This window comes from Microcaecilia unicolor, chromosome 5, assembly GCF_901765095.1.
Source record: "Microcaecilia unicolor chromosome 5, aMicUni1.1, whole genome shotgun sequence".
Lineage (NCBI taxonomy): Eukaryota > Metazoa > Chordata > Amphibia > Gymnophiona > Siphonopidae > Microcaecilia > Microcaecilia unicolor.
Genome location: NC_044035.1, coordinates 135,264,331 through 135,408,509, shown reverse-complemented (window position 1 = coordinate 135,408,509; position 144,179 = coordinate 135,264,331). Strand labels below are relative to the sequence as shown.

The 144,179-nt window shown below is 41.2% G+C and overlaps 3 protein-coding genes and 1 long non-coding RNA gene across 8 annotated transcripts in view; all 4 read left to right on the top strand.

Annotated features, from left to right (window-relative positions):
* LOC115470300 (hyphally-regulated protein-like) overlaps nt 1-5,774 on the top strand; it is a 6,281-nt gene extending 507 nt beyond the window's left edge. Inside the window, exons 2-7 of the mRNA XM_030203342.1 lie at nt 191-310; nt 913-1,023; nt 1,708-1,809; nt 2,396-2,506; nt 4,226-4,336; nt 5,545-5,774. Of these exons, the coding sequence (XP_030059202.1) occupies nt 191-310; nt 913-1,023; nt 1,708-1,809; nt 2,396-2,506; nt 4,226-4,336; nt 5,545-5,600 (611 nt within the window). The 3' untranslated portion in view covers nt 5,601-5,774. The remainder of the gene's footprint in view (nt 1-190; nt 311-912; nt 1,024-1,707; nt 1,810-2,395; nt 2,507-4,225; nt 4,337-5,544) is intronic.
* Nucleotides 5,775-36,753: 30,979 nt separating this feature from the next.
* On the top strand, nt 36,754-84,443 carry LOC115470294 (hornerin-like). Of its 3 annotated transcripts, XM_030203333.1 has the most exons (13): nt 36,754-36,778; nt 45,287-45,408; nt 45,864-45,914; nt 46,432-46,542; nt 47,945-48,055; nt 49,097-49,207; nt 76,714-76,824; nt 78,220-78,330; nt 78,555-78,665; nt 79,883-79,957; nt 80,271-80,381; nt 81,708-81,803; nt 84,223-84,443. In XM_030203333.1, the coding sequence occupies exons 2-13, from the start codon at nt 45,303-45,305 to the stop codon at nt 84,276-84,278; spliced, it is 1,161 nt and encodes a 386-aa protein (XP_030059193.1). In that variant the 5' UTR covers nt 36,754-36,778; nt 45,287-45,302; the 3' UTR covers nt 84,279-84,443. The 3 variants fall into 3 exon arrangements, with proteins under 3 accessions (XP_030059193.1, XP_030059194.1, XP_030059195.1); XM_030203334.1 differs by lacking the exons at nt 36,754-36,778; nt 49,097-49,207 and having other exon boundaries at nt 45,260-45,408; XM_030203335.1 differs by lacking the exons at nt 36,754-36,778; nt 76,714-76,824; nt 78,220-78,330 and having other exon boundaries at nt 45,260-45,408.
* Nucleotides 84,444-116,250: 31,807 nt separating this feature from the next.
* Nucleotides 116,251-119,753, top strand: LOC115470303. The gene is made up of 3 exons (XR_003942174.1): nt 116,251-116,323; nt 118,286-118,399; nt 119,691-119,753. It is a non-coding gene; the product is annotated as an uncharacterized LOC115470303 (long non-coding RNA).
* A 19,965-nt stretch (nt 119,754-139,718) lies between these two features.
* Nucleotides 139,719-144,179, top strand: part of LOC115470295 (hornerin-like) — a 406,057-nt gene continuing 401,596 nt past the window's right edge. The window contains exons 1-2 of one of the 3 annotated variants that reach the window (XM_030203336.1): nt 139,719-139,866; nt 140,280-140,330. In XM_030203336.1, coding sequence (XP_030059196.1) covers nt 139,761-139,866; nt 140,280-140,330 — 157 coding nt within the window. In that variant the 5' untranslated portion in view covers nt 139,719-139,760. The remainder of the gene's footprint in view (nt 139,867-140,279; nt 140,331-144,179) is intronic. The other 2 variants (XM_030203338.1, XM_030203337.1) reach the window with 2 other exon arrangements.

The window sequence follows — 144,179 nt, the reverse complement described above, 5'->3', positions numbered from 1 at the left end:
GAAATAAGGGGGAAACTCCAGATCAATATGAATTAAAGTCCACTGTATGCAACAGCATTTCAATTTTGCCCTTTCTGTGTAAGACTGTATAGAGCGGAATTCCAATAAATTAAACCAGAAATAAAAAAGTAGAGAATACTAAGGCTTCACAGAATCACAATCTGTATTTTTTTCTATTCTATCTTTTTAGAAACATCTACAATAGGGCAGGGCAGTGGCTGTGGAGGACAGTGGAGTCAGAGCTCTCAAAGCTCACAGAGTTCGCAGGTTGGAGTAAATTCCTGCCAACAGAAAGGTCAAGTCTCCGGACGTAAGTTTTAATTCAATATAATTATGTCTCCAAAGAAACTGTTAAAAACTTCTGTATCATAGTAATACAAATTAAAATGTTGTATTATATGGATCAACAATTAAAAAAATCATAGTTTAAAGATAACTTCTGACCCAAAGTAGAAGGTACTGGTTTTAAAAGCTAGTCAAAAATGAATTGTTAGTTCAAAATAAAAAAATATCAGTATATCTTCTTTTTTAACATTTCTATCATATTTAAAAGTGGACTAACATGGCTACCTCACCCATTTATTCAAGATCTCCTTTAGAATTCAATACTGGTCAAAAGCTAGTCTCAGCTCCTCAAGACAGAAGAATTTGGAATGTTGCATAGTCCCTGGAAAGAAGGGAAACTCAAATATCATTCAACAGTGAAACACAGATCAGATTGATGACATATGTAAAAGGAGAGGTTTAAAAACTTATGATATATGTGTTTTTTGGCCAAGAATTGGAGACAGGAGTACTTGGCTATCCTTTAAAAAGTTACAAATGAGAAGTAAACTTCAGGGTGTCATGAAAGAATGTTATTCCACAGGAAGGCTCCAAGGCTTCTTATTCTGTTCCATTCTATTTTATCAGAAACAAATACATCTGGCCAGGGCAGTGGCTGTGCAGGACAGTGGAACCAGAGCTCCCAGAGCTCTCAGGTTGGAGTTGGCTCCTGCCAACAGAATAGTCAAGTCTCAGGACGTAAGTTTTTATGCATTATATCAAATTTTTCCATGTGCGCTATCTTATATATAAACTCTGAAAACATTTATGCAAGAAAAGATGTTGAATTTAATGACAATATAATTATATTTAATTTTACTCATGAGCAAAGGTTCATCCTATATTCATAAAGACATACTTTATGACAGAGGGTTGAACAACGATCAAGTAACGTAGTGCCTCTTTTACTAAATCATGCTAGCAATTCCCATGCGGCAAATGAGAGGAAGCCTATTCAGTTCCTATGGGTCCCTTCTCATTCACCTTGCTGAGAATCGCTGGCGTGACTTAATAAATGAGATTCTTATTAAAATACTGCTATGTAGAATAATGGGTTTCAATTCTAGGTTCTAGTTTCAGCTTCTCTGGATAGCCTGAAATTGGAATATTTCATCAGCGGAGTTTATAATTCCTAGTAGAAAGGGAAACCTAGCTATCACTAAACAGTGGAACCTGCTGTTCAATTTCATAGTACACGTAAATTGAGTGGCCTACATAATTTTGATCTGTGTCTTTTGGCCAAGGATTGAGTTATGAGTACTTGTCTATCCTATGTAAAGTTATAAATTAGAAGCAAACTTCAGGAATTTGTAAAAAAATGTTTCTCCATAACAATACTCCACAGAATCAAACATCTTATTCTGTTCTGTTCTATTTCATCAGAAACATCTACTAGTGGCCAGGGCAGTGGCTGTGGAGGACAGTGGAGCCAGAACTCTCAGGCTGGAGTTGGTTCCTGCCAACAGAAAGGTCAAATCTCTGGCCGTAAGTTTTAATGCATTCTAACACATTTTCCATAGAAAATGTTTTCTGTGCTACATTGGGAATGTCTGCATACATAAACTCTGAAAACATTTTAATGCATTAAAAGATGTTCCATTTAATGGCAATATAATTTTGTTTAATTTCACTCAAGAATAAAGGTTCATATTCCATATATAATAGCATTCTTTATTACACATATTTGACCAATGATCCATTAACATTGTAACATTTTGCTATATAGGAAACTGGCCTTCCATTATTAATTCTAGTTTTATCTTCTCTGGAAAGCCTGAAATTGGAATGTTGCATTAGTAGAGTTTGTAATTACTGGCAAAAATGGAAACCCAATTATAACAAAACAGTGGAATCTGCCGTTTAATTTAGTTTAAGAGTACATGTATATTGAGTGGGCTACATAATTTTTTTTATCTGTGGCTTCTAGCAAAGGATTAGAGTTATGAGTATTGGCTATCCTATGTAAAGTTACAAATGAGAAGTAAACTTCAGTAAGTTGAACAAAAATGTTTCTTTATTGTAACACTGTACAGAATAAAACATCTTATTCTGTTCCATTCTATTTCATCAGAAACATCTACTACTGGGCAGAGTAGTGGCTGTGGGGGACAATTGAGTCAGACTTCCCAGAGTTCTCAGATTGGAGTTGGCTCTTGCCAACAGAATAGTCAAGTCTCAGGAGGTAAGTTTTCTATGGAAAACGTATGCTGTGCTATCTTTGGGGATGTCTGCATACATAAATTCTGAAAACATTTTAATGTATGAAAATATGTTCTATTTAATGACAATATAATTTAATTCCATTCATAAATGTTCATATTCATTTTATAAATAAATACTTTATGACACAATCCAGCTCATTTTCGAAAGTGATCGCCGGCGATCTTCCGACACAAATCGGGAGATCGCCGGCGATCTCCTGATCCCGGCCAAATCGGTCTTATCGAAAGCCGATTTTGGCCGGCCCCAACTGCTTTTTTGTCGTGGCGCCAGCCAACCTTCAAGGGGGCGTGTTGGTAGGGTAGTGAAGGCGGGACGGGGGGGCAGGGCGGGGGCATGGTTACGAATTGGCCGGCTTCGCCTTATAATGGAAAAATGTGGCCGGTTCGAACGAGCATTTTGCCAGCTGGACTTGGTCCATTTATTTTTAGGACCAAGTCTCAAAAAAGTGCCACAATTGACCAGATGACCACCAGAGGAAAGTGGGGATCACCTCCCCTTACTCCCCCAGTGGTCACCAACCCCCGCCCACCAAAAACAAAAAATAAAACATTTTTTTGCCAGCCTGTATGCCAGCCTAAAATGTCATACCTAGCTCCTTGACAGCAGTATGCAGGTCCCTGGAGTAGTATTTAGTGGGTGCAGTGCACTTTAGGCAGGTGGGCCCAGGCCCACCCCCCCTACCTGTTACAGTTGTGGTGATAAATATTGAACCCTCCAAAACCCACTGTACCCATATCTAGGTGCCCCCTTCACCCCTTAGGGCTATGGTAATGGTGTAGAGTTGTGGCAAGTGGGTTTTGGGGGGGAATTGGGGGGCTCAGCACACAAGGTAAGGGAGCTATACTCCTGGCACCTATTTTTTTTTAATATTTAGAAGTGCCCCCTAGGGTGCCCGGTTGGTGTCCTGGCATGTCAGGGGGACCAGTGCACTAGAAATGCTAGCTCCTTCCATGACCAAACGGCTTGCATTTTGCTGGGTTTGAGATGGCCGGGCCCAGTTTCCATTATGGCTGGAAAATGAAGCCGGCCATCTCATGTAAACCCAGCAATACTGCTCTAAACCCGGCGATTGATATAGCTGGCCCCAACCGTATTTCAAAAATATGGTTTGCTCTGCCCCTTTGCGGAGCCGGCCCCGAAGATGGCTGGCCATTGATTTGGCCGGTGCCGTTCGATTATGCCCCTCAATGTTGACCAACGATCAAGTAAGTTATGGTGTCATTTACTAAATCAAGCGGAAAATGAGAAAAAGCCTATTCAATTCCTGTGGGCTTCCTCTCATTTACCATGCCAGGAATTGCTAGATTTGTTTAGTAAAAGAGACCCTCAGTAATACGTAAGAGACTGGGCTTCAATTCTCAATTCTACCTTTAGTTTCTCTGGACAGCCTAAAATTGGAATATTGCATTAGCAGAGTTAATAATTCTTGGCAGGAATGGAAACCCAGCTGTCACTCAATAGTAGAACCTACTGTTCAATTTCAGGGTACATGTTAACCCAGTGTCCAGCATAATTTTGATCTGTGGCTTTTGGTCAAGATTTGGAGTTATGAGTACATGGTTATCCTTTACAAAGTTACAAATCAGAAGCAAACTTCAGGAGGTTGAACAAAACTGTTTCTCTATAGCAATGCTCCACAGAATCAAACTAATTATTCTGTTCTATTCTATTTTATCAGCAACATCTACTACTGGCCAGGGCAGTGGCTGTGGAGGACAGTGGAGTCAGAGCTCCCAGAACTCTCAGGCTGGAGTTGGCTCCTGCCAACAGAAAGGTCAAATCTCTGGCCGTAAGTTTTAAAACATTCTAACAAATTTTCTATGGAAAATATTTGCGGTGCTATCTTTGGGGATGTCTGCATATATAAACTCTGACAACATTTTAATGCAAGAAAAAATGTTCCGTTTAATTACAATATAATTTTATTTAATTTCACTCAAGAATAAATGTTTATATTCTATTCCTAAAAGCATATTTTATAATACACTTGTGACCAATTATCCAGTCACATGTAATATTTTACTATGTTAGAGACTGGGCTTCAATTTTCATATCTAGTTTAATCTTTTCTGGACAGCCTAAAATTGGAATGTTGCATTCATAGAGAATATAATTCCTGGCAAGAAGGGAAACCCAGCTATCACTAAACAGTGGAGCCTGCTGTTCAGTTTAAGGGTACATGCAAATCAAATGGCCTACATAATTAAGAGTTCTGATTTTTGGCCATAGATTGGAGTTATGAGCACTTGGCTATCCTATTTTACAGTTACAAATGAGAACCAAACTTCAAGAAGTTGTAAAAAAATGTTTCTCCATAACGAGACTGCACAGAATCAAAGATCTTATTCTGTTCTATTTTGTCAGAAACATCTACTAGTGGTCAGGGCAGTGGCTTTGGAGAACAGTGAAGTCAAAGCTCTCAGGTTGTAATTAGCTCCATTCCACAGAATAGTCAAGATTATAGGCATAGGTTTTATGTATTATAACACTTTTTCCATAGAAAATTATTCGAAATTGCTGTGCTACTTTTGGGAATGTCTGCATTCATAATTTGAGAAAATGTTTAATGCAAGAAATGCAGGATACGGCCCGGTATTGAATGTCCGTGGTCAGTGCCGGTGGTGGCAGCTAAGTGCGCTGCCTGACACAGACTGAATATGGGGAGGAAAGAGTTTTATGCCATTGAATATAACAGAGCTATAATAAGAGACAGTTTTTGCATTCATAATTTTTTTTTCATTCCTTAATTTTGAGCAGGTGAGTTGGTGCTCATCTTTCAGGCTCAAGGTTCCTCTCAAGTTTATAGATGATGAGATAACATCTAATCAAATTCAGTCATTTATCATGTAAAAAGCAAACAAATTCTTAAATAGCTAACTAGAAACTATTAAGAAATAAACCTTATTTAGGGAAGGATGTATTAGAAAGTATACAGGGAAGTCTGAGAAAATGTGATCACCTGGTACAATTCCACTAATTATGTGATTCTTGTTCCAGGCGGATGTGAAAACACAGACCAGCAGAAACAATGCTCAGGCGGAGCAAAGAAATAAAAAAGCAACACTGAAACTCCACTTTCCATAAATCAGAATCAAGCATTGTAACCTCTGTGTTTAATCTGACAATCATTCTAATTTCAAAAGATTAATCATTAATGTTAATTCCAAACAAATGTCTTGTCATCAGAAGTCATCTGTTCATTCCACACAATTTTCCTGATATATTAAAACAATCCTAATGACTGAAGCATATCATATTTGTTTGCATGCTTCTTTATATATAACATATGATTTTTTAAAACCCAAGCCTGTGTTCATAGGGTTTAAATGTCATGGTCAAACAAATGCTGCAGTATGCCTTTGGGGGTGAATCACCTATTGTGCAAGGTCGACCAGTCTCCTCTATAGATAGTTTTAATGACTATCTTCAAACACATATTTGGCATATACTGATTCAAACCCACAATATCTTGCTAATGTTGAAACCACATTCTGAGTACAAAACAGCAAGATATAGACCATAACATTGACTCCATTATAGGTCTGTTCATTTGGAGCAGAATATTTAAGAAAAGATTTAATTCTCAGGAACTTTTACAGCAAATGGTTGCAGCTTCAAATATTTATACTGTAACAGAGGCACCATACTCCTACCCTTCCAGAAGGATACAGCTCTGGGTTAAGCATTACAAATTCAATACTCAGTTCAAAGATAGATACAGTTGTAGGTTTGAGATAGCATTCTTTATCCAGGTTGGGAACATCATGCTGCCACCACACGGCTAGATGCTCCTGGGTACCATCTTAAATGGGCTGGAGATTTATTAACATTTAGCACATACCTTTTTCCCTCCACCTCCCCCCTCATCAGTCTTTCCCCTGAAGATATCCTCTTCATAAGTCCCCACCCCACCAAATACACTTTTAATACCCTTATGTGGCAGCTTGATCCCTAGTGGTAGTACTTTTTTTATTTATTTATTTATATCCCACATTCAGGGCCATGCCAACATGGTAAGCGGGGTAAGCACCGCAAGGGGGTGCCGACCTCTGGAGGGTGCCGCTGCAGTGCTTACCCTTGCCGCTTACCTCAGCTCCACGCAGTCCTGGGGGCTTTAAATCTTTTACCTCTGACGGTCGCAGCAGCTGAGCAGCGTTAGTGAAAGTGCTGCCGATGTCTCCAGCCTTCCCTTCACGCTCGTTGGTTCCCTCAGGGTCCCGCCCTCGCAAGGAAATGACGTCAGAAGAAGGCGGTACACTGAGGGAACCAACGAGCGAGCGTGAAGGGAAGGCTGGAGATGTCAGCAACGCTTTCACTGACACTGATAAGCTACTGCGACCGTCGGAGGTAAAAGATTTAAAGCTCCCAGGGTGGTGCAGAGCTGAGGTAAGGGAAGGGCAGAAAGGGACATGGATGGGAGGGCAGGGCCCAAGGAGAGGAGAAATTGCTGGAAATGGAGGGGAGGGGAGAGAGGAAAATTGCTGGATATAGATGGAGGAGGGAAGAGCAGAGAGGGACAAGGATGGACATGGATGGGAGGACTGGGTCCAGGGAGAGGAGAAATTGCTGGAAATGGAGGGGAAAGAGGAGAATTGCTGGATATGGATGGAGGAGGGAAGGGCAGAGAGGGACATGGATGGGAGGGCCTAGGGAGAGGAGAAATTGCTGGAAATGGAAGGGAGGGGAGAGAGGAGAATTGCTGGATATGGATGGAGGAGAGAAGGGCAGAGAGGGACAAGGATGGACATGGATGGGAGGTCAGGGCCCAGGGAGAGAGGAGAAATTGCTGGACATGGAGGGGAGAGAGGAGAATTGTTTGACATGGATGGAGGGAAGGGAAGACAGAGGAAGGAGATGCACATGGATGGAGGGGAAGAGAGAGAGAATAAATGCTGGGCATGGATGGAGGGGAGGGAACAGAGAGGAAGGAGATGAGATGAGGGAAAAGGAAGAGAGGAGAAAAACTGCACATGGATGGAGAAAATAGGCAGAAGCTGGATCCACTGGACAGTCAAGTCTGCGGAGGACCCAGCTTTTAATTATGGATATAGAGCAAGAAATGATGAAGAAAGGAGGAAAGTAAAGAAATAAATGGAAAGGAAGCCCTGGAAATGGAGTTAAGAGGACAGATAGCAGCAGAATCAGATACTGGGCCAGCATGATCAGAAAAAGAAAGTCATCAGACAACAAAGGTAGAAAAAAAATCATTTTATTTTCATTTTAGCGTTTGGAATATGTCCACTTTGAGAATTTATATCTGCTAGCTTATTTTGCAATGTATAGCAATTTGTTTCTAAGAATATTGCTGACAATTCCTGTCAGTGTGGCAAGTGGTGAGCGATCATTTTCACGGTTAAAAATCATAAAAAATTATTTGCGATCAAGTATTTTGCAAGAAAGGCTTGTAAGCCTTGCCTTGATTGCTATTGAGAATGATATATGTGCCCAGTTAGATATCAAAGATTTAATTACTAATTTTGTGAACATGAAAGCACGAAAAGCTATGTGGTTGTAAACCCTCTATTTGTTGAGCAATCCCACAAAGATGCACTCCATCTTTCAGCTCCTATTTCCTTTGCATCTTGTGCCACACGGGGGGGGGGGGGGGGGGGAGTGATAGTCTGCAGGGGGGTACCAGAGACCCTATGCACGGCCCTGCCCACATTATCTCAAGAAATCTGAGTTCAATGTGGCTAACAATACAGTGAAATCACATAATACAGAACACAGATACTAGACTATAAAACATAGTACATTGCACTAGAATGAGAAAGTGGCCTAGTGGTTAGGGTGGTGGATTTTGGTCCTGAGGAACTGAGTTCAATTTCCACTTCAGGCACAGGCAGCTCCTTGTGACTCTGGGCAAGTCACTTAACCCCCCATTGCCCCAGGTACAAGTAAGTACCTGTATACAATATGTAAGCTGCATTGAGCCTGCCATGAGTGGGAAAGCATGGGGTACAGAGGAAACAATATTCTGTAAACAAAAATTGTCTAGTCAGAGTGACCAGAATCCACACCTAAAAGTTTCCAAACAGGAACATTTTTAGAATATCATGTAATCACACTGATCCCTAATTGACTTTGGCAAGGAGTTCCAATATTTTGTGCCCCAATAAGCAAATTCATCTGCAAGAACTGATTTGTAAACAATTTTCTTACAATTTGGATAGTGAAGCACTAGATAATCTCTAAACCCAAGGTCAGCATTACATGGTTGAAGATCAACAAGAGATAACATATAGCCAGGGTTCATAAAAGAGATGCATCAGTGACCTGGGCAATTTATTTATTTAAAATATATCTGTATTCCACAATACAGAACCAGTCTGTTCAGTGCAGTTAACATCAATTGCATACCAAAGTAAAATTTCAGATAAATATCTAAAAATAACATAAACAAAATATACAAAAATAATCCATCTGCTACCTAACAGAACACAACCCATTTCCCCTCCCCTTAAAAAAGCTGAACTGCTAACCAAAACACTACAGCCTGCCTCTGGCACCTGAAAAAATCTAATGTCTTGACCATTTGTCTGTGTTTCCTACCCTTACTAAAATCTTAAAAACCTTTTAAAAATGATATAAAATAAGCTAAAATTCTCTAAAGTCCAAAATCAATAGATGTTTTTATTTAGGGTTGTTCTTGGTGACCCAAATAGGCTGATTCGGTCCTTGTTTCATCTTCCTCCCACCCCCTCTGAATTCAGGGATAGGTATTTTTGAGAGCAATCAATGAGAAAATCAGAAATATAAATCTATCCATGCAATGAGCACAAAAGCTGGACTGGATCAGCCCATTTGATTGAGCTGAGGAATATGGCTATCCTATCTTTCATCTCCCTATCTTTAACCTCTAGCTAGCTTGCTCTAGTCCAGCTCTACAGGGGTGGAAGAGAGTATGAGAGATGCGGTCTATGGCTGGGAAAGAGACAACTGGAAGAAGGTGTGGCAGCTACAGACTATAGCTAAGAGAACAGATGAGATACTAGAGAGAAGGTTAGAAGACTGCAAACTAAAACTGGTAAAGAAGACAAATCAGTTATAGAAAGGTGGAAGAAAGGAAGAGAGACATCTAAAGACTAAGGGGGTCTTTTACTAAGCCTCAGTGGCATTTTTAGCTCATGGTAGAAATCTGCTGGTGGTAAACTCCGAGATGCCCATTATATTCCTATGTGTGTCTTAGTGTTTACCACCAGCTGATTTTTACCACGAGGTAATAATGATACCGCAGCTTAGTAAAAGACCCCCTATATATATTTTTTTAAATTTTATTTATTATTTTAATAGTTATACAAAGAATAAACTTCTTTGAAAATATACACCAAATACAAACAATTCGCTCTTAGGGATATAGTAAATAATCAAATATACTCTTAATTTGGTTACTACAGTCCTCAAAAATGAGATTCAAGATTAAACAAAACCATCGGAAGCTGGTATTACTAATTAGAAACAGAGGAATATCAAGCAGTGGCACTCCTAAATTACAAAACCCAAAACCAATATGGAATTAACATTGTTCCCTCCTCTTATCAAGGAATGACCTCAATTGTTCAGGATCAAAGAATACATATTTTGTATCCTTGAATATCAAAAAACATTTACAAGCAAAACGTAACTGAAAAACTGCCCCAACATTTAAGGATTCTTGTTTCATGAGCAGGAACTTTTTCCGCCTTTGTTGAGTCCATCGAGCTATGTCTGGGAACATAGAGACTTTGCCTCCTTTAAAATCAGGATGGATCTTCTTAAAATAAAGTCTCAATAAAGATTCCTTATCTTGCAAAAAGACAAATGATATAATTAGAGTTGCTCTAGTCTCTGTATTGTCGACAGACCGCTCTAAAAAGTTCGACAAATCCAACTTTTCAGGAGAAGTGTCTTGTTTAGAAGTAGAGAGGGAGGGTTTCATTTCCAAATAATAAATTTTTTGAAGAGGGGGGATTGATTGATCTGAATAGTTATATATCTCTTTGAGAAATTTAGCAAACATGTCCTTCGGAGCAACAAACTGAGACTTAGGAAAATTTAGCAGTCGTAGATTCAAAGTTTTTGACAAGTTTTCCATATTTTCTATTTTCCTTTGAAGAGAAACACAGAGGGGCATAATCGAATGAAAACATCTATCTCCATGGGCGTTTATCTCCGAGAATGGGTCCGTGAAGGGGCGGACCGAACCGTATTTTCGAAAAAAATAGATGTCCATGTTTTATTCGACAATTTGTGAGCTGGGCATTTTTGTTTTTCAGCGATAATGGAAAATGAAAGTGCCCAGCTCAAAAACGAATAAATCCAAGGCATTTGTTCATGGGAGGGGCCAGGATTCGTAGTGCACTGGTCCACCTCACATGCCAGGACACCAACCGGGCACCCTAGGGGGCACTTTACAAAAACAAAAAAAAAGGTAATAGAGCTCCCAGTTGCATAGCACCCTTCCCTTGTGTGTTGAGCCCCCCAAATCCCCCTCAAAACCCACTGCCCACAAGTCTACACCATTACTATAGCCCTAAGGGGTGAAGGGGGGCACCTACATGTGGGTACAGTGAGTTTGGGGGGGTTGGACGACTAAGCAGCACAATTGTAACAGGTAGGGGGGGATGGGCCTGGGTCCACCTGCCTGAAGTCCACTGTACCCCCTAACAACTGCTTCAGGGACCTGCATACTGCTGCCAGGGAGGTGGGTATGACATTTGAGGGTGAAAATAAAAAGTTGTGAAACATCATTTTTTTGTGGTGGGAGGGGGTTAGTGACCACTGGGGGAGTCAGGGGAGGTCATCCCCAATTCCCTCTGGTGGCAATCTGGTCATTTAGGGCACTTTTTGGGGCCCTATTTGTGAAAAAAACAGGGTCCAGGAAAAGTGCCCTAAATTCTAGCTACAAACGCATACTTTTTTTCCATTATCGGCGAAAGGCGCCCATCTCTGTTCGGGTAATAACCATGCCCCAGTCCCGCCTTCACCATGCCTCCGACACGCCCCCGTCAACTTTGTACGCTTCCCCGATGGAGTGCAGTTGAAAACGTCCAAGTTCGGCTTTCGATTATACCGCGTTATTCGTTTTTGTGAGATAAACGTCCATCTCCCGATTTAGGTCGGAACTTGGGCGTTTTTCTAATTCGATTATAAGCAGGACAGTCTCCCAACATGTGGGTCTGTTGTTGCGATATTTCCCCAATTCGCGTCTCTTAAGTTAGTTTGCTTTGATATTATCCCCTCCATTTGTCCTTTGATAGAGTTTATCTGTGAAGCATTATTCAAGGATAATGTTATAAAAGAGGTACAGACCTTGTGGAGGGATTCCAATGCTGTCCAGATTGATTCCAGCGACACTACTGCGGGCTTTACTAGGGGTTGAATCGCCAATACGCAAGCAGAAATTTCTTCTGGCGTCGTTGTTACAGGTAATGCCTCCATAGTTTCCCTCGTAGATGTTTCTAGCGTCCGCTGGACTCCCTCGGCTAATCCCAAGTTTTCTCCAGGCTTCGCAGTCAGTTCCTGAGGGCGCCGCTCCTTCGAATCTTCACTTCCAGTTTGATTCGGTACAGCCCTTCCGGAAACATGCAAAAGTGTCGGGGTTGAAGGTCCTAATGGACTGAGCGAAAGCTCGCTCTCCTGAGCGGGGCTCTTCCCTGCCTCGCTAGCGGAAACGTCCGCGATCGGAGTAGATGCCAGAAATGCAGTCAAAGTTTGCTGCCCAGACAAGTTAGGATTCTGCTTTGGGAGAGGCGGTCCCCTTAGCTTTCCTTTCCTTTTCGGCATGTTGAAGAGGAAATATTATATAAAAAAAAAGACAAATTCTGGGAGCGTCTTTGCTACACGTCCTGCTCGGACGCCATCTTGAATCCCCAAAACAAGACCCCCTATATTTATGAGAGGGTTGACAGCTATAGAGGAACAGGAATGGCTGAGAGACAGCTACACAGTAAAGCAGCTATTTATAATTTGAGTTTGTTTCAATGGGGGAGGAAGGAGAGTCCAGGGGTGGGGCCTGGGGAATAATTTTGTGTCCACCCACTTTGGGTTTGGGCCCACCAAAAATTGTACATCTGGCTATGCCACTGAGTTAGGCTCCTAACTTGGTGACTTATTTTCAGCCAAACTTAAGAGCTCATGTTTTCAGCTGAAAATTCATCATAATTTAAGAGGGGGTAGGGGACAGGAGGAGAAAAATGAGAGATATTTAGCTTGGAGAGAAGGAAGAGAAAGCTGGGAACTGAACTTACTGGGGGAGGGGAAAAGGATATCTGCTATTAAGATATACATGGGGAAGCCACTGCTTGCCCTTGGATCAGTAGCATGGAATCGTGATACTATTTGGGATTCTTCCAAGTACTTGTGACCTTTATTGGCCACTATTAGAGGCAGGATACTGGGCTAGATGGACCAATGGTCAGTATAGTTATTCATATACAAGCAGTGGTGTGCTGGTAACTTTTTAACAACAGGCTCTCTCCCCGGTCCACTCGGCGCCCCCCCCCCCCCCCCGTCCACCACTGCACCCCCACATACACCTCTGCGCCCCCCATCCACCTCTGCGCCTCCCCCCATCCACCTCTGCGTCCCCTAAAATTTCAGAGCTGGCTATAGCCAGTGGGTGGGGGGGGGGGGGGGGGGCAATGCATTACTCTCTCCAGGAAAAAAAATTAAATGATCCCAGGTTCCAATCTAATTCATGTTTAATGTGGGATAAAATGCCATAAATAAGTAAATAAATATAAACGTTTAATGTTCAGCACCTGATTCTCAAAGGGAACATATTCCAAACACTTTAATGAAAATAAAATGATTTTTTCTACCTTTGTTGTCTGGTGATTGTTTTTCTGATCATGCTGCCCAGTATCCGATTCTGCTGCTAACTGTCCTCTTAACTCCGTTTCCAGGGCTTCATTTCCATTTATTTCTTTCCTTTCCTCCTTTCTTCTTCATTTCTGGTCCTCAGCTTCTGCCTATTTTCTTCATCCATGTGCAATTTTTCTCCTCTCTTCCTTTTCCCTTATCTTATCTCCTTTCACACTCTTCCCTCCCCTCCATCCATGTCCAGCATTTATTCTCTCTCCCCTCCTCTCCCCCTGCCCTCCATCCACCCATGGCCAGCGACCCTTCTCTCCCCTGCCCTCCATCCACCCATGTCCAGCAGTGACCCTCCTCTCCCCTGCCCTGCATGCACCCATGGCCAGCGACCCTTCTCTCCCCTGCCCTCCATCCACCCATTGCCAGTGACCCTTCTCTCCCCTGCCCTCCATCCACCCATGGCCAGCAGTGACCCTCCTCTACCCTGCCCTGCATGCACCCATGGCCAGCGACCCATCTCTCCCCTGCCCTCCATCCACCCATGGCCAGCGACCCTTCTCTCCCCTGCCCTCCATCTACCCATGGCCAGCAGTGACCCTCCTCTCCTCTCCCCTGCCCTGCATGCACCCATGGCCAGCGACCCTTCTCTCCCCTGCCCTGCATGCACCCATGGCCAGCAGTGACCCTCCTCTCCCCTGCCCTGCATGCACCCATGGCCAGCGACCCTTCTCTCCCCTGCCCTCCATCCAACCATGGCCAGCAGTGACCCTCCTCTCCCCTGCCCTGCATGCACCCATGGCCAGCAGTGACCCTCCTCTCCCCTGCCCTGCATGCACCCATTGCCAGCGACCCTTCTCTCCCCTGCCCTCCATCCACCCATTGCCAGTGACCCTTCTCTCCCCTGCCCTCCATCCACCCATGGCCAGCGACCCTTCTCTCCCCTGCCCTCCATCCACCCATGGCCAATGACCCTTCTCTCCCCTGCCCTCCATCCACCCATGGCCAGCAGTGACCCTCCTCTCCCCTGCCCTGCATGCACCCATGGCCAGCGACCCATCTCTCCCTTGCCCTCCATCCACCCATGGCCAGCGACCCTTCTCTCCCCTGCCCTCCATCCACCCATTGCCAGTGACCCTTCTCTCCCCTGCCCTCCATCCACCCATGGCCAGCGACCCTTCTCTCCCCTGCCCTCCATCCACCCATGGCCAGCAGTGACCCTCCTCTCCCCTGCCCTGCATGCACCCATGGCCAGCGACCCATCTCTCCCCTGCCCTCCATCCACCCATGGCCAGCGACCCTTCTCTCCCCTGCCCTCCATCTACCCATGGCCAGCAGTGACCCTCCTCTCCTCTCCCCTGCCCTGCATGCACCCATGGCCAGCGACCCTTCTCTCCCCTGCCCTCCATCCAACCATGGCCAGCAGTTACCCTCCTCTCCCCTGCCCTGCATGCACCCATGGCCAGCAGTGACCCTCCTCTCCCCTGCCCTGCATGCATCCATGGCCAGCGACCCTTCTCTTCCCTGCCCTCCATCCACCCATTGCCAGTGACCCTTCTCTCCCCTGCCCTCCATCCTCCCATGGCCAGCGACCCTTCTCTCCCCTGCCCTCCATGCACCCATGGCCAGCGACCCATCTCTCCCCTGCCCTCCATCCACCCATGGCCAGCGACCCTTCTCTCCCCTGCCCTCCATGCACCCATGGCCAGCGACCCATCTCTCCCCTGCCCTCCATCCACCCATGGCCAGCGACCCTTCTCTCCCCTGCCCTCCATCCACCCATGGCCAGCAGTGACCCTCTTATCCCCTGCCCTGCATGCACCCATGGCCAGCGACCCTTCTCTCCCCTGCCCTCCATCCAACCATGGCCAGCAGTGACCCTCCTCTCCCCTGCCCTGCATGCACCCATGGCCAGCGACCCTTCTCTCCCCTGCCCTCCATCCACCCATTGCCAGTGACCCTTCTCTCCCCTGCCCTCCATCCACCCATGGCCAGCGACCCTTCTCTCCCCTGCCCTCCATCCACCCATGGCCAATGACCCTTCTCTCCCCTGCCCTGCATGCACCCATGGCCAGCAGTGACCCTCCTCTCCCCTGCCCTCCATCCACCCATGGCCAGCGACCCTTCTCTCCCCTGCCCTCCATCCACCCATGGCCAGCAGTGACCCTCCTCTCCCCTGCCCTGCATCCACCCATGGCCAGCAGTGACCCTCCTCTCCCCTGCCCTGCATGCACCCATGGCCAGCGACCCTTCTCTCCCCTGCCCTCCATCCACCCATGGCCAGCAGTGACCCTCCTCTCCCCTGCCCTGCATGCACCCATGGCCAGCGACCCTTCTCTCCCCTGCCCTCCATCCAACCATGGCCAGCAGTGACCCTCCTCTCCCCTGCCCTGCATGCACCCATGGCCAGCAGTGACCCTCCTCTCCCCTGCCCTGCATGCATCCATGGCCAGCGACCCTTCTCTTCCCTGCCCTCCATCCACCCATTGCCAGTGACCCTTCGACGTGGTTACTCCATTTCCTCCGTAAATAGACTCACTTCAGTTTTGTGACGTCACATTGAAGCGACAGCTGTTGGTAGCCTTTAAATAGCGCCTACAAAGAACTGACGAGTGCAGCACAAGCATACAGCACCGATGTCTCAGTTTACAGACCGTTGTGCATCTGTTGCGGGCAATTAACCCGAGTCCCTGATGAAAGCATTGAAACCCGCGGCGTCGGGCGCAATAAGGGGAAGCCTAAGTGGATTTCAGCAGCAGGAGACACGGATACGACTTTAAGAAAAGATAAGTTTATTGTTTTGAGCACATGCATTTTGAGCACTTTTTATGCGTTTGCAATAGCACTATAAAATTGAATTAAGGGATAGCCCAATGAAGAGATGCTAGGCCACTAGGCAAAAGAATTTATGATAGTGCCGATGAGTGGTATCTTCCGAGGGTTCCCTTACACATATATATATATACATAAGAATATACTATACTGTGAATATGTTTTACACTACAATGTGTGAGGAGAGAAAAATTTAAGTTACGGCTATTTGCAGACAAATTAGTTCCTCTCTTTGGTTTTGTATATTATCTGTACCTTTCTCGGCATTTTGGCTTGCTTTTGATCTTTTTCCTCTGACATTATGCCTCATAACAAGTGGAAATGAGTTCTGAAGGCTATTCCCTCTCTGGCCTGAACTTCTTCTCTGGTGTAGCAAATGCTGGAATGCTACACTGCCAAGCAGCCTCGGAAAGAGCTGAGAAAAGATGGCCCTGCTGTAAGTTTTGAAGATGGTGCGTCCATTCTTCTGGGACCAGACGTATCTTTGTCTCCTTCAGCTTCCAGTGCTCTGCCATGTCCGGCATCTAATCGGTCCTTGGTGGTGGAAGTTCCAGGGGTGGAAGTTACTGCTTTGGTTCCTCACAGAATGGGGGGTAAAGTCAATGAATCAGCTGACAAAGCAGAGCTTCCTGGAACCATTGTTGAATCATCTGAACCTGCGGCGGAGACCCTTGAGGTTATTTGGTAGGTCCTGAAGAAATTGGACGCTACCTTTTCTAAAACTACTGATGAAATATCTAAACTTGCTGGTAAGGTAGATAATCGAACGGGGGCGCCCATCTCTAAGGATGGCCCCGTAAAGGGGCAGGGCAACCCATATTATCGAAACAAGATGGACATCCATCTTTCTTTTCGATAATACGGTCGGGGACGCCCAAATCATGAAATTTAGGTCGACCATAGAGATGGTCGTCCTTGGTTTTCGGCGATAATGGAAAGTGAGGACGTCCATCTCAGAAATGACCAAATCCAAGCCATTTGGTAATGGGAGGAGCTAGCATTCGTAGTGCACTGGTCCCACTGACTGAATGGAAAAAGCCTTTCCCTTGCTGATCCCCGAAAGGAATGGGCATGCATGAAGGAAATTGCATGCAAATGAGCTGCTTGCTGTTAGCTCATTTGTGCACGATTTCCTTCCTAAGAAGAGGAAGCAATGGCAGTTGAAGATGTCCAAAATGTGGATGTTTCTGTGAGAAGGACATCCATGCCTTTGCTATGCCTCCGACACCCTCTTTATTTATTTATTTATTTGGATTTTGTATCACAAGTAACAGCAGTGGAATTTGAACCAGCCACCTCTAGATTGCAAGACCAATGCTCTAACCACTAGGCCACTCCTCCACTCTACTCCACTCCGTTGAAATTTGGCCATCCCTCAGGGGGGCAGTATGCAGGTCCCTGGGGGGGAGGTATGTATGTGTGTGTGTGTCAGCGGAGGCATAACGAAGGCGTGGACGTCCTCAACTTCCCCCCACAGGGATGGCCAAATTTCATGGGAGTGGAGTAGAGTGGAGGAGTGGCAGAGTGGCCTAGTGGTTAGAGCACTGGTCTTGCAATCTAGAGGCGGCTGGTTCAAATTCCACTGCTGCTACTTGTGATCCAAAATTGCAAGAGGATTGTGAAAAATTACAGGAGGACCTTGGGAGACTGGGCATCCAAATGGAAGAGGACTTTAATATGAACAAGTGCAAAGTGATGCATGTGGAAAAGAGGAACCAAAACTATAGTTACGTGATGCAAGATTCCAAATTAGGAGTCACTGACCGGGAGAGGGATCTAGATGTCATGGTTGATGATACGTTGAAACCCTTTGTTCAGTGTGCAGCAGTGGTGGCTAACAAAGCAAATTGAATGTTAGGTATTATTAGTAAAGGAGTGGAAAATAAAAACAATGATTGCATAATGTATGTAAGTACATAAGTATTGCCATACTAGAACAGACCAAAGGTCCATCAAGCCCAGCATCCTGTTTCCAACAGTGGCCAATCCAGGTCACAATATCCCCCCAAAAAGTAGAAAACATTTTATGCAGCTTAACTCAGAAATATTTTCCCCAAGTCCAATTTAATAATGGTCTATGGACTTTTTCTTTAGGAAGCAGTCCAAACCTTTTTTAAACTCTGCTAAGCTAACTGCCATTACCACATTTTCTGGCAATGAATTCCTGAGTTGAATTACACATGGAGTGCTTTTTTATCACTCCATGGTGCGACTGCATCTCGAATACTTTATGCAATTCTGGTCACCACATCTCAATAAAGATATAGTGGAATTAGAAAGGTACAGAAAAGGGCAATGAAGATGATAAAGGGGATGGGATAACTTCCCCATGAAGAAAGGCTAAAACAGCTTGGGCTCTTCAACTTGGAGAAAAGACGGCTGAGGGGAGATATGATAGAGGTATATAAAAATATTGAGTGGAGTGGAATGGATAGTCGTGAGCCATTTGTTTGCTTTTTCAAAAATACTAGGACTAGGGGGCATGCAATGAAGCTACAAAATAGTACATTTAAAACAAATTGGAGAAAACATGTCTTCATTCAGTATGTAATTAAACTCTGGAATTTGTTGCCAGAGAATGTGGTAAAAACAGTTAGTGGGGTTTAAAAAAGGTTTGGATAGCTTCCTAAAAGAAAAGTCCATAAGCCATTATTAACATGAACTTGGGAAAATCCACTGCTTATTTCTGGAAGAAGCAGCATAAAATGTATTTTTGGGATCTTGCCAACCACTGTTGGAAATAGGATACTGGGCTTGATGGACCTTTGGTCTGTCCCAGTATGGCAACACTTATGTACTTATTTACATGTTCTGTCTCAACTCTCTCCCCTTTATATATTTGTCAAGCATTGATCTTTCCTTTTTTTATTTCTCTCTCGGCCAATCTTTCACCTTCAGAAAACACAGAGAGGACAAGCAACAATGGCTTCTTCTGGGTTTGTGATCACAGCCCAACCCTGGAGCAAGATTTGGGCAGCAATCGGGGAACACGAGCAGTCATGAGAAAATCCAAATTACTTAGGATACCTGTCTCTTACACCCCAATCATAATGTACCCAATTCCCCCTGTCCTTTCCATATCTGATGTCTAGATTTTCTCCTATCTGCTGTTTTCTCTCCCCTCCCCCCTGAATACTTCTGTCCAGAACTTCAAAATGATCATTCTGCTGCTGCTATGGCTTCTCTCACTTCCTGGCATCCTCTTCCTGCAACCTTTCTTTTTAGCTGCTCCTCTTTGCAGTTCTTTCTTTACCTAGATGATTTATGTTAGCATTTAGTCATGATGTCAATCCTGTGGTGCTTCATAGAGATTTGGAGAGCATTGCATGGTTCAAAATGTTGGTAGTAACATAGGAAATGATAGCAAATCAACTCAAAAATGAAGAATCCAGTCTGTCCAATTGAAATTTGTCTATTTTGATTAAATGCACTTGTAAATTGCTATATATAATGCAGATCTAACTTTCGCCAATCCCATGATCTTTTTGTCATCCCAAACCTCTTCCCACTGGCATTCTCCATATCTGTCAAATTAGGACCAAACTCTGCCACAGAGGGCCAGTACCACTTCTGTTAGTTGGCTATTTCAGGCCCTGCCATCTTCAACTCTCTGTTTACAAAGTCAGTACATAAGCCAAAACGAAAACACCCTCTTCTGTCTTAATATCCAGCTATTTCACTAGCCCCAAGTCTCCAAGGTTGACCAGATGATTCTAAAAGTAGAGCTGGCATCTTCATGCTCATTGTAATTTGGGTTTTTACCATGATCCCTTCATGCAAGTAATTCCAGTTTTACATGCACTCCTGCCACATTTAGGTGCTCACACATAAACTCTGTGGTTGGCATAAATGTGGGCACCTACATGTTAGATATGTCTAAACTGGCTTATATTAGTATTCTATAATGGAACCTAGCCTCCTAGGTTCCTTAATAGCAGAGGTGTTGGACCTCAACCCTCGCTCACACAGTGGGGTTTGCAGAATTTACACAATGAATATGCATGGAATATATTTGTATAGAATGAGGCAGCACATGCAACTAGATTCAATGCATACTCATTGGGGAAATTCTGAAAACCCAACTGGGTTGTAGCCCTTAAAGACCAAGGTTGGACACCCCTGCTTTATAGTATAGGCTTCTACCATGCAGCCTTGGATGGCCTAAATGGAGGCACCCAGTTACCCCTTAATGCCACTGTGAAAACATTGTCTAGAATTGTTTAGCTTCGTGGTAGGTTATGTTTCAGAGCTGCTATTCTGGCCTTTGTTTCCATGCTTGCTGGTGTATTCTATACATTTAAAAAATGGCAGAGTTCAGTCTGAGCTAGCAGTCTATATGCTATGGAATCAAATCAGCAGCGAAGGAAGTAGGCCTAAAGTTTGCAGGCTGTAGGACAAGTACTTATATGGGCAGAGGAGCAGGCACTACTGCCTTTGGCATGAGACAGCAACCAGACAGCTTATAGAACACAAGTGTAGATCGTGGCCTCACCCTGAAGAGATTGAACATTTTGCACGTAGCACCAGCAGTAAGGCCAAGACAAACAAAAAGCTAGCCCCGATTGACATTTTGGGGAGTGATCAAAAATGCTTCGTGATAAAGACACAGGATCAGCAAGTTTTACCTATTGGAACTTTGCCACACAAAAGATACAGCTTATTTGTAGTCAGTCTTGAAGCGTCAGCCATTATTACTGTCTCTAGGCTTTTATAGCTCATTAGAAGACATTTCTAAGAACGAAAAGTAGACAGACATCCAAATAGTCAGCCTGACTTGAGCACCTGTTTACCTGTAGTGTTAGGATGCCAGACATATGAAGTAGGTCTCATATTTAGCATGCAGGCATTCTTATCATGTGTCCAAAATGTTTCCAGTTGTGCTAGAAAAAATGCCAGTATTGAACATTGCACTAGATAGGTGTTATTTAGAACAAAAGATGATTAAGAAAACTAGGAACATCTATGGAATAATCAGATGGCTCCATCATTACTGTAGCAAGTTGCAGTACAATCTCTGCCTCATGGGCTGCAGCAATGCAAGACAGCAGAGCTGATGTATTACGAAAGCACAGGAAAACACACAGACTTTCCCACCAAACCCTCTGTGTAGAAGGAAAAAAACTTGCCAGTTCTGTAGGTGTCCATGGGTGCTAAGCACACCAATATTGAGTAATACCCTTCATTGTATCCAGGGAGGGGTAGTTTGTATTGTATTTGGCACCCCCCCCAATCATTTTTAAATGTTGGCACCTATGCTTGCTCAGACACAAGCAGATCAGTTTTTCATAAAAGGTGGATTTGATTTGTCATCAGGATGGATAGCAAGTACCTAGAACAAAGCATACAATTAGGAAAAGAGATGGCTAAAGCAGGCATATAGTTTTGCCAAAGTAGCCGCAAGCTGGTATCCTATATAAGCATTATACCTATTTTATAAAATAAGACATAGGAAATGTGCTTACTTAGGAGCCCTTTTACTAAAGGGTGGTAGAGCTACCACCAAGTTGGCATGCGGCAAATCAGTAGCATGGCGGTAGTCCTGGCCTCTGCTGTGCACCAATTCTAGCACTAGAAAATGCATTTTCTAGCACTAGAAAAGCACCAACTCTAGGGGCTTACTCAGCAGTAATCAAGCAGTGCCGTGTGCTACCTGGTTACCATTGGGGTAGTGCAGGAGCCCTTAGTGGTGGTAAGGGCTCATCCAAGAAATGGCCGCACAGCAAGTGGTTCACTTACCTCAGGGCTATTTCTCTCTCTCTCTCTCTTTTTTTTTTTTAAAAGCTTTTTCCTCATTGTGGTAAAAGAGGGGCTTGGTGTGTGGTGAATCCATGTGCTGATGCTACACAGGGCCCCTTTTACCACAGCTTGGTACAAGGGGCCCTTAGTGTCCAGTGTGATAAACACAGGACTGCCGTACCCTGAGGAGGCCGCCAGAGGGCGCTCGCCTAGAAAAAAGATTGAAAAATGCCATAATATGGTCCCTAGAGGGAGCTCCAATGGGATACCAGGGTAATGACCTGAAGGGGCCACTAGAGAGAGCTCCAGCCAAGGCCTGAACAGGGGGACCAGGGAGGACCCATAGCAGAGGATTCTCCTTTAAGAGAAAAGGCACACAGGAGAAGGGTGTGGTGGGCTATTAGCAGCCCTATATAAAGAGCACCTCCAGAGCAGCTAGGGAAAGAAATTGGGGATGGATGGATGGATGGATGGATGGATGGATGGATGGATGGATGGATGGATGGATGGATGGATGGATGGATGCATGCCTCTAAAACCAAAAAGGTACTTACCTGGCTATGGATATGGCAGTAATGGAACTGAGTATTAATTGAAGTTGACTAACAGCCGTGGGGTGGAGGACAGGAATGTAAAGTTAAAGTGAGTGATGAAAGTCCTGTCCAGGGGAGGAGGATGTTTTAAACTGAGACCCAGGTCTTCCAAATAAGTGGGCTCAGTAGAAAAGAAACAAGTTGAATAAATTGGTGGAAAGAAGTTGTTCCCCACAAGACTGGAGCAGAGATGCAAATACAGTGGATTTGCATCTGCTGATTAATTTGCATATCTGACAAAGCTGAGAAACCAGGGTTATATTCCCAAGGAAGGTGTCAGGGGGTGCATCAGGTGTACCAGAAAGGTGATCTGTTACCAAAGGATACATCAGAGAAGGATTCTAAGAAATGATAATAAATGAGGAACAGTCACCCTTAGTTGAAAGAGGAGCCCAAACATTGAGACTAGGATTACAGGGTGCCATAGAAGAGACTAGTCCCTGAGTCTTTCTCAGAGGCAAAGTGTTAGTAAGACCTGGCTGTGGGCTTGTGATGCTGGATAAGAACCATAAGAGGGCTCTTAGCATATAGGAATACCCCTGGAGGATTACACCAGTTAGACATTCATGTGCTAATTTTGTAAGCATGTAATACATCACACCAAGAATATGTGTAATGGCTTCCAAAAATAAATAAAATTCTAGATAACTCTTTAGAACAAACCAGTATTTTAAAATAATTTTATTTTAAAAATTCAAATTATAGTCAAGTAAATTTTTACTTGATACAAAAAAAGGGCAATTAGTGTTGATATAACAAAAATAAAAATAAAGGAAGAAAATCATTCTATTTGCTATAATTATCAACAAATCAAATCAATCACAGCACTAATACAATCCCCTTTAGCACCAGTAAAATGGCTACTTTTCTATTTTTTTATGGCCATGCACTAATTTCAATAATGTGACAAAGAGAGGAAGCTAAGTACAAAAAGAGTTCAAGCAAAAAGAAACGAGCACAACGGGCCTTTAAAAACACAGGGACGAAGAAGGGCAACCTTCGAAAGCTAATCAAGAAATGTATTAAGTTATGTCCAATAAAAAAGGTATCATCTTATTTTCTTTTCCATGTTTTATTTTGTTTGATTTCTATTGATAAAATTACAATAAAAATTGGTAAGAAAAAGAACTACTGATATCTTGACAGTAAAGATTAACATTCATCAATTGGTCAGTTTTTTGATATTTGAACCAGTGGCAACTAGACAAGCCCATTGATGAGATGATCTTGAGGGTTTCTTCACTGAGAATTAGCTTCTAGGTTTGTTTATTTATTTCGTGATATTGAACAGTACATGTTTACAAATGCTTTGTAGTGACTTCTTTTTTGAAGCATTCACTCTGATAAGTGTTAACATTTTTTTGACAACTTTTTATGAACTGTTTGAAGTTTTAAAATTTGTGATTATGTTTCCTAGATTCTTGTTTTTTTTCAAGCAAACTACAGTTCTACTTGTAAAAAGCAGTTTTTCTACCAAAATGCTAGCATTGGGAATATGCTGCCAAATATCTTTTAGTTAAAATTGGTTTAAATTTTAAATAAACTTTACACTTGAAAGCTTCCAGTTGAAGATATTAGCATACATTTTTGAGATATACATGAAATATTGATACAAGCTTTTCATGAGGTCAATGATTAGAATCTTGAGCTGAAAATCTTAATGTCTTCCAGCATCAATTTATGATACCTCAATACATTTAGGGTCAGATTATATAAATAGCGCTCAAAATTAGGCACCAGAAAAAATGAGTACTAAGAGCTAGATTCTATATATGGTGCCTGAAAAATCTGCTGAGCGCCTCTCCACATGACCAAATTTGGTCACATCCATTTAGGCCATGTTTTACTTGGTGTTAATCCCAATGCCTATACTAGGCACAGAGCAGATGTATTCTATAATAAGGTGCATAGATTCGAAATGCCCCCTTTTCAACAGTGCAACTTGGAATTTATGCACACTACATTACAGAATACGCTTAGTGAATTGTGTGTGTAGATCATAATTAATGCCAATAAGTGCTGATTGCTTGTTAACATACAGTTGACAGCATTGATTAGTTAGTTAACCAATTAAGGGGTCCTTTTACTAAGCTGCAGTAAAATGTGGTGTGCTGGGCTTTTATAATGGGTTAGGAAATGGGCATGCGCTGAAATGAAAACTAGTGTGTGCCTATTCACAGCCTGAGCTCTTACCGCCAACCATTGAGCTAGCAGTAAGGTCTCGTGCACTACCTGTACAGTAACCATGCAGACCGTGCCAACTGCTGATTACTACTGTGAACGCTCCCATGGTATAAAATAGAAAATTATTTTTCTACCACGGTATTCGGCGCATGCCAAACTCAGAATTACCACTGGGCGCACACACTAGCCCAGTTGTAGTGACAATTTTGTGCACTATCCATGTGTTTGCCCTCCCGCGCCTTAGTAAAAGGACTCTTAAGTTACGTACATTGTTATAGAATACACTTTGATTTCTGCACGGAAATTAAGGTGATATATATGGAATTTAGGGGTAAGCGCTATTTTATAAAAGGTGCATGCCCTTTATAGAATACCACTTTAGTGCGGATCTTGAACTTAGGGCACTAGACTTATGCCTGCTGAAACTTGATGTAAATGCGGGAGCCCAAGTTCTATAATTAGACGTACACAATTTCAAAATGCTCCTGACACTCCCATGTTTCTTCTATGGCCACACCCCCTTTCAAGATAAATGCTATGGGAGTTAGGTACACTGCCTGATAAGATCACATCTGGCTGTGTGCTATTCTAAGTATTGATTGCCAATTAACATCAACAATTGGTTGTCATTGAGCTTCTTAAGCAGTTAATTTGCATGAACATTTCTGGCATGCACACAAATTTGGGTGTGCAGATCTGGGTGCCATATATAGAATCTGTGGGTTAAAGTGGATGCTTGTATCACTCAGCACAATACACTTCATGATCATCTCCTTATGTTGGTTATGACCAAATAGTTACCATTATATTGCACAACTGTGTATTATAACAAATTAATGGCATATTAATCTACATTAATAAAACAAATAAATACTACTTTTCCTTTTATATCTATTGCAAATTATAAATGCAAAAGATAATTTGTAGAAATCAAAAGAACACATTGCAGAAACATCAGAGGTAATCAATCATGTTCTAAAGCAATGTATCAATGTAGTTTTATAATCCTTTTCCAGAGTATTCAAGGCAGAGAACAACATAACCATAATAGTCTTAAGAATATAAGAAGTGCAAAGGTTGCAGGATAGAACTATGATGTTTTACTTCACAGTACAATATTCAAAAGTTTCTTTCCTGTGCAGTAGATGATACTCTGAGACAACACATCTGGGTATTATAACAGGCTCCTGATGCAGCACTTGAGAGGGTGAAACATGACCATGTCAGACTTTTAATTATATATTTACTAGTAAAAAAAGGCCCATTTTTGACACAAATGAAACGGGTGCTAGCAAGGTTTTCCTCGGCTCCCCTGCAGCCATCCATGTCCAGCGACCCTCCTCTCCCCCTGCGCCCACTGCAGCCACCCATGTCCAGCGAACCTCCTGTCTCCCCTGCTCCCCCTGTAGCCACCCATGTCCAGTGACCCTCCTCTCTCCCCTGCCCCCGTCCAGCCACCCATGTCCAGTGACCCTCCTCTCTCCCCTGCCCCCCCCTCCAGCCACCCATGTCCAGCAACCCTCCTCTGGACATGGATCAGTTGTGAGGCATGTTTTTTTTTCCCCCGGGTTCTGAAGTTGACATCATAATGGCTACGGTGATGTCAGCCTGATCTACGGAGCCTAGCAGACCAACTCGGAATGAGCCACAGTCCCAGGCAGCAAGTCAGAACGTTGGAGGTGAGAATTATTTATTTATTTATTTGTGGCATTTATACCCTGCTCTTTCCCGCTCGATAGCAGGTTCAGTGCGGCTTACAAAGTATGATACAAAGTATCACAGAGATAATACAAAGTATGGAACAAAGTATAACACAAAGTATGGAACAAAGTATAACAAAGATGACATAATTACATAGAGTAGGACATTAGATTATATAGGATTATTTTGTGTGTGGTGAATAAACTGGACATTTTGATCTTTTACTTCTGTGATCTGTTTTGTCACCTCTTCTCCAGTCCCTTTCATCTGTTTTTTTATCCCCAGCTAATTTCCAACTATTCCCTTTTACCACCTCTATTTTCTGCTTATCTCCTGTCAACTCCCCCCCCCCCCCCCCCTCCAACCACCAGTTTCTACTTTATGGTTCATACTGTGTCCTGCATCTTCCCTCCTCTTTTTCCCTCTCCTAACTTAGCAACCCCATCTCCTCTCCATTTCCTTCCACCCTCATGATCTAGCATGCCCCTTTTCTCTTTCTAGTCCTCTCAGTCTTTTTCCCTGTCTAGCATCCTCCCTCTTTCCTTCCTCTTCAGTCCAGCAACTTCCTGACCTCTTCCCTCCTCAGTGGAGCAGTATTTCTTCTGCATAGTCCCCTTTACTTGTGTAGTCCAGTTTCTCCCTAATGATCTCTTATATCCCCCATAGCCCAACATCCCCCTGTACCTCCAATTATCCAGCTTCCCTCTCTCACTCTTCTCTTTCCCCCTGCAATCTAGTCTGTATAAAGAGATGGGCCAAGTGAATGAAGACATTAATAGCCTACATTTGAAAATAGCAGCAGAGGGGCTTTGGATAAAATGGATAAACTGAATAACTCCAATTGCACCTGTTTTTAGGATACTCCCTATTCTTTAGTGCATAATAGATTATCATATTCATTGTATTGTATATTAGTCATATTTTCCATTGTTGGACATGCATAATTTCTCACCTGACAATAATATCATGAACAGGGTGGAAGAAATACATGGGGAATGAATGAGACAAGTGGCTCTGACTCACTCAAATGTTGTACACCTCCCCTCACGTCCCCTGCTTCTTCACTGCTGCCCAGACAGGACAAAATAGAGACAGGCCAAAAAGATGATCCACCACAAGAGATGTAGCTTAATCACACTTTATTCACAGTACCAGTACCCCCTGTACCCCCATTTCATTCTCTGGTTACCTTGCCGTTGCAGTCAGGTAGCTGAAGCAGTGACAGCTAAGACAAATGAAAATGTGGAGCCTTTCACTCTATGCCTGTGTAATACTCCATGGAATGGGTATTACTAGAGTGATAAATTGTTTCTTCCAGAGCCCTGGGGGGGGGGGGGGGGGAGGAGGTCCCTGGTAGAGGGCTGGGGTGGTACGATGTCCCTGGGTGGGAGGAAAGCCCAGCCCATGGGGAATGGTTTGGAAATAGAATACTGGAGAAAAGAGTTGCCCTTGTAGTGAGTGACAAAGGGGATAAAGTTTGGATTTATGCCTGAGAGAGTGGTCATCTTTGGTTGCCTGCAGGTCTGTGGTTGCCTGATGGTCCCCTGCCAACAGTCCAGGAGGAGAAAAGGGGGAATCCTGAGTGATGAATGTGATACTTGGTTGAAAAAGAGTTTTGGCTCCTGAAAGCGGCAATCGGGATACTGTGTGCTATGGATGGGCAGAGGTGAGACCCAGGGCTGCCGAGAGACTGGGCCAGGCCCGGGACAAGGCCGCCCCCGGGCCCCCAGGCCCCCGGCCCTGCCTCCTGGGCCCCGCCCCCACTGCCACCCCCCTAGGTTGTCGACACCCCCTCCTGAGGGGGGCCCAGTGCCACAGTCCCACCCGCCTCTGCCACCGGTCCGGACCCCTTCCACCCAAACCCCCGCCAGCAGAAGTGCTGTCTTCTGACTCCGGCATGCGCAGCCCACACAGATGCGCTCCTCTCAGCTGATCTTTGCTGTACTCTGCAGGGTTTCTGTGTGTCTGACGTCCTACACGTCAGATGCACAGACACACAGAAGTCCTGCAGAGTACAGCGAAGATCAGCTGAGAGGAGTGCATCTGTGTGGGCCGCGCATGCTGGAGTCAGAACAGAAGACAGCACTTCTGCTGGCGGGGGTTCGGGTGGAAGGGGCCCGGTGGCGGTGGTGGGTGGGACTGCGGTGCCGGGCCCCTGGAATTTTGTCCCCCCTGTCCCCCCCTCTCGGCGGCCCTGGTGAGACCCAGCTCGGGATCAAAGGATTTGATCTAGGGAGAGTTCAGTCCCAGGAAAAGGGTCAGACCAGAGGAGGTTATGAACCTGCAGAGATTGAATCTATGCTGAGAAGAGGAGGAGAAATAGCCATCAAGAGTAGCACTGCCTTACAAGATAGGCATGGAGAGGTGAATTGTATTTATGTACATATGGTACCCATGAGCTATCCCTAAAAATATACCTGAGAGGAGAAGTGGTATAGAAGTTCCCCTGAGGAATGGATCTAAGTTTACTTATTAGGAATTATTTAATGCCTTTTTGAAGGAATTCACTCAAGACAGTGTACAGCAAGAATAATTCAAATATAAGCAATACTTAAAGCAGTAAGAATATTCAAATAACAGTACAAGTATGACATAGTATAGTTTATATGCTGTTTGGACTGTTTAATAAAGATGTGTAGTACTGAGTTTGCATAAGCTGTGACTACACTGAGGATGAGGATGCAAGTGCCTCTCGAACCCCTGGATTGCTGTTCCGAAACATAGACCCACTCTCAAGCTCAACTGCTAGTGAATTGGAATGGATGAGTGAGGTGAGAGTGGCCCTGAATGTGAAACTGAACTCTGCTTTGTGGCCCAGGGCCGGAGCTAGCGCATGGATGAGACCCAGGTTACACCTGCATTGGAGGCCTGATGTGTCCCCACCCACTCTGACTTTCTGTTATGGAGTAAGTGGGTACAAAGCAGATATTCAGTGTGGGCACAGAGTGAAAAGTTCCACACTTTCTTTTGTATGCTCCTGATACTTTTTAGCTTTGGTACAGGGGAACCAGGGAATGAAAAGGAGAAATGCTGGGACCAGGAGTTGTAAGCCTACTATGGCAGCACAATGGGACAGCACAGAGAAAGAAAGGATGTTGTTGTCTGCCTGAGATAAGCACAAGACAGCCACAGCACTCAGGAATGGGAAGGCATAGCCTCTGCAAGCCTCTTAACAGGGAGCATTTATACTTGATCTCCTATATAAGCACGTGATACTCCTCATTATGGAGTAACACTGAATTCATAACCCTAAATACATGCATGCAAGTATATTTTCTACATGACTATTCATGTATAAGCTCGGAACCAGTGCAAGGGTATTGTATACACTAGGTGAACTTTCCCCACCCCCTTCCCCAAAATTAAGTTTCAGGTGCCATCCCCAATACATAATTTTCAATATTGAACTTTGGTGTGTGTGTGTGTGTGTATGTGTGAATTTGTGTATATCTATATATAGATATGTCTAATACAGACAATAAGGCCAATTTCCAAAAGGTAAAACCCACCTTTCCCTCAGGTAAAAGTATGGATTGATAGTTCTGGCTGGCTGTCAGGATGTATTGTTTAGCTTTGACTTCAGTTACTCTTTGCTGCCCCCAGAAGCTGTTGCCTTAGGCGACCACCTAGTCTTGCCTAGTGGTTAGACAGGCCCTGTTTAAGTTTTGTACAATGACCTTTATACCGACTACTGTGTAGAGAAATGTTTTTGAAGTCTTGGTATTAGGGCTACTATTGTGCCTCATTCATTCTCCATGTATTTCTTCCACCCTGTTCATGATATTATTGTCAGGGTGAGAAATTATGCATGTCCAACAATGGAAAATATGACTAATATACAATACAATGAAGATGGTAATCTATTATGCACTAAAGAATAGGGAGTATCCTAAAAACAGGTGCAATTGGAGTTACTCAGTTTATCCATTTTATCCAAAGCCTCTCTGCTGCCATTTTCAAATGTAGGCTATTAATGTCTTCATTCACTTGACTCATCAAATAACATTTCACAAGATATTTTGCAAAGGCTTAATTGTGGATAAATTAAGGCTATAGAGATTTCTTAAACTAGTTCAGATTCCTTTGCTAGGAAAGTTCATTGGCTGCTTAGGTGGAAAATTACTAGTCCAGGTACAGCATCCTGCCATTTTCTGACACCTTTCAGCTCCTTTATATGCCAACGTATATGACACCAACGTTTACTTTAAAACAAATGTGATATGGTTGGATAATTATAAATGTATTTGAACATTTCACTTTTATTTAATATATATTTTCAATTTTCCTTAGGCTCACTATAATATTTCCCTTTAACATGTTTGAGCAAAATATTTTATTTGACTTGCTTAAATTTACACAGGGAAAGGCGCTATAGTTTAACATGATAGGTCCCTGTCTTCACAGCTCTATGCTTCAAGTTTTAATTAACAATTTCCTGGGGCAAATCTTCATTACTACATAAATGACACTAAATTTAGATTTGTATATACATCTTTCCACTGTTTCTAAAAACTTTGTCCAAGTAAAACAATCTGCCACATTATTAAACAGCAAAAAATGCACATTGTTGCCTCCTGACCTAAATTGGCCTTTTGAGAAAACCTCTGACATGTTGGGGAAAACCGCATATGCTGGAGAACCAGACATAACATTTTTGCTAGGTTGAGGGTGGGAAATTCAAACAACCAGTTTATCTGAGTAAATAGCATTTCAAAATTAACCTGCACAAGAATATTTTAAAAGGGTGGACTACAGTGGCTCTGACTCATTCAAATTCTGTACATCTCCCCTCACTTCCCCTGCTTCTTCACTGCTGCCCAGACAGGAGAAAATAGAGAATAGAGACAGGCCAAAAAGATGATCCACCACAAGAGATGTAGCTTAATCACACTTTATTCACAGTACCAGTAGAAGGACCCCCTTGATTAGAAAAATGATGTGCTGGGAACATCATCCATTTAAATACGTGCCCCATACATATTCAAATATACCACTGCTGTAAGTGGCATATCAAAGCCAGGCAGCAAAAAACATCTGTGTCTTTACCAGCTCCCAGTAATTATCTCTTTGCCCAACTGGGCGTCATCTTGAATAACAGAATGTAGGTAATGAATATGAAAGACTGAAAGTTTATAGTGAAGCCAATGTAGCACTAAACCCCTGAGGAAGCTTGTAAGCCTGTATACCAAAATGAAAAGGTGGCCCTGTTGGGCAAAGAGATAAGTGCTTGGCGTCTTTGATGTTATCTTAGCAGCAAATGTCATATTCAATAGAAGTTTTTAGTGGAACACTGAAATTATATATATATATATATATATACAGCACTAATCACGTTTTTGCACATAAAAATGTGGGAGTTTTTAGACCTATGAAAGGTATTTGACCTAATGTAAGAAGTAAGTTTGTACTGTGCTTCAGTTATGGTGTCTGAGGTCTTTTCTCCCTAAGTGAAATGCATAATGTCAATAATTAGGATGTTTTGACACAATTGGTATTTGACTTTCTTACATTAGACACATTTTTCTCAGTCTGTATAAGTAGTGGCTTTCTCATGTCTATCTTAATAGTAGTTTATGGACTTCCTTCATAAACGTGTCCAAATCTTTTATAGCTCAGATATTTTAACCACTTTTACCACATTCTCTGACGGCAAGTTCCAGAGTGGATGAGTAGCCTAATGGTTATAGTACCCAGTTTCATATTCAGGAGTGCCTAGTTCAAATCCCACTGCCGCTCCTTGTGATCTTGGGCAAGTCACATAACTCTCCATTGCCTTGGGTACAAAATTAGATTGTAAGCCCTATAGGGACAAGAAAATAACTAGTGTACCTGAATGTAACCACCCTTGAGCAACCACTGAAAATGGTGTGTCCAAATCTCAATTAATAATGATAACTGTTCATGGAGTTAAAAATTTCCCTTATTTGTTTTGCAAGTATTACTATGCAACTTCATGGTGTGTCCTCTCATTTTTGTATGTTTTGAAAGAGTAAACAATTGAGTTTTGTTTATTTATTCTAATCCACTCAGGATATTGTGTATCTCTCCCTCAGTGGACTTTTTTCCAAGCTGAAGAACCCTAACCTCTTAAGCCTTTCCTCACATGAGAAAGGGAAATGGGACTTGATATACTGCCTTTCTGTGGTATTTTGCAACTACATTCAAAGCAGTTTACATGTATTCAGGTACTTATTTTGTACCTGGGGCAATGGAGGATTAAGTGATTTGCCCACAGTCACAAAGAGCTGCAGTGGGAATTGAACCCAGTTCCGCAGGATCAAAGTCTGCTGCACTAACCACTAGGCTACTCCTCCACTCCTTAATGCCATCCCTTTAATTATTTTGGTCACCCCTCTTTAAACTTTTTTCTAATACTGCTATATCTTTTATGAGATGCAGTGACCAGAATTGCACTCAACATTCAAGGTGAGGTCTCACCATTGAGCGATACAGAGGCATTATAGTATTTTACCATGCCTTTTCTTTATTTACCCTGTCCCACGAATCCCAGTAAAGTTTAAGTTCAGCTTTATTCTGGTTATTACCCACCTTCCTCATCCTCTGAGAAAACATTTGTTCTCTACTATTATTTTCCATTGGCAGCTCCATTCTATCTCCCCTATCACTGGGGATAACTTATATTGTCATTGTTATTCATGGCATAGAGGGGTGGTGTCTGTTTGTGCTCTGTCAAAAATCTACCTAAATGCTAATCTGTAAATATGTATTTTAGAGGTAGATATACACATGGCCAGATTCTGGGCAGATCATAGGTGAGGTGTAGTTGTAAATTATAGAATACTATAATTTACTCATATTTATTGATTTGACATTTATATCCCTCATTATCCCCAAAACAAGCTCGAGTTCAATCTGGATTACAGGTTAGATTAAAAACAGTCTGAATTTTAACAATAGTGAAGTAGTATAATGAAGTGGCTGAGAGTAACGGATTAGCAAATAAACTACAAATAGTGTACATATTGATATGCAATACAGAAAATAGACAAGATTATTGTGAAAAAAGTGTTTAAAATCTGTAAAATGTATTGGCTATTTTCCTGCCTTGGTTATATCCTAAAGAGTATTTCTTCTATTTCGCCAGCAGGTGGTGTTTATTTGCTGTTAGCTGTTACAGGGAACTGATGTTCTTTTTCTTTAACGCAAGCAGGAAGCATATAGCAGTATACTTTTAAAATCTTGTTGACTGGGCTCTGATTGGCCCAGGAGCTCATTTCCTTTAGAGTGTACTGATTTTTGTCTTCATTCCTAGCCAGGAAGGAAAGAGAGCAGAATCTCTTTGCTGAGGCACAGTAAATACTACTAGTACTACTACTCACTGGCCTCCCACTTAACCATCTATCCCCCCTTCAATCCGTCCAGAACTCCGCCGCGCGTCTCATCTTCCGCCTGGACCGATATACTCATATCACCCCTCTCCTCAAGTCACTTCACTGACTCCTGATCAGATATCGCATACAGTTCAAGCTTCTCCTACTAACCTACAAATGCACTCAATCTGCAGCCCCTCATTACCTCTCTAGCGTGGGATATGCATAGAGGAATCCTGTGCAGAAGGAATGGATCCTCAGAAGCTTAGCTGAAATTGGGTGGCGGAGCAGGTGGGGGGAAGAGGGGGTGGTGATTGGGAGGAGAGGATAGGGGAGGGCAGACTTGTACGGTCTGTACCAGAGCCAGTGATGGGAGGCGGGACTGGTGGTTGGGAGGCGGGAAATACTGCTGGGCAGACTTATATGGTCTGTGCCCTGAAAAGGACAGGTACAAATTCAAGGTAAGGTATACACATATGAGTTTGTCTTGGGCAGACTGGATGGACCATGCAGGTCTTTTTCTGCCGTCATCTACTATGTTACTATGTTACTATCTCCCCATACGTTTCTACCCGTAACCTCCGCTCACAGGACAAATCCCTCCTATCAGTACCCTTCTCCACCACCGCCAATTCCAGGCTCCACCCCTTCTGCCTCGCCTCACCCTATGCTTGGAATAAACTTCCTGAGCCCATACGCCAAGCCCCCTCCCTGCCCATCTTCAAATCCCTACTCAAAGCCTACCTCTTCACTGTAGCTTTCGGCACATAACCATTTACCTCTATTCCAGAAACCTAGACTGCCCCTATTGATTGACTGCATACTTGTCCTTTAGATTGTAAGCTCCTTTGAGCAGGGACTGTCCTTCTTTGTTTAAAATTGTACAGCTATGCCACTACAAGTACACCAATGTGTTCATACACACTTTTTTTTTTTTACAGACGCATATGATGTCCATACTTTTGTCTATACTGTCCACACTGTCCATACTGTCCATACTTTTGTCCACACTTTGCCCCTTTTTCACATTGCCATTTTTTAATTTCTATTTTTATCATCCCTCCTCTCTTCCCCTTTTTCCATGTCACCAGCTGATGTCATATTTCTGATGTTGGCGGCAGCCTTTTGGCACCATTTTTCAGCGTTTTTAAGTCCCGGTCTTTGATGCTGCTGGTTCTTAATGTTTCTCAGCCTTTGCAGTGAACGCTGGTACTGTGCCTGTCCTTCATTTATACTTCCCACAAGCCGTTAAGCCCATTAAATTGGGCAAGTTTTATTTTTTACAGAGATGTAATTTACAAATTGATGTTGGTGGGCCAGGTTTGGTTCTTTGGAGGATGTGGGGTGTGTGTGTATCACAGTGAGAGAGTGTGTGTATGTGTGAAAGTGTTTTTTTGTTAAATGAAGTTTGAGGTCGTGTGCGAGTGTCTGTGTGTGTGTGATCCAGTTTGTGTGTGTGTTTGAAAATGTTAGGGTGAGGTGGTGTGGGGGGTGTCTTGTTTGGTGTAGTTGTAAGGGGTGGCGGTGTGCTTGGTTGGGGTTGCATTGTGAGATGGTGGTTGGGGGGGTGCCGGGGGAAGGGGGGTGTTGTTGTGCCGGGTTGGCTAGTTTGTAGGGTGTGGTGTGTGTATGTCACAGTGAGAGTGTGTGTGTGTGTGTGTGTGTGTGTGTGTGTGTGTGTGAAATTTATTTTTTAGAGATTGTGTGTATGTGTCAGATTGAGAGGGGGTGCAGGGGTGGTGAAGTGGTAGGGGTTGTGGGGGTGGGGGTTTGGTGTGGGGTTCAGAGGTGTGCTGTATCAGTGTGACATTGACAGAGGGATGGCGGGGCTGGTAAACTGGAAGCCTGCATGAATGTGTGTATGTGTCACAGAGACAGATCGTGTGTATATGTGTAAGTGAGAGGGGGGGTAACTGGGAGTATGTGTGTGTCAGAATGACAGAGAGGGGGGGTGAGCTGCATCAGTGTGTGTGTCTGTGAGACAGTGTGTGTGTGAGAGTGACAGGGAGCGGGATTGGCAAAGTTGGAGAGATTGTGTATATGTGTGAGAATGAGGGGGGGCGGGGGTGGTAAAGTGGTAGGGGTTTAGAGGTGTGCTGTATCAGTGTGACATTGACAGAGGGATGGCGGGGCTGGCAGACTGGAAGCCTGCATGAGTGTGTATGTGTGTGTGTGCGTGTGTGTGTGTCACAGAGACAGCCCTAATGGACAGAGCCTGCATGGGGGGGGGGGGGGGGTAACTGGGAGTGTGGGAGAAAGTGTGTGTGTGTGTGTCAGAATGACAGAGAGGGGGTTGCAAAGTCGTAGAGGGGGTGTTCCTTGCTTCTGTGGGGGGGGGGAGGTTAGCAGGTTAGCACCTGTAAAGGCCTCTTCCCCCCCCCCCCCCAAAAAAAATGGACGTGCGGCAAAATCAAAATTGTTGCGCATCCATTTTGGGTCTGAGACCTTATCACCAGACATAGACCTAACAGTAAAGAATTTGGGCAGTAATGACCTACGCACATCAGATGCCACTTGGCATGCATCCGCTACGCGCGCCAGAAAATAAAAAATATATTTCGGATGCGCGTAGCGGATGTGTGCCAAAATTGAAATTACCGCAAGGGCCACGTGGTAAGCGGGTAGTAACTCCAATTTGGCACATGTTGGGCCCGCATAGGCACCTATGTGGCTTAGTAAAAGGGGCCCAAAGTCCAGGCAACAAAAAAAGAAGTACCAGGAGCCTTCATAAGTGGGACAAAACATTTAATTTGCACACCATGTATCCTATATATAAAACTTGTACCATTGACCCAATGATACAAGTTTATATTGTTACGTCTGTGCTCACCTCGCCCTCTGGTGGCCAGAACCGGTGGCTGCTGTGGACCGTTACCTGTTCCAGATTTCAGCCCAGTCCAGTCCGGATCTTCTGGGCTGCCAGACTTGCTTGATTGGATTGAACCTACACAGCACCCGTAGTTTCCTGGTGATGGTTGCAGCTGAGCTCCAGGTGCTGCTGGGCTTATTAGCCATTCTGAAACCTTGCTGCTTTGCCTTTGCATTGCGTCTAAGGCCCTGGTATGTTGGTGCTTGTTGCACTTCAGCCTGAGTTTGTTTCCTTGCTCTTGTTCTTGCCTGAAGCCTTGCATGTTCTAGTTAGTCTGTGTTTAGTTTAGGGTATTGCTTATTTACTGTATTGCTTGTTTCCCAGTCCAGTGTTTTATTTGTATGTCTTTGTCTACTTCTGGGTTTATCTGTGTTTGTTCCCTGTTTCAGTGGCTGCTTGCAGCTTTCAGTTCAGTCTCCTGTGTAGATGTGTTTGTTCCCTGTTTCAGTGGCTGCTCACAGCTTTCAGTCCTGTCCTTTAGCCTATCCTTTCCCTGCCTTGCTGTCCCTGTGCTGCCTAGTTGTTAGCCAGTCCTGCCCTGTCCAGTAAGTCCTGCCGGCCACCTGAAGCCTTGAGCTCAACTCTTGGTGGAAAGTGGCCAGGTGCAGGTGAAGCCTAACTGTTTGTCAGAGATCTGCCCTGTCTCTAGCATGGGGTGGTTTTGCCTGCCACTGCCGCTCCTCGGCAGTGGCCCAAGGGCTCACAAACCCAGTTTCTAGCTTTGAAAACGTGACATATATACAGGATACACGGTGTGCAAATTAAATGTTTTGTCTTACTTGTGAAGGCTCCTGGTACTTCTTTTTTTGTTGCCTTAACAATAGACATTGTTATAACATAACTGACAAAGTCCCTCTCAAACCAGCAGAGGTCACCAAAACAATTCATAAAGAAACTTTTTGATAAGCAAATCTTTCAGCTTTAATTTTAATCAAACATTATGTAGAAGCTTATCTCAGGAAAAATTCACCATCTCATGAAAACAGCAAACATGCTGAACCATAAATATAGTATTCTGAAAGAACAACCACATCACAGAATTCTTATCATTTTCAAATACAAAAGACATAGGAGGGAGGGACTAGGGTAACTGTTTGAATCAAAACTGTCCACCAACACATGTGAGGCTTCCACCTCAGATCTAGTCTCTGTTTCTTCCTCAGCATTCTTCTTGAAGGGAGCATAAAATGCTTTATTACATGGGGTGGGAGGTAGTCTCTGGTGGAATGTAAAAGCTTTCCATCAGAAATAGAAGAAATGAAAGAGTTCTCTGGGGCCAATAGAAGATATGTCTGGAAAATGAAGCACCTGGATATTAACCTTGTTTTTCTTTTTTATTCTTACCTTTTTAAAAAATTATTTTAAACATTGTAAACAACATAGATGTTCTGATAATATAATATGCAGTATACCAAAATATATCAAACTACCAGAAACCTGCAAAATCTTTCCAGTAGCAACAACCTTTGGTAACCCAGCTCAACCTGACCCAGGCACCCCTTCCCCCTTCATTTTGGCTGTAGAGGGGGAAGGGGCAGGAGATGAAGGGTGGGGGAAGTGGACATGTATGGTGACACACACAGCTGGGAGCTGCCTAGCAGTGGCGATCCTAGCCTGCATGACACCCGGGGCGGATCGCTGATGCGCCCCCCCCCCCCCCCGGCGAAATGACACCCCCTCGGGTGCACGCCGCTGGGGGGTGCCGCGGCGCGCGCCTGTCAGCTGAGTTCGCTGACTTCGCTAACTTCGCTGCAGCTCCCTCTGCCCCGGCCGGAACAGGAAGTAACCTGTTCCGGGGCAGAGGGAGCTGCAGCGAAGTTAGCGAAGTCAGCAAACTCAGTTGACAGGTGCGCGCCGCAGCACCCCCCAGCGGCGTGCACCCGGGGCGGACCGCCCCCACCGCCCCCTCCTTGGTATGCCACTGCTGCCTAGTATTAAATATTGTTTCCATCACATATATGCTGAATTTGTAAGCTTTCTCTGAAGCACTTTCATTCTTTCAGGGGGTCTTTTACAAAGGCCCCTTAGCATTTTTATTGTGCGCTTTGCTTATTTAGACCGTCATGAAATAACAAGGATGTGTTCATGTGAAGCTGAGTATAGTGAGATTGATTCATAGGAATATATGGGCATCTCTAGCATTTAGCACACGCTAAAAATGCTAGAGACACCTTTGTAAAAGGAACCCTCAATGTTTCTAAGATGGTATGACCCAGGCTCCAGAAAGCAAAACAATTCTTGAGGTGGGGTCTAGTTAGTGATCTGTTGCCTCCTACTCCCTGCTGGTGATACCTCTCTAGGCAGTTAGTGATTTGCTTGTTTGGGAAGACTTAAGTGGGGGAAGGGGACACAGCCTCATAGACTTTCTCTTTTCCTTCACTCCTCTCCTTGGCTGTTCCCTTATGAACATTAAAACGCTTCAGTCAACCCAGAACTGTTATGTCATTATAAAAAATATGATCATGTTACCCCTCTTTTTAAAATAAAAAATTTTCTGGTTACCTATTGAACAGTGAATTATATTCAGACTTCTCACACTGATTTAAGGCGTTTTGAGCTGGAACTCTTGACTATTTGACATCCTTGACTATTCCTTATTCTCCAGTATGCTTGCTTCACTCTATCAATGACTTTCTCCTTGTACTTCCAAGTATTAAATCTGTACAACTTGAATTTGCAAGTCACCGTACCTTCTTTTTTACCACCCCTTTCTTTTGGAACTCCCTTTCTTTGACTGTCAGGACTGAATCTTCATTTAAAAACGTTAAAACTGTGCTGAAAACCTGTTTATTTCAACAAGCTTATAACCCAAACTCCTGAAAAGTATTACTGCACACGGGGCCTTCACTGACTTTTGTCCTTTTCTTTTCTTCTTTTATCATTTCCTCCCTCCCTTCCCCTTTCCCCGATCCTCCCCCTCCTTCCCCTGATACTTACAGTTTGTGTCTTTAATCCCTACTTAATATTGTATGAATGAAGTTCATCTTCTCCACTTTTAAGTTTGATTTTATATCATTGTATGTACACCGCTTAGGTCTGCTAGTTTGAGTGATTTATTAAATTTAATAAATAAATACTTTCTATGACTTGTTGTTTATTATATGAAGAACATTGCAAACTGAGGTCTTTTTCTTTTTTTATATACATCACGTGCTCTGCTTGATTTATTTTAAAAATATTTTTTGTTATTATAATTTATGTTGCTGGGTTAGCTGTTGGGTTATTTTCTGTAGCTTGAGTAGAAGAGGATTAATTTGGTTTTCTTGTTTTGAATAGCTTGTTTGCCTGCTTGTTCTTCTAGGTCCTTACTTCAAAGGAGGAGGCAAGCTAATTACAATATATTCTTTGAAGTCCCAGCACTTCTGAAGTATTAGTTTTCTCCCTGCCCACCCATCATCATCAACTACCCATCCCATCATCAATATCTTGCTATATAGACTCACTCATCAATTCAATTCAATTAGATAGATGTGGTTGCTATTGATTAAAAGGGAAATTAAGGAAGTTAAAAAGACATTTATTTATCTGTTGAGAGAACAATTAATTGTGGGGGTAATAGTCATCCTGTGGCCATAAGTGGCTTGTAAGAGGCTTTTAACTGCAAGCTGGCCTAACCCCAGTTAGTCAATGCTGGAGCATGTGTGGTTCCCAGCAATGAATATTCAGGTATGTGTGCTGATCCAGAAGTTAGCCGGGCACTAGTCAATATTTAGACTGGTGCCTGGGAAACATGGAGGGGCATAATCGAACGGGGCACCCAAGTTTTCCTGAGGGCGTCCTCGCAGGACATCCTCGCGAAGGGGCAGAGAAACCCATTTTATCGAAACAAGATGGGCGTCCATCTTTCATTTCGATATTACGGTCGGGGACGCCCAAATATCCACATTTTAGGTCAACCTTAGAGATGGTCATCCCCGGTTTTCAGCGATAATGGAAACCAAGGACACCCATCTCAGAAACAACCAAATCCAATCTAGGTCGTGGGAGCAGCCAGCATTCGTAGTGCACTGGTCCCTCTCATATGCCAGGACACCAGTCGGGCACCCTAGGGGGCACTGCAGTGGACTTTAGAAATTGCTCCCAGGTGCACAGCTCCCTTACCTTGTGTGCTGAGCCACCACCCCCCCCCCCCAAAACCCACTACCCACAACTGTACAACACTACCATAGCCCTAAGGGGTGAAGGGGGCACCTACATGTGGGTACAGTGGGTTTGTGGTAGGTTTTGGAGGGCTCAACATTTACCACCACAAGTGTAACAGGTAGGGGGGGATGGGCCTGGGTCCGCCTGCCTGAAGTGCACTGCACCCACTAAAACTGCTCCAGGGACCTACAAACTGCTGTCAGGGAGCTGGGTATGACATTTGAAGCTGACATAGAGGCTGGCAAAAAATATTTAAAAAGTTTTTTTGAGGGTGGGAGGGGCTTAGTGACCACTGGGGGAGCAAGGGGAGGTCATCCCCAGTTCCCTCCAGTGGTCATCTGGTCAGTTCAGGCACCTTTTTGTGGATTGGTCTCAAGAAAAAATGGACCAAGCAAAGTCGGCCAAGTGCTCATCAGGGACGCCCTTTTTTCCATTATCGGCCGAGGACGCCCATGTGTTAAGCACGCCCCAGTCCCGCCTTCGCTATGTTTCCAACATGCCCCCGTGAACTTTGGTTGTCCCCACGACGGAGAGCAGTTGAGGACGCCCAAAATCAGCTTTTGATTATGCTGATTTGGGCGACACCGGGACAAGGATGCCCATCTTGTGATTTGTGTCGAAATATGGGCACCCTTCTCTTTTGAAAATAGGCCTGTTAGTGTATAAAGTTAGGACAGCCTTTGTGCTATTCTAACTTGGGGGTCCTTTTAATAAGGTACGCTGAAAATTGGCCTGAGGCAGTGTAGGCACGTGTTTTGGATGCGTGCAGATCCTTTTTTCAGTAAGCCTGCAAAAAATGCCTTTTTTTATTTTTGCCGAAAATGGACGTGCGGAAAAATCAAAATTGACACGCGTTTATTTTGAGTCTGAGACCTTACCGCCAGCTAGTGACTTGGTGGTAAGGTCTCACGCATTAACTGTGGGTAATAAGTGGGAGCCCCACCCACATCACAGCCATGGTTTGTCTTTTTGAGGCCCTCCTTGCATTTACAATTCTACCTAAGGGGTCCTTTTACTAAGGTTCATAGGTGCCTACGTGCATCCAACGCATGTCAAATTGGAACTACCGCCCGGCTACCGCGTTTCCTGGGAGGTAATTCCATTTTTGACATATGTCCAAAACACGCGGTAGAAAATATTTTCTATTTTCTACCGTGTGGCGCTTAACCAGAGGTATTGGGGCCACTATCCTGATGAAGAGCACAAAAACTGGCCATGTTGGCATAGGGTCCAGTCCTGAAAACAGCCATTTAAATCTAAATGCAGAATTTCAGTATTTGAAAAGCATATATAAGAATTTAGGTCTGAAAACAAAGTGTCTAGTACAATGTTGTCTAAAAATATCTGGACAAATGAGGAGTGAGTTACTAGTGTTCTAAGAAGAATTTTAGTAATTTGAGTATCCATACAAACGATTCCCACGTTTACTAAACCGCGCTAACTTCTGCCGTGCGTTAATGCTGACACAGCCCATAGGGGAATATTAGGAATTTGAAGCAGTTCTAGATAAAAGTCAGTTGGTGTTGAACAATCTATTTCGCTGGGATTGAAATATCCTGCCTAACAGGGATCCCTAAGCTGAGCAGGAAGTAAACCACTACAATCATAAACACAAGTTTTGCACAGTATTGAGCATACTTAAAATCCTGATGGCAGAGTCTTGGGAGTTGAAGCTTAATGTTAATCTCTCCCAAGTCCTTCTGTACCGTAGATATGATCAACTGTGGCATGGAAGGATGATGTAGCGTTTCTCATTCCTGAGGAATAATGTAGCCAATAATTGTATATCTGCAAATGAGAAAATGGGCATTCTTCTCTTGTATAGCGAAGAGAGGGAGCAAAGTACAAACAAAAGTCCAAAGAGCCTCAAAAATAGGGACACAGATCTTTTAATCATACACCTTTGTAAAATAATCTTCAAAAAGACCCGACACGGGCCGTGTTTTGGCGCACAGCGCCTGCGTCAGGAGTCTATCTCAAGCAAAAAAATGGTAATTAGTAATTAAAGAGAAAGGGATATTTATCACACAAAGATTATATTTAAAAACAGAACATAATTCTAGTCTCCTGTAGAGTACAACCTTTTGCCATCATATTAGAGAGATTCCCTGTAATATTATATTAAGTACTCTCTTTTCCTTGGGATATAAAACAGAACATAATAACATGAAATTGTACTTGTAGGAGCCATAGATAAATACATGTAAAATTGAAAGCAATTATGATGCACTTATAATTTATAAATAATATGAAACAAATATAACATATAAAAATGTGTGCATTCATATAACCATAAAACTATTAAAATATTGTGTATATTGATATATATGATGATATTTAAATGACTAAAATGGCAGGCAATTGACTTATATCATTAATTTCATAATGTCTATGTTTTTTAAAAAAGGAATAAACTATGATCATACTTAAATGAAAAAAATGAACTCACCACAAGTAGCAGGGACAGTGTGCAGCAGTGTAAATCAACTCAACAAAACTATTGATGGTTGTAGGCTGCAACAACATCTATTCCTTATGAAAATACAAAACTTAATATATATTTTAAAAAATGTATAAAATAATTTACTTCAATGGTTACTGGCAATAATATCTACTTATAATGACTCATTGTAGTTGTGACGGTATAAGTTTGATGACAGGGATTGTTTATTTTGTATAAAAGTGGAGTTAGAATATGCTCATGAGTGCAACGAGACAATGTTTAATAAAGATAGTACAAACAATTATATCGCAGTTTGACGAACAGTGTAATCATATGCACATACAAGGTCTATGTTGTATATACATTCATGCCAGCCTGGGTCAATACAATAATGTAGTGCAAATGGCAGGAAAAGTAACATTTCAAATGTGACGGTATCCATGCCAATACGGGTGTTAAAGTGCATAGATAAACTGTATGTAGCAGAGTTATCGTTAATCATAAACAGTTCTATTTTAAAGAACACACAAAATGCTTATACAAACCAATCCATGAGTGGAATGAACTGCTGTTCTTTAATTTAAAGCAGCTGTTGTACTTGCACTTAAACGAACAGTATTTGTAAGCGAGTTGTCAAAGGGTATTTTAAAGCTACATTTGAGGTAAAGATTGTGTAAAAAAACTTACCTCCGTGTATAATACGCACTCCTGCAGGTGTGGAGTCCAACACATTAAAGGGATTAAATGCTACAGAATCTGATATATATACAGCCTAATGACGTCAGTGATGGCATCCATAGTTGCTGACGTTTGATGTTTTTAACTTTATGCTGTAGAAAATTAATGTTGTGAATAAAAGTGATACACACAGATTTGTATTAATAGATTTGAAAAATGTATGTATATCGGTATCAATTAACCATCGAAAAATGATGAGCATTTAGACAATGGAAGTCGTGAGTGGTGACGTAACCTCTTGTATATGTTTGAGTTTGACTACAGCGGAGAGCAATATCAATGATGGCTTGTCATATCTGAATATGTATGAGTATGAACTTAAACACGATGGGCAATTACCCTACCTTCTGGACTGCATGCAAGTTTTGGGAAATGTGAATATGTTAATAAAAATAACATCTCCTCTTATCTATGTTTGAGTTTAACTACAACAATAAAATCATAAATAATGACAAATCATGTTTATATATATATATGATATAGACCCCGACACAGGCGCTGTGCGCCAAAACACGGCCCGTGTCAGGTCTTTCTGAAAATTATTTTACAAAAGTGTATGATTAAAAGATCTGCGTCCCTGTTTTTGAGGCTCCTGGTACTTTATTTTTGTTATTTGGCATTCTTCTTTTGTATGTCATGGTTGCAGATATCCCCACGGACATCATGTCATGACATCAAGATGAATTGATGTCAAATAGGTGCCAATCGATTCAGTGCAATTCCTAGAATCAAACACAATCATATTCTATATACTGGCCTAATTTTAGCTGTAGTTTCTGGAACACACCTGGGCAGCATCTATAGATATAACTTTAGGCATGGTTTATGGAATATGCTTAGGCAGATTTTCCCTCCACATGGAATTATGTGGCAACATATATAGAATCTAATCCTTCATGTGTAAGTGTGCACATGGGGTAATTTTATAAAAATGCAACTGGCCTTGGGCTACTATTAAAAAAGCATGAGCTAAATTCAAATAATAGCAATTTTACATGAATATATTATCAAACATGCATGTAAATGCATTTATAAAATTACTCTCCAGATCTGGTTTAGTAAATAGGTCTCTAATCTGCAAAGTGATTCAATCACACAAAAAAATGACCATGTAGAATTATACTTTAAACAAACACCAAGTCATGACAAATAATAAAAATAATAAATGACATCTACATTATTTGGGAGACTGAAAGAGAATTATCATAATTATGTAGGTGACGTTAAACTCTTAATTGATTTTAAGAGCTCCACTAATGCACACGTAATGCCCATTTGGCAGAGGGAGGAGCACACTTATGTATATAAAATGCATGTTCTTGCAGACCAGACCAAACACTCACATAACCTTTCTTCTTCTTCTGCACTACTGTAGACAAATAGAAAGAAACATGTCTGCCAAGGGTGGTAGTGGTAGTAGCCAGTGCAATCAGCAGACAACATACCAACAGGATCAAGGCAATAACTCATGCCAAAACAAAAGCCAAGACTATGATCGTAAGTTGTATTTCATTATGGTGCAGTGATTGTTAATTGTCTTTGCATGTGTTTTTATTTCTCTTAAGCTATAAAAGTAATGCTTCACTTTTAAATAATTTTTTTACTGATTTGGGAGTCGAATCACACTCATTTGGGAGTCTTGGATTTAGTTTACAAGTCCAAGTTCACCTTCTCTGGTTAGCATTTACAATCTCTGGATGGAAACCTCACCATTGCTCAAACAATGACAGTGACTGTTTAGATTCAGGATGCATTTTCTGCACAGAAGGCACCATAAGTTGTGGTCTGCAGTTTGTGACAAACAATTCAATATATGATGTCTTGCATGCATGGACCAAAGTAAATATTGGGGCAAAATTTCAAGATAAATGAAGGCTCATGAAATGTTCAAGCAAACAACACAAAGCCTCACAAACTTTAATTTCTCATTCTATTCAATTCTGTATTATCAGAAACATCAACAAATGGCAAGGGTGGTGCCTGTGGAGGTCAAGTCTCTGGACGTAAGTTTTAATTCAAAATGTTTTTTTTGTCTTTAGTCACTATATAAAATATGTTGTTTCCTGTTTGGAGATGTTTACATTCATGAACTGTGATCATATTTTAATGCAAGACACAATGAGTCTGCCACTCACAGCCCAATAGCACGATATCGCACTGTTATGTGGGAAACCATAGTTCAATTCTTAATCATAGCTTCATGACCTCTGGACAGCCTGAAATTGGAATGCTACAGAGGTAGTGTTTAATGTTGTTGAATGTAAGGGGCACACCAATTATCTCTCAAACACTGAAACCTACCTTTCCAGATACAGGGTGCATGAACAGCAAATAGTAGAGAGAATTGTTGTTTCTGACTAAGCATTGTAGTAATGATGGATTTCTTAAACTGGATCATTAGAAATGCAATGGGGTGAGGTGTGAATTCTAGAAAGTTGTGAATGCTCATGACATTTTCAAGCAGAAAATATCAAATCTTTCCATTATCACATATAATTCTCTTCTATCCTGAATCATTAGAATCATCATCAACTGGCCAGGGCAGTGGCTGTGGAAACCAGGGAAGTCAGAATTCACAGAGCTCTAAGGTTGCAGTTGACTCTTGTCAACAGAAAAATCAAGTCTCTAGTCGTAAGTTTTAATTCATTGCAATGCTAGTTCCATAGAAATTATTGTATGATGTTGAGATCTTTGAATTGATGTAATTATTTATTTTTTCTGTTCTTTGGAGAATGTCTTCATGAACAGTGAAAATGTTTTAATGTAAGGAATGATTTATTTCATGTATTTATTTAGCTATTTTTCTTTTTTAAATTATACCTCATTCGATCTACAATTCTAAGGCAGGATGCAGTGAAATATTAACAAGAAGCATCTAATACTAAAATCAGACAAAAACCAAACAAATATGAATACTGTTGTCATCAGAATATATAGCACAGCTATATCAGTTATATTCAAACTATATAGTACCAAAAGGTTTTTGAAATAAATTTGTATTTTGATGCTTTTAAAAAACTACAACAGATTTAGTACTTCACAAAGATAATGGCAAAAGTTTCCACAATTTTGGACATACAACATAGAAAATAGTTCTATATACATCAAACTTTACAGAATGAAAAGAAGGAATATAAATCACATCTAGTTGACTTATCTATTCATAAGCTAGCAGCAAAAACCACTGGAGTTTTATTATAAATGATTTGAAAAATCAACATCAGGCGCCATATGCCTGGAAAAGACTTCCTGAGCCGGTACGTCAAGCTCAATCTCTGGCCGTCTTCAACTCTAAGCTAAAAGCCAACCTTTTTTATGCTGCTTTTAACTTCTAACCCTTATTGAATTGTTCAGAACCCTTATTTTATTATCTTCACTTTTAATATTCCCTTATCTCTTATGTGTCCTGTTTGTCTGTCCTAATTAGATTATAAGCTCTGTCGAGCAGGGACTTTCATTTCATGTTCAAGTGTACAGCACTGCGTACGTCTAGTAGTGCTATAGACATGATAAGTAGTAGTAGTAAATGTGTGTTGAACCCTAAATTTGATAAGGAGCCAGTATAGCTTCACCAATAACAATAGTATAATTTATTTACACTTATGATGAAAGGTTCTTAGTTTATTTTAGTGATATACGTCAAGGCCTAGGGTTGGCCCCATAATCTAGCACACTGCTTCATTGGAGAACATTATTCAGATCTTAATCCTAGTTTCATCTTCTCTAGACAGTCTGTTCACAGTTCCTGAAAGGAAGGAAGACACACTTATTATTCAAACACGGAAATGTTCAAATTCAGGGTGTAAGCATATCAGAGTGCAGAAAGAACTGTGATGTGTGGCTTTTGACTAAGCATTGCAGTTCTGATGGGTTTGTTAAACTGGATCAAGTTAAAAATGTACAGTGAGTGGGGGGGGGTGGGGCAATGTGGGCAAATTCCAAAAACATTTGAATACTCATGACATTTTTAAGCAGACATTATCAAACCTTTACAGAATCACAATACTAATTCTCTTTTATTGTGCTTCGATAGACGAATCTTCAACCAGTCAGGGCAGTGGCTGTGGAAACCAGGGCAGTCAGAGCTCACAGAGCTCTCAGGTTGCAACTGGCTCCTGTCAACAGAAAAATCAAGTCTCTGGTCGTAAGTTTTAATTCATCACATTTTCTTTAGAAACTATTAAACAATTATTGTGTGATTATTAGAGATGTTTGTATTCTTAGAATTACTCTGTTTCTGTTCCTTGATAAGATTGAGGGGGGGATTCTATGAAGTTGTGAATGCTTATGACATTTTCAAGCAGAAAATATCAAACCTTCATTAAAATCAGACAAAAATCAAACAAACATAAATATAAATTCTGTTGCTATCAGGTTATATAGCACAGCTATGTAAGTTATATTCAATCTATGTAGTACCAAAAGCTTTTTTAAATAAAATTATATATTTTGATGCTTTTCAAATCCTGCAACAGATTTAGTACTTCACAAATGTAAAGGCAAAAGTTTCCACAATTTTGGACATACAACATAGAAAATAGTTCTATATAATCAAACTTTACAGAATTTAAAGGAGTATAAATCAGTTCTAGTTGGCTTATATATTCATATGCTAACTGCAAAAAACACTGGGGATTTATTATTAATGATTTGAAAAATCAACAATAGAAATTTATATTGGACCCTAAATTTGATAAGAAGCAACTGTAGCTTCACCAATAACAATAGTATAATTTATTTACAGTTATAATAAAAGGTTCTTAGTTTATTTTAGTGATATACTTCATGGCCTAGGGTTGGCCCCAGAACCTAGTAGCCTGGTAGCACACAGCGAAAAAGGAGAAAATAATTCAGATCTTAATCCTAGTTTCATGTTCTCGATAGCCTAGTCACAGCTCCTGAAAGGAAGGGAGACACATCTATCAATCAAACACGGAAACTTAATTTTCATATTCAGGGTGTATTCCTATCAGAGTGCACAGAGAATTGTGATGTGTGGCTTCTGGCTAAGCATTGCAGTTATGATGAGTTTGTTAAACTGGATTAAGTTAAAAATATACATGGGGGGGGGGGGGCAATATGGGCAAATTACAAAAACATTTGAATACTCATGACATTTTTAAGCAGACATTATCAAACCTTTACAGAATCACACTTCCAATTCTCTTTTTTTCTGCATCACTAGAAACATCTTCAACTGGTCAGGGCAGTAGCTGTGGAAACCAGGGCAGTCAAAGTTCACACAACTCTCAGGTTGCAGTTGGCTCCTGTCAACAGAAAAACCAAGTCTCTGGCCGTAAGTTTTAACTCATTACAATAGCTTCTCCCTGGAAACTATTTTACAATTAAAGTGTGATTTTTAGAGGTGCTGTTCTGTGGAGAAGATTGCATTCATGAATAGTGAAAATGTTTTAATGAAAAAAATTGACAATAAAAATGTAATTTGAGTTAAGATGAAGGGTTTCTTTCTAGAGATATGTCATGACCGAGGGTTGCTCCCATAATCTAGTGGCATGGTAACAGAATGCAATGTGGGAGATCACAGTTCAGTTGTCAATCTTAGTTTCACCCTCTGTGGACATCCTGGACATGGAATGCTGCAGAGGCAGAGTTTACGATTCCTGCAAGGGAGACTCACTTATCACTTAAATACTGAAACCTACTAACTAATTCTAGTTGCATGCTCAAGTTTGTGACTATTATACAAAGTTGTGCATGCAAGTTTTAGAATGTGTAGTTGCACATGTAGCTTATTTAGCTTACATGCTGCTAATTGGCGTTAATGACAAATTATTGGCTATAATTTGTATTAATTGGCACTAATTGCCAGCAATAAAAAGTTGCACACATAAATACCCCTAGTCGGTATTCTATAAATTGTGCCTGTAAACTCCAGAGAATGCGACTGCAAGGGGACATAGACCTGAAAAGAGCATGGACTGCTCAGTGGCATATCCTGTGTTTTGCATGTGGGTTATAGAATACCTGCATTTACACACTGAACTGTACACAGTTAGGCTCGATTATTTGCAATAACTGGAGTAAGTGCTCGTGCCTAAGATTAGACTAGTAACTGCAGACTTACGTGGAGGGGCATAATCAAACGGGGATGACCATCTCTAAGGGCGCCCATCTATAAGGACATCCCGGCGAAGGGACAGGGAAACCTGTATTATTGAAACAAGATGGGCGTCCCTCTTTTGTTTCGATAATATGGTCAGGGACGCTCGAATCTCAACATTTAGGTCGACCTTAGAGATGGTCATCCTTAAGTCGTTCTTAGAGATGGTCATCCCTGGTTTTCGGCGATAATGGAAACCAAGGACACCCATCTCAGAAACGACCAAAGCCAAGCCATTTGGTCATGGGAAGAGCCAGCATTAGTAGTGCACTGGTCTCCCCTCACATGCCAGGACACCAACCGGGCACCCTAAGGGGCACTGCAGTGGACTTCATAAATTGTTCCCAGGTGCATAGCTCCCTTACCTTCGGTGCTGATCCCCCCAACCCCCCCCCTAAAAAAAACTCACTCCCCAAAACTGTGCAACACTACCATGGTCCTAAGGAGTGAAGGGCGCACCTATATGTGGGTACAGTGGGTTTCGGGTGGGTTTTGAAGGGCTCCCCATTTACTACCAGAAGTGTAACAGATGGCGGGGATGGGCCTGGGTCCGCCTGCCTGAAGTGTACTGCACCCACTAAAACTGCTCCAGGGACCTGCATACTGCTGTCAGGGAGCTGGGTATGACATTTGAGGCTGGCATAGAGGCTGGCAAAAAAAAAAGTTAAAGTTTTTTTTAGGGTGGGAGGGGGTTGGTGACCACTGGGGGAGTAAGGGGAGGTCATCCCCGATTCCCTCTGGTGGTCATCTGGTCAGTTCAGACACCTTTTTGAGGCTAACTCGTGAAATAAAATGGACCAAGTAAAGTCGGCCAAGTGCTCGTCAGGGATGCCCTTCTTTTTTTTCATTATCGGCCGAGGACATCCATCTGTTAAGCACGCCCCAGTCCCACCTTCGCTATGCCTCTGACATGCCCCCGTGAATTTTGGTTGTCCCCACAACAAAAAGCAGTTGAGGATACCCAAAATCTGCTTTCGATTATGCTGATTTGGGCGACCCTGAGAGAAGGACGCCCATCTCCCGATTTGTGTCGAAAGATGGGCATCCTTCTCTTTCGAAAATAAGCCTGCTAGTATTCTATAATAGCATTTGAGCACAATCAGTGTTTAGCATTCCAGCAGCTAACTTTAGATGACCTTTGGATAATTACCCCCACAGGCACACACACACACACACACACACACACACACACACACACACACACACACTGTCCATAAACATACAAATTCATACGTCTAATTCTTTTCTATTCTTAATCATTAGAAACATCTTCAACTGTCCAGGGCAGTGGCTTTGGAAACCAATTGAGTAAGAGCTCACAAAGGGGTCCTTTTACTAAGCCACTGTAACAAGTGGCTTGTGATAGTGTAGGCGAGGGTTTTGGTTTTCAGTGCACGTACCAAAAATGCCTTTTTTTGCCAAAAATGGACGTACAGCAAAATCAAAATTGCTGCACGTCCATTTTGGGTGTCAGTCCTTACCACCAACCATAGACCTAGCGGTAAGTAATCTGTGCAGTAACGCCCTACTCGAATCAGATGCCATTTGGTGCACATCTGAAAATAAAATATATTTTCAAGATGCACATAGAGGAGACGCGCCAGAAATGAAATTAACGAAAGAGGCACGTGGTACTCGGGTGGTAAGTTCATTTTGGCACGCGTTTGGCATGCGTAGAGTCTTACTCGGCTTAGTAAAAGGGGCCCAGAGTCAAGTCTCTAGTCGTAAATTTTAATTCATTATCATTTTTTCCCTTAATAGGATCCAGTTAGAGCTCCCTAATTAACTATGGAAATCTACTGCAGGCTATTTGCCACTTTAATGAAGGACCAACATTAGAAAATCCTGGTTTCTCCCCACTGCATACTATGTAAAATTTTGCATCTCCATGTATTTTATTCACGCAATAAGCCACTGTAAACACAAATGTCAGCAAAATGTAATAAAAGGCATCATTTTGGTTTTTGTTGTCATTAATAGAGTAAATTATTCCAAAATAATCAAGCTCCTAATTCTGCTCAATTAGAAACAGCAACAACTGGCCAGGGCAGTTCCTGTGGAAACCAGTCCAGTCAGAGCTCTCAGGTTGTAGTTAACAACTCCTGCCAACAGAAAGGTCAAGTCTCTGGTCGTAAGTTTAATTCATTATAATATTATTCATTCAAAGCTTTTTAAAAACTGCTGTGTGTCTAGAATTACTGGCATTCAGAGAAATTTAAAGTTCTAAGGGTTTGGAATTTTCATGTGGTTTAGTTTTCAATTTCATTTATGGGAATTTTAGTTTAGTTTTATTTTATTTTTATTGAAATTTAACGTTTCTCAATCAGAATAATCTTTTGATAGAAAACATTAAAGATAATAAATCAAAATGAAGAACTATCATTCTATAAAGTTATACTACTAGTGCTTATCAGTGCACAAATGAGAGATAGAAGGAGACCCAAAATTTCAATATATAAAACTTCAATTAATTCACTATCTTAATTAAATATTAATATATACATATCCATACCTATTCTCCACCCCAACACATTTCTTCCCCCCAAAATACAAAAACTTCTATACTGTGCACTATTTACTAACACCTGGGGCTAATTATACACTAGCAAGTCTTAATGGTAGCCCATATTGATAACTCCCCCACTAAGTTGCAAAAGGAATCACTGTGTATGTTCAAATACCTTTATTGCGGTGCATGCACTCCATTTTATCTTTTTAAACATTTCTTTACATTGAAAGCTTGCCCTCCCATGCTTAAATAGGGCAGCTTGAAGCAGCATAAATCAAAAAAACAACGCAACAGAAATTTACTAAAACATACTAAAATGCACAGAAGCATCAGAAATAATCAGTTTGAACAGACTGAGGAACACCAACCAATTTTACAGATATGTAAACAGCAGGACTCTTGCATACTTGTTTCTGGTAGGCTCTACTTTAATAACAGTTATAGATGGAAGTTAAAATGGTATAACATTTCCTGATAATTGCTATATTGAAGCTGAAAAGATTAAAATATCACAAGAGCTCTCTTCTTACTCTGTTGCATTTTAGAATCAAACTCATCTTCCACGGTTGGAGGACAGTGTGGCCAGACTTCACAGAACTCACAGAATGGATCTAATAATTCATCCCAAAACAATGGCCAAGGTAATGATCTGAAGTTGTATTTCCTAATAACAAGAATAATAGTTTTATAAACAGTTTAAAAATGCAGAAGTTCTTTAAAACTTCCTTTATTTTTTAAATGTGATGATAACAGTTTTCATGATTTACACTGTACTTTTAATAATTTGGCCCTGGCCTAGTGAAGGCCCTCATTTTGTTTATATCTATAACAATAACCTGCCCAATTTGAGGGCAATTCTATAATTCTGCACCAATAATTGGATGCCTACTCTATAAAGACATCTACTTTCCTTTATTGCATATTAACCATTACCATAACAGGGTAGATATGTGCAAATGTGCTTAGGTGAATACTTATGCCAGCCATTGAACTGGTGTAATTACTTGCACCTAAATAATAAAAATATGAAATTAACTTATAGTATTCTGTTATGTATGTAACTGTGAGTCTTACCCATGATTTGCACAAAAACACCCAAGTGTATCTCATCTGTTAAAAACATATACACATATTTACAGAATAGGTGGAATTGTGGCACATATGTGCTTTCCCCCAAATTCTATATATGATGCCTTCAGTTATGTGACCTAATTTGGTCACACAGCCAGATTGTATACACAACTTAATTCATTAGCAGTCCAATTAGCAACGATAATTTGTGCTTAACAGCCAATTAACGGCACTAACCAGCTTGAACGAGAATTTGCACACGCAACTTTCTAAGTGTATTCTATATTTCAGTGTGTGTAAATTCTAATGCACACAGTCGAAAAGGGGGCAAGACCATGAGTGTGGAATGGGCAGGTTGTGGGCTTCCAAAAACCTATGCCCTATATTGTGAAATACACCCAATCTGTGCCTAACTTAGGGGCCATTTTACAAAGGTGATCCAAAAAGTGGTCTGCGGTAGTGCGGGTGCATTTTTCCACTGTATCTGGAAAAAAGGGGGTTTTGGGGCCAGGAAAAGGACGTGCGGCAAAATTTAAACCAGAGTGCTTCTATTTATGACCTGAGTCCTTAATGTCACCCATTGACTTAGCAGTATGGGCTCATATGTATGGTAACTATCCTGCATGCGCTAACTGCCGATTACCGGTGGGAATGCCCCCGTGGTAGAAAATAGAAAATTATTTTCTACCACAGGTTTTCAGTATGTGCCACAGTCAGAATTACTGCTAGCCAGGTGGTAACGCTGATTTGATATGCGCTGCACGTGTGTAGGCTCATACGTGCCTTTGTAAAAGGGCTCTTTAGACACTGGTATTTAGGCCTGGTTTTAGATGGTCTAAATAGGTGTGCCTAAATTTTAGGCACAAGAATGGCTTGTGAGCATTTTCTATAAACTACTCCTAACTTAATTTCTGTGCACAATCTGTACTTAAATGCTAGAACCTAATTTATAAACTTACCTCCTTTATATTGTGTCAGTTGTATTAATCTTTTTATAGAGCAGAATAGAATTAAAATAATTTTGTAACAAAAATCCATTGGGTTTTGAAAACTTACGTCAAATTCCAACTTTGCTTGGTAATAAGAAAGTTGCATCTACTAAGCAATTCTAAGCAATTTCTCTTTTTTCAACTTGTGTCAATGTCACAGGCCCAGAAATCCTCTCATTTTTCTATGGACATGATGAATTACTGAACTGCATTCATATTTTCCTCTGAATAAACAATTTAAAAAAATCCTTACCTATGAAGTGAAGTATTAGGAAGCATGCAGGAAGCCTCAGAGGGTTCGATAGGGCATACTTCCACTAATTTTGTGATTCTTGTTCCAGGTGGATGTCAAAACACAGACCAGCAGAACCAATGCACAGGTGGAGCAAAGAAGTGAAAAAGCAACACTGAAACTCCACTTTACATAAAGCAGAATCAAGCATTGTAACCTCTGTTTTTAAATTGGTGATCAGACGGTTTTTGAAAGAGTAATCTTGCAATGTTAATTTGAAACACAGTTTTGTCATCAAAATTCAAGTTGATTAAATAAAAGCAATCTTAATGAGCACATCACATTTGTCTGTTAATTTTTTAAATCAAAATATGGGCCAGCATTCACTTTTAGGAAAATAGAAGTTCAGTTGTTTTTTTATGAATGTTATTCCTATTCAGAATCTTATCCTGTTCAAACTTCTTCTACTAACCTATAAATGTACTCACTCTGCTGCTCCTCAGTATCTCTCCACACTCGTCCTCCCCTACACCCCTTCCCGTGCACTCCGTTCCATGGATAAATCCTTCTTATCTGTTCCCTTCTCCACTACTGCCAACTCCAAACTTCGCTCCTTCTGTCTCGCTGCACCCTACGCCTGGAATAGACTTCCTGAGCCCCTACGTCTTGCCCCATCCTTCACCATCTTTAAATCTAGACTGAAAGCCCACCTGTTTAACATTGCTTTTGACTTGTAACCACTCGCCCCACCTACCCTCCTCTCCTCTTTCCTCTACACATTAATTGATTTGCTTGCTTTATTTTTGTCTATTAGATTGTAAGCTCTTTGAGCAGGGACTGTCTTTCTTCTATGTTTGTGCAGTGCTGCATACGCTTTGTAGTGCTATAGAAATGCTAAATAGTAGTAGTAGTAGTAGTATGGAGTATAGAATCAGGCCTATTTGAAAAACTGTATAGGTTGGAAACTTCCATGATGTTAGTAACTAACACAGAGAGCTATTAATGCTTTGATCCTCTTTGCATGACTAGAACCAGATCACTGCAAAAGAAAACTCTACTGGGCTTACACAACATGTATAAGGAATGTCTTCAGTTTAAGATTATATGGGAGAATCTGGTGGTTATACTATGCCATTGACTATATTCATGGACATTTTTGCACATTTATTAGTCTTGATCTGTGATCAAGATTTATTAAACCTCATCAACTGGTATGTGCTTGGACTGTGGCACAAGATAATTTTTGACTCATCAAATATATTTACATTTCAGTCAATAACTTATAGTATTCAATGAATATATGTAAGAGGATTTGCTAAAGTGTATCTCATCTGTTAAATATGTACTATGGGGACTTTTTACAAAAGCCCATAAGGGCCTATACGCGTTCAGCGCATGTCAAACTGGCACTAATGTCCGCCTAGCGCGTGTGCCTGGCGGTAATTCTGATTTTGGTACACACCAAAAAGACACGTTAGAAAATAATTTTCTATTTTCTACAAGGGGGTGTTTCAGCAGGTAATTGGCAGTTGACAAATGCTGGATGGTTACCGAGTGTGTAACGCATGAGCCCTTACCACTAAGACAATGGGTGGCATTAAGGGTTTATGCTATAAATACTCACGCACTGGTTTTAATTTTACCACACATCCATTTCCTGCTCCCCAAAAAAACATTTTTTCCAGACACGCTGGAGAAATGGTCCAGCGCATGTCCAATACACACACCGACACAATCGCATGCCATTTGTTGGCACGCCTTTGTGAAAGAGTCCCCAAGTAAGATATGCACACATTTACAGAATAATAATTAAATGGAATAGTGGCTCATATGTGTTTGTCTACACAGAAATGCATTTATGCTAGTAATCTATTGGCCCTTTTACAAAGGTGTGTTAGGTTCTACGCCTGGCTACCATGCCCCCTGGCTTTAAGTTCAGATTTGACAAGCACCCATAATGCCTGGATGATTTATTTATTTATTTTTTCCTCCCAAGCACTGTGTTTCCAGTGGTAATCGGCAATTAGTGCACGCCAACCAGTAACTGTGCGTGTAGCGCGTGAGCCCTTATCGCTAGATCGATAGGTGGCGTAAAGAGCTCAGGCTGGTTTTAGGTGTGTGCTGGTTTTACTGCATGCCCTTTTCCCATTCCATTAAAATGCCCTATTTTACAGATGTAAAAACTGGCCCAGCGCGCGCCCAAAACACGAACCTACACTTCCGCAGGCCACTTTTTACCGTAGCTTAGTAAAAAGACCCCCTAATGATTTATGTGCACAATCAGTACTTAAATGTTAGCACCTATTTTATTGCATCAATACCTATTCAACTGCTAGACTTTATAGCTCTATTTGTTTCAAAAACACAGGTTTCCCCGCTCCTGGATCGGGACGTTTTGCAAGGACGTCCAAATTGAAACTGGACATTCCTTTCGAAAATGTCCCGCCATGTCAACTATCTCCAGTGCAAAAATAACTCTGTGTGGCCATGCGGTGGGGAGCACTTACCGCCACCCATCGAGGTGTTGCTAAGGGCTCCCATGGTGACCCAGTGATAACCGGACAGTAAGCGGATTAGTGCCATGCTATTAAAAAATTGTTTTGTATTCTAAATTTTGTAGAGCAACTGTCCTCAGTATTTATCTACATTTGTAAAGATTCACCCTACCTTAGTATCTGACCATTCTGTTCACACCAACAAGCTTGAAATTATGCCTCTTTCATCGTTTAGACTCTCTATAATAAACAAAAGACTTTTTCACTGTAGTTTCTCCTCAAATATGAAATTCTCTGCCTTATAATGTTAGAATACAAACTATCCATAAAATGTTAAAAATCAGTTTATATGTTAAAAATTTGGATTATATTTTATAAATTACTTTTTAATGTATTTTTAAATTTGTGTTGTTATCATTTTTTTTCTTTTTTAAACCATTCTCAAGCCCATTGGGTGAAGACGGTATATAAAAACTCTGGGGTCCTTTTACAAAGTAGGAAGAGGTAGCCCTCTTTATCACCCTCGGTTTTTTCCGCCAATTGAATTGATAGTGCCGGATGGCTATGGGCTCTATATCTAATTGGGAGATCATAGATATTTACACGTTTATGTTCTGAGATACTAAACAAACACTAATAAGTGCCATCACTTAGATGTATATGTTGCCTAGTTGCCTTTGTTGATTTTTATGGTGTTGACAATTGTAAGATGGCTTCTGCTACCACATAAAGCCAGCACATAATTTGACACGTCCCAAGCTGGATATGTCATTTCAAATTTGTATATTTCTTCTAAAATCTGCCTCCTCATTTTACTGTCCCTGTACTGAAGTTTCTTTTCAGTGCTGGTACTCCACCAGCAATTTCTAGGACAAAGGGAAGTATGGAGAAAAGGGAATTAAAAAGGAGGATCTGGGTTTACAATTTGAGCAACAGCAGTTGTAGGTGGAGGGACATCCCTTACATCTCCTTAGCTTTAACACCAATATCACTATTGTAAGCAGTGAGATAGAGTGGGCCATGGCTCCACCAACATTTTGCTGTATATAACATCATATATTTAACCCACCTAAGCTTTGCTTAATCAATTCGACACTATAGTAGCTCTATAGCAAGCTATCATTCTATACAGTCTTATTTATTTATTTTTAGGTAAAGAGACTTCAGATCCCCAGTGCCTTTCCTACTTTTTTGAAATGCACCGCTCCGCTATGCCGCTGGGTTTTTTTTCTTTTTCCCAGTGCGGTAACATGCGGGAATACTCATCAGTCTGATATACCTTTATTTTACATTTTTCACAGATCACCAATGTTCATAATCATAATCGTTGCACTTATCTTTTTCTTTGGGCATTTTTTCTTTTCTAATCAGTTCGCTCTACAGCGAGCTCCTGTTTCGCGTCTGCTTCTTAAGGAGCTGAACCTTTATTCATGTAGCCCTAAAAGTAAACAATTAATATTTGGAATCCGGCTGTGTAATACTATCTCGTGTACTCACAGTTCTTCTTAGGTTTCTGGCTGTACCTGTTATCACGTCCAGTCTAAAGTACCTCCTGGCTTTTTTTGCAGTGACCAACATGGTGCCTGACAGCTGATTTTAATACGTCAGACGCTCTCCTATCCGCCAATCCCTGTGCTGGATAGATAAACGGAACTATTCTCTACCACACTCTCTAGTTACTGCTAATCTAGACTACCCCAACTTGTCATTTCGTCCTTTAGATTGTAAGCTCTCTTGAGCAGGGACTGCCCCTTTTTTGTTAAATTGTACAGCGCTGTGTAACCCTAGTAGCGCTATAGAAATGTCAAGTAGTAGTAGTAGTATTACAAGAATGCTTTCCATTCAACCCGACTATTTAATCCAATTGGGGTTAAAGACCCTAATCTATATATCCATCTTTGTTCATTTTGTATTAAATTTCTGTCTCTGTCTCCTCCAAGTCAGGGTTACGGCGGACGGCAGCAGAGGTAAAACGCGTGCAGGCTTGTCCCTTCTCTCTCTCTCAGCTGTGGTCCTGCCCTTGCGGAAACAGGAAATGAGGGCGGGACAACAGCTGAGAGAGAGAGAAGGGCCGAGCCTGCATGCCTTTTACCGCTGCTGGCCGCTAACGTAACCCCAACGAGCTAAGTTAAGATGACTTTTAAAATTCGTAGGGAGGGGGCCTGGAACTGGAAGGGAGGGAGGGAGGAAGGGAGGGACGACGAACCTGGAACTGGGAGGGAGGGAGGGACGAGGGGGGACCCTGAAACTCGGAGGGAGGGATCAGTGGCATTCCTAGGGGGGGGCGGTCCGGCCCGGGTGCACGCCACCGGGGGGTGCAGCGCGCGCCTGCCCTCCATTGTTCCATGCTTCTTCTCTGCCCCGGAACAGGTTACTTCCTGTTCCGGGGCAGAGAAGAAGCATGGAACAACGGAGGACAGGCGCGCACGGCACCCCCTCGGCGACGTGCACCCGGCGGGGGGGGGGTCCTTCGCAGGGGTGTCCTTTCACCGGGGGGGGAGTCCGCGCTGCATCGGGGGGGGGGGTGCTGCACCCGGGGGGCGGGGCGAATCAGCGATCCGCCCCGGGTGCCAGCCCCCCTAGGAACGCCACTGGGAGGGATGGACCCTGAAACTCAGAGGGAGGGAGGGAGGGATGGACTGTGAAACTCAGAGGGAGGGACCCTGAAACTCGGAGGAAGGGACTCTGAAACTCAGAGGGAAGGAGGGATGGAGGGACCCTGAAACTCGGTGGGAGGGGACGACCATGGAACTCAGAGGGAGGGAGGGGGGATGACCCTGGAACTCGGAGGGAGGGAGGGGGGACAACTGTGGAACTCGGAGGGAGGGAAGATGAACCTGGAACTCAGAGGGAGGGGACCCTGGAACTGGGAGGGAGGGGGCGCCCCTGGCACACACTCTCAATCTCACACACACACTCTCTCTCTCACAGACACACTCGCACCCAGTCTCACTCTCTCTCTGTCACACACTCACACATTCACTCTCTCTCTCTCTCTCTCTCTCTCTCTCTCTCTCACAAAGTCACTCTCACACCTACTCTTTCAAACATACACACTCTGAGGAAAACCTTGTTAGCGCCCGTTTCATTTCTTCCAGAAATGGGCCTTTTTTACTAGTATTATATAAAACAAAAGTTATAGGGTTACTCCATTACTGAGAGAACACTTGTCTACCTGTGGCCACTAGAATAGATTTCAAAATGTTTTGTTTTGTATTTAAAATTTTCTATGGCAACTACAATTGTAAAGATTCACCCTACTTTAGTATCTGACCGTTCTGTTCACATCAACAAACTTGAAATTATGCCTCCTTCATCGTTTAGAGTCTCTACAATAAACAAAAGACTTTATCAGTGTAGTTGCTCCTCAAAAATGAAATTCTCTGCCTTTTAATGTTAGAATAGAAACAAACTATCTGAGGTTTTATAAAATATTTAAAATCTGGTTTTATGTTAAAATTGTGGATAATATATTATTAATTACTTTTTAATGAGTTTTTAAATTTGTGTTGTTAATTTATTTTTCTTTTGTAAACCCTTCTCAAGCCTGTTGGGTGAAGACAGTATATAAAAACTCTGAGGTCTTTTTACAAAGGAGGAAGAGGTTGCCCCTTTAATCACTTTATTTTTTTCCACCCATTAAATTGATCATGCCAGATGACGGTGGGCTCTATATCTATTGGGAGATCATAGACTTTTATATGTTTATGTTCTGAGATACTAGACAAACACTAGTAAGTGCCAACATTTAGATGTGTATGTTCCCTAGTTTCCTTTGTTGATGTTTATGATGTTGACAATTGCAACATGGCTGCTGCAACTTATAGACAGCACATACATATCCATTTCTGAATGTATTTTAGAAAAGATTGCATATCAGCAGATTTTCTTCTAAAATACTAACAGAATCTGATATATCTCAGACTGGATTTATCATTTCTGATTTGTATGTTTCTTCTAAAATCTGCCTTTATGTTTTACTGTCCCTATACTGATGTTTATTTTTAGCACTGGTAATCCACCGTCAAATTTCTAGGACAAAGGGAAGTATGGAGAAAAGAGAATTAAACAGGAGGATCTGGGTCTAGAATTTGAGCAACAGCAGTTGTAGCTGGAGGGGCATCCCTTACATCTCCTTAGTTTTATTACCAATATCATTATCATAGGCAGTGAGATAGAGTGGGCCATGGCACCATCAACCTTTTGATCAATATAGCATCAACAACCAGTGAGATAGGGCTGGGAAAGAACTAGCATAAGAGGTTCCACTGCCATTAACTACTATATCATTTATCTTGCATTACTAGATATACACTGCACTTTAGACATGCACATAAAGGGATAATTTTAAATCACAACATCTAGTTGACAGCATAGGAAGATACCTATATAAAGTCACACAGGAGTCTATAAATCACAGTAATTGTGTCTAGATTGAAGCCTTGGACATTTGTGTCTGCTTGGGACTAGATGAAAATCCCTTTCTTCATCACCTGCTCTTTGGCTGAACGTCTTATTGAGATTTAGATAATAACCAATTTCCCTTTTGTCTTCAGGTTTTTGAGTCTTTGCATTACTGTTCATTAAACTATAAAGTCTCTACATTCTCAGAACATATTAATTCAATTCTTAATGATCTTCCCCCTTTCAACCCTCTCCTACACACTTGTCCTGAAGGCAGCCCTGGTTCTCTGCTCAACTTACAATTTCAGAAGGATAAATCTTCTCTAATTTCCAGCACAGTAAACCTCTTCAAAAATCCTATACATAATTGTTACAGCAGACTAAATGTTCAGATTTTATTCAATAAATTAATGCCTCTTTGTATTACCCCCACCAGTTATATAATGTTATGTAGAACTCTGTTCCTCAGTAAGTCCCACTGTCCCTGTCCCTGACTTTGTGCCTGATGATTATGCTATATATATTCTAATTAAGATGAATACTTTCTTTGGCCTGTGGCAAAGGTATCTGTCTTTTTCGTCAACCAGTATTCTACCCCATCCTAGTTAGACTCATTTCACTTTTACAGCTTTAAACACAGTTAGTTGTTTTAATTTCTTAAATCTAAGATTGTTCATCTCATTCTTGGATGCAGCCCCAGCTAAGTTGCTGAAAGATTGCTCCCCTATGCTGCCTCCAATTTACCTTGATTTGGTCAATACTAGTCTATACTTAAGGGTTGCTTCTCATCAGTGGAATGGCTTCCTTCTGAAACCCCATTTGAAGAAAAAAAAAATCTTCATCTTCTTACCACAAAAATTCCATTCTAAATCAAATTACTTTTTAAAGGAAAGGTGATAGTGAAGGTTATTCTTACATGTGTTCAAAAGTTTTGATATGCAAATGCATTTTAACCTAAGCAAACTAATTCTCATGAAGGATACAGTAAGGAGATTTCTTTGCTTTTGATACTTAATATGGTAGGCTGTCTTGGTTCAGGTAAATATATTCCCTTGTTACATTGAGAGTTCAGATCAACTTTCACTTCCATACATCATTCTCATCTTCTGACTCATTTGTATGATAATAGTCTTCTAGACATGCCCCTGAACTGGTTCCATTCTTAGTTTTTAGCCCAAATATTTGAGGTCCAAATTGAGGACACATTGTACATTGCTTACCCTCTTTCTGGAAGGGTCCTCCAATTATCCATCCTGGCTCCAGTATTATTTAATATCTTCCTGGCAACATTGACCTGTCTGCATGTATTTATGAAAATGAAATTCTCATAGTCTGAGATTCCTGGGATAACACCTCACAAAAAGATACAGAAAATTCTCTTAAGGAGAATGTTACTTGGTTGTCTGATGATTAATTCTTCAAAGACAGAGATGATCTGGCTCTCCAGGAGAACTTCCTCAGCTCCATATTCAGGCCAATCCAGGATGCTGAGCTCAATGGACCCTTGGTCTTTTCCCAGTATGGCATTACTTATGTACTTATGCACTCTTACTGGCTGGTGTCCTGCTTAGAATATGCAATACTATAAGTCTCCAGGGGTGATAATTGGTGGCTTTCTCAAGTTTCACTCTTTTTTTCACAAATACCCAGGTAATGATCGGTATACTTCATCAGATGTGCTCAATTAAGAAGTATATCAAGTTTTGTGCCTTTGAAAAATTAATAAACTCTTTGGTATCTATTCACTCTGATTTTTTAAATTCCATTTTGGCAGGTTTACTGACCTATGATCTCATCTTCTTCAGAATGTGGCAGCCTATCTGAAATATGGTGTTCATCATTTTGACCTTATGACAACTTTACTGATGCAACAATACTGGTTTCTGGTTGCCAGTAGGATACAATTCAAAATTATTTAACTAACCTCTAAAGCTTATTTTAAGGGCCAGCTTTCTAGGCAAAAATGTTTATTCAATATCATCCTTCTCAGACATTATGCTCTAGTGCTACTTATCTAGTGCTAATCCAATTTTATAAAGTCATATGTTTAACCACACTTCATGATATAGCATTTAGTTTTCTTGTCCCTACTTTTTGGAACCTGCTGCCAGAAGTCTGATAAATTGTTGATACATTATAAATCTGGTCTTCAAACCCAGTTATTCCAACAAGTTTACTCAACTTCTTTCTCATTTTTCAGGAGATACACCTCAGAGATCTGATTAACCTCAAAAAATGAAGGTGGATGGTTTGTCAAAGGATAATTCCTGTTGGTCATGTAATGGGCAAAAGGGAACTCTTCTCCACTTACTCTTTGAAAGCAATGATACTAATCGCTTTTGCACCAAAGTATGGCAAATTATCTCATCCATATTCAACTTTACTGAAATTCTAACCCCTGCAAAGATACTATTTGGTTCAATAAAGTTGGATCATTTTTTGGATGGGTATGATTCTAAACTTTTTGACACCTTGGTAGCAATAACTCTCAAATATATTTTATCCAATTGGAAGAATAATTCAAAACTCAACATTCATTTTTGGTGGAATAATGTTATACTAATTCATAAATATTGTACAGCCTACACTGGTCACTTCCAGATGTCTAATAACAAAGTTTGGTTAACCCTGCATTACTATTTGGAATCAAATACTGATAGGTAATCATCTGAGCACAACCATCTGATCCGCTTTTCCCCTTTCTTCCCTTTCTTCATTTCCCTCTCTGTCCTTTGTTTATTTTTACTTCAAATTATCATTTATTTTTATGCTTCTTCCATTTTTGTATACCTATTGTATACTTCATCCGATTTTATGATCTATACCAGTATTGTAGTTTGTAGGGGTTACTGAGAAGACGGCCTCAAGGAAAGCGAGAGCAGCCCCGGAGAGAGATTAAAAGATATTCTATTAGATTGTAAGCTCTTTGAGCAGGGACTATCTTTCTTCTATGTTTGTGCAGCGCTGCTTACGCCTTGTAGCGCTATAGAAATGCTAAATAGTAGTAGTAGTAATTTGCAAATACCTTATAACGAGGAATGTGCCCTCTGGTGGTCAAGAGACCGATTAGAATAAGGGATGAACCTAGGAACCATGATTCCCACAATGCACCTGACCCAACACAGGACTCACAGGAAGTAGAGGGGGAGGAGCAGGATTGGGAGATGGACTCTAATCACGATGATGAAGAGCAAGTGAGGGAGTCCTGTGAGGAGGTAGAAGAGATGGAATGGGATAAAAGGGAGGAGAATGAGGAGGAGAGTATGGAGGTGGCCGCATTTACACAAACTGCTGGTACTAAGGTGAGAGGTTTCCTGGCTGCTGTATTTCCTAAACTGTCTGGAATTGGAAAGACAGAATTGATGCAGCTGGGAAGAAACCTGTGGCAGCGGGTAGCTCAAAATGTTAAGAATATGGGAAGTTAAATACCGTGTGTTGTAAGAAACTGATGATTAACCTGAGAAGAGAAAGTAATGTTAAAGGACTGAATTATAAGCAGCAAACTAGTGGATATAACCCTGTGTGACATTGTGAATGTGAACAAATGTCAAGGAACCTAGGATTATGCAGTATGCTGTGCTGTTGAAGTTGCTACAAATGAACTGGTATAAATAAATGAGAAACCTTTATTATAAGAATATTGGAGTACCTGTCAGTTTATTGGGTTATCACGGAAGTATCAGTCAAAGGAACAGTGAATTCAGAAGGCCCTAGCTGTGGGAGAGAAGAGAACAGGAGTTCACTGGTGTCAAAAGAGATAGCAGCAGGTATTGAAGCATATCTGCTAAGAAGGGTTGACCCAGGCCAAGAAGTGGAAGGGGTAGCTGCTGGCAAGTTATATGTTTGATATCCTATGGTTATTCTTAGAATGACAGTTACTTTGTACTTTGTAATGCAATTGGATGAATGTTACACTTAAAAGGAATAAAAATGGGAAAAAAAAAAGAACCTTATATATCCTGACTGGTATCTGTTTATATTTTATTCTTTTCAATACAGAAATGGTTGTTGTGTGATGCATTACACTATATGATATGTTCATTTATCTTTTGTCCTTTGTTGATGTGTTGATAATAGCTATATCTAATTGACAATATAAATAACTTTAAGTACACCACCTTGATACTATTAGAGATAGTGTAGTTTTTCAAAGCTATTAAATAAAATAAAAAATAAAATAGTGTGTAAGATAGAAAGAATGGTGCCTGAGTTCAAAGTGGAAGTGAAGGGCACAGACAAGTGATAGCTCTTAAGGAGGGATTATTATGTCTGTCAAGTGCTGAAGGCGGTTAGCTTAGCAGAGCTTAAAAAGGGGTTAGACGGTTTCCTAAAGAACAAGTCCATAAACCACTACTAAATGGACTTGGAAAAAATCCTACAATTCCAGGAATAACATGTATAGAATGTTTGTACATTTGGGAAGCTCGCCAGGTGCCCTTGGCCTGAATTGGCCACTGTCGTGGACAGGATGCTGGGCTCGATGGACCCTTGGTCTTTCCCCAGTGTGGCATTACTTATGTACTTATGTAATTTGATTTAGGAAGCCTCATAGAAATACAGCCAGACAAGTGGAAAATTAAAGAAATACTGAACTCTGTTCATTCACAGGGACAGTATGGTGAAGAATAAGGAATCGTTAGGTTCAGACACAAACTCCACACTGGACTGTAGCTGACAGATCACAAGCCCAAAGTATAAACAGTACTATGCAGGGTTTCCCAGTAGAAGCCAGCAGGATTCTTATAAGGCTAAAGTCAAAGCTTAGCCTACCTCATCCAGGTTTTGGTAGCTTACACACATAGAATGGAATGAGATGAAAAGTCAGTCAAGTCACTACAGCACAAGTAGAATAGATGCAAAATAGAGGACAAGCTGGCTTGAAAGTTAGCATGGAAATTAGAGTAAGTTAATATTAGTTGAGAAGTGATATAACCAAAGCATTTTTAAAGGCAACAGGAACAATTATATTTGAAAATGTTACAGATATATGTCCAAAGAACAAAACAAAAAGTACCAGGGGCCTTCAAAAAAAGGGGGAACCTTTAATCATATACGATGGTGAAACAATTCTTCAATGGACCCGACACGGTCCATGTTTCAGTGCTCAGCGCCTGTGTCAGGGGTCATGAGGAGTAGCAGAAAACGTGCAGCAGTATTGTGAAACTCAATACAGTTGTTAGAAGCAATACACCGTGTTGTCCCTGCGGACAAAATTAAGCAGAACAAACGCGCTCCTTCAATCGCAGACTCGATCAGGTCCATCCAAGAATTGTTTCACCAGGAAAAGTGCTGCCCATCACCAGATGAATATCTGGGCCATTAAGTATATAAAAACGGGAATAACAGAAATGGAGAACACATCAGTGGGGATGGGGTCAGTGGAACACCTAGAGAGTTTGAAGAAGGAAAAGAGATTCACAGTTTCCTTCTCTGTGATTTTAGAAATTGAAGCAAGATGGCAGAGGTTAAAGAAAGGGAATGGGAACATGATGGAGTAAGAGGGGAAGGAGGTGACGTGGTGGAAAATGAAACCTCCAGGTGCTTTTGAGTTCAGCCCTATCACAATTAATTGCATGCCTTTGAAATGTTAACAATTTACTCATGTGTGACAAATATGAAGTAATAGTTTTGACTTCTTGGTAGTAGTTTGTGCTAACATCTGTTTCAATCATATTCCATGTGATTCTTCCATTTTATTCAATATGTCAGTAACAGTGGAAGAGTGAAGGTATGGTCTAATGGTTAGTGTAGTGGATTGTGGACCTGGGGAACTGGCTTTGTTTCTTGCTGCTGCCTGATGGTCAGTATTGGGTTGAGATCCAGGTTCAATTCCCTCTGCATCTCCATGACACTCTGGGCCAGTCACTTAGCCCTCCATTGCCCCAGGTATAATTTATAACTTAAATTGTGAGCCTAATAGGGATAGTACAAAGTACATTTAATAGAAATTTTAAATGGTAGAGTCAACTCAGGGATCAATTGTGGTTTGTCAAGTGCTATAAAAAAATAAAGAGTAAGTGAGTAAAAATGCAGATCTAATTAAGAAAATTGTGACTAATACGTACTGTATTGAGAATGACAATGTGTTATGCATCAAAGAATAGGGAGTAGCCTAAAACCTGGAGTAATTGGGTTATTCAGCTTCTTCAATACAACCAAGGACTCTCTGCTCTCATTTTTATATGTAGGCTACAAATATTGCATTCACTTTGCCCAGGAAATGAATTCAAGGATAAGCTGGATAATGGAAGTAATATAACAACTGCAAGGGTTATTTTCCAACCAATCTAACCACATTCTTATGACTAGATAATCCCATCAAACCTTTTTCCTCCTCAGCCTAGTTAAAAGCGCAAATACTCTTCCATAGCATATGTGCTTTAGGTGAACTGTGAGATATTCTCAGACACACATTTGTTGACGATAGTTATCAACATGGGCTAGCATTAAAATGGGTTATTTTACTGTTAATACAGTTATTAATAACTATCTCTCATTGTATAAAAGGTGGCCTGTGCTAAAATATCACAAGTTAGTAGTAAAATAATATGTTTTCTTTGAGCTCACGTTGGGGTCCTTTTCCTAAGGTGCACTGAAAAATGACCTGCGGTACTGTAGACACGGGTTATGGGCGTGTGCAGATCCATTTTTTAATGTTTCTGGGGGAAAATGTCTTTTTTTAATTTTTGCCAAAAATGGATGTAAGGCAAAATAAAAATTGGCACGCATCCATTTTGAGTCTGAGACCTTCCCCCCAGCTATTGACTTAGTGGTAAGTTCTCATGCATTAACTGGGCATTAATAACCTATGCGCTTCAAATTCCACTTGACGTGCATAGCGGATGCGCCAGAAAGTACAAAATTGTTTTTGGATGCACGTATCGGACGTGCACCAAAAATGAATTTACCGCAAGAGGCATGTGGTAACTCCAAACTGGCGTACATTGGGTGTGTGTAGATTCTTACACGGCTTAATAAAAAGGCCCCATTAGTGGTTGAAAGAAATTACGTGCTCTATTTTACCTTTATCTCACACTCAATAGCATGTGTAAACTTCTGCAGATTCTCTTAAAGCACCTGTATTCTTTATATCCATATTGCTATTCCAAATGTGCACCTATAGTTTATTAGTTTTATAGATTACTAACATCTATGTATGCAGTATTGTACAGGTTATGGCATGTGGCTAAAATGAATATGCTCAAAACTACATCCAATACAAATTTGGGTAAAAGGATGTTGAATGAACCACCCAAGCTCAAACAGCGAAAGGTGTACTAGGGACCTAGGTCAGTTCCCTGGATTAGCATCTCACTGTTCCAAGATCTAAGTAAGATTGGAGTGAAAGAGTGGCCTAGTGGTTAGGATGGTGGACTTTGGTCCTGGGTAACTGAGGAACTCAGTTCATTTCCCACTTCAGGCACAGGCAGCTCCTTGTGACTCTGAGCAAGTCACTTAACCCTCCATTGCCCCATGTAAGCCACATTGAGCCTGCCATGAGTGGGAAAGCGCGGGGTACAAATGTAACAAAAAAAATAATAATATTTTAATGATGCAACATTTAAATTATATGTATATCCAAGAAACAACAAGGCAAATCATCCACAAACTCCAAAGTGGAAATAAGGAAAACAGATCAGTAATAGATATACAAAATCTTTATTAATAAAGCAGTGTATTTCCTACTGTTTCTAAGTACTTTCTCCAAAGGAAAACAAAATTTCAATGTTTGAAACTGCAAGACTGCTCACATTGCTGTCTTCTGAACTCACCTATCTTGTAGGAAAAACTCTGCATGATGGAGGTAACTCTGTAAAGGATTTTCACTTGTAAGCCATGGTTTATAAATGTAAAAATTACCCAGGAATTACATCTGGAAATTACATATGAGGAAAATACATTAGAGGGAATTCAATAACTAGTGCTGAAACATAGCTGTCAAAAGAATTCCGCATTATGCACTATTCTATAAATGGTGTGTGGATCCTATGCCTAACTTTTGGGCACTGATCTTACACCTGCTAAAACCTGATTTAAATTCCATCACTCAAGTTAGTCATTCATAGGCATTCACTATAGGGTCCTCAGATTATCCTACCAACCTCTATAATGGCTATTGTGAGCCAAGCATTTTGAAAAGAGGCGGTAGCGAGATCCCTCTGAATGACTAGATTTAATGAGGAGATAATTGAAGCTAAGTATATTGAAAGCGATGATTTATTCACTCCCTTCACATCTTTAAGTGTATGCTTGTCTATAGATCACTCAAGTTAGTAGCAATTAGACAGTATTCAGTAAAAAGCCCCTAAAAAAAGACATGGCCAGGCGGTAAGATTATTCTTACTGCGCGGCAATTCGGAGGAAGCACTTACTGCCATTTATTGAGGTGGCAGTAAGAGCTCCTGTGGTAACCTGTGCTGCTCGATTATCACTGGGTTAGCACCCTGTTAGAAATTATGGAATTATTTTCCGTGGCAGAGGAAATGCTGCATGCTTGAGATGGAATTACTGCCGGTGCCCGCCTTGGGCTGCTGGTAGTTCCAGTTTGCAGCGCGGCAAATCCGTTGCCACATGAAAACCCTTTAGTAAAAGAGCCCCTTAGACTTATAAAGTTCCATAGGTTACTCAAGTAACTTAGGGGGTTTTTTACTAAGGCACGCTCATGATTTTGGTGCACGCTAAAATTGTTGGTGCGCTAAACGTTAGAGATGTCAATGCATTCCTATGGGCGTCTCTAACATTTAGCTTGCCCTGTTAAAACAGTGAGCACACCTTAGTAAAAGATGCCCTTTGTAACTCTATGTCCATTGAAAATGAGAACCTTATTCTCATTACATAGTAAAGTGGAGGGGAAATTTTGATATGACATCTAAGTACAAATTGAGACATTTTGCAGAAAACATCTCAATCCAATATCTAGCACACAGCCATAATCAAACAAAAAATATCTAAATTTCTTGGTTGATTATGGTTTTGAGCTAGACATTTACAAGATTAACACATCAATCTGTAAGTACCGTTTTTGGAGAAAAAAAAATCTCAGAGAAAAATGTAGAAAAACGAGCCATAGACAGGTCTGTCTGGCAGCATTCCAAGTGAACTGACCTCACAGACAGAGCAGTAGCCTGTTGGTCAGTGTAGTGGACTTCACATTAAGGGATCCAGGTACAGATCCCACATAATCCATTCAGAGGTTATGGTGAGCCCACCAGGAAAAGAAAAAAAAACTACTATACCTGAAGATCCACCACTACAATAGCCCTTAGGCTTGAAGGTCACTTATATATTTAGGTACTGAAATGTTCCAGAAAGGCTCACAAATTTGTACTGAAATGAAGAGGTAAACTGAGAATTAAAAACTGCTTTTTGATGTCCCAGAGTGAGATTCAAATCCAACTGTAGCAGCTGGTTAGCAGAAACTTATTAACCAATTCAGTTGGCTTGAGTTGTGGAGAAAGAGACATTTTGCTTTGAAGAGCAGAGACAGCCAGGGTAAGGCTAACAGTGAGCCTTGGCCCTCACCACCTTACCCTACTGCAGTGAAGTGTTAGGTGCTGCACTATTGTCTCATTAGTAAGTCTTCACATGGAGTAGAGTGGTTTGGAAATCCCAAACTGGTCACTGTGTCTTCTGGGTGTGGGAGTGGTCCTCTGTGAGTTCACCAAGTGAGGGTTTGCTGTTCCTAGAAGCAGTTGATACAGTGGTCAACTCACTTACTTTCTTCTTCTTCTGTGGTTTGGTGTTCAAATCACTTCACAGGTGTCAGAGCATCTGGGCCCCCAACCTGCATTTATTTTGGTCATCCCTCCTCATGGATGCAGTATTTCCCATTGTGAGAGGCTTTGCAACTCATGGAAGTAGGTGGTGGAGGGGGTAGAATACTTGCCCCACCCTCTGGTGTGGCGAGTTCAAAGCCCATCACTAGTGCCTGTGTACCTGGCTCCACTCTCCAAACCATTCTGCATTGACTCCACAGTAGTAGCAAATTCCTCATTATTCCACATATTTTAAGAGAAAATTTTATTAGAAACTTTGTTTTCAGACCCAAAATCATGCACATACTTTGCAATAGTGAACATTTGAAGTAAGATTTAAATGGCTATTATCAAGGCCAGATCTTCTGCCAACATAGCAGGGGTTCGTGCTGCAGTTATGTTATTGGGGCCACAGTTATGTTATTGGGGCCACTATCTTGATGAAGAGCACAAAACCTGGCCATGTTGACATGCTAGGGTCCAGTCCTGAAAACAGCCACTTACATCTAAATGCAAAATTTCAGTATTTGAAAAATATGTGTAAGAATTTAGGTCTGAAAACAAAGTTTCTAGTAAAATGTTGTCTAAAAATATCTGGACAAATGAGGAGTGGGTTACTAGTGCTCTAAAAAGAATTTTAGAGATTTGAGCATCCATGCAATCAATTCCCCCCTGTTTACTAAACCACACTAAGTGCTGCTGTGTGCTAATGCTGACACAGCACTAGGGGGCTTATTAGGAACCTGAAGCAGTTCTAGACCCACTTCAGTTGGTGTTGAAGAATCTATTTAGCTGGGATAGATGTATCCTGCTTAACAGGGATCCCTAAGCTGAGGAGGAAGTAAACCACTACAATCATAAATATAAGTTGTGCACAATATTGAGTATTTTTAAAACCCTGATGAGAAAAGCTTGGGAGTTGAAGCTTACTGTTAATCTCTCCCAAGCCCTTCTGTACCGTAGATATGACCTTTGGTGACCTGGGAGGACAATGTAGTGTTTCTCCTTTCTGAGAAATAATATAGTCAATAATTTTATATCTGCAAATGAGAAGTTGGGCATTCTTCTCTTAGATGCCATGGTTGCAGATATTCCCTCGGATATCACGTCATGACATCAAGGCGCATTGATGTCAAATGGGTGCCAATCAATTCAGTGCAATTCCTAGAATAAAAACACAAGCGTATTCTATATACTGGCCTTATTTTAGGTGTAGTTTCTGCAACATGCCTAGTTGGCATCTATAGATGCATAACTTTAGGCGTGGTTTATGGAATATGCTTAGGCAGATTTTTCCCTCCACATGGAATTATATGACACCATATATAAGGGTCCTTTTACTCAGGTCGCTAATATAAGCATGTGTTTTGAATGCACGCAGATCCATTTTTCAGCGCACCTATAAAAAAATACCTTTTTAATATTTTGACTGAAAATGGACGTGCGTCCATTTTGGTTCTGAGACCATTAGCGGTAATGTCTCATGTGTTATCAGGGCAGTAATGGTCTACGCACATAGAATTACTTTTACCACACAGTAGCGCCATGTACCAGAAAATAACAATTATTTCTGTCCCGCGTAGTGGACATGTAAAAAATAAAATTACTACCCGGGTATGCAGTAGCTGGGCGGTAATTTCAAACTGTCGCACATTGGGCGTGCATAGGCACCTATCCTGCTTATTTTCAAAGGAGAAGGCCAGCCATCTTCCGACACAAATCGAGAGATGGCCGACCTTCTCCTAATGGCAGCCAAATCGGCATAATTGAAAGCCGATTTTGGCCGGCTTCAATTGCTTTCCGTCGCAAGGCCGGCCAAAGTTCAAGGGGGCATGTCGGCAGTGTACCGAAGGCGGGATGAAAGAATGGATAAGAGATGGCTGGCCTCGGCAGATAATGGATAAAGGAAGGCCAGCTCTGATGAGCACTTGGACAGCTTTACTTGGTCCATTTATTTTTAGGACCAAGCCTCAAAAAAGTGCCCCAACTGACCAGATGACCACCGGAGGGAATTGGGGATCACCTCCCCTTACTCCCTCAGTGGTCAGCAACCCCCTCCCACACCAAAAAAATATATAAACATTTTTGTGCCAGCCTCAAATGTCATACCCAGCTCCATCACAGCACTATGCAGGTCCCTGGAGCAGTTTTTAGTGGGTACTGCAGTGCACTTCAGGCAGGCGGACCCAGGCCCATCCCCCTACCTGTTACACTTGTGGTGGTAAATGGGAGCCCTCCAAAACCCACCACAAACCCACTGTACCCACATCTAGGTGCCCCCCTTTACCCTTTAAGGGCTATGGTACTGTTGTACAGTTGTGGGTAGTGGGTTTGGTTTTTTTTGGGGTGCTCAGCACCTAAGGTAAGGGAGCTATGCACCTGGGATCAATTTAAGAAATCCACTGCAGTGCCCCCTAGGGTGCCCGGTTGGTGTCCTGGCATGTCAGGGGGACCACTGCACTATAAATGCTGGCTCCTCCCATGACCAAATGGCTTGGATTTCGCCGGGTTTGAGATGGCCGCCATTAGTTTCCATTATCGGCGAAAACCAATGGTGGCCATCTCTAATGCCAGCGATCTCTAAGTGTGGCTCAAATGTTGAGATTTGGCCGGCCCCGACCGTATTATCAAAACGAAAGATGGACGCCCATCTTGTTTCGATAATACGGTCAGGTATGCCACATTACGGGGCCGCCATTAGAGATGGCCACCCTTCTAGATGGCTGGCCCCATTCGATTATGCCTCTTCACGTGGTTTAGTAAAGGGGCCCCATAGAATCTAATCCATTATATGTAAGTGTGCGCATGGGATAATTTTTTAAAAATGCAAATGGCCTTGGGTTACTATTCAAAAGCATGAGCTAAATTCAAATAATAATAGTAATTTTACATGAGTATATTATCAAACATGCATTTATAAATGCCTTTATAAAATTACTCTCTAGATCTGGTTTAGTAAATAGGTTTCTAATGTGGAAAATGATTCAATCAATAAAAAAATAATGACAAAGTAGAAATTAAACATTAAACAAACACCAAGTCATGACAAATAATTAAAATACTAAATAATATAGACTGTATTTGTGAGACTGAAACGTAATTCAAACATGCGTGGGATATGCATAAAGAAATCCTGTGCAGTAGGAATGGATCCTCAGAAGCTTAGCCAAAATTGGGTGGCGGAGCAGGTGGGGGAAGAGAGGTTGGTGGTTGGGAGACGAGGATAGTGGAGGGCAGACTTATACGGTCTGTGCCAGAGCCAGTGATGGGAGGCGGGACTGGTGGTTGGGAGGCGGGAAATACTGCTGTGCAGACTTGTATGGTCTGTACCCTGAAAAAAGGCAGGTACAAATCAAGGTAAGGTATACACATATGAGTTTATCTTGTTGGGCAGACTGGATGGACCATGCAGGTCTTTTTCTGCCATCATCTACTATGTTACTATGTTACTATGACTGAAATTGTTAGAGAATTATCATAATTATGTAGGTGACGTTAAACTCTTAATTGATTTTAAGAGCTCCACTAATGCACACGTAATGCTTATTTGGCAGAGGGAGGAGCACTACTTATGTATATAAATGGCATGTTCTTGCAGACCACACCAAAGACTCACATAACTACTCTTCTTCTTCTGCACTACTGTAGACAGATAGAAAGAAAAATGTCTGCCAAGGGTGGTAGTGGTAACAGCCAGTGCAATCAACAGACAACACATCAACAGGATCAAGGCAACAACTCATGCCAAAACAAAAACCAAGGCTATGATCGTAAGTTGTATTTCATTATGGTGCAGTGATTGTTAATTTCCTTATTGTCTTTGCAAGTAATTTTATTTCTCTTAAGTTATAAGTGTAATGCTTCACTTTTAAAGAAATTCTTACTGATTTAGAGTCAAGCAACACTTATTTGGGAGTCTTGGATATGGTTTACAAGTCCAGGTTCAGCCTCTCTGGATAGCATTTACAATCTCTGTGGGAAAATCTAAACACCGCTGAAATAATGACAGTGACTATTTAGAATCAGGTTGCATTTTCTGCACAGCGGGCACCAGAAGAAATTGTGGTCTGCAGTTTGTGACAATTCAATCTATGATGACTTGCCTGCATGGACCAAAGTAAAATTTGGGGCAAAATTTCAAGATAAATGAAGGCTCATGAAATGTTCAAGCAGATAATACAAAGCCTCAAAAAATTTAATTTCTCATTCTGTTCAATTCTGTATTATTAGAAACATCAACAATTGGCAAGGGTGGTGCCTGTGGTGGTCAAGTCTCTGGACGTAAGTTTTAATTCAAAATGTTTTTTTTTTTTATCTATAGACACTGTATAAAATATGTTGTGTAATGTGTTGAGATGTTTAAATTCATGAACTATGAAAATGTTTTAATGCAAGGCACAATGATCCTGCCATTCCCTGTCCAATACCATGATAGCACACTGTTATGTGGGACCTCTCCACTCTCATCTCTGCCTACACTCCTCCCTGGGAACTATGTTCACTGGGTAAATCTCTCTTATCTGTACCCTTCATCTCCACCACTAACTCCAGACTCCGTTCCTTTTATCTTACTGTACCATATGCCTGTAATAGACTTCCTGAGCTGGTACGTCAAGCTCCATCTCTGGACGTCTTCAAATCTAGGCTAAAAGCCCACCTTTTTGATGCTGCTTTTAACTCCTAATCATTACTCACTTGTTCAGAACCCTTATTTTATCATCCCCACCTGTAATTCCCTTATCTATTATTTGTCCTGTTTGTCCTAATTAGATTGTAAGGTCTGTCGAGCAGGGACTCTCTCTTCATGTTCAAGTGTACAGCGCTGTGTACGTGTAGTAGCACAATAGAAATGATAAGTAGTAGTAATAGTAGTAGTAAAACATAGTTCAGTTCTTAATTCTAGTTTCATGACCTCTGGACAGCCTGAAATTGGAATGCTGCAGAGGTAGTGTTTAATGTTGTTTGATGTAAGGGGCACCCGCCTATATCTCAAACACTGAAACCTACCTTTCCAGATACAGGGTACATAAACAGCAAATAGCAGAAAGAATTGTTACTTCTGTCTAAGCATTGTAGTAACGATGGGTTTCTTAAACTGGATAGGTAGAAATGTGTTAGAGAGAGGTGTGAATTCTAGAAAGTTGTGAATGCTCATGACATTTTCAAGCAGAAAATATCAAATCTTTCCATTATCACACATAATTCTCTTCTATCCTGAATCATTAGAAACATCATCAACTGGCCAGGGCAGTGGCTGTGGAAACCAGGGAAGTCAGAGCTCACAGAGCTCTAAGGTTGCAGTTGACTCTTGTCAACAGAAAAATCAAGTCTCTAATCGTAAGTGTTAATTCATTACAATACTTTTTCCATAGAAATTATTTTGTGATGTTTAGAGATCTTTGAATTGCTGTATTTATTTATGTATTTATTTATTCTGTTCCTTGGAGAAGATTGTCTTCATGAACAGTTAAATGTTTAAATGTATGAAATGATTTATTTAATTTATTTATTTAGCTATTATAAAAAAAAAAAAACATACCTCATTTGAGCTACAATTCGAAAAAGCTGGATACAGTGAAATAATCACAACAAAAAGCATCTACTACTAAAATCAGACACAAATCAAACAAACATAAATATGATTACAGTTGTCATCAGAACATATAGCACAGCTATATCAGTTATATTCAATCTATGTAGTACAAAAAGTTTTATTGAAATAAATTTCTATTTTGATGCTTTTCAAAAAGAGCAACAGATTTAGTTTTTCACAAAGATAATGGCAACAGGTTCCACAATTTTGGACATACAACGTAGAAAATAGTTCTATGTACATCAAACCTTACAGAATGAAAAGAAGGAATATAAATCATATCTAGTTCACTTATCTATGCATAAGCTAGCAGCAAAAACCACTGGAGTTTTATTATTAATGATTTGAAAAATCAACATCAGGCACCATATGCCTGGAAAAGACTTCCTGAGCCAGTATGTCAAGTTCCATCTCTGGCTGTCTTCAAATCTAAGCTAAAAGCCCACTTTTTTGATGCTGCTTTTAATTCCTAACCCTTATTCAGTTTTTCAGAACCCTAATTTTATCATCCTCACTTTTAATATTCCCTTATCTCTTATTTGTCCTGTTTGTTCAAGTGCACAGCGCTGCGTACGTCTAGTAGTGCTATAGAAACGATAAGTAGTAGTAGTAGTAATAAATGTGTATTGAACCCTAAATTTGATAAGGAGCCAGTATAGCTTCACCAATAACAATAGTATAATTTATTTACACTTATGATGAAAAGTTCTTAGTTTATTTTAGTGATATACGTTATCGCCTAGTGTTAGCTCCATAACCTAGTAGCACGGAAGCACACCGCTACATAGGAGAACATGAATCAGATCGTAATCCTAGCTTCTTCTTTTCTAGACAGCCTGTTCACAGTACGTGAAAGGAAGGGAGGCACACCTATCTTTCAAACACGGAAAGTTAATGTTCAAATTCAGGGTGTATGCACATAAGAGTGCAGAGAGAATTGTTGATGTGTGGCTTCTGGCCAAGCATTATAGTTATGATGAGTTTGTTAAAATGGATCAAGTTAAAAATGTACCAGGGGGTGGGGGTGGGCAATGTGGGCAAATTACAAAAATGTTTGAATACTCATGATATTTTAAAGCAGACATTATCAAACCTTTACAGAATCACAATACTAATTCTTTTCTATTCTGCATCAATAGAAATATCTTCAACCAGCCAGGGCAGTGGCTGTGGAAACCAGAGCAGTCAGAGCTCACAGAGCTCTCAAGTTGCAACTGGCTCCTGTCAACAGAAAAATCAAGTCTCTGGACGTAAGTTTTAATTCATCACAATACTTTTTCTTTAGAAACCATTAAACAATTATTGTGTGATTATTAGAGATGTTTGTATTCAAAGAATTACTCTTGTTTCTGTTCTTTGATAAGATTGAAGGGGAGATTCTATGAAGTTGTGAATGCTCATGACATTTTCAAGCAGAAAATATCAAAACTTCACAGAATCACACTTCTAATTCTCTTCTTTTTTGCATCATTAGAAACATCTTCAACTGGTCAGGGCAGTGGCTGTGGAAACCAGGGCAATCAAAGTTCACACAGCTCTCAGGTTGTAGTTGGCTCCTGTCAACAGAAAAACCAAGTCTCTGGTCGTAAGTTTTAACTCATTAGAATAATTTCTCCATTGAAACTATTTTACAATTAAAGTGCGATTTTTAGAGGTGCCTGTGAAAGTATTTATTTTTCTGTTATTTGCAGAAGATTGCCTTCATGAACAGTGAAAATATTTTAATGAAAAGAATTGATAGTAAAAATATTATTTGAATTAAGATGAAGGCTTTATTTCTACAGATATGTCATGACTGAGGGTTGCACCCATAATCTAGTGGTATGGTAACAGAGTGCAATGTTGGAGATAACAGTTCAGTTGTTCATCCTAGTTTCAGCCTCTATGGACATACAGGACATGGAATGCTGCAGAGGCTGAGTTTACAATTCCTGCAAGGGAGACTCATTTATCACTTAAATACTGAAAACTATTACCTAATTCTAGTTGCATGCTCAAGTTTGCGACCATTATACAAAGTTGTGCATGTGAGTTTTAGAATGTGTAGTTGCGCATATAACTTATTTAACTTACATACTGCTAATTGGCATTAATGACCAATTATTGGATATAATTTGTATTAATTGGCACTAATTGCCAGTAATAACATGTTACACACATAACTGCCCCTAGTCAGTATTCTATAAATTGTGCCTGTAAATTCCAGAGAATGCGACTGCAAGAGGACATAGACCTGAAAAGAGCATGGACTGCTCAGTGGCATGTCTTGTGTTTTGATTGTGGATTATAGAATACCTGCATTCAGTGGCATAGGAAGGGGGGCGGTGAGGCGGTCCGCCCCGGGTGCACGCACTGGGGGGGTGTCGGCTCGCTGGTTCCCTGTTCTTTCTGCACCGGAACAGGTTACTTCCTGTTCCGGGGCAGAGAAAGCAGGGAACCAGCAGAGCCGGAGTGATGTGCACTGGGGGCGGATCGGCCCTCCCGCCTGCCCCCCGCTGAAAGGTAGGGTGCGTTTCGGGGGGGCGCTCCGGAGGGGGGTGCGCAGCGGCGACCCGCGCCGGGTGTCAGGCACCCTCGCTACGGCACTGCCTGCATTAACACACTGAAATGTATACAGTTAGGCTCGAGTATTTGCACTAACTGGAGTAAGTGCTTGTCCCTAAGATTAGACTAGTAACTGCAGACTTACCCTAGTATTCTATATTAGCATTTGAGTACAATCAGTGCTTAGCATTCCAGCAGCTTACTTTAGATGACCTATGGATCATTACTCCTCCATTCTTTTCTATTCTTAATTATTAGAAACAACTTCAACTGTCCAAGGCAGTGGCTGTGGAAACCAATTGAGTCAGAGCTCACAGAGTCAAGTCTCTAGTCGTAAGTTTTAATTCATTATAATTTTCTCCTTATTAGGAGCCAGTTAGAGCTCCATCATTAACTATGGAAATGTACTGCAGGCTATTTGCCACTTTAATGAAGGACCAACATTAGAAAATCCTTGTTCCACCCCCACTGCATATAAATGTAAAATTTGAATCTCCATGTATTTTATTCAATCAAAAAGCCACTGTAAACACAAATTTTAGCAAAATTGAATAAAAGGACATCATTTTGGTTTTTAGTGTCATTAATAGAATGAATTATTCCAAAAGAATCAAGCTTCTAATTCTGCTCTATTCTGCATCATTAGAAACATCAACTGGCCAGGGCAGTTCCTGTGGAAACCAGTCCAGTCAGAGCTCTCAGAGCTCTCAGGTTGTAGCTAACAACTCCTGCCAAGAGAAAGGTCAAGTCTCTGGTCGTAAGTCCAATCATTACAATAATATTTATTAGAAGCTTTTTAAAAACTGATGTATATCTAAGTGTAAGTGTGTGGAATTTTCATTTGGTTTAGTTTCCAGTTTCATTTATGGGAATTTTAGTTTAGTTTTAACTTTATTTTTATTAAAATTTAACATTTCTCAATCATAATAATCTTTTGATAGAAAACAACAAAGGAGATAAATCAAAATGAAGAACTATCATTATTTAAAGTTATACCACTAGTGCTTATCAGTATACAAACAAAAGATAGGAGATCCAAAATCTCAATAAATACAACTTCAATAAATTCAATGTCTTAATCAATTAAATCAATTAGTATAGTGATAATTTCAGAGTGCTAGCTGATTAATATATACATCTCCATACCTATTTTTCACCCCAACACATTCCATACTGTGTGCTTAGTGCAAGCAGATCACAATGCAGAACCTTTTAACTCTTCATACATTAGACTATTTTCCTTCATTAGGCTTGTATTTGAACCAACAGAAGCTTAGTAAAAGGGCCCCTAAATATATAACTCTTCTGTTCGATTGCATAAAAATATCAAAAAGGTATCCTGATGTCAGGCAAAAAGCAATTTATTCCAGTGCTCAGAACCTGCCATTGAAGAAAAATGTGTGACAAGTAGTTATTAAAATGTCTTTATCAACATTTGGACAACCTAATCTCATACCGTTTACTATCGAGGAGAGGGATAGTAACAGTGACACTTGGCCAGATTATGGCAATGTGGGCTATTATTAAGACAAACTATTTTACACTAACGTGTTATTACAGAAAAGGTCCCAATTTATGAAATGAGACCTAGTTACTAACACCTGGGGTTTATAGTCTTAATGGTAGTCCATATTGAAAACTCTCCTTCTAAGTTGAAAAAGGAATCACAGTGTATGTCCAGTTCAAGTACTTTTATTGCAGTGCCTGCACTCTATTTTATCTTTTTAAACATTTTTTAAAACTTTCATATCTTGCCATCCCATGCTTAAATAAGGCAGCCTGGAGCAGCATACATCAAAAAACATCACAACAGAAATGTACTAAAACATACTAAAATACTCAGAGACATCAGAAACAATCAGTATGAAGAGACTCAGGAACACCAATCAGGGAATCAGCCAGGATCTGACAATTTTACAGACATGTAAAGAGCAGGACTCTTGCATAACTGTTTCTGGCAGGCTCTACTTAAATAACAGTTATAGATGGAAGTTAAAATAGGAGATCTCCTAAAAATTGCTATATTGATGCTGAAAAGATTAAAATATCACAAGAGCTCTTTTCTTACTCTGTTGCATGTTAGAATCAAGCTCATCTTCCAAGGTTGGAGGACAGTGTGGTCAGACTTCACAGAACTCGCAGAGTGGATCTAATAATTCATCCCAAAACAAAGGCCAAGGTAATGATCTGAAGTTATATTTCCTAATAACAAGAATAATATTTTTTATAAAGTTTAAAGCTGCAGAAGTTCTTTGGATAGGTTTACATTTAAAACACCCTATTTTTTTAATGTGATGATAACAATTTTCATGATTTACACTGTACTTGTAATAATTTGGCCCTGAAGTGAAGGTCTTCATTTTGTTTATATTTAAAACAATAACCTGCTCAATTTGAGTGTAATTTTATAATTCTGCACCAATAATTGGATGCCTACTCTATAAAGACATCAACTTTCCTTTATTGCATACCAACCATTACCATAACAGGGTAGATATGTGCATATGCACTTAAATGAATACTTATGCCAGACTTTGAACTGGTGTAATTAATACTTGCACCTACATGACAGCGATATGAAATTAACTTATAGTATTCTATCCAGCTTATAACTGAAAAAGAAAAACGCCTATATTGCGACCCAAATCGGGAGACAGACGTTTATCTCCCCAAAACGAATAAATCGGTATAATCGAAAGCCGATTTTGGACGTTTTCAACTTCACTCCGTCGCGGATGCGGACAAAGTTGATGGGGGCATGTCAGAGGTGTGGCGAAGGCGGAACTGGGGCGTGGTTATCGGCCGAACAGAGATGGGCGCATTTCACCGATAATGGAAAAAAAGTATGCGTTTTTAGCTAGAATTTAGGACACTTTTCCTGGACCCTGTTTTTTCACGAATAAGGCCCCAAAAAGTGCCCTAAATGACCAGATGACCACCGGAAGGAATCGGGGATGACCTCCCCTGACTCCCCCAGTGGTCACTAACCCCCTCCCACCACAAAAAATGATGTTTCACAACTTTTTATTTTCACCCTCAAATGTCATACCCACCTCCCTGGCAGCAGTATGCAGGTCCCTGGAGCAGTTGTTAGGGGGTGCAGTGGACTTCAGGCAGGTGGACCCAGGCCCATCCCCCCCCCTACCTGTTACAATTGTGCTGCTTAATGCTTAGTCGTCCAACCCCCCCAAACCCACTGTACCCACATGTAGGTGCCCCCCTTCACCCCTTAGGGCTATAGTAATGGTGTAGACTTGTGGGCAGTGGGTTTTGAGGGGGATTTGGGGGGCTCAACACACAAGGGAAGGGTGCTATGCACCTGGGAGCTCTTTTACCTTTTTTTTTTGTTTTTGTAAAAGTGCCCCCTAGTGTGCCCGGTTGGTGTCCTGGCATGTGAGGTGGACCAGTGCACTACGACTCCTGGCCCCTCCCACGAACAAATGCCTTGGATTTATTCGTTTTTGAGCTGGGCGCTTTCATTTTCCATTATCACTGAAAAACAAAAACGCCCAGCTCACAAATTGTCGAATAAAACATGGACGTCTATTTTTTTCGAAAATACAGTTTGGTCCGCCCCTTCACGGACCCGTTCTCGGAGATAAACGCCCATGGAGATAGACGTTTTCGTTCAATTATGCCCCTCCACGTTATCTATGTAACTGGGAGTCTTACCATGTTTTCCCCAGACCAACCCAAGTGTATCCCATCTGTAAAATATGCAGTGTGCAAGATATGCACATATTTACAGAATAATGTTTAGGTGGAAATGTGGCACATATGTGCCGATTTGACACACGCTGCACTGCGTAGGCCCTTACCTGCCTTTGTAAAAGGGCCTCTTAGGCACTGGTATTTAGGCCTGGTTTTAGATGGCCTAAATAGGTGTCCCTAAATTTTAGGCTCAAGAATGGCATGTGAGCATATTCTATAAACTATGCCTAACTTAAAGGCGTAGTTAAAGAATCACACTAACCGTGTGGTTTTATGGCATCGAGTTTTAAGGCACTATGTAGAGAATTTCGCCCTTTGTGTACACATAAATGCATTTATGCACACAAATCATTAGATTACTGGCATAAGTGTAGTTATGCCAGTAAGCTAATGATTTCTGTGCACAATCTATACTTAAATGCTAACACCTATTTTATAAATTACCTCCTTTATGCTGTGTCAGTTGTATTAATCTTTTTATAGAGCAGAATTGAATGAAAATAAATTTGTAACAAACATTTTCTTTGAAACACAGAAGAGAAAATATAGGAACCTCTTCAGTTAAAATAATCCATTGGGTTTTGAAAATTTATGTCCAATTCCAACTTTGTTTAGTAATAAGGAAAGTTTCATCTTCCTAAGGAATTCAGTTCATAGAGAAAATAGATTTCTCCTTCTTCAACTTCATTATTGTGTCAATGTCACAGGCCCAGAAAGCCTCTCATTTTTCTATGGACATGATGATCTACTCAACTTTATTCATATTTTCTTCTGAATAAACAATTCACAAAAATCCTTACCTATTAAGTGAAGTATTATGAAGTATGGAGGAAGCCTCAGAGATTCAATAGCATATACTTCCGCTAATTTTGTGGTTCTTGTTACAGGTGGATGTCAAAACACAGACCAGCAGAAACAATGCACTGGTGGAGCAAAGAAGTGAAAAAAGCAACACTGAAACTCCACTTTACATAAATCAGAATCAAGCATTGTAACCTCTGTGTTCAAATTGGTGATCAGTCGGTTTTCAAAAGATTAATCTTGCAATGTTAATTTAAAACATAGTTTTGTCATCAAAATTCAAGTTGATTAAATACAAGCAATCTTAATGAGCACATTACATTTGTCTTAGTCTTTTAAATCGAAATATGGGCCAGCATTCACTTTTAGATAAATAGGAGCTTAGTTGTTTTTTTTTTATGGATGTTATTCCTATGGACTATAGAATCGGGCCTATTTGAAAAACTTTATAGGTTGGAAGCCTCATGATGTTAGGAGATGACACATAGAGCTATTACTCATTTGATCCTCCTTGTATGACTAGAACCAGAACTTTGCAAAAGAGAACTGTAGTGGACTTACACAATATGTATAAGGAATCCCTTCTGCTTTACAGGAGAATCTGTGGGTTACACTTTGCCATTGGGCCACAATTTATTGACTACATTCATGAACACTTTTGCATGCTTATTAGATCAAGATTTAATAAACGTCATCAACTGTTATGTGCTTGAACTGTGGCACAAGGTAGACTGTTACAATCGTGTTTTACAATTTTTGACTCATCTACTCTTCATTCAAATATATTTACTCTTCAGTAAATAAATTATAGTAAACTATGAACATATGTAAGAGGAATTCTCACCCATGCTTTGCTCATACTCTACCCAAGTTTATCCCATCTGTTAAATGCGCAATATGGGGCCCTTTTACAAAGGCACTTAAGGGCCTACGCACATTCAGCGTGCGTCAGTTCAGCATTACTGCCCACCTAGCGCATGCGCCTGACGGTAATTCTGTGTTTTGCTCATGCCGAAAACACACAGTAGAAAATAATTTTCTATTTTCTACCGCGGTGGTGTTCCCAGTGGTAGTCTGCAGTTGGCAATCTTGCTTACAATTACTTCAGAACACAATAGCAAGGATCACATTATATAAAACAAAAGCTATAGGGTTACTCCATTAATGAGAGAACTCTTTTGTCTACCTGTGGCCACTAGAATAGATTTCAAATTTTTTTGTTTTGTATTTAAAATTTTGTACGGCAACTACAATTGTAAATTTTCACCCTACTTTCGTATCTGACCATTCTGTTCAATCAACAAACTTGAAATTACGCCTCCTTCATTGTATAGACTCTTTACAATAAGCAGAAGACTTTTCAATGTAGTTGCTCCTCAAAAATGAAATTCTCTTCTTTTTAATGTTAGAATAGAAGCAAACTATCTGAAGTTTTATAAAATGTTTAAAATCTGGTTTTATGTTAAAATTGGGATAATAGAATTTGAGCAACAGCAGTTGTAGGTGGAGAGGCATCCCTTACGTCTCCTTAGTTTTATTACCAATATTATCATAGGCAGTGAGATAGAGCGGGTCATGGCACCACCAACCTTTTGATCAATATAGCATCAACAACCAGTGAGATAGGGCTGGGAAAGAACTAGCATAAGAAGTTCCACTGCCATTAACTACTATATCATTTCTCTTGCATTGCTAGACATACACTGCACTTTAGACATGCACATAAAGGGGTAATTTTAAATCACAACATCTAGGTTGAAAGCATAGGAAGATACCTATATAAAATCACATAGGAGCCTATAAACCACAGTAATTGTGTCTAGATTGAAGCCTTGGACATTTGTGTCTGCTTGGGACTAGATGAAAATCCCTTTCTTCATCACCTGCTCTTTGGCTGAACGTCTTATTGAGATTTAGATAATAACCAATTTCCCTTTTGTCTTCAGGTTTTTGAGTCTTTGCATTACTGTTCATTAAACGATAAAGTCTCTACATTCTCAGAACATATTAATTCAATTCTTAATGATCTTGCCCCCTTTCAACCCTCTCCTACACACTCGTCCTGAAGGCAGCCCTGATTCTCTGCTCAACTTACAATTTCAGAAGTTTGTGGTTATTGAAAACACCTGGAGAAAGGATAAATCTTCTTCCAATTTCCAGCACAGTAGACCTCTTCAAAAATCCTATAAATAATTGTTACAGCAGACTAAATGTTCAGATTTTATTCAATAAATTAATGCCTCTTTGTATTACCCCCACCAGTTATATAATGTTATGCAGAACTCTGTTCCTCAGTTAGTCCCACTGTCCCTGTCCTGACTTTGTACCTGATGATTATTCTATATATATATTCTAGTTAAGATGAATACTTTCTTTGGCCTGTGGCAAAGGTATCTGTCTTTATTGTCAACCAGTATTCTACCCCATCCTAGTTAGACTCATTTCACTTTTACAGCTTTAAACACAGTCAGTTTTTTTAATTTCTTACATCTAAGATCTTTCATCTAATTCTTGGATGCAACCCTATGCTCCCCTATGCTGCCTCCAATTTACCTTGATTTGGTCAATACTAGTCTATACTTAAGGGTTGCTTCCCATCAATGGAATGGCTTCCTTCTGAAACCCCATTTGAAGAAAAAAATCTTGATCTTCTTACCATAAAAAATTCCATTCTAAATCAAATTACTTTTTAAAGGAAAAGTGATAGTGAAGGTTATTCTTACATATGTTCAAAAGTTTTGATATGCAAATGCATTTTACCCTAAGCAAACTAGTTCTCATGAAGGATACAGTAATGAGATTTCTTTGCTTTTTATACTTAGTAATATGGTAGGCTGTCTTGGTTCAGGTAAAGATATCCCCTTATTACAGTGAGAGTTCAGATCAGCTTTCAATTCCATACATCATTCTCATCTTCTGACTCATTTGTATGATAATGGTCTTCTAGACATGCCCCTGAAGTGGTTCCATTCTTAGTTTTTAGCCCGAATATTTGAGGTCTAAATTGGGGACACATTGCACATTGCTTACCCTCTTTCTGGAATGGTCCCCCAATTATCCATCCTGGCTCCAGTATTATTTAATATCTTCCTGGCAACATTGACCTGACTGCATATATTTATGAAGATGAAATTCAAATTCTCATAGTCTGAGATTCCTGGGATAACACCTCACAAAAAGATACAGAAAATTCTCTTAAGGAGAATGTTACTTGGTTGTCTGATGATTAATTTTTTTTTAATTCTTCAAAGACAGAGATGATCTGGCTGTCCTGGAGAAATTCCTCAACTCCATTTTCACTCTTACTGGCTGGTGTCCTGCTTAGAATATGCAATACTATAGGTCTCCAGGGGTGGTAATTAATGGCTTTCTCAAGGGAACACACACTCACAGCCGAGGGAGTGGAACAAATAAACTAACCTCGTTCTTTACTCTCAAAGAATAAAGGAGGAAAAGAAGCTAAATTTAGGATTTATTCCTGAACTAGAAGAACCGCACCTTCAGATTTACAAATTATCTTTTTCTTTACTGAATACAAATGCAAGCAAATTTTCATTCAAATAAACTCAAATTCACAATTAGTGTGAGGCTTAATAGAACTGCAATAACATATTCAACATTCAAATGTAGAACTACATGTATACCCTTAACTTTGTCTGTTTCACCTAAAAAGGCAGAAAAGAAACTTTTCAGATAAGTATTTAAATTGTCTTTTATCAAAATCTGATATTTGTGGTTATTCTCTTTCCTGATGTAAAAATTGGTCTCTTTGTGTGCACTATTGGTGTTTTTGCAGGGATCTCATGGATTTTTAATATCTGATGGTCTGTTCCTTTGTTTTCCCTTAAAATGTTGTGAAAAAAATAGCATATTCCTTTCAACACCCTTGGCAATGTCACTTAGCTGTAGTTGAATTTACTTAGATGATGTCTTTCTTGCGTTGGAGCTCATCTGGAAATCCTTCAGCAGATGATCTACAGAATTCTTCTTCCTAAAACCTCACTTATAAAGAAAATAAATGGAGGCAAAGCCCTTAATCTCCCTGAGCTTGTCCAGGAACTGACTCCACTCTGGTGACAATCAGTTCTCAATACTGTGGCCACACTCTCTAATTGAAATAAAATAAGTTACAGGAGTACTCACTTCAAAACCTATTTCTCACTGTTGTTTCCCTAGTCTAAAATGATCCAGCAAGCTTCAGCACTGCATTCAGAACCATCACACAGTAACACATTCCATATTCAAATAGTAATACAACATTCCATCTCACAGACTTCACATAAAAACATATCATTTCCCTGCACAGCTATCAGATCAATCTGGAGAATACAGCAATCATACAAAAGCAGGGCTTAATCTGCCACCTGACAAACCTTGCACTGAACTCAGAGCACTCACAAACAACATACCTTTCCCCGCAGATGCAGCTTAATGACTTCTTTTTTCCAAATATCCAATTCACCTCTCAGTCCTTCCCCTGTGTCACAGTTAAAATCCTTACACACGTTTTCCTGACACCCTTATAGGCTTTCTCATTTAGTACAATTTCCAGCACAAAGCACAGCCTCCCTCACTCTTACTAGGGTAGGCAGTCATGTGTCCTCTTAGTACCTTAGCATACAGACTCTCATTCCACAAAATTGTAACTCACTTTTTATCTCTTGGAACCCAGTTCTATCTCTGAAACACCCTTCACACTCACCTCAGCTCACTTTCAGTATCAAAGTACCCTTTTTCAATGTCACATTTCACTTTAAACTCATAAAATATACTTTTATTCCTTAGGTTTCACACACCCAGCAAACGTTTTATTCTTTTTCACTCTCCATGTTCAGCCAGCCCTCGACTCTCTGCTCACCCAGTCTCCCTAGCAACTCACCCCCCCCGCCCCCTCCGTCACCGGCCCCGCCACCCCCATCATCGGCCCCACCCAGAACGTCACTAACCCAGCCCAAAACGTCACTAACCCCGCAACCCACGGCCGAAAAAACCATCCGAAAACCGCGGAAAAGAAAAAAAAGAAGCCCAAAAAACCGCGACCCACCGCGGGCAAAAATTTCCCGCAGCGGGTAGCGGAAAACCGCCCAATTGGGCGGTAAAACCGCCCACCTGGCAACACTGCTCACCTCCCCTTAGAGGAACATCTGACATCACTCAACCAATCAGCTTGTCAGCTAAAGACAGGTTTTTTTTCTCTGATCTGTTTAGAATCTTGGCTGTCCCTTCCCCCCATAGAAGTAAATGCAAAACTTCCTATACAGAGAATTTCAAAGTCAATTTTAACCTGACTTGTACCCAAAACAGCAAGGAACATTTTATAGTACACTCCCCACTTAATCATGGGTTATTCCTTGAAAAATAAAACCATATTTAAGAAACATCTCACACTTTCTTCTAACTCCATTAATAATTTCCAAGCTAACTTTAAACCTTTTCCAGCCAACAGCATCCACCAAAACCCTGGAACAGCCCCCCCCCCCCCCCCCCAGAGCCCCAGGAAAAAACATTTAACATATGTTACCATATATTACACTATCTGAAATATGGTGCTCATCATTTTGACCTTATGACAACTTTACTGATGCAACAATACTGGTTTCTGGTTACCAGTAGGATACAATTCTTTAAATAACCTCTAAAGCTTATTTTAAGGGCCAGCTTTCTAGGCAAAAATGTTTATTCAATATCATCCTTCTCAGACATTATGCTCTAGTGCTACTGATCTACTGCTAATCCAATTTTATAAAATCGTATGTTTAACCACACTTCATGATATAGCATTTAGTTTTCTTGTCCCTACTTTTTGGGAACCTGCTGCCAGAAGTCTTACAGTCTGATAAAGCTTTGATACATTATAAATCTGGTCTTAACACCCAGTTATTCCAACATCTACTCAACTTCTTTCTCATTTGCCAGGAGATACACCTCAGAGATCTGATTAACCTTATATATCCTGACTGGTATCTGTTTATATTTTATACTTTTCAATACAGAAATGGTTGTTGTGTGATGCATTACACTATGATATGTTCATTTGTATTTTGTCCTTTGTTGATGTGTTGATAATAGCTATATCTAATTGACAATATAAATAACTAAGTACACCACCTTGATGCTATTAGAGATAGTGTAGTCCAGTGATGGCGAACCTATGGCACGCGTGCCAGAGAAGGCACGCAGAGCCCTCTCTGTTGGCACGGGCACCCAGCCACTTTCCCAGCAGAGGCGAGGGAAAAGTAGTTACCTCAGGTTTTTTACGTCATCTGGCTCTGTTCTGGGCTGGCTTCTTTCCCTGTACCTCTCTGGCTCACTTCTTCAATGTTCTGGGCTGCCGGCAGTGTCAGTGCAGTAAGCACGCTACCTTCGGCGGCCCGGAAGCTTTCCCTCTGTTACCGTTTCCTGTCCCGCATAGGCGGGATGCTGCAACAGAGGGAGAGCTTCCGGAGCAGCCGAAGGCAGTGTGCTTATTGCACTGATACTGCTGGCAGCCCGGAACATTGAAGAAGCGAACCAGAGAGGTACAGGGAAGGAAGCCAGCTCAGAACAGAGCCAGACGACGTAAAAAACCTGAGGTAACTACTTTTCCCTCTCCTCCGCTGTTTCAGCGAGAAGCTTTCAAGTGAGGCAGGCAGCTGTTCAGCAAACGTAACCTTCATGGGACTTGAAAGCCATGGAGACCCGGTCTTCGAGATTTGTCGAGGCCTGCCTTATTCAACACCCACACTTTCCTATGTTCCCTGGCTATCATGGGATATTTTAAAGAATAAGTAGTGCAAATTGACACAGGGATTAACTGCAGGAAAGAATCGTAATGAAAACCGCTGATTGGTAGAGAGTGATGTGGCTGAAGAACAATGTGGATTAACTGGTGTAACCTAAAGAATCCACTTCATAATGCCTCATGCTAAAAGGCACAGAAAGGGTTTTAAGAGTCCGTGATTTAACAAGTAAATTCAAAACATTGTAATGATTAAGTTTTTCACCGATGATGTAAAAATTTTTATTATTTAAATCACGGTTCTTGGGGGGGGGATTTAAGTCAGTGGCGTAGGAAGGGGGGGGCAGTGGGGCGGTCCGCCCTGGGTGCACGCGCTGGGGGGGGGGGTGTCGGCTCACTGATTCCCTGCTCTTTCTGCCCCGGAACAGGCCGGAACAGGTTACTTCCTGTTCCGGGGCAGAGAAAGCAGGGAAGCAGTAGAGCCGACGCAGCTCCCAGTGACGCGCACTGGGGGCGGATCGGCCCTCCCGCCTGCCCCTCCGCTGAAAGGTAGGGTGTGTTTCAGGGGGGTGCGCTCCGGAGGTGGGGGGCGTTGTGCCCTGCACCCGGGGGGAGGGGTGCACAGCGGCGACCCGCCCCGGGTGTCAGGCACCCTCGCTACGGCACTGATTTAAGTCAGTCCCTTGGTTTTGCATTTTTCTATTATGTGTGTCAAGATGGTTTAGGAAGCCTTCATAGAAATTCAGCCAGACAAGGGGACAATTAAAACAAAACTCCTTTTTATTAAAGAAATACTGAACTCTGTTCAATCACAGGGACAGTAAGGTGAAGAATAAGGAATCGTTAGGTTCAGACACAAACTCCATGTAACAGAGGGCTAATAAAAAAAAAATAATAAAATACTTACCTGGCTTCCAGGGCTGTTCGGGGCATTCTTGGGCCCGTCTTTGGGAGCGGAGGCTGTCTGGGGGCAGTGGAGTCAGAGGAAAAAAAGGCTGCAGGAAGCAGCATTTTTTTGGGGGGGGGGTTCTGCCTTTGGCGGGGAGGCTGTGAGAAGAGCGTTACGAGGGAGTAGCGCCGTCATTTTTAGTATGGTGAGCTGGGTATGGGGGCTGGTGGCCGGAGGCAAGGGAGGCGCTCCATGAGAGAGCGCTGGGTCTTTTGGGCTCCCGGAGACGATTGAACACGTCTCCGGGAGCGAAGAGGATTTCGGGCCCGAGTTGGGGCCGGGGAAAAGAAAAAAAGGAGCGCTACAGGAGGCAGTGCTGTGGTAATTGGGGCCGTTTTTGTGGGCTGCCGAGTTTGGGGGGGGTATTGGGGCCCCAGTTCATGTCGGGAGGTTCGAGCAGGGGAGAGAGACGGCGGTGGACAGCGTCGCGGTGGTTCTGGGAGGCAGACGAGTGCCCTGGAATGAAAGCGGGCCGATGAGAAGACGCTTGTGGCCGGTTTACAGCCTGCCCGGGTGAGAGAAGGGAAATTGAAGATGGCCGGCGAATTGGGAGTCGTGCGCGAGTGTGCATGAGGCGGCGTGCCTCATGCACATATCGGGAACGCGCGAAGTTACAAGTAGGCCGAAGCCGGGGCCTAAATTTTGGGCCAGCTTCGGAGCTTTTTTATTTTGGGCTCCGATTTGATCCACGAACGTCAAGGACCGGAACGGAGGGAAGTTGAAACATGAGAAGAAAATCAGGAATCAGGTAAGGAGGTTTTTGTTTTAAAATTTTAATTAGTTTAATTTTAAATTATGAAAATGTGGTTTTTGATTTTTAATAAATCAGGGGTTTAACGGATTTGGACGGGGTTTTCTGTTTAGTGTTCGGGGAATTTTTTAGGATTTTTGTGGTGATTTAGTTTTTCAATTTTTAATTTTTAAATAGGGGTTTTGGACGAGTGGGGGTTTAACAGGGATAGGAAAGGGTTAAATTGTTAAATGCGATGGGGCAGGTTAAGGAAGTATTTATTGAATTTTTGGAATGTTTTTTACTGAATTTGGGATTTTTGAAAGGGGTTTAGGTAGAATAATGGCGGGCGGACGTTAAATTGTGGGATATTTAAATTCTAAAAATACAGTTTAGTAGGGAATGGGAAGTTTAGTGGGCATAGTAAATTTGGGGTGATTTAACATAAATTTATTGTGGTTTTTAAATAATTTAGGAATTTCTCATAGATTTCTATGGGGTTTTCTTATTTAAAATGGAGATTAAGTTGTGCTGCTCAGCATTCCGCTTGTCAGCAGGCAGCTGTGGAATGTTGAGCAGGACTTAGGATTGGCTGCTGGGGTTTGGAACCCCAAGCCGAAGGGTCCGTTTCCTGGGAAACGGCTTGGTGGACAGTTGGTCAGAGTGGTTTTGACCTTCAGAGAGTGAGGAAGCGCTGTGGTGTTGTGAGTGAGGAAGAGTGATTTTGGGTGAAAAGAGGAGAACAAATAATTTTAGGGTAATAGAATTATTAAGAGTAATTAGGAAGTATTTAGGTGGGATTAAAATTTAGAGTGAAGAGTGTTTCTTTAAGTTTTTTTTTAGTTTGAATGTTCTGGGTGAGTAAGAGGTGATTGAGAGTGAAAGTTAGGTTAGATAAGGTGAGGGGGGAGGTTAGGAGGCTGTGTTAAGTAATTTTTTTTTAAGTTGGGTTATGAGATTTTAGGTGTGAGTAAAGGAAAGAATCTTGTAAAACTGTATGAGTGCAGGGAAGATGAAGGAGCGGAATGTTGAGAAGTAAGGCTGGCAGTGGAATGTTGAGCTGCGCTGCTCTGCTGCAAGTGATCAGACACTCTGTTTAGTCTAGGGCATATATAAAATAAAGCCTAGAATTGAAATAGAAGGGTGTTTAAGTTAATTTTTGTTTTTCTTTAGCTAGCGATCCCCAGTTTATTATTATAAATCCCCATAAATAGAATATTCTTAAAGGTTTAAGATAGGAAGGCAGGGTTTTGCTCCCATTTTATTTGTTAAGTGAGAGGTGTAGCACGAAGACGTCACAGAGGGAAGAGTGAACATCGGAAGAATTGTTGGGCCCTACCGCAAGAAAGAGCCAGTGTACAAGTTCGGCGACAGCTAAGTACTATTGTAGAAACAAAGAGAGTTAAAGAATCCAAATAACAGAAACAGACAAAAATTATACTTACCTTAAGTCTCCCGGGAGTGAAGATCCTTATGACACCTGTAAAAGAAAAGAATAACAAAGAATCAAATTCTTAATAGGGGTGGGTCGCTGATTTTAGGGGTTTATCTTAAAACTATACATTTTCTTGTTCAAAAAGGGGTAGGTTGAAAGTTATAATACTTATCTGATTCGTTCTAGTCTACGATGATAAGGTTGCAGAACCTGTAAAGAAAAGAAAAAGTTTAAAGGTTAATCTTTTGTAAATGGGTTGGATCAATTAAGGAAACTGGTAATAGAAAATATAGTTAAAATTATTACAGTCATTGTTTGACCATTTTCATTCACTGAAACTGTTGGTGTTATTTAATAAATATAAAATTATTAAATCTTCCAAGCTAGTCTGGTTTTTCTCAAAATCAGGAGTAATCCAATTTTTAGTTTTTTTTCCCCCCTTTACTTCTAGGGAGTAAAGGGCGTGGTTAGTGACCTGTGCAGCTTTCTGACGCTCAGTGGTGTGGAAGCTGGGAGTCAGCCATGACTAGTTACATCAGATTTCCAGCAAAGCACTGCTAACTGAGCGTGAGCATAGCTGATTACATCCATACTGGACTGTAGCTGACAGATCACAAGCCCAAAGTACAAACAGTACTATGCAGGGTTTCTCAGTAGAAGACAGCAGGATTCTTATAAAGCTAAAGTCAAAGCTTAGCCTACCTCATCCAGGTTTTGGTGGCTTACACACATAGAATGGAAAGAGATAAAAAGTCAGTCAAGTCACTACAGCACAAGTAGAATAGATGCAAAATGGAGGACATGCTGGCTTGGTAGTTAGCATGGAAATTAGAGAAAGTTAATATTTGTTGAGAAGTGATATAACCAAAGCATTTTTGAAGGCAACAAGAACAGTTATACATGAAAGTGTTACAGATGTATGTCCCCAATATTCTAAGCTATTTAACTGGTCAGACATCTGCTGACCGGATAAATAGCACATCAACACATAGCTACAGATATTCAGTGGAATACCCGTGGTTAGCAGCTAGCCACTAACCAGCTATATCATGCAACATAGCTAGTTAGGCACAGATACTCAGCACTTAACCAGCTCTATTCAGCAGTTTAAAAAAAGGCCACATAAATAGCAGGCCTATCTTTAACCACTAAAAAGTTAATCAGTAAGCACTGAATATTGGCTTAAGTAGTTAACTTTTTAATAATTATAAAATCCCTGCATATACAATACTGGTTACTGGAAATTGCCCGAATTGAATATCTGGGTTTAACGCCAGTGGCGGGCAGGAAAAGCGCTGCCCATCACCAGATGAATATCTGGGCCATTAAGTATATAAAAATGGGAATAACAGAAAAGGAGAACACATCAGTGGGAATGGGGTCAGTGGAATAGATGTAGAGTTTGAAGAAGGAAAAGAGATTTACAGTTTCCTTAACTGTGATTGTAGAAATTGAAGAAAGATGGCAGAGGTTAAAGAAAGGGAATGGGAACATTATGGAGTAAGAGGGGAAGGAGATGACCTGGTGCAAAATGAAACCTCCAGGTGCTTTTGAGTCCAGCCCTATCACAATTAATTACGTGCCTTTGAAACGTTAACAATTTACTCATGTGTGACACTGTCCACCTTATTTTCGAAAGTGATGGGCGCCCAGATTTCGACCCAAATCGGGAGATGGGCGCCTTTCTTCTGTGGGCACCCAAATCGGTATAATCGAAAGCCGATTTTGGGCGTCTTCAACTGCAATCTGTCGTGGAAACGGGCAAAGTTGATGGGGGTGTCGGAGGCGTGGTGAAGGCAAGACTGGGGCGTGGTTATCGGCCGAGGAGAGATGGGCGCCCTCGGCCAATAATCGAAAAAAGAGAATTTGGCTCATTTTTTAGACCTTTTTTTCACGAACAAGTACCCTAAATGACCACATGACCACCGGATGGAATCGGGGATGATCACCCCTGACTCCCCCAGTGGTCGCTAACTCCCGTCCACCATAAAATAACAAACTTTAAGAACTTTTTTTCCAGCCTGTATGCCACCCTCAAATGCCATACCAAGCTTCATGACAGCAGTATGCAGGTCCCTGGAGCAGTTGTTAGTGGGTGCAGTGCACTTCAGGCAGGTGGACCCAGGCTCATCCCCCCCTACCTGTTACACTTGTGCTGGTAAATGGGAGCGCTCAAAACCGCCCCCAAAACCCACTGTACCCACATGTAGGTGCCCCCCTTCAGCCATAAGGGCTATGGTAATGGTGTAGAGTTGTGGGCAGTGGAGTTTGGGGGGATTTGAGGGGCTCAGCACCCAAGGGGTGGGAGCTATGGACTTGGGAGGTATTTAATTTTTTTTTTTACTTTTTACAAATGCCCCCTAGGGTGCCCGGTTGGTGTCCTGGCATGTGGGGGGGGGGGGGGGGACCAGTGCACTACGAATTCTGGCCCCTCCCACGACCCAATGCCTTGGATTTGTTCGTTTTTGAGCTGGGCGCCTTCAGTTTCCATTATCTGACAAGATAGGAGATTTCGGGAAATTAAGCAATCTTAAGTTTAATTTTCTAGCTTTATTATCCAGGTATTCTAATTTCCTGTTCACAATCTCTCTTTATTTCGTGACTGCCCCTGCAAAAGTTTGCAAAGTTTTTATTTCGCCTTCTAGCTTCAGAAGTCTTTCCTCCTGTTTTTGAACAGTCTCAGATAAAGGTATATAGATATTTTTCAAACTAGTCGTTTCTTCTGTAAACGTTTTGGTTACCTGGAGAAGAGAGCCAGTCAGCTCCTGAATCGCATCCCATAGGGTGTCCAATGTCACCACGTTCAGTTTTTCACTTCTCATCCAGCTTGAGGTGGTAGGCCCCAGGCCTGATGGTCAGCATTGGGTTGAGATCCTGGGGAACCAGGTTCAATTCCCTCTGCATCTCCATGACACTCTGGGCCAGTCACTTAGCCCTCCATTGCCCCAGGTATAATATATAACTTAAATTGTGAGCCTAATAGGGATAATACAAAGTACATGTAATAGAAATTGTAAATGGCAGAGTCACCTCAGGGATCAATTGTGGTATGTCAAGTGCTATAAAAAAGTAAAGAGTAAGTGAGTAAAAATGCAGATCTAATAAAGAAAAATGTGACTAATACATACTGTAATGAGAATGACAATGTGTTATGTACCAAAAAATAGGGAGTAGCCTAAAAGCTGGAGTAATTGGGTTATTCAGCTTCTTCAATACAACCAGGGCCTTTCTGCTCTCATTTTTATATGTAGGCTACAAATATTGCATTCACTTTGCCCAGGAAATGAATTCAAGGATAAGCTGGATAATGGAAGTAAATATAACAACTCCAAGGGTTATTTTCAAACCAATCTAACCACATTCTTATGACTAGATAATCCCATCAAAACGTTTTCCTCCTCAGCCTAGTTAAAAGCTATTGTATTGTAACTTTCAACAGCTCATTAACATATATATAGTAACTCACTTTGCCATATTATCCACTGAGGTGCTGTGTACTCGTCGCTAATGTTACCTAACTTCCATAGCTTACGCCACTGCCCACGGCAACAACTCCTCGGTTGCCGCGGGCTCCCCCCGAACCCTGGCTGCGACCTACCACCAACGTAATGGCTTCAATATAATTTTGTAAATCACAGTTGAAGATATCAAGACCCACATCTGACAAGTGGACCCCATCCGCTCTATACAATCCAGCACAGGGTTCTTTGAGCAACTCATGCACAATCACCTGTCCTTTAACTAACCCCATAACTTTTCCCATCCACCTATTAATTTTCTTGCGCGTGTCATCAAGCGCTTTATGCGACCTCTCGCCCCTCCAAACTCGCTGTGGAATAATATCAGACCAGACGAGCCTGGTCCGGGGCAGCAAACACGCCAATTTTAATAAATCATTCTGTATCGTCTTCACCAATAAAACACTATTCATCCCCGCTAAATCATTTCCCCCCAAATGCAGGATAAGAACCTGTGGTGCCACTGAAACCTTCAACTCCCACCCGATGGTCGGCAACAATTGAGCCCACAGCATCCCTCTCTTACCCAACCATCGGACATCCACCTTCCCCCTGGGAAAGCCCAAATTCACCCCATCAGGTCGTACAGCTGCCCTCTTATGTGCCCAATGCATATAAGAGTGACCACAGATCCATATCCGGTACTGCTCCACCACGTCACCTGCAAGTCACATGCAATTAACATATTATCAATTAGGACAACAACAGGAAAGCAACAACAAAAGTATCCCCAAAATCGCAAAAGACCACCCACTATAACATAGGGCTACTAACGTGGAGGCCGAATGTATCTTTTGTACACATTCGATCCCCACTGGCCTAACTGTTTAATTTGTGCGCCCAGAACTCCATGCAGAGCAGCCGAAGTCGCCGCCCCAATCCTGAATGAGTGCGAACTAAATGTCGCAGATTCCAAACCCGCCCGAGTAACACACAACTGCAATACTTTAATAAATTGAAATCGAGTCAATGGAGATGCATTATCATGTAGCAGCAGCCAGACACCCCCCATAGGTCTAATCTGTAGGTACTGTTGAAGATTATATAAAGGACATGTAGTATCCGGTAAATGCGGTCTGATCAATATGTGTGTACCTCTAGCTAACTGGTCAGTTTTTGAGCTGTGTATGAGTAAGTCAATCCCTGTCTGTGTGATGGTAACATCCCGCATTAACAAACCTTTGTCCGTCCCCGCAGACTTGGACTGGGCCACTAACTCATTCACCCTAAGTGCCCCATGAAAAGCCAATGCGAAGGCACAGCAGAATAACCGTACCTCAAATTGAGAGTCACACACCCCATCCATAACTGCAAACAAGGCAGACATGTCACTATGCAAAATAGGCTGGCGCTTATCCACTGAGGAACCTACAACCCTGTGCCAACCTTTCATCATCCTTGACACTACAAAGGCCTTGGTGGGATTCTCCAAGCCCAACAATTTGGAGAAAAAATTAATACTAGCTACGTATTGTAATAGCCACCTGTGCCCTGAAATGATTGTTGTATGATGTATTACACTATGATATGTTCCTTTGTCTCTTGTCCTTTGGTGATGTGTTGATAATAATTATATCTAATTGACAATATAAATTACTTTAATACACCACCTTGATGCTATTAGAGATAGTCTAGTCTTTCAAATCTATAAAATAAAATAAAAAATAAAATAAAATAAAATAGATACTTTATGTGTAATATAGGAAAAATGGTTCCTGAATTCAAAGTGGAAGTGAAAGTCACAGATAAGAGACTTAGATATAGAATGTAATTGTCAAGGATGGGTTGCTATTATGTGTGTCAAGTTGGTGCAGGAGGCCTTCATAAAAATATAGCCAGACAAGGGAAAAAACAAAACTCCTTTTATTATAGAAATACTGAACCCTGTTAATTCAAAGGGACAGTAAGGTGAAAGATAAGGTCTCGTTAGGTTCAGACACAAACTCCACATAGGATTGTAGCTGACAGATCATAAGCCCAAAGTACGTACAGCATTATGCAGAGTATCAAAATAGTAGCCAGCAGGATTCTTATAAAGCTAAACCTTAGCCTACCTTATTCAGGTTCTAGTAGCTTACACACAGCTAGGCATTCCCGTTCTGCTCTGCCAGAGGGCTTTTACCTTCCTGTTCACTGTTAAGCCATGCTTTCCCGCCCAGGCAGCCTAACCTTCCTATGCTACATTGCCTCTGCAGTTCAGCCTCTAACACGGTAGGTTTAGTGCCATCTGCCATAAACTAGCTGAACTGTAACCTCAGTGAGGGAGTGTATCTATGGACACCTGCACTGTGTCACTCACTCCCTCACAGGGGTGTAGGGAGAAATAAGAATGACGAGGTAATGAGGTACTGCAGTATGAATGCGTTTGTCGGTTATTTAGAGAAGTTTGAACTGTATGCAGGAATGAATGGGAGTCAAAGAACTGGCCTGAGAAGAAGGGCTAAGTGAGTATCAATGCAGACTGTGTTTGATATACATTGAATTGGGAAAGGCAATAGGTGGTTTTAAAAGTAAATATAAGAAGTTCTGTTGTAGCTATATCAGGTCTCAAATAGTAGAGGGCCTTCAAGACAGCAATTTCCGACAATTGGGCTGAGATTTGGGACTGGATTCCTGGTGAAATTTCTGGGAGTCATCTGCTTAAAAATGGTACTTAGAAACATGGAAGGAGATCAGAACACCAAAGCAATATGTATAGAGAGAGAAGGGAAGAGATCAGGTGAGGTCCTGAGAAAAAGCCCAGATGTATAATGACTGATAGTGAGATAGCAGTGGAGGAGGATCCATCAGAGCTTGTACTAAAAGTACAAAGGAAAAAAACCAAGACAGAACAAAGCCCCAAAATCCAAGTGAGGACAGAGTATCAAGAAGTACCTGATCATCTTGAAGGATAAGAATTGATTAAAGGCAGGACCAGTGCTAGGGTCTCTGGCGCTCCCCTGCAAGCTATCAGTTGGCGCCCCCCCCCCCCCCCCCACACACACACACACATACTGGTCCAGTACCTCTTTCTCTCTTCTTTCTCCCTCCTTCTCCCACCCTGCCCCCTTTTTCAGCCCAGTGCCTTAAAAGGCAAAGAACAGTTTTGTTTTTTACTCGACAACTTTTTAATTTATTTGAAAGCTTCCCACATGTAGATATAAATATCATGAAATAAAATTGAATAGCACTAAAACTGCTTACAAAATTATTTTACTTCGTGGAAACAGCACTAATAAAGGCTATATTTTCTGCTCCTTTTTTTACACTGTTCTATACAATACAGTAATAAATGGCCAAAGTTTAATGAGGATATCCTGTTTACTGATGGGTTCATAACTGTTGCTGTAATCTGCCTTGGGAAACCTGGTTTTATAAAGATTGCAAATAAAATTAAATTTTCCTTTCATTGGGGTCCATGGAATCACATCTTCATCTTATCTCTTTTGTACAAATGGATTATTCTGTTTTGCGCATGTTTCAGGGACAAGTGTTTTTCAGAACTCAAAGTAATAAAAATTAATATTTTCTTTCATACTGATCTCTCATATCCTTAAACATAACTAAATGTGCTATAAGCCCCTAATGCAGTCCATTGCTTTTCTTATATTTTGCCCTTGTGATGACTGCACCCCCCCTGCCACTGCCACTGCCGCTGGCATCCCCTACCTGCATACTACAACCCTCCCTTTACCACACTCCTACCTTGAAGAGACAGCCTGCCATTGTGGTGTAGTGGCCTCTGCGGCTGCGGGTGCAGGAAAGAATCGCTGCTGTGTCTCTCCCTTCCTCTTCTATGCTGCGAGGCGGCACCGCCATGCATTCGAAATAGCTGCCAAGACTTTGGCGGCAGTATCTCAAGAACGCCATTTTGCAGCCATTTTGAAAATACAGCAGCGCCACCCATGGCACAGAAGAGGAAAGAAGAGATGGATTAATGGCAGAAGACAGGAAAGAGTGGGATTCTTTCTTGCCCCCGTAGTTGCAGAGGCAACTACACCACCAGGGCGGACTTTGAGGATTACTGAAAACACCTGAAGAAAGGATAAATCTTTGGCGGTCTTGGAGGGCGGTAGTGTGTGGCTTCAGTGAAGCATAGCACACAGGTAAGCATGGCAGTTTCTGACGCCCCTCGAATGTTGGCGCCCCCCCCCCCCCCCCCCAACATGCATACCCTGCTTACCATGTTCCGCCGACCCTGAATAAAGGCCCTTAGACTGGCTAGAGATAAGTCACTGGAAACTTTGGCAAGGACTGATTGTGTACATTATAGAGGGTGAAAGCTATATTGGAGTGCATCAAGAACGGAATGAGATGAAAGTAGGACAAGTCAGTTCAGGTGGACAGCACAAGTAGATTAGATAGAAAACGGAGGACAAAACTGGCTTGATAGTTAGCAATGAAATTAGAGTAAGTTAAGATTTTTTGAGGAGTGATATAACCAAATTATTTTTGAAGGCAGCAGAAATAGTTGCACATGAAAGAGTTACAGGTATATGCCACCAATATTCTAAGCTATTTAACCATCCAGACACAGCTGCTGACCGGTTAAATAGCATATCAACACATATTTATACAGATATTCAGTGGAATATACATGGTTCGCAGCTAGCCGCTAAGCAGCTATATCATGCAACTTAACTGGTTAGGCACGGATACTCAGCACTTAAGCAGCTATATTCAGCAGTTTAAAAAGACCACAAAAATAGTAGGCCTATCTTTAACCACTAAAACGTTAATCGGTCAACACTAAATATTGGCTCAACCAGTTAAACTTTTACCGGTTAAAAAATCCCTAGCTACTGTATACAATGCTGGTCACTGGAAATGGCCCGCATTGAATATCTGGATTTAATGCCCGTGGCAGACAGCAAAAGGGATGCCCATTGTCAGCTGAATATTAGGCCCACTAAGTATATAAAATTGGGAATAACAGAAAAGAAGAACACATCAGTAAGAATGGGATCAGTGGAACAGAGAGTAAGGAGAAGGAAAAGAGATTCAGTTTCGTTCTCTGTGATTTTAGAAATTGAAGAAAGATAGCAGAGGTCAAAGAAAGGTAATGGGAACATGATGGAGTAAGAGCAGAAGGAGGTGACCTGGTGTTAAATGATACCTCCAGGTGCTTTTGTGTCCTAATTTTCAAGTCCAGCCATATCTCAATTACATATGTGACTTTGAAACATTACCAATTTACTCGTGTGTTACAAGTATGAAGTAATAGTTTTGACTTTTTGCTAGTAGTTTGTGTTAACATCTGTCTCAATCATATTCCATGTGTTTCTTCAATTTTTTTCAATGACAGTAACAGTGGAGGAGTGGCCTAATGGTTAGTGTAGTGGGTTGTGGACCTGGCGAACTGGGTTTGATTCTTGCTGCTGCCTGATGGTCAGCAGTGGGTTGAGAGATCCTGGAGAACCAGGTTCAATTCCCTCTGCATCTCTGTGAGACTCTGGGCCAGTCACTTAGCCCTCCATTGCCCCAGGTATAATATATAACTTAGATTGTGAGCCCATTAGGGACAGCACAAAATACATGTAATAGAAATTGTAAACGGCAGAGTCACCTCAGGGATCAATTTTGGAATGTCAAGTGCTATAAATAAATAAAGATTAAGTGATTACAAATACAGACCTAATAAGGAAATATGTCACTACTGAAATGAGAATGACAATGTATTATACACCCAAAGAGTAGGGAGTAGCCTAAAAGCTGAAGTAATTCGGTTAATCAGCTTCTCCAATACAACCAGGGCCTCTCTGCTCTCATTTTTATATGTCGGCTACAAATATTGCATTCACTTTGCCCAGGAAATGAACTGGATGATAAGCTGGATAATGACTCAGGAATTGTCAATTGAACTGAAGATAACAACTCCATGGGCTATTTTCAAACCAATCAACCCACGTTCATATGACTAGATTATTCCATCAAAAAAATTTCCTCCTCAGCCTAGTTAAAAGAGCAAATACTCTTCCATTGCATGGGCTCTTTTAGGTGAACTGTGAGATATTCTCAGACACACATTTGTTGATATGGTTATCAAGATGGGCTAGCATTAAAATGTGTTATTTTACTGTAAACACAGTTATTAATAATTAGGTCTCATTGTATAAAAGGTGGCCTGTGCTAAAATATCACGAGCTAGCAGTAAAATAACATGTTTTCTTGGAAGTTCACATTAGGGTCCATTTACTAAGGTGCGCTGAAAATGGAATGCAGTAGTGTAGGTGCGGGTTTTGGTTGTGCACAGATCCATTTTTCAGCACACCAGCAAAGAATGCCTTTTTAAAAATTTTCCCTAAAATTGACGTGCAGCAAAATAAAAATTGGAGCCTGTCCATTTTGGGACTGAGACCTTACCATCACTCATAGACTTAGCATTATCCGGGCGGTAATATCCTACTCGCGTCAAATGCCACTTGACGCTCATAGTGGATGCGCGCTAGAAAATAAAAATGATTTTTTGTACACGCATATTGGACACATGCCAAAAATGAAATTACAGCAAGAGCCACGTGGTAGCCGGGCGGTAACTCCAAATTGGTGCACGTTGGTTGCCATAGACACTTATGCGGCTAATTAATAGGGTTCCATTGATATCTATGCCATTTTGGTGGTTGAGAGAAAATAAGTGCTTTCTTTTACCTTGATCTCACACTCAACATAGCATGTGTAAACTTCTGCAGATTCTCTTAAGGCACCTGCATTCTATATATCTATACGGCTATTCCAAATGTGCACCTATCGTTTATTAGTTATATAAATTACCAACATCTATGTATTCAGTACCATGGCTAAAATGAATCTGCTCAAAACTACATCCTATAAAAATTTGAGCAAAAGGATGTTGAATGAACCACCCAAAGTCACACAGTGAACGGTGTCCTAGGGAACCAGGTCAGTTCTCTGGATTAGCAGCTCACTGTTCCAAGATCTAAGTAATAATTAAATGGGACACACTTTAAATCATACATTAATGATGCAACATTATATTTATATCCAAGAAACAACAAGGCAAACGATCCACAAACTCCAAAATGGAAATAAAGAAAAGCAGATCAGTAATAGATATACAAAATCTTTATTAATAAAGAAGTGTATTGCCCACTGTTCCCAAGTACTTTCTCCAAGGAAAACAAAATTCAATGTTTGAAACTGCAAAACATTGCACACTGCTGTCTTCTGAACTGACCTATCCTCTAGGAAAAACTCTGTATGGTGGGATAACTTTATAAAGGATTTTCACTTGTAAACCATGGTTTATAAATGTAAAAATTACCCCTGGGATTACATGTGCAAATTACATAGAATGAAAAGAAAATAAGATGATACCTTTTTTATTGGACATAATACATTTCTTGATTAGCTTTCGAAGGTTGCCCTTCTTCCTCAGATCGGAAATAAGCAAATGTGTTTGCTTATTTCTGATCTGAGGAAGAAGGGCAACTTTCGAAAGCTAATCAAGAAATGTATTAAGTTATGTCCAATAAAAAAGGTATCATCTTATTTTCTTTTCCATGTTTTATTTTGTTTGATTTCTATTGATAACCTTAAGAGTGGACTAACACGGCTACCACACTCCTCTACATAGAATGAAAAGACATCATAGGGAATTCAATAACTGGTGCTGAAACATAGCTGATGAAAAAAATTCAACATTAAGCACTATTCTATAAGGGGTATGTGGATCCTATGCCTAACTTTTGGGCACTGAAGTTAAACCTGCTGAGACCTGGTTTAAATACCATCACTCAGGTTAGTAGCAGTTAGACAGTATTCAGTAAAATGCCCCTAAAGAAGACATAGAGGGGCATAATCGAACGGCGACAGCCACCTCTATGGGCGGCCATCTCCGGGGTTGGCACCGTAAGTGGGCGGAGCCAACCGTATTTTCGAAAAAGATGGCCGGCCATCTTTTTCTTCGCTAATAGTGTTGGGCCTGGCCAAATGTCAGAGCTCGCCGGGTTTGAGATGGCCAGCATCGGTTTTCGCAGATAATGGAATCTTATGCTGGCGATCTCAAACCCGGCCAAATCCAAGGCATTTGGTCATGGGAGGAGCCAGCATTTGTAGTGCACTGCCCCCCCCCCCTCACATGCCAGGACACCAACCGGGCACCCTAGGGGGCACTTCTAAAAAATAAAAATAGCTCCCAGGTGCATAGCCTTTCCTTGGGTACTGAGCCCCCCAAAACCCACTCCCTACAACTCTACACCACTACCATAGCCCTAAGGGGTGAAGGGGGCACCTACATGTGGGAAGTGGGTTTTGGGGGGGTTGGAGGGCTCAACATATACCACCACAAGTGTAACAGATAGGGGGGGAAGGGCCTGGGTCCACCTGCTTGAAGTACACTGCACCCACTAAAAACTGCTACAGGGACTTGCATACTGATGTCATGGAGCTGGGTATGACATTTGAGGCTGGCATAGAGGCTGGCAAAAAATGTTTTTAAGTTTTTTTAGGGTGGGAGGGGGTTGGTAACCACTGAGGAAATAAGGGGAGGTCATCCCCGATTCACTGTGGTGGTCATCTGGTCAGTTGGGGTACCTTTTTGAGGCTTGGTCATGAATAAAAAGGGACCAAGTGAAGCCGGCGAAATGCTTGTCATCGCCACTTTTCTTTTTTCCATTATCAGCTGAAGCCGGCCATCTCATAAGCACGCCCACGTCCCGCCTTCTGTACACTGCCGACACGCCCCCTTGAAGTTTGGCTGCCTCCGCGACGGGAAAGCAGCGAGGATGTAAAAAAATCGGCTTTCGATTATACCGATTTGGCCAGGTTCAGGAGATCGCTGGCCATCTCCCGATTTATGTCGGAAGATGGCCGGCGATCACTTTTGAAAATAAGCTGGTTATTTATTTAGGTATAGGAGATATTTCTATGTTCCAGAAAGTCTCATATATTTGAACTGAAATGAAGAGGTAAAGTGAGAATTGAACACTGTTTTTTGATGCCCCAGACTGGGATTCAAATACAGCTGTAGCAGATGGGTAGCATACACATATTAACCAATTCATTTGGCTTGAGTTGAGGAGAAAGAAACATTTTGCTTAGGAGAACAGACCCAGCCAGCGGCAGACTGACAGTGAGCTTTGGCCCTCACCACTTTGCCAAAAAAAAAAAAGAAAGAAGATAGTGGGGAATGGGTCACCCTACTGCAGTGAAGCATTGGGTGATGCCCTATTGTTTCATTAGTAAGTCTTCCCATGGAGTAGAGTGGTTTCATAATCATAGACTGGTCACTGTGTCTCCTGGGTGTGGGAGTAGTCCTATGTGAGTTCACCAAGGGAGGGTTTACTGTTCCTAGAAGCAGTTGGTAGAGCATCTGGATGCCCCCCCCCCCACACACACACACACCTGCATTTATTTTGCTCATCCCTCCTCATGGATGCAGTCTTTCCCACTGTGAGAGGCTTTGCAACTCAGGGAAGTAGGTGGTGGAGGCTTTGCAACTCAGGGAAGTAGGTGGTGGAGGGGGTAGAATACTTGCCCCCACCCTCTGGTGTGGAGAGTTCAAAGCCCATCAATGGTGCCTGTGTACTTGGCTCCCCTCTCCAAACTATCCAGCATTGGCTCCACAGTAGTAGCACAAAACCTGGCCATGCTGGCATAGGGTGCAGTCCTAAAAACAGTCGTTTAAATCTATATACAAAATTAGCAAGTCTTCCCATGGAGTAGAGTGGGTTGGAAATCCCAGACTGGTTACTGTGTCTCCTGGGTGTGGGAGCGGTCCTTTGTGAGCTCACCAAGGGAGGGTTTGCTGTTAATAGAAGCAGTTGGCAGAGTGGTCAAATCACTTATTTTCTTCTTCTTCTGTGGTTCGGTGTTTAAATCCGTTAACTGGTGCCAAAGCATCTGGATCCTCCAAATGCATTTATTTTGTTCATCACTCCTCATGGATGTAGCCTTTCCCACTGTGTGAGGCTTTGCAACTCAGGGAAGTAGGTGGTGGAGGTGGTAGAATACTTGCCCCCATCCTCTGGTGTGAGGAGTTCAAAGTCCATCACTAGTGCCTGTGTACCTGTCTCCTGTCTCCAAACAATCCTGCATTGGTTCCACAGTAGTAGCACACTCCTCATTATTCCAGATTTTTTTTAAGAGAACATTTTATTAGAAACTTTATTTTCAGACCTAAATTCTTGCACATACTTTTGCAATACTGAACATTTGTAGTAAGATTGAATGCTTGTTACCAAAGCCAGATCTTCTGCCAACATGTCAGGATTTTGTGCTGCAGTTATGTTCTTGGAGCCACTACCTTCACAAAGAGCACAAATCCTGGCCATGTTGGCATAGGGTCCAGTCCTGAAAACAGCCATTTAAATCTAACTGTAAAATTTCGGAATTTGAAAAGCATGTAAGAATTTAGGTCTGAAAACAAAGTTTCTAGCAAAATGTTCTCTAAAAATATCTAGGCCAGTGAGGAGTGGGTTACTAGTGTTCTAAAAAGAATTTTAGAGATTTGAGTATCCATGCAAACAATTCCTCCCTGTTTACTAAACCACGCTAACTGCTGCTGTGTGCTAATGCTGACACAGCCCTCGGGGAATATTAGGAATCTGATGCAGTTCTAGACAAACTTCAGTTGGTGTTGAAGAATCTATTTAGCTAGGATTGATTTATCCTGCCTAATAGGGATCCCTAAGCTGAGGAGGAAGTAAGCCACTACAGTCATAAACACAAGTTGTGCACAGTATTGAGTATACATAAAACCCTGATGACAGAGGCTTGGCAGTTGAAGCTTACTGTAAGTCTCTCCCAAGCCCTTCTATACTGTAGAAATGATCTGTGGTGGCCTAGGAAGATGATGTAGCATTTTTCCTTCCTGAGGAATAATCTAGCCAATAACTATATCTGCAAAAGGAAGGTTGGTCATTCTTCTCTTGGATGCAATGGTTGCAGATATCTCCATGTATATCATGCATGAAATCAAGATGCATTTTTTGTCAAATAGGTGTGAATCGATTCAGAACAATTCCTATAATAAAAACACAAGTGCATTCTATATACTGGCCTTATTTTAGGTGTAGTTTCTGGAACATGCCTAGTTGGCATCTATAGATGCATAACTTTAGGCGTGGTTTATGGAATATGCTTAGGCAGATTTTCCATCCACAGGGAATTATATGGCACCATATATAGGGGTCCTTTTACTAAAAAATGGCTTGTGCTAGTGTAAGCATGTGTTTTGAATGCACACAGATCCATTTTTCAGCGCAGCTGAAAAAATGCATTTTTAATATTTTGATCGAAAATGGATGTTTGTTAAAATGAAAATTGATGTGTGTCCATTTTGGGTCTGAGACCTTAACGTCACCCATATGGGTAAGGTCTCATGTGTTAACTGGGCGGTAGCGCCGTGTGCCAGAAAATCAAAATTATTTTCTGGGGTGTGTAATGGATCTACGTAAAATATGAAATTACTGCCCGGGTACACAGTAGCCGGGCAGTAATTCCAAAGTGATGCACGTTAGATGTGCATAGGTATCTATTGGGCTCATTTTATAAAGAGAAGGACACCCATCTTTCGACACAAATCGGAAGATAGACATCCTTCTCATAGGGTCGTCCAAATCGGTATAATCGGAAGTCAATTTTGGACATCCCCAACTGCTTTCCGTCGCAGGGATGGCCAAAGTTCAAGGGGGCGTGTCGGAGGCATAGCGAAGGCGGGACTTGGGCATGCCTAACACTAGTATGTCCTCAACCCATAATCGAAAGAAACAAGGATGTCCCTGATGAACACTTGGACGACTTTACCTGGTCATGTTTTTCTTATGACCAATGCACAAAAAGGTGCCCGAAATGACCAGATGACCACCGGACAGAATCAGGGATGACCTCCCGCTACTCCCCCAGTGGTCACTAACTCCCTCCCACCCTCAAAAACAGCTTTAAAATATTTTTTTGCCAGCCTCTATGCCAGAATCAGATGTCATATTCAGGTCCATCACAGCAGTATGCAGGTCCCTGGAGCAGTTTTAGTGGGTGCAGTGCTCTTCAGGCAGGCAGGCCCAGGCCCATCCCCTCCCTACCTGGTACGTGTGTGGAGGAAAGAGTGAGCCCTCCAAAACCCACCAGAAACCCAATGTACCCACATCTAGGTGCTCCCTTCACCCATAAGGGCTATGGTAGTGGTGTACAGTTGTGGATAGTGGGTTTGGGGGGAAGGGGGCTCAGCACACAAGGTAAGGGAGCTATGTACCTGGGAGCAATTTATTAAGTCCATTGCAGTGTCCCCTAGGGTGCCCGGTTGGTGTCCTGGCATGTGAGGGGGACCAGTACACTACAAATGCTGGCTCCTTCCACGACCAAAGGACTTGCATTTGGTCGTTTCTGAGATGGGCGTCCTTGGTTTCCATTATCGCTGAAAATAAGAAACGACCAAGTCTAGGGATGACCATCTCTAAGGACGACAACATTTCAGAATATGGGCGTCCCTGACTGTATTATCGAAACGAAAGATGGACGTTCATCTTGTTTTGAAAATACAGGTTTCCCTGCCCTCCATTGGGACGTTTTCCAAGGACATCCTCAAAAAAACTTGGGCGTCCGTTTTGATTATACCTCTCCATGTGGATTAGTAAATGGGACCCATAGAATCTAGTCCATTATGTGTGAGTGTGCGAATGAAATAATTTTAAAACAATGCAACTGGCCTTAGGTTACTATTGAAAAGCATGAGCTAAGTTCAAATAATAATAGTAATTTTACATGACTATATTATCAAACATGCATATAAATGCCTTTATAAAATTACTCTCCAGTTCTGGTTTGGTAAATAGGTTTCTAATCTGGAAAATGCTTCAATCATTACAAAAAAAATAATGACAAGGTAGAAATTATACAGTAAACACAAAGTCATGAGAAATAATTAAAATACTAAATTATATTTACCACATTTGTGAGACTGAAATTGTTAGAAAATTATCATAATTATGCAGGTGACGTTAAACTCTTAATTGATTTTAAAAGCTCCACTAATGCACACGTAATGCCCAATTGGCAGAGGGAGGAGCACTACTTATGTATATAAATGGCATGATCTTGCAGACCAGACCAAACACTCACACAACCTTTCTTCTTCTTCTGCACTATTGTAGACAAATAGAAAGAAACATGTCTGCCAAGGGTGGAAGTGGTAACAGCCAGTGCAATCAGCAGACAACATCCCAACAGGATCAAGGCAACAAGTCATGCCAAAACAAAAACCAAGGCTATGATCGTAAGTTGTATTTCATTATGGTGCAGTGATTTTTAATTTCCTTATTGTCTGTGCAAGTGTTTTTAATTTTCTTAAGCTACAAGAGTAATGCTTCACTTTTAAAGAAATTCTAACTGATTTGGAGTTGTACCACACTTATTTGGGAGTCTTGGATTTGGTTTACAAGTCCAGGTTCATCTTCTTTGGATAGCATTTACAGTCTCTGGGGGAAGACCTATCCACTGCTGAAACAATGACAGTGACTGTTTAGATTCAGGGTGCATTTTCTGCACAGCAGGCACCTGAAAAAATTGTGGTCTGCAGCTTATGAGAAATAATTCAATCTATGATAGCTTGCCTGCATGGGCCAAAGTAAAAATTAGGGCAAAATTTCAAGATAAATGAAAGCTCATGAAATGTTCAAGCAGATAATACAAAGCCTCACAAAATTTAACCTCTCATTCTATTCAATTCTGCATTATCAGAAACATCAACAACTGGCAAGAGCAGTGCCTGTGGAGGTCAAGTCTCTGGACGTAAGTTTTAATTCAAAATGTTTTTTTTTAATCTATAGACACTGTATAACATATGTTGTGTGATGTATGGAGATGTTTACATTCATGAACTGTGAACATGTTTTAATGCAAAGCACAATGAATCTGCCATTCACAGCCCAATAGCATGATAGCGCACTGTTATGTGGGAAACCATAGTTCAGTTCTTAATCCTAGTTTCATGACCTCTGGACAGCCTAAAGTTGGAATGTTCCAGAGGTAGTGTTTAATGTTGTTCGATTTAAGAGGCACCCACCTATATGAGGCACTGAAACCTACCTTTCCAGATACAGGGTGCATGAACATCAAATAGCAGAGAGAATTGTTGCTTCTGACTAAGCATTGTAGTAATGATCGGTTTGTTAAACCGGATCATTTGAAATGCGATGGGGACAGGTGTGAATTCTAGAAAGTTGTGAATGCTCATGACATTTTCAAGTAGAAAATATGAAATCTTTCCTTTATCACACATAATTCTCCTCTATCCTGAATCATTAGAAACATCATCAACTGGCCAGGGCAGTGGATGTGGAAATCAGGGAAGTCAGAGTTCACAGAGCTCTAAGGTTGCAGTTGACTCTTGTCAACAGAAAAATCAAGTCTCTAGTCGTAAGTTTTAATTTATTACAATAATATTTCCATATAAATTATTGTGTGATTTTTAGAGATCTTTGAATTACTTAGTTTATTTTGTTTCTGTTCTTTGGAGAAGATTGTCTTTATGAAGAGTGAAAATGTTTTAATGTAAGGAATGATTTATTTATCTTGCTATTATTAAAAAAAAGTATACCTCATTTAATGTACAATTCTGAGCCAGGATGCAGTGAAATATTGACAACAAAAAGCATCTAATACTAAAATCAGACACAATTTAAAAACACATAAATATAAATACTGTTGACATCAGAATATATAGCATAGTTATATCAGTTACATTCAATCAATGTAGTAGAAAAAGCTTTATTGAAATAAATTTGTATTTTTATGCTTTTCAAGAACTGCAACAGATTTAGTACTTCACAAAGATAATGGCAAAAGCTTCCACAATTTTGGAAATACAACATAGAAAATAGTTCTATATACATCAAACTTTACAAAATGAAAAGAAGGAATATAAATTATACCTAGTTTGCTTACATACTCATAAGCTAAGAGCAAAAACCACAACAGTTTTATTATTAATGATTTGAAAACTCAGCACCGGAAATGTGTATTTGATAAGGAACCAGTGTAGCTTCTCCAATAACAACAGTATAATTTATTTACACTTATGATGAAAGGTTCTTAGCTTATTTTAGTGATATACTTCATTGCCTAGGGTTGACCCCAGAACCTAGTAGCATGGTAGCTACATAGGAGAACATAATTCAGATCTAAATGGTAGTTTCATCTTCTCTAGACAGCAGCCTATTCACAGTTCCTGAAAGGAAAGGAGACACAAATATTCAAACTCAGAAACTTAATGTTCAAATTCAGGGTGTATGCACATCAGAGTGCAGAGAGAATCGTGATGTGTGGCTTCTGGCTAAGCATTACAGTTATGATGAGTTTGTTAAACTGGATGAAGTTAAAAATGTACAGGGAGGGTAATGTGGGCAATTTACAAAAACGTTTGAATATTCATGATATTTTTAAGAAGTCATTATCAAACCTTTACAGAATCACACTACTAATTCTCTTCTATTGTGCTTCGATAGACGAATCTTCAACCAGCCAGGGCAGTGGTTGTGGAAACCAGGGCAGTCAGAGCTCACAGAGCTCTCAGGTTGCAACTGGCTCCTGTCAGCAGAAAAATCAAGTCTCTAGTCGTAAGTTTTAATTCTTCACAATACGTTTTCCTTAGAAACTATTGAACAATTATTGTGTAATTATTAGATATGTTTGAATTCATAGAATTACTCTGTTTCTGTTCTTTGAGGGGAAGATTCTATGAAGTTGTGAATGCTCATGACATCAACCAGGGCATTCGGCACACACTCAGGCATAACAAAATTGGATCTTATTTAGGCCGCAGCCAGGAACATCTAATATTGTATTTCTAGCCAATAATACATAACATATTCCATTGTCATGTTCTTAACATTTTTCTCCTGCCTGGGTATATAGCTTCTATCAACCGTTGCCTTTTATTGCCTCACAGGTTGTGTCATCCAAGCACAGGGCCGACCCTAGGGTTTCTAGCGCCCTCCTGCAGTCTATTAGTCAGCGCCCCTACCCATCCAGGGGCGGGATCACTATGGCTCCACCCCCACAGTAGACACACCCCTTTTACCAGCCATGGCATCATTGAAAATATTACACCAGTATAGAAGAAAAATAACTTAGCACACAGACCAGGAATTAGGAGAACAGACAGTCTTGCCAACTCTGAAAAACAATGTGTTATCAAAATTTCAGAATCTAACAAACAGATCCCTATTAAGACACTTGGCCTTGCAGTCACACATGTAGAACAGAGATAGCCCCTCTTCAAATTCTTCAAAAATTAACCTGAAATCCTAAGAAGTTAGACTCTGCATGCAGCACAATAGCCTTCCCATCCAGCACAGCTTAGGATCTAGCTAGGGCAGACTTAATCAGCATAAACTAACATATTCTACAATCTGAGTTGGACAGACTAACAGGAGTTACTGAAGTGGGAATGAGAGATAGGAGATTGGAGATTGGTGATGGTTAGGAATTGAAAGCAGGCATCTAGCCCTCCTGTCCTGTGAGTTGCTGTGTTGGGGGGGGGGGGTGGAAAAGGGTGGGTCAGGTGCAGCACTAAACAGCGGTCTCTGACAAAACAAGGGTCCAGGCTCTGCTGTGCTGTCTCTGAGCCCCCTCTGGGCTGGATTCCAGCTCCTGGTTTCACTCTCAATCCCAATGTGTTGAAGGGGTGGCTGCAGAGAATACTATGCTGCTGCTTAGCTCCTGAGCTCAGCCAGGCATAGTGAGTGCCTGTGCTGGAGCCTCCTCAGGCTTTCCTTCTTGCCCTGAAGCCGCTTGTCACCAGGGGGGGGGGCAGGGGGCAGAGGTTAGCTGAGCTCCCACAAGTTATTTCGGAGCCAGATTCAGTTGGAGCAGTGACATCCTCTGACAAACACAAGGAGGATATTTCTCTGCTTGGGAGGGGGAGGGGACGGGACGCTTTGGAGCCAGACTGAGATGAGCTGCAGAGATTAGATACTGAAAAACAAAAGCCTCAGCAGAGCTTGCTTGCTTGCAAAGCGGCGCCCTTAAAGGCAAGCACCCCCCTGCAGTGCTTACCCTGCTTACCGGGTTGGACCGGCCCTGTCCAAGCACCCTGTGTCTCCTCTCTGTGCTGTCTCTCATAGCACCCGTTGTCTTTTTTGGTGTATCCCATTGAAGGATGCACCTACAATCTTTGCAAACCCGATTCTCTGGGCCTCCCGGCCGTCGAAGCCAGGAGACAAGCTGTGTCCCCGTTCTTTCTCTCATTGGCCTGCTACCATGCAGGCATAAATGTCTTCACTTAAGTTTCTTTTCCAACAACTATTTTCCAAACAACGATTTACCAGATAACTTATCACTGCTGCTAAGGTGCTGTGTACCCGTTGCTGCCATTGCATAACCATCGTAGCCTGACGCCTAGCTGGGACAACTGCCGCCTGGTAATCGGTTGGTGGGGTGGGTCAGCACTACTCTTCTTGTGCTTGCTGGTCACAAAATGACTCCCTCTCCATTTCCTTCCTGTCTCTCGCTCATCCTTTCTTCTTCCCTCCCCTTTCTTTAACCCCTTCGTCACCTCATTCCCTTGCAGTTGTTCTTTGTCCTGACCCTCTCCTAAACCCCTCCCACCTCTCTAGTCCTCGTTGGCCTTCAGCCCGTTTGTGTGCGGCCCACCTTATTGAGATTGCCTAGTTCTTTTCAAGCAGAAAATATGAAACCTTCACAGAATCACAGTTCTATTTCTCTTGTTTTCTGCATCATTAGAAACATCTTCAACTGGTCAGAGCAGTGGTTGTGGAAACCAGGGCAATGAAAGCTCACACAGCTCTCAGGTTGCAGTTGGTTCCTGTCAACAGAAAAACCAAGTCTCTGGCCGTAAGTTTTAACTCATTACAATAATTTCTTCATTGAAACTATTTTACAATTAAAGTGTGATTTTTAGAGATGCTTGTGGAATTATTTTTTTTCCTGTTATTTGGAGAAGATTGCCTTCATGAACTGTGAAAATGTTTTATTTAAAAGTATTGATAGTAAAAATGTAATTTGAGTTAAGATGAAGGGTTTCTTTCTAGAGATATGTCATGACCGAGGGTTGCCCCCATAATCTAGTGGCATGGTAACAGAATGCAATGTTGGAGATCACAGTTCAGTTGTTAATCCTAGTTTCAGCCTCTGTGGACATTGTGGACATGGATTGCTGCAGAGGCATAGTTCACAGTTACTGCAAGGGAGACTAATTTATGACTTAAATACTGAAACCTACTACCTCATTCTTGTTGCATGCTCAAGTTTGCGACTATTATACAAAGTTATGCATGCAAGTTTTAGAATAAGTGTAGTTGTGCATGTAACTTATTTAGCTTACAAGCTGCTAATTGGCATTAATGACCAATTATTGGTTATAATTTATATTAATTGGCACTAATTGCCAGTATTAAGAAATTACACACATAACTGCACCTAGTAGGTATTCTATAAATTGTGCCTGTAAATTCAAGAGAATGCAACTGAAAGGGGACATAGACTGAAAAGAGCATGGACTGGTCAGTGGCATGTCCTGTGTTTTGCATGTGGGTTGTAGAAAACCTGTATTTACACACCGAACTGCATACAGTTAGGCTCGAGAATTTACACTAACTGGAATAAGTGCTTGTGCCTAAGATTAGACCTGTAACTGCAGACTTACCTTATTCTTCTGTAATAGCATATCAGTGCTTAGCATTCCAGGAGCTAACTTTAGATGACCTTTGGATAATTAACACCCCCCCCCCCCTCCATGCACATGCATACACTGTCCAGGATCATACAGATTCATACTTCTAATGCTCTTCTATTCTTAATCATTAGAAACATCTTCAACTGTCCAGGGCAGTGGCTGTGGAAACCAATTGAGTCAGAGCTCACAGAGTCAAGTCTCTGGTCGTAAGTTTTAATTCATTATCATTTTCTTTCTACTGAAATTGCATAAAACCATCTTTCAAGCAAGAACTTGATACTATTGCTCTGTTCTTGTTTTGGACATCTAAAACTGTCATTTAGATGTCCATATTGCATGGACATCTAAATTCCAATTTTACAAAGGCAGGACATGGACGTCTAATACTGCAGGAAGTCAATATGGCAAGGGGGGCAAGTGCTGGGCATGCTTTCGGCAGGACTAGGGAGGGCCCAAAATACAGATGTCCAACTGCTATCACAGAAAGGTTAGGGATGTCCATGTCTAAAATGATGGACATTTTTGTTATTTAGTTTTGCTACTTGTCACATCTAGGTTACAAAATAGTCCTCTGATTAAGCTAATGTCTGCTGAAAGGATTAAGGCATGACACCTCCTTAATCCACCAGTTGTTACTGTCTCCCGTCCCTCTCCCGTGAATGTGAAACTGGCAAGGGATTTATGGCAGATTCAAATATTATTGATAATTTTAACAGTGCGCTGTGTACTTGAGAGAAGTAGCAGCATATTGACCACTGCAGTGGACTAAAAGTACCAAAGATCACATCACTTCAGTTCCTCCCTTGTTTTTCTTTAAATAATTGTGAGCCTTCCAGGGACAGAAAAATGAATGTTGTACCTGAATATATAAGACACCTGCAAGCCTAAAGGCTATTGAAGTAGTGTACATATAGATGCAGTAGGTATTTTTCTAGTCCTAGAGGTTTCACATTTCAAAATAAAACTACATACAGTTGAAGTAGAATTTGAACCTGGGTCTCCAGAGTGGTAAGCCATTGCTTTAACCATTAGACTACCCTTCTGCTCTGTAGAGATCTTTCTATTGCTATTTAATAAAATGGACATTCATTGCTGCTGTAGAAAGTCCATGTCCTTTCTTTTCCCACATTCATATTTTGGATATTTCAGTTTGAAAATGAATGTGTCTCCAGCACATGGACATTCATCTCCTATATATTTTAGAACAGGTCATATCTTCCATTTAAGACTTCTACATCCATATTCTGAACTGGAAATGCTTCTAAAATGCCGCTCTATAATTAAATTGGAGGTTTTAAATTATTTTGTCATATATGTTTTGACAAGGGGTTGTCTCAATAATCCGGTGTCATGGTGGCACAATTCTAGATGAGTTAATCATAATTCAGTTCTTAATCCTAGTTTTAGATTCTCTGGCCTAGGATTTACATTCTTTTGAAATGACATGGAAAATGTCAATAACATTTCCCTTGTTGTTTCATGTCATTTTAGAAGGAAAAGGAAAACGGAAACCTCACATCTTGGGGCACGTTTACTAAAGCACATTACCCCCACCCCCATTTACTAAGCCATGCTAGCAGCTGCGTCAAGTCAATGCTGGCACAGCCCATTCAAACTGAATGGGCCGTGTCAACATTAGTGTGCGGCAACCGCTAGCACGACTTAGTAAGCAGGGGGTATTTAATGTACGGTTAATGTGTGAAAATAGGCCGCCACCGTTACCACTTAAGGGGGTTTTACAGTAGTTTGCCTATTTCTTCAAATTAAACTACATGTTACTGAATTTTTCTGTCAGAGGCTGAGAGTGGGCGTAGAAGCAATAGCCAGGTATCATTTTACATTTTCCAAGTGCTAAATGGTCAATATACAGTAAATGCTGGAGCCTTAATAGGAGCCAGTTAGAGCTCCCTCATTAACTATGGAAAGGTACTGCAGGCAAATTGCCACTTTAATGAAGGACCAACATTAGAAAATCCTAGGTACCATCCTCACTGCATACCACATAAAATTTGCATTTCCTTGTATTTTATTCATGCAATAAGCCACTGTAAATACATATTTCAGTGCAATTTAATAAAAGGGCATCATTGTGGTTTTTGTTGTCATTACTAGAGTGAATTATTCAAAAGTAATCAAGCTCCTAATTCTGCTTTATTCTGAATCATTAGAAACATCAACAACTGGCCAGGGTAGTTCCTGTGGAAACCAGTCCAGTCAGAGCTCTCAGAGCTCTCAGGTTGTAGTTAACAACTCCTGCCAACAGAAAGGTCAAGTCTCTGGTCGTAAGTGTAATTCATGACATTAATATTCATTAGAAGGTTTTTAAAAACTGCTTATGCAGGTTTATCCTGCGTGCTAAGGCAATATTTTTCTGCAGCCAGAAAATGTCAGATTTTTCATTAATAGATATGTCCTAATGTCTCCATTAGCATGTGACCATTAAAAGAGATTAGCACATGAACCCTTAGTTGCCACCTTTTTGTAGGTGGAAAGGGCTCATGCACTAATCAAGCACTAATGACTTAGGGTCCCTTTTACTAAGGCCCCTAGGTGCCTATGCATGTCCATTGTGTGTCAATTTGCAACTACTTCCTGGCTGCTGCATGCCCAGGCGGTAATTCCATTTCTTACGCATATCTGATACAAGCGACAGAAAATATTTTTTTATGTTCCACTACTTAGCGCTAACCAGGCGGTAATCAGCAATGTACATGTGCTGACAATTACCACCCGGTTAATACTTGAGACCTTACTGCTAAGTCAATGGGTGGCGGTAAGGTCTGAGGCCCAAAACGGATGCGCCAATTTTTAGTTTGCCGCATGTCCATTTGCCGCAAAAAAAAAAAACCTTTTTTGCAGGCATGCTGAAAAATGGACCTGCGTGTGTCCAATACACATGCCTACAACAGGGCGGGCCATTTTTCAGCACACCTTTACCAACATTTGTATGACCTAATCTCATACTATTTATATCACTGACACAGAGACACCTGGCCAGATTATGGCAATTTGGGCTATCATTATTTTCCACTAACTTGTGCTATTTCAGAACAGATCCCAATTGATGAAATGAGACCTAATTCCAAATACCTAGGGTTAATTTTACAGTGACATGTCTTAATGGTAGCCCATATTGATAACTTCCCCTCTAAGTTGCAAAAGGAATCACAGTGTATGTCCAAATACTTTTATAGCAGTGCCTGCAGTCCATTCTATCTTTTTAAACATTTTTAAACATTGATATCTTGCCCTCCCATCCTTAAATAGGGCAGCTTAGAGCAGCATACATAAAAAACAATACAATAGAAATTTACTAAAATATATTAAAATGCACAGAAGCATCAGAAAGAATCCGTATGAACAGACTCAGGAGCACCAATCAGGGAGTCAGCCATGATCCAACAATTTTACAAAAAAGAAAACAGCAGGACTTGTAACTGTATCTGGCAGGCTCTATTATAATAAGTTATGGATGGAAGTTAAAATAGGGCAACATCTCCCGATAATTGTTATATTGAAGCTGAAAATATTAAAATATCACAAGAGCACCCTTCTTACTCTGTTGCATGTTAGAATCAAGCTCATCTTCCACGGTTGGAGGGCAGTGTGGTCAGACTTCACAGAACTCACAGAGTGGATCTAATAATTCATCCCAAAACAAAGGCCAAGGTAATGATTTTATTTATTTATTTATTGCATTTGTATCCCACATTTTCCCACCTCTTTGCAGGCTCAATGTGGCTTACAATACATAATGATCAGTGGAAAAGTAATAGAGAATAGACATTTAGTGTTATAGAAGGATCTTGGGCAATATGATCTGAATTTTATTTCCTAATAATAAGAATAATAGTTTCATAAACAGTTTAAAGCTGCAGAAATTCTTTGGATAGGTTTCCATTTAAAACACTCTACATTTTTTAAATGTGATAATAACAATTTTCATGATTTACACTGTACCTTTTTTTTTTATAATTCATATTTATATAAATGCAGGGTTAAAGATTAAGTTATAGGCAAAAATAGCATTTCTTTTCCCATATTTAAAATAAAATAAAGAAAAATAAAGAGACAAGAAATTTAGTCATATACATATTGACCACCATAATTGGGGAACAAGATATAAGAAAATTAAATAAGAAATAAAGCAATCATTCAGAGGGGAGAGCATTATCAGCCCACTAGAAGGTAAAAACAGCATCATATCCCATGTAGTCATTCAGGGTTGAGCATTCCTCCTTTCCTTGGCAATTATAAATTCAGCCAATTTCTTTGGGTCCAAGAATACATAACTAACATTTTTTTATTGTTACCAGACATCTACAGGGATACTTCAAGATGTATATCCCTCCTAAAGCGAGAATTTTTGGCTTTAAGGCCAAAAACTCTTGCCTTCTCTTCTGTGTATCTCTGTTTAGGTCTGGATAAATCTGAATTTTTTTCCTCTCCAAAACTGGTTTGCATATGTTTAAAATATAAGCTAAAAATGCTAGTGAGCCATAGCAAACAGGTCCCCTAAAGAATAATATGCAAAGGGATTCCTTAAATTCAAACATGTCAGCACTCCCTTTAAATAACACAATATGAGCATATTTTTCTCTTTATAAATTTACAGGGTTTTTTTCTTTTTAAATTGTTTTGTCTTTCTTCAACTTCAGTATTGTGTCAGTGTCACATGCCCAGAAATCCTCTCAGGTTTCTATGGACATGATCAATTACTAAACTGTATTCATATTTTCATCTAAATAAACAATTCATAAAACAATCCTTACCTATGAAATGAAGTATTTAGGAAGTGTGCAGGAAGCAATACTAACACTAGAAAACACTAGTTAATTTCAAGCTTAACCAAAGTTAGAAATTTGTTTATTTAAAGGAGAAAGAACCCCCAGAAACCATTCGGATAAAAATCCTTGGTTGTAACTGTCAGAAAATTAAGCCTATATCTTGTTTCTATCATTGGGGTCAAACTGTTTTTTTAGTATAATTTCCTGTGCTATCGTTTAATGTGCATAAAAAAAATTGTATATATAAATCAATAAGGTGATCAAAATCGTCCAAATGACGAAATTATTCAAAACACAACACTTAACAGGAAGCCTCAGAGCTTCGACAGGGCATACTTCCACTAATTTTGTGCTTCTTGTTCCAGGTGGATGTCAAAACACAGACCAGCAGAACCAATGCACAGGAGGAGCAAAGAAGTGAAAAAGCAACACTGAAGCTCCACTTTCCATAAAACAGAATCAAGCATTGTAACCTCTGTGCTTAATTTGGTGATCATTTGCTTTTCAAAAGATTTATCTTACAATGTTAATTTGAAACATAGTTTTGTCATCAAAATTCAAGTTGATTAAATAAAAGCAATCTTAATGAGCACATCATATTTGTCCGCAAATCTTTTAAATCAAAATATGGGCCAGCATTCACTTTTAGGAAAATAGGAGCTCAGTTGTTTTTTAATGGATGTTATTCCTTGAGATTAGAGTAGCAGGTCTATTTGGAAAACTGTGTAGGCTGGAGGCTTCCATGATGCTAGGAGCTGAAACAGAGCGCTATTTTTCCTCTGATCCTCCTTGCATGACTAGAACCAGGTCATTGCAAAAGAGAACTCTAGTGGGCTTACACAATATGTATAAGGAATGTATTTAGCTTAAGTCTATATGGGAGAATCTGGTGGTCACACTGTGTCATGGCAGTATAATTTATTGACTACATTCATGAACATTTCTGCACGCTTATTAATCTTGATCTGTGATCGAGATTTTATAAACACCATCCACTGGTATGTGCTTGGACTGTGACACAAGGTAGACTGTTACAATCACGTTCTGTAATTTTTGACTCATTTGCTATTTATTCAAATATATTCATTCTTCAGCAAATAACTTGTGTTTCAATCATTTTTATTGATTCACATCAAACAAATATAGCATACAAGATAGGTAACTTTGAAATAAAACACTTAACAATCCCCCCTCCCCCCACCACCACAAACACATTCCAAACCCTCACACACTCAGAAGAAGGTATGACACTTACCAACTGGAGTGGAACTGAACAATTAAATATTCAAAATACAACAATGTGCCCATGTTGACAAGTATAACCAAAAAGGCTCCCAAGTTTCTTGAAAGTGTCTTCCAGGGCCAGTATCATGATTGGTAATTCCTCGCCGCTCCACTTTCAGTGCCACCAACCACAATGAGTACCAAAAGTAAAGGATCGGACTCTGTGTCTCCATCCAGTGTTGCACAATGGACTTAACACCACACATTACAGACTTTTGGAAGATGTGGGAAAAGCCCACTGTTATCGGCTCTGTATAAGCATATTGTCAAAAAAGGAGATGAGGATTAAGACTGACAGTACAATTCCAATAAAAATAGATAGCTGCCAGCATGGTATTCCTAAGTTGCTAATCAAAGGGCAGGCCCAAAACAGGTGACCCAGAGTTGCAGAGGAGTTAGCACAATTAATACAAATGTCTTGTGTGATCAAATGGGGTTTATACGCCCTGTGAGGTGAAATATGGAGTCTCAAAGGTAATTTGTAAAGAAAATCCTGCTGAACCACTGAATCCGAGCATTTATAAATGTATATATGAGAGAGGAATACTCACCCATGCTTTGCCCAGACTCCACCCCTGTGCATCCTATCTGTTAAATATGTGGTATGTACACGCACATTTACAGAATAATATTTAGGTGGAATTTGGCACATAAGTACATAAGTATTGCCATAGTGGGAAAGACCAAAGGTCCATCAAGTCCAGCATCCTGTTTCCAACATTGGCCAATCCAGGTCACAAATACCTGGCAAGATCCCAAAAAAGTGCAAAACATTTTATACTGCTTATCCCAGAAATAGTGGATTTTCACCAAGTCCATTAAATAATAGTCTATGGACTTTTCCTTTAGGAAGCCGTCCAAGCCTTTTTTAAATTCCGCTAAGCTAACCGCCTTTACCACATTCTCTGGCAACGAATTCCAGAGTTTAATTACACGTTGAGTGAAGAAATATTTTCTCCGATTCGTTTTAAATTTACTACATTGTAGCTTCATTGCATGCCCCCTAGTCTTAGTATTTTTGGAAAGTGTAAACAGACGCTTCACATCTACCCGTTCAACTCCACTCATTATTTTATAGACCTCTATCATATCTAACCTCAACCGCCTTTTCTCCAAGCTAAAAAGCCATAGCTGCTTTAGCCTTTTCTCATAGGGAAGTCGTCCCATCCCCTTTATTATTTTCGTCGCCCTTCACTGTACCTTTTCTAATTCCACTATATCTTTTTTGAGATGTGGTGACCAGAATTGAACACAATATTCGATGTGCGGTCACACCATGGTGCAATACAAAGGCATTATAACATCCTCATTTTTGTTTCCATTCCTTTCCTAATAATATCTAATATTCTATTTGCTTTCTTAGCTGCAGCAGCACACTGAACAGAAGGTTTCAACGTATCATCAACAATGACACCTAGATCCCTTTCTTGGTCAGTGACTCCTAACATGGAATCTTGCATGACGTATCTACAATTCAAGTTCCTATTTCCCACATGCATCACTTTGCACTTACTCACATTAAACGCCATCTGCCACTTAGATGCCCAGTCTCCCAGTCTCGTAAGGTCCTCTTGTAATTTTTCACAATCCTCTTGCGATTTAACGACTTTGAATAACTTTGTGTCATCAGCAAATTTAATTACCTCACTAGTTACTCCCATCTCTAGGTCATTTATAAATATGTTAAAAAGCAGCAGTCCTAGCACAGGCCCCTGGGGAACCCCACTAACTACCCTTCTCCATTGATAATACTGACCATTTAACCCTACTTTCTGTTTTCTATCTTTTAACCAGTTTTTAATCCACAATAGAACACTACCTCCTATCCCATGACTCTCCAGTTTCCTCTGGAGTCTTTCATGAGGTACTTTGTCAAACACCTTCTGAAAATCCAGATACACAATCCAACTTATAATTGAAAGAGAAAAACGCCTAGATTTCGACCCAAATCGGGAGATAGACGTTTATCTCACAAAAACGAATAAATCAGTATAATGGAAAGCCGATTTTGGACGTTTTCAACTGCACTCCATCGCGGAAGCGTACAAAGTTGACAGGGGCATGTCGGAGGCGTGGCGAAGGTGGAACTGGGGCGTGGTTATCGGCCGAGGAGAGATGGGCGCCTTTCGTCGATAATGGAAAAAAAGTATGCGTTTGTAGCTAGAATTTAGGGCACTTTTCCTAGACCCTGTTTTTTCACGAATAAGGCCCCAAAAAGTGCCCTAAATGACCAGATTACCCCTAGAGGGAATCGGGGATGACCTCCTCTGACTCCCCCAGTGGTCACTAACCCCCTCCCACCACAAAAAATGATGTTTCACAACTTTTTATTTTCACCCTCAAATGTCATACACACCTCCCTGGCAGCAGTATGCAGGTCCCTGGAGCAGTTGTTAGAGGGTGCAGTGGACTTCAGGCAGGTGGACCCAGGCCCATCCCCCCCCTACCTGTTACAATTGTGCTGCTTAATGCTTAGTCGTCCAACCCCCCCAAACCCACTGTACCCACATGTAGGTGCCCCCCTTCACCCCTTAGGGCTATAGTAATGGTGTAGACTTGTGGGCAGTGGGTTTTGAGGGGGATTTGGGGGGCTCAACACACAAGGGAAGGGTGCTATTCACCTGGGAGCTCTTTTACCTTTTTTTTTGTTTTTGTAAAAGTGCCCCCTAGGGTGCCCGGTTGGTGTCCTGGCATGTGAGGGGGACCAGTGCACTATGAATCCTGGCCCCTCCCACGAACAAATGCCTTGGATTTATTCGTTTTTAAGCTGGGCACTTTCATTTTCCATTATCACTGAAAAACAAAAACGCCCAGCTCACAAATTGTCAAATAAAACATGGACGTCTATTTTTTTCGAAAATACGGTTCGGTCCGCCCCTTCACGGACCCGTTCTCGGAGATAAACGACCATGGAGATAGACGTTTTCGTTCAATTATGCCCCTCAATATCAACCAGCTCACATTTATCCATATGTTTGTTCACCCCTTCAAAGAAGCCAACACCTACAGAGGGTGATCTTTTTTTTTGTTGTTATATTTGTACCCCGCACTTTCCCACTCATGGCAGGCTCTCCACAGGAGAAACAGAAGACAAATATATGAACAGTGGATCCAAAAGAAGTCCTCTCACAAATGATGTTTCCCAAACAAGGTCTTTATTTAAATCAATAAAACGACTCGACATGAATCATGTTTTGTCCGTAAAGGCCTGCGTCAGGGGTCTATCGACCTTTGATGCAAAAAACTGGTAAAACAGATGACTCACAGTCAAATTATCTATTGACAAAGATATCAGTGTGGTAACTCTTGGGTTATCCTGGATCCATTGGTTTATTGAACTTGCCTTACTCAGATCACAAGGAACAGCTGTTGGATTTAAACAATGTTCTCAGCCCACTGCTCTACTCTACTCTTCCATGCCACAAGGGTAAATGTAGAACAGAAGAAACGGCTGGACAGGAGAAGGAAAAACTGCCCTTTGCCCAGGGTCTTCTCCAGCCGGTAGATTCTATCTGTTAATGTTGTGGTACAAAGTTTTTAAAACCAAGTGGAAAAGACTATGGGGATTAGTTGATAAAATTTGCTTTTTATATTTTTATTTTGCCTAACACTAACCTACAATTCCTTCTTTAAACCCCAATCTTTAAGTTCCCAAAGCACAAAGCAAATAGTATTCACTTACCAGAGAAATGTCCTCTTCTCTTGGAACTTCTCAGAAAGAAAGTTCAGTGGGACCTTTCCTCTTTATATAGTTTTGAATCTAAGGGGCCTTTTTTAAACAGGCTCTTTGAAGCTGACTCAGCAACCTATGCAAGTATTCTACTTCCTCACACGTTAATTAACACTTAATTGATGTCGCTGGATGTGCTACCTCTCCGGGAGCCAAGGAACAGAAAATAATTGCCTTTTAGAGCAATAATTTTTGGCTGTTTAGCTTCTACTTGTAGAAAAGGTTTCATTTTAAAACTATGGGAAAAATGCCTATTTCTAAAGAAAATTTCAGTTTAAAACTATGGGGAAAGGGTTTGTACACGGCAACTAGTTAACAATGCTTGCTTTTCTCTCGTTCTCTCTTTTTATTCCCCCCTTAATATTAAACTAGGTCCTGCTTGCTTTTCTCTCTCTCTCTCTCTCTTTATTCCCCCTAAATGCTAAACTAGATCCTGCAGTGCTGCTAGAGTCTGTCTGTAAATGCTGTGGTACAAAGTTTTTAAAACTAAGTGGAAAAGACTAACCAGCTTATTTTCGAAAGAGAAAAACGCCTATAGTGCGACCTAAATCGAGAGATAGACGTTTGTCTTGCAAAGGCACCCAAATCGGTATAATCGAAAGCCGATTTTGGGTGTTTCCAACTGCACTCCGTTGCGGAAACGAATAAAGTTGACGGGGCTTGTCGGAGGTGTGGTGGAGGCGGAACTGGGGCGTGGTTATCAGCCGAGGAGAGATGGGCGTCTTTAGCTGATAATCGAAAAAAAAAGGCGTTTTTACCGCGATTTTGGGTCACTTTTTTTGGACCCTTTTTTTTCACGAACAAGTCCCAAAAAAGTGCTCCAACTGCCCAGATGACCACTGGAGGGAATCGGGGATGACCTCCCCAGACTCCCCCAGTGGTCACTAACCCCCTCCCACCAAAAAAACCCCACTTTAAAAACTTTTTTTCCAGCCTGTATGCCAGCCTCACATTCCGTATCCACCTCCATGTCAGCAGAATGTGTTCGATCCTGTCACAGCCTTTCCCTGGGTCAGATGTGGCTCTCGGGTGCACTACAGGGATACATCAGCATTGCATTGTGGTGGGTGTAGGGTATTGGGCTCCGTGATTTCATTAGCTTGTGTTACAGTCTCACGATGTTGGTAGTTGGTAGGCTCTTCTCCCATGGTGCTTTTCCCCCTGCCTACTGGGTCAGAGTGTGCCCTGTTGTGTTTCCTGTTGTAGTCCATGCGGTAGTGGCCATTTTTGTAAGCCAGTTTTAGATCCCTTTCACGTGTTAGCCACGTTACAGAACTTAGTTCTTCCCTTGAATGTGGCTGAAAGAGGGCATTGTACAGCATTCTGCCAGCTCTGACCTACTGCTCATCTCAGTACCCAGCTCAAAAACATCCATTTTTTCGAAAATACGGTTCGGCCCGCCCCTTCACGGACCCGTTCTCGGATATAAACGCCCATGGAGATAGGTGTTTCTGTTCGATTATGCCCCTCCACGGAGATTAGTTGATAAAATTTGCTTTTTATATTTTTATTTTGCCTATCACTAACCTACAATTCCTCCTTCAAACCCCAATCTTTAAGTTCCAAAAGCACAAAGCAAAATAGTATTCACTTACCAGAGATATGTCCTCTTCTCTCTCACATAAGTGCATTTATGCTAGTAATCAGTACTTAAATGTTAGCACCTATTTTATTGCATCGTTACCTATTCAACTGCTAGTCTATAAAGCTCCATTTCACTTGTGTCTGGGAAGTAGAGTTAATTACTGGGAAAGTGTACCTTTTCATTTAATGCTATTTTACTTTCAATATACAGCAACACAGAAACTGGTGGCAGATAAAGACCAACTATTAAGCCCTACAATCCAATACTGTCTCATAGAGATCCATAGTATTTGCCCCATGCGTTTTTGAATTCAGATACCATCCTTGTCTTTACCACCTCCTCTGGGAGACTCTTCCACAAATCCACTACCCTTAACATAAAGAAAATAAATATTTCTTTAAATTATTCCTGAGCATACCCGTCACCCTCATTCTATGTGGTTTTGTTCTAGAGCTTCATTTCAACCAAACAAGGTTGTGCATGCCCTTACCATGCATTAGGTGCAAAAACTAACTCATGATAAGTGGAGAATCTGGGTGTACTGAGGGTGAACCATCATGTCTGCTGCAGAGAAAATAATAAAGTGGTCACTAATATTTATGTGTCAACTATGCATCTAAATGATTAGAATAATAGCTTATATGTGTATTTGTGTAATGTATAACACATGCTTTACATATAGTTATATACATAGGCAGAATCTGGGTGGAACATGAGAAGGACTCACGTTTACACACATAACTTATAGAATACTAGGAAAAAATGTCCGTTTCTGAAAACAATGAAACGGGCGCTAGCAAGGTATTGGCTTCCTGCAGTTAATGTTTGGAAAGTGATTTTTAGAATAAATGGGGGTTTTTTGTGTGTGTTTTGGTTGTGTGTGGTTCTGAGTGAGAGACGCTGATTCTGCATGTTAGAGCTTGTGTATTTATTGGGGGGGGGAGTGTGTTGGTGTGAGTGAGAGACAGAGATCTTGATTCAGCATGGCAGAGTGTTTGTATGATGTTGTGGTGGTGTTTGGGGGGAATGTGTGTGTGTGTTATTGAGAGAGAGTCATTTTGATTTTTTTTAGTTCCAGAGCTCACTGTGCGTTGCTGAGCTCCTCAGTTATATCTATAACATGAGATCTGTGTTTTGGCTCACTGCATATCAGTTTTTCTCGACTGAAGGCAAAGGAACGGCAAGTCACATGCTCAGGCGACGACGATCCCTTCTTTCATGCTTTTTTTCTTTGTTGAGTTCCACAGTTGACTGTGCGTTGGTGAGCTCCTCAGTTATGTGTAACATGATATCTGTTTCGGTTCACTGCATATCAGTGTTTCTGCAGTTAAGAGAAAAGGACGGCAAGTCATCTGCTCTCCCTCTTCCTCGGCTTACTTAGCAGAATCCTTGTACCCGAAAGAGAGATGACCTCCTCCCCCACCAGCCCATGTGAGCCCCCCTTCTGGCATTTACCTTCAAGGTGAGGAGCCGCCGGCTAGTCCCTGCTGCCTGTGTGCGCTGTTTGTACTGAAAGAGCACTGTGGCCAACACAGGCAGTGCTGGAGGATAGGAGAAAATTGTACCGAGCATGAGGGAGGAGCCATTGCAGGAGACAATGGAGCAGGAGAGGAGGAAAAGCGCACAGTTGGCAACCCTCAGGAGAGGGAGGGCGGCGGTGGTTTTTGAGGGCTTTACTGTGTGCGGGTGGTTCCGGAGTTTAGCAGCCAGTCTCCAGCGATTCCTAGGCAGGGGGAGGAGTAGGGAAACACTCCTTGCCCTGCCTGGGTCGCTGTTTGCGGCTGCCTGGGTCGGGGTTTGTTGGTGTGCAGTTCGGGAGGTTGGCAGCCAGTCTCTAGCGATTGCGACCTCCGTCGACTGGGAGAGCCACGGTTCCAGGCAACTGTAGACGTTGGAAGTGAGAATCTATTGGAGAGGGGTGGAGCGTCGGAGGACGGTGGAACTGTCGATTCGCTGAGTGTCATAGCCCTGCTGTCGATGTCATGATGTTGTGACGCGAGGGCGGGGCAGACACTCATGAGGAAAAATTCCGATCTATGCCACCTCAAAAACGGAAGTGGCAGCTTCAATTAGAACGTTGGGGTTGCGAATTATGTGCGGAAGGGGCATGGCTGAGGGCTGTCTATGAGTGAGAGTGAGTGGTGTATGAGTGACAGTGAGTGTTGCTGACAGCCTAAGTGCAGGGCTTCAGTGTTTCACAGAGTGAGCTTCAGAGCTTCAGAATGTTTGAGGTGAGACTTATTTATATAGATTATAATTTGTATGTGTATCTCCAGGATTTAGGTGTGAGCATTTACATCGCTCTTTCTTGTATATTTCACTTGTTATGTTAGTACCCTAAAAAGGAAATTATGTGCCTTCTTTCCTTTACAGAATGGTCCTCTCCTAGGTGCTCTCTAGGCACCTAAATATTGGTTATAGAATTAATCCATAACCAATCCGTCATTGCATTGTAAATGCATTGGCAGAGAGGGTGGTAAGACATCCATTCTATTTGTCAACTGTTACACTACAATTAGGATAATGATCCCCTATATTCTGATTGGGATTCTTATCCTCCAACTCCCCCAACTCCCAATTACAATAACTCCACTCTCCTGATCAAGCTCTAGATTCTTCTACTCCATAATCAGTAATACAGTAGCTGTGAGGCTACATGGATGGCTTTAATGGTGTTTTATGAGAGCTTCTCCAATATTTGAACAATGGTGTATTATTTTGTGAAGCTTTTGATGTTTTTTTTCCCCCTAATGATTTTTTGTGATTAGTGCAGTATCAGCTAGGGCATTGCCCCAGGCCTCAAATGAGTCCACAGTCTAATGGGCCGAAGACTTGATAATGGCAACCTGATTAAGGAGACAAATAGCAGTTAAGATCTGAGCAACATATTGAGAATGAGTAATAGCTGATTAGAAGATTTTAAGAATCCACACTGCTAAAACCTGGTTTAAGTGCCAGCATCCAAGTTAGTTGCAGTTAAGCTCTATTCTATAATTCCATGAGAAACTATTATCCATTCTCTCGTCTTGAGCCACTTCAATTATTGCAATGGAATCTACACTGGCTGCAAAGAACACGCCATCAAGAAGCTCCAGACTGCGCAGGACACGGCGGCGAGACTACTATTTGGCAAATCACGGTTTGAGGCAGCAAAGCCCCTTCATGAGAAGCTCCACTGGCTGCCGATCAAGGAACGTATTGTATTCAAAGTCTGTGCTCTTGCCCACAAGATTGTCTACGAGGACGCTCCAGCCTATATGTACAGCCTAATCGACCTCCCGCCCAGGAATTCCGTGAAGTCGTCCCACACTTATCTCAATCTCCACTTTCCCAACTGCAGGAAATTAAGATACAAGCTGCTCTTTGCCTCGTCTTTTGGCTTCACTTGTCCCCGTTACTGGAAAACTCTACCATCAAAGATAAAAGAGACATCCGATCACAGCCTGTTCAAGAAATCCTTAAAGACCTACCTGCAGTGGCGTTCCTAGGCTGCCTGACCCCCCCCCCCCCACCGGTGAAATTACACCCTCCCCCCTCCCCCCGGTGCATTTTTACCTGCTTGAGGGGTGTCACGTGCTTCTACTTTCTACCCTGATTTGCACTTGACTAATTGTGATGTACTTGTCCTTAGCATTGTAAGCCACATAGAGCCTGCCTTGGTGGGATTATGTGGGATATAAATGTTCTCAATAAATAAATAAATAAATCCCTTATAGAATAGTATGCATCCAGATGCACGTGCAAATTTTAGTGAGTGATAATTAATATCAATAATTGTTGTTAGTACCCAATTATTGTAGGTTCAGAGCTCATTTTTCAATTAGGCCATGTATAGAATTTAGGGGATTATGTACTTACTAGTAAAAAAAGGCCCGTTTCTGACACAAATGAAACGGGCACTAGCAAGGTTTTCCTCGGAGTGTGTATGTTTGGGAGAGTGTATGTGAGAGTGACTGAGAGTCAGAGTGAAAGTGTGAGTGTGTGTGTGTGTGAGAGAGAGAGTGAGTCTGGGTGTGAGTGTGTTTCTGAGAGAGTGTGTGTGTGAGAATGAGAGTGTGTGCAAGTGTGTATGTGAGACACAGTGTGAGAGAGAGTGTGTGTGTGTGGGCGAGAGAGAGAGTGTGTGTGAGACACAGATTCTCTGTGAGAGTGAGTGTATGAGACCAAGCGAGTGTGTGAGTGACTGTGTGGCACATAGAGAGTGAATGTGATACAGTGTGAGACAGAGTGTGTGAGAGTGAGAGTCAGAAAGACATTGTGTATGAGAGAGAGAGAGTGTGAGCCCTGCCCTCCCAATCCATGCCCATCTGTCCCCTGCCCCCTCCATTCATCCTTTTCCAGCAATTCCCCTCTCTCCCTGAGCTCTGCCCTCCCAATCCATGCCCATCCATGCTCCTCTGTCACCTGTCCCCTGCATGCATCCCTATCCAGCAATTCCCCTCTCTCCCTGAGCCCTGCCCTCCCAATCCATGCCCATCCATGCTCCTCTGTCCCCTGCCCCTCCATTCATCCCTTTCCAGCAATTCCCCTCTCTCCCTGAGCCCTGCCCTCCCAATCCATGCCCATCCATGTTCCTCTGTCACCTGCCCCCTCCATTCATCCCTATCCAGCAAGTCCCCTCTCTCCCTGAGCCCTGCCCTGCAATCCATATCCATCCATGCCCATCTGTCCCCTCCATTCATCCCTATCCAGCAATTCCCCTCTCCCTGAGTCCTGCCCTTCCAATCCATGCCCATCCATGCTCCTCTGTCACCTGGCCCCTCCATTCATCCCTATCCAGCAATTCCCCTCTCTCCCTGAGGCCTGCCCTGCAATCCATATCCATCCATGCCCATCTGTCCCCTCCATTCATCCCTATCCAGCAATTCCCCTCTCTCCCTGAGTCCTGCCCTCCCAATCCATGCCCATCCATGCTCCTCTGTCCCCTGCCCCCTCCATTCATCCCTTTCCAGCAATTCCCCTCTCTCCCTGAGCCCTGCCCTCCCAATCTATGGCCATCCATGCTCCTCTGTCCCCTGCCGCCTCCATTCATCCTTTTCCAGCAAGTCCCCTCTCTCCCTTCCATGACCCCCCCTCGCATCCATGCTCCTCTCTCTCCTATGTCCCAGCCTGGCCCGCTCTCTTCTCCCCCCCCCTTCGCATCATGCCCCCCCGCTTCGCATCCATGCTGTCATTTCTCCCCTGCCCTCCCGCTCCCATTGTTCTACTTTACTGGCAACCCTCTTCTCTCCCCCCACTATCCCTTTTTGTTTTTTTTCTTCTTTTTAAATTTACCTCCGTGGCGGTTCCGGCAGCGAAGCGTCAGGGAAGGAGGCGGTGCTCCCGACGTCTAGGTTTCCCTTCGCTGTGTTCCGCCTTCTTTTGACGTCATCCTTGACGTCAGAAGAAGGCGGAACACAGGGAAGGGAAGGCTAGACGTCGGGAGCGCTGCCTCTTTCCCTGACGCTTCGCTGCCGGATTTGTTTGGGGTTTTTTTTCCGCCCTCGACATCATGACGTTTGACGCGAGGGCGGGGCAGAGACGGCTGGCTGGCTTGAAGTGTTTGTTATTGTGGTCGCGCGCTTCCTGCCTCCCTGGTAGTCGCCTCCCTGCTGGACAGTGACGTCAGGAGTTGTGTTATTCGAACGTTGGAGGAGCATGACGTTGAGGGTGGAGCGATGCGATTGGTTGAGTGTCATTGCTCCGCCCTCGACGTCATTACGTTTGACGCATGGGCGGGGCAGACACAAAGCGATCTCACCCCCTTCACTTTTAGAATGTTGGGTAAGTGAGGCTTCATTAGAACGTTGGAGGTGCGTTTTATATAGAGAGATTTTCGATTCTGGTGTAGGTATGTTCAGCAGTGGAGCTTGGGCAGAGCATGAGTAGAGTTGAGATTTCAACACTTTGACCCAAATATGTCGAAAATGCTGAGCTCCTAAGTTAACGCCCTAAATTTGGCTGTATTTTCAGCCAAAATTAGGAGCACAAATTTTCAGCTGAAAAATCATCTTAATTTAGTTGCTAGATTCATGATCCTAATTTATTAATCTAGTGCTAAAAATCAATGTTAAGCTCCTAGCTTCTTTTATCCACCCTAAATCCGCCTAGATTTATGATCCTAATTTATGAGCCAAGTGCTAAAACTATGTGTTAAACTCCTAATTTATTTTCTCTGCCCTAAATCTGCCCCTGTTGAGACCACTTTTTATGCTCCTAAATTTAAGAGTTTAGTGGAATTTTGAGTAACAATGTATGTACTTAGCACAATCAAATTTTCAAAGAGATCAATTTATGAGCTTAACTCAAAGTTAGGAGCATAAAACCTTGAATAACAGATCTTTATTTACAAATTTGGACACATGTACACATGAATATGAACATTTATATCTATTTCTAAAATATACATGACTTCCTTTTAATTGTGTTTTCTGTAGTTTGGATGGTCATTTTATAAAGATACATACTTTTGGATCCTATGTGGCTATCCAGCTTATAATCGAAAGAGAAAAACATCTATATTGTGACCCAAATCGGGAGATGAGCGTCTTTCTCCCGTGGGCGCCCAAATCAGTATAATCGAAAGCCGATTTTGGGCGTTTCCAACTGCAATCTGTCGCGGAAACGGGTAAAGTTGATGGGGGCGTGTTGGAGGCATGGTGAAGGCGGAACTGGGGCGTGGTTATCAACCGAGGAGAGATGGGCGTCTTTAGCTGATAATCGAAAAAAAAGGCCGCGATTTTGGGTCACTTTATTTGGACCCTTTTTTTTCACAAACAAGTCCCAAAAAAGTGCCCCAACTGACCAGATGACCACTGTGACAGCCTTTCCCTGGTTCTGATGTGGCTCTCGGGTGAGTGTGACACCTTTTCTGTTATGCGCACTGCAGAGTCACATCAGCAATGCATTGTGGTGGGTGTAGGGTATTGGGCTCCGTGATTCCACTAACTTGTGGCAAATGCTCACGATGTTGGTAGTTGGTAGGCTCTTCTCCCATGGTGCTTTTCCCCCTGCCTACTGGGTCAGAGTGTGCCCTGTTGTGTTTCCTGTTGTAGTCCATGCGGTAGTGGCCATTTTTGTAAGCCAGTTTTAGATCCCTTTCACGTGTTAGCCACGTTACAGAACTTAGTTCTTCCCTTGAATGTGGCTGAAAGAGGGCATTGTACAGCATTCTGCCAGCTCTGACCTACTGCTCATCTCAGTACCAGGGAGACTCGTTGCCAGTGGGGCACAACCTCTGATCTGCAGTTAAGTGTGAGTAAGCGTGCTTATTCCAATAAAGAACGTTTTCGGAGAGATTAGTCTTCAGGTGTCAACTGCTGTGCCAATGTTATATAGCAGCAACCAGTCCTAGAGGCCTGCGTGTATGCAGGTCCCTGGAGCACTTTTAGTGGGTACTGCAGTACACTTCAGCCAGGCGGATCCAGGCCCATCCCTCCCTACCTGTAACACTTGTGCTGGTAAATGGGAGGCCTGCAAAACCCACTGTACCCACATGTAGGTGCCCCCTTCACCCCTAAGAGCTATGGTAGTGTTGTACATTTGTGGGTAGTGGGTTTTGGGGGAGGGAGGTTGGGGGCTCAGCACCCATGGTAAGGGAGCTATGCATGTGGGAGCATTGTCTGAAGTACACCGCACTGACCTCTAGGGTGCCCAATTTGTGTCCTGGCATGTCAGGTGGGCGAGTGTACTACGAATCATGGCCCCTCCCATGACCAAATGGCTTGGATTAGGATGTTTTTGAGCTGGGCGTTTTTAGTTTCCATTATCGCTAAAAAAAAAACAAACGCCCAGCTGAAAAACATCCATTTTTTTTGAAAATACGGTCTGTCCCGCCTCTTCATGTACCCGTTTTCGGACATAGACGCCCATGGAGATAGGCGTTCGCGTTCGATTATGCCCCTCCACCACACCTACTGCAAAATGTTTAAAAATTTTGCAGTATGTGTGATATCCACATAGGACTTGCAATCTATCTACATATCCTCACAGCCTAGTCCAGGGTGACTCCCAGGTCCATCCCAGTCCTTTCAGAGTCTTCACTCCAGGTTCACAGCGCTTCCTCCTGCTGCCTTCCATGTGCTGTGAAGGACTTGCAGTCCATCTGCAAATCCTCACAGCCTAGTATGGGGTGACTCCAGGTCCACCCCGATTCTTCCAGGACCTTCACTGTCTGCTATTTCTTATGGCTCCAGTACAGTTCCTCCTCTTGGCACTTTCCCTTCCCAAAATCTTTCTTCATCTGAAACCACTATATACACTGCAGGAACACATTGCCCACATTCTACTTTCATCATATCTCCATCCCTTTTGTCTTCTCCCTTCTTCTCAGCTCTCAATCTTCAATGTTTCCTTCCTTTCATTCAACCATCTCCATCTTCATCGCTGTTCTCTTGCCTCTCTTACTCTTCTCCATATTCTCTTGCTCCTTCTTCTACTCTCTGCTGGGGATATCAATCTCAATCCTGGTTGTAGGAGGGTGAATAGTGGAGTGTTGCTGGGATCTGTACTGGGACCAGTGCTATTTAATATATTTGTAAATGATCCAGAAATCAGAATGACAAGTAAGGTGATTAAATTTGCAAATGACACAAAACTAATCAAAGTTAACACATGTGGACAGTAAAAAAGGAAGACGTTAGGAAATGGCAAATGTAAACAAGTGCAAAATGATGCACATTGAGAAGAATAATCTGAATTATAGTTATCTGATGCTAGTGTTCATTTTAGGAGTCAGCAGTCAAGAAAAAGACCTAGCTACGCGTCTGTACCAAAAAAGCAAACAGGATGCTAAGAATTATTAGGAGAGGGATAGCAAATAAGATCAAAAATATAATAATGTGTCTGTATCACTCCATGATATGACCTCACCTTGAGTATTGTGTTCAATTCTGGTTGCGGTATCTCAAAAGGGATATAGCGGAATTAGAAAAGGTTCAAAGAAGAGGGAACAAAATGATAAAGGGGATGGAACTGCTACCAAATGAGGAAAAGCTAAATAGGTTAGGGCTCTTCAGCTTGGAGGATATGATTGAGGTTTACAAAATCCTTAGTGGTGTTGAGCAGGTGGAGGTGAATCAATTTTTCACTCATTTAAAAAGTACAAACACCAGGGGACATTCAATGAAATTGCATGGAAATACTTTTAAAACAAATAGGAGGAAATATTTTTCACTCAAAGAATAGTTAAGCTCTGGAATTCATTGTCAGAGGATGTGGTAGCGGAGGTTAGTGTACCTGGGTTTAAAAAAGGGTTGGACAAGTTCCTGAAGGAAAAGTCCATAGTCTTTTATTGAGATGGACATGGGGAAAGCCAGTGCTTGCCCTGGGATTGGTAGCATGGAATGGTGCTACTAATTAAGTTTCTGCCAGGTACTTATGACTTGGATTGGCCACTGCTGGAAGCAGGATTCTAGGCTTGATGGGCCACTGGTCTGACCCACTATGGCTATTCTTATGTTCTCATGGTCTTATGATCTGAGAAGAAGAGTTATCTGAGTGCAGTGACAATGGCAGGATATAAGATATTTTGCTCTATTTTGAATAGATTGAAGTGGAGACAGATGATTTAATGGGAAACATGTGGGGATCAAATTAAAATAATCTAGGATAGAAGTAATGAGAGTGTCCATGGCAGTAAATGACCCGTAAACCACTCACAGCTGAAGGCTGAGTTAACAGATAACCAATTTGGGGCATAAATGGCTTATGACATTACATAAGTACATAAGTATTGCCATAATGGGACAGACCAAAGGTTTATCAAGCCCAGCATTCTGTTTCCAACAGTGGCCAATCCAGGTCACAAGTACCTGCCAAGACTTCAAAAAAGTACAATACATTTTATGCTGCTTATCCTAGAAATAAGCAGGAAATAAGCAGTGGATTTTCCCTAAATCCATTTTAATAATGGTCTATGGACTTTCAGGAAGCCATCCAAACCTTTATTATTATTATTATTATTATTATTATTATTATTATTATTATTATTATTTTGCAGATTTACAATAAATTCAGAACACATCTTGATACAGAAAAGATGAATAATTCTATTCAAATTTCCATATTCTCAAAATGGTTAACATAAAATTCCAAAGAAAGGCAAAGGGAGAACATAATATAATATAAGTTTCCATATTACTTTTCATAGTATTCATCTTTAGTCCACAATTAGTTGGAGGCATATCACTGTATCTGTGGAATAGCAAAAAAATAATATAAGAATAATTCTTCCTATAAAGAAACAGGAGGCTGGAAGTGAGCTCCAGGAATTTTCTTCTTAAATTACGGAGTAGATGTAATTGTTGTTCTTGGTTGTACAGAGGGGGTCAAGGCTATTTTAGAATCTAAGAAAGTGCTAAATTGTTTAGGGTCAAAAAATTTAACAGAATTTAATTTTATCACACATTTACAGGGGAAATTCAACCAGAAGAGATTGCCCAATTGTATAATTTTGGGGTGTAATTTAAGAAACTCTTGATGCCTCTTTTGGGTCATTTTAGAGACATCTGGAAACATTCTATCTTTATAGTCTAAGAAAAGCTGATCTCTGTGAAGAAAAAAATTGTTTCAATCATCCAAACCTTTTTTAAACCCCACTAAGCCAATTACTCTTACTACATTCTATGGTAATGAATTCCAGAGTTTAATTACACATTCAGTGAAGAAATATTTTCTCCAACTTGTTTTAAAATTGCTACTTTGTATCTTCATTGCGTGCCCCGTAGTCCTAGTATTTTTGGAATGAGTAAACAAGCGATTCACATCTACCCATTCCACTCCAATCATTATTTTATAGACCTCTATCATATCTCCCCTCAGCCATCTTTTCTTCAAGCTGAAGACCTCCCTAATCACTTTAGCCTTTCATCATAGGGAAATTTTCCCATCCTCTTTATTATTTTTGTCACCCTTCTCTGTACCTTTTCTAATTCCACTATATCTTTTTGAGAAGCAGTGACCAGAATTGCACACAGTACTCGAGATAGGTTGTTTAGGGTTTTGAAGGGCTCACACTTTCCCCTACAAGCATAAAAGTTAGAGTGAATTATTGGTCTGTGTCCCCTTCTCCACAGTGCACTGAACCGACCAATAGACTACTCCAGGAACCTCATTGCTGTTCTAATAGGATTGGCTATAACATGTGAGGCTGTCATAGAAGCTGGTATGTACTGTTTATTTCACATCTTTGGAGGGTGGGAGGGTGTCAGTGACCACAGGGGGTGTAAGGAAGAGGGCATTTCTTTATTCCTCCAGTAATCATCTTTTTATTTAGGACATATTTTCCCTGGCTTAGTTCTTAGTTTTTTAGTCCTGGACATTTTCATTTTCTTCCACTATAGCTGAAAAATGTACAAGTCTTAGAATAGGATGCACTACAGATGAACATAGAAAGTGTCCAGAAAATGGGTTTCCAAAATACTGATTTTGATGTTTTGACAAGAAAAATGTCCATCTACAGGTTTATGCCACTTTTTAAATATTCTACTCTTTCATAAATAAGCCCCATAGCCACAAATTGGTTTTTATTTGTTTTTGTTTTTTTCAATTAAATAAAAGGAGACATTAGGCAAAGATCATTGGTAAAATGAATCCACTTGCACTTACAACATTTCAAAAGCAGGTACAAACATAGGTGCTAAGAATAAATTCATAGCACAGATTTTATTAACTATGAGTATAAATTGGAATTCTGATCACACTCCACTCAATTTCAGATTTGGGCATGCCTATACCCAACACACATATAAGGACACACATAATGTTTGCGTGTATGCATGGGATAATTTTATAAAAATGTAACTGGCCTTGAGGTACAATTGAAAAGCCTCAGCTAATTCAAATAATAATAGTAATTTTGCATTAGTATATTATCAAATATGCATGTAAATGCTTTTATAAAATTACCCTCCAAATCTGGTTTGGTAAATAGGCCTCTACTCTGGAAAATGATTCAATCATATAAAATAATGACAAGGTATAATTTATACATTAAACAAACACCAAGTCATGGCAAATAATTAAAATAATACATTATATAAAGTGATACCTACCTTATTTGTGAGACTGACGTTATTAGAGAATTATCATAATTATGTTGGTGACAAACTCTTAATTGATTTTAAGAGCTCCACTAATGCACACGTAATGCTTATTTGGCAGAGGGAGGAGCAGTACTTATGTATATAAATGGCATGTTCTTGCAGATCACACCAAAGACTCGCATAACTGTTCTTCTTCTTCTTCTTCTGCACTACTGTAGACAAATAGAAAGAAACATGTCTGCCAAGGGTGGTAGTGGTAACAGCCAATGCAATCAACAGACAACACATCAACAGGATCAAGGCAACAACTCATGCCAAAACAAAAACCAAGGCTATGATCGTAAGTTGTATTTCATTATGCTGCAGTGATTATTAATTTTCTTATTTCCTTTGCAAGTGTAGTGTATTTTATTTCCCTTAAGATATACGAGTAAAGCTTCACTGTTTACAAGTCCAGGATCAGCTTCTCTAGATAGTGTTTACAGTCTCTAGGGGAAAACCTAACATTTCTGAAACAATGACAGTAACTGTTTAGATTCAGGGTGCATTTTCTGCACAGGAAGCTCCTGAAGAAATTGTGGTCTGTACCTTGTGATAAATAATTAAATCTACGATGGCTTGCCTGCAAGGGCCAAAGTAAAAACAATGAGGCAAAATTTCAATATAAATGAAGGCTCATTAAATGTTCAAGCAGATAATACCAAGCCTCACAGAATTTTTAATTTCTTATTCTATTCAATTCTGTGTTATCAGAAACATCAACAACTGGCAAGGGAGGTACATGTGGAGGTCAAGTCTCTGGACGTAAGTTTTAATTCAAAATGGTTTTTTTTCTATAGATACTGTACAAAATATGTTGTGTGATGTTTGGAGATGTTTACCTTTATAAACTGAGAAATATTTTAATGCAAGGTGCAATGATTTGCTATTTATGGCCCAATAGCATAATAGTGCACTGTTATTTGGGAGATCATAGTTCAGTTCTTAATCCTAGTTTCATGACCTCTGGACAGCCTAAAACTGTAATGCTGCAGAGGTAGTGTTTATTGTTGCTGGAAGTAAGGGGCACCCACCTATCTCTCAAACATTGAAACCCACTTGTCTAGATTCAGGGTGTATGAACATCAAACAGCAGAGAGAATTGGTGCTTCTGACTAAGCATTGTGGTATTGTCAGATAATTTTAAGTTAAATGTTACTTTCTTATATGTAACACGTGGTAAGATTCTTGGAAAATATATATAATAACCAAATTTTGGTGAATGTTTTATCTGATGGATTTTTGAGAGAATTTTATGAAAGAAGCATGATAGTGCTGGATGAAATAGCTCCAATGAGAATAATAAAGAGATGTTGACAAAAAGTTGCACCTTGGTTCAATAATGAACTAAGGGTCCGTTTTACAAAGGCGCACTAGCATTTTTAGCGTGCACTAAAAATAAGTGTGTGTAAACATTAGAAATGCTCATATATTCCTAGGGACATCTCTAGCGTTTAGCTTGTGCTAATCATTAGCACACACTAAAAATGATAGCGTGCCTTTGTAAAAGACCCCCTCAGTGAATTGAAAAGACTATATAGAAGGCGAGAGCGACTGTGGAAGAAGATTAAAATTGTGGATAATAAGGATATGTAGAAAAGGGCATTAAAAGATTATAAGGACCAGATAAAACAAGCAAAACAGAAATGTTTTTTACAGACCAAATAGGAGCTGATTATAAAAATGTTTTTTTTAAAAACTGTACAGAGCAATAATCTGCTAGATTCTCAGCCACTGGCAACAGTGAATGACAGCCTTCCTATGGCAGATGATTTGGCTAGGTATTTTAAGAATAACATATTTGATTTGAGGAAAAACCTGATGAATGTAAGAGAAGATTTGGTAGTTTTATTGAGAATTTTAGTTACTCTAATGAAGTAGTAATTGCTGATATAGTGTGGCCGACCTTTTATACTCCAACCTTTGAATCTGTGAATCAACTGGTACTAAAGTACTCCACAACATTCTGTATCATGGATATTTGTCCAAATTATACAATAAAAGAGGTTCCTGTTTTTTTATGTTTTGTTGTTGATCAACTTAAGATCTACATGTCATTCATGTTTTCTAAAGGGCATTTTCCTAAAGAGAAAGGAAATATTTTGCTGACACTAATGTGAAGACTGGTAGAAGCATAATAGACTGGTGGCTTCTATTCCTCTCATGGCTAATATCATGGAGGAAATAGTCGCCAAACAGCTAATGGATTATTTATGTATTTTTCTATACTTCATGAGTCCTAATCTGGTTATCAGCCACAGTACGGCACGGAAACAGTGTTGACAACACTTATAGCACATTTTAGAACAGAAATTAGCAAAAGGTAAAAAGATTCTCCTCCTACAATTTGATACGTCAAGTCCTCTTGACATTGTAGACCATCTTATTTTGTTAAGGCTGATGAATAAGACTGGAATTGGAAAAGGGGTGCTTAAGTGGTTTAAAGGGTTTCTAACATACAGATTTTACCAAGTAAAAAGGGCAAACACAGTTTCACCTTCTTGGAAAGCTATCTGTAGAGCTTCCCAAAGGTCACCTATCTCACCAATACTGTGTACTATACTGTTGGCACCTTTCAGGATGATTCTTGAAAACAAAGGTTTAAATCCCTCTATATGCACAGACAATGTATCTCTCTCTATATATATTCTATTTGATAAGGGGATAAATGAAATTATGGAGCTGATCAAAACTAGGTGTGGATATTATGGAATCTTGGGTGCTGTATTTAAACAAGTGAAATAGAGAAAAAATCAGTTATTAATGATAACATCTCCCTATTGTAGTGAAATGTTTTCTAGTATTAATATTAATGGAGTTATCTATCCTTTGGTTGAAAACTTGAAAATTCTAGGGGTCATCCTAGATCGAAAATTGACTTTCGAAAAGCAGGTCAGATCTGTGACATCAGGAATGTTCAGGATGGTATAGAAACTAAAAAGAGAGATTATTTCCCTAGGGAAGTTTTTTGTATGTTGGTTCAAAGTATAGCATTATCTCATGTAGACTATTGTAATGGAGTATATGCAGGGTACAGGGAACAAGTACTGAAGAAATCACAAACACAAAATAACATCTATAATACTGATTGTATGGAAAATCACATTAAGATGGAGCTAGGCCATTGTTGCAATCATTACAGTGGATCCCAATCAATGTGTGTATTGCTTTTAAATTATGTACTTTGGTATAACAAATTATTTTTGGCCTTGTTCCAAGATAAATGTCAGGATTAATAAATGTATATAACAAAAGAGAGGGAACGAAGTACAAACTAAAGTCCAAACAAAAAAAACAGCACCACGGGCCTTTAAAAATGGAACACAGTTCTTTAATGAATGAGCCTTGACAAAAAGGCTCATTCATTAAAGAACTGTGTTCCATTTTTAAAGGCCTGTGGTGCTGTTTTTTTTGTTAGGATTGATAAATGTAACATTACAAAATGTGGTGTTGGAAACGAGGAATTATCATACTCTCCATTTCCCTAGTTGTCAGAAATTGATGTATAAATCAATGTATTATATGGAATTTGCTTGCCAATGTACAAAATACTGGAATTCTTTACCCAAAGAAGTAAGAGGTATGAATTGCTATATAATGGGCCCTTTTACTAAGCAGCGGTAAGCCCAATGTGGGCTTACCGATCACCAATTTGGAGCTGCCGCCGGCCCAACGCGGGCACAGGTGGTAGTTCCAGGGCCCAATTTTTCAACATAGCAGTTACCCAGTGGTAATTGGGCACTGCCATGTGCTACCTGATTACCACCAGCTTAGCAGGGGAGCCCTTACCACCACCTCAATGGGTAAGTGCTCCCTCCCCTGCATGGCCACGCAGTAAGGGCAATCTTATCAAATAGCCATGTATTTTTGCAGCCTTTTTACTTACTGCATTAAAAGGACCCCTAAGGTTTTACAAGCATCTAAAGGATTTGTTTTTTTAGGAAATCTTTTGGTGATGATAGCAAATCAGATTAGGTCAAAAGTGATCAACTGACTATGCTATTCAGGTTATTTGATGTAACAGAAGCTTGATTGTTTTGAATTTGCATTCTTGGTCTAATGTCAAATTAACTGTTTAGGAAGGCCGGCGAGAGCATGCCGAGCAGCCGCACATAACATGGCGGCTGCTGCACGGCAGCTCCCCGGCCAGAGCGCCCCTTCCCTTCCGGCTTCCCCACTGACGGTCTGGATGACGCGGCAGGAGGCCCTGCCTGCAGTTGGTTGGGAAGCCGGAAGGGGGCGGGGCTCCAGTAGGAGTCCCAGGCACCGCATAAGAGCTGCTGATGAGACAGGAAGGGCCTCTTTGTCGGCAGCGAGCGGTGCAGGTGTTTGCAGGAGTTCTCAGCGTGCTCCCCCCACACGGTAAGACCTGTACTACCCTAAGGTGGGTTCATTTCCCCCCTGCTGAGTAATTAAAGTGCACACCTTCCCACAGTCCGTTTACTGAGAGTTCATCTGCTCCCTGTCAAGGGCTTGCCCATCTCCCACTTGCCCATCTCCCACGCTCAGTAGGTTATTTGATGTAACAGAAGCTTGATTGTTTTGAATTTGCATTCTTGGTCTAATGTCAAATTAACTGTTTGTATAATCTTTACTCTAAGCCACACTGAACCA

Excerpts from the sequence above, each read along its gene's own strand:
- LOC115470294 (XM_030203333.1), top strand. The coding sequence starts at position 45,303 with ATGTCTGCCAAGGGTGGTAGTGGTAGTAGCCAGTGCAATCAGCAGACA. Across the intron at positions 48,056-49,096 it reads GAAAAATCAAGTCTCTGGTC|AAACATCTTCAACTGGTCAG; the intron begins GTAAGTTTTAAT and ends CTGCATCACTAG. Across the intron at positions 49,208-76,713 it reads GAAAAACCAAGTCTCTGGCC|AAACATCATCAACTGGCCAG; the intron begins GTAAGTTTTAAC and ends CTGAATCATTAG.